At 33.3% G+C, this 144,179-nt stretch overlaps 7 protein-coding genes and 2 pseudogenes across 8 annotated transcripts; 1 reads left to right on the top strand and 8 right to left on the bottom strand.

Annotated features, from left to right (window-relative positions):
- Positions 1–2,797: 2,797 nt before the first annotated feature.
- On the bottom strand, positions 2,798–3,879 carry LOC125825448 (F-box protein At3g07870-like; annotated as a pseudogene).
- Positions 3,880–8,884: 5,005 nt separating this feature from the next.
- On the bottom strand, positions 8,885–17,118 carry LOC125825446 (transcription factor PIF1-like). The gene is made up of 6 exons (XM_049504787.1): positions 16,398–17,118; positions 15,417–16,299; positions 13,055–13,153; positions 12,892–12,957; positions 12,732–12,797; positions 8,885–9,319 (listed from the first exon to the last, which is right to left on the bottom strand). Exons 1-6 carry the CDS (start codon positions 16,484–16,486, stop codon positions 8,885–8,887), a joined length of 1,638 nt encoding a protein of 545 aa, XP_049360744.1. The 5' UTR covers positions 16,487–17,118.
- A 9,827-nt stretch (positions 17,119–26,945) lies between these two features.
- On the bottom strand, positions 26,946–32,659 carry LOC125825530 (uncharacterized). Its single transcript, XM_049504856.1, has 5 exons — positions 32,534–32,659; positions 30,699–30,865; positions 28,418–28,516; positions 28,183–28,334; positions 26,946–27,406 (listed from the first exon to the last, which is right to left on the bottom strand). Exons 2-5 carry the CDS (start codon positions 30,861–30,863, stop codon positions 27,019–27,021), a joined length of 804 nt encoding a protein of 267 aa, XP_049360813.1. The 5' UTR covers positions 30,864–30,865; positions 32,534–32,659; the 3' UTR covers positions 26,946–27,018.
- A 17,442-nt stretch (positions 32,660–50,101) lies between these two features.
- LOC125825445 (uncharacterized) lies at positions 50,102–51,455 on the bottom strand. The gene is made up of 3 exons (XM_049504786.1): positions 51,449–51,455; positions 50,598–51,407; positions 50,102–50,523 (listed from the first exon to the last, which is right to left on the bottom strand). Exons 1-3 carry the CDS (start codon positions 51,453–51,455, stop codon positions 50,102–50,104), a joined length of 1,239 nt encoding a protein of 412 aa, XP_049360743.1.
- Positions 51,456–53,751: 2,296 nt separating this feature from the next.
- On the bottom strand, positions 53,752–68,374 carry LOC125825529 (CLIP-associated protein-like). The gene is made up of 21 exons (XM_049504854.1): positions 67,952–68,374; positions 64,063–64,218; positions 63,885–63,947; positions 61,139–61,207; positions 60,806–60,971; positions 60,228–60,389; positions 60,011–60,108; positions 59,252–59,326; positions 59,064–59,132; positions 58,894–58,979; positions 58,695–58,812; positions 58,449–58,547; positions 58,005–58,347; positions 55,994–57,765; positions 55,730–55,828; positions 55,394–55,498; positions 55,195–55,269; positions 55,050–55,118; positions 54,854–54,922; positions 54,595–54,696; positions 53,752–54,146 (listed from the first exon to the last, which is right to left on the bottom strand). The coding sequence occupies exons 1-21, from the start codon at positions 68,282–68,284 to the stop codon at positions 53,985–53,987; spliced, it is 4,290 nt and encodes a 1,429-aa protein (XP_049360811.1). The 5' UTR covers positions 68,285–68,374; the 3' UTR covers positions 53,752–53,984.
- Positions 68,375–87,454: 19,080 nt separating this feature from the next.
- LOC125825414 (putative late blight resistance protein homolog R1A-3) lies at positions 87,455–92,408 on the bottom strand (annotated as a pseudogene).
- An 11,069-nt stretch (positions 92,409–103,477) lies between these two features.
- LOC125825420 (GDSL esterase/lipase At4g28780-like) lies at positions 103,478–106,056 on the bottom strand. Its single transcript, XM_049504762.1, has 5 exons — positions 105,819–106,056; positions 105,499–105,626; positions 104,166–104,408; positions 103,789–104,041; positions 103,478–103,707 (listed from the first exon to the last, which is right to left on the bottom strand). The coding sequence occupies exons 1-5, from the start codon at positions 106,054–106,056 to the stop codon at positions 103,478–103,480; spliced, it is 1,092 nt and encodes a 363-aa protein (XP_049360719.1).
- Positions 106,057–107,119: 1,063 nt separating this feature from the next.
- On the top strand, positions 107,120–115,564 carry LOC125825506 (tetraspanin-20-like). 2 transcript variants are annotated; one of them, XR_007442861.1, is made up of 6 exons: positions 107,120–107,500; positions 107,749–107,848; positions 110,954–111,034; positions 111,138–111,405; positions 111,820–112,023; positions 115,018–115,564. XR_007442861.1 is itself a non-coding variant. In XM_049504830.1 (6 exons), the coding sequence occupies exons 1-6, from the start codon at positions 107,265–107,267 to the stop codon at positions 115,069–115,071; spliced, it is 780 nt and encodes a 259-aa protein (XP_049360787.1). In that variant the 5' UTR covers positions 107,120–107,264; the 3' UTR covers positions 115,072–115,087. The 2 variants fall into 2 exon arrangements, 1 of the variants encoding a protein (XP_049360787.1); XM_049504830.1 differs by having other exon boundaries at positions 111,138–111,242; positions 115,018–115,087.
- A 2,138-nt stretch (positions 115,565–117,702) lies between these two features.
- Positions 117,703–122,964, bottom strand: LOC125825409 (uncharacterized). Its single transcript, XM_049504750.1, has 6 exons — positions 122,645–122,964; positions 121,320–121,466; positions 120,915–120,988; positions 118,984–120,822; positions 118,550–118,700; positions 117,703–118,453 (listed from the first exon to the last, which is right to left on the bottom strand). Exons 2-6 carry the CDS (start codon positions 121,456–121,458, stop codon positions 117,729–117,731), a joined length of 2,928 nt encoding a protein of 975 aa, XP_049360707.1. The 5' UTR covers positions 121,459–121,466; positions 122,645–122,964; the 3' UTR covers positions 117,703–117,728.
- Between the last annotated feature and the right edge of the window lie 21,215 nt (positions 122,965–144,179).

Raw genomic sequence — 144,179 nt, 5'->3', positions numbered from 1 at the left:
GACAAGTAGATGCGAAAATAGGTGCCAAAAAAATGGTGTGAGTATACGTGATGGTTTCCCAACTCAGTACGGAGGCCCTAATAATGTTTTTGAGAAAAAAAATTTAGGTGTTTCGGGCGCCAGATCAATGGGCTAATATATATGAAAAATTGAGAAATTTACGCGATTCCTAAAAAATAGCCTTTTATTGCGGAAATGGGAGCGAAAAAAATAATGAGTATACGTGATGGTTCCCCAACTCAATACGGAGGTCCTCATAAAGTTTAATGCGAAAAAAAAATGTGGGTACTTCGGACGCGAGTTTTATAGGCTAATACACACGAAAAGTTAAAAAAATTGTGCGATTCCTAAAAATGGGGTTGTAGATGCAAAAAAAGTGCCTAAAAATGGTGTGAGAATACGTTATTGTTCCCCAACTCAGTACAGAGGTCCTCATAAAGGTTTTGAGAAAAACAAATTGGTGCTCCGGGCTCCATATCCATGGGCTAATACTCAAAAAAAAATTGAGGAATTTGCACGATTCCTAAAAAAAGGCATGTAGATGCGAAATGGACTCGAAAAAAATGGTGTGAGTATACGTGATGGTTCCCCAACTCAATACGGAGATCCTCATTAAGATTTTTGATAAAAAAAAAGTTGGATGCTACGGACGCCAGATCCATGGGCTAATACACATGAAAATTTGAGAAATATGCGCAATTCCTAAAAAGGGCTTGTAGATGCGGAAATGGGCGCGAAAAAATAGTGTGAGTATACGTGATGGTTCCCCAACTCAATACAGAGGTCCTCATAAAGTTTTTTGAGAAAAAAAATTTGGGTGTTCCGGGAGCCAGATCAATAGGCTAATGCACACGAAAAATTTAGTAATTGGCGTGATTCCTAAATAAGGGCTTGTAAATGAAGAAATGAGTGCGAAAAAAATGGTGTGAGTATATGTGATGGTTCCCCAACTCAGTACGGAGGTCCTCATAAAGTATTTTGAGAAAAAAAAATTGGGTTCTTCGGACGCCAGATCCATGGGCTAATACACACGAAAAATTGAGGAATTTACGCGATTCCTAAAAAAGGACCTGTATATGCAGAAATGGTTGCAAAGAAAGTGGTGTGAGTTTACGTGATGTTTCTCCAACTCAATACGGAGGCCCTCATAAAGTATTTTTAAGAAAAAAAATTGGTTGCTCCGGGCGCCAGATCCATGTGATAAAGGTTTGGGTTATGTGAGAGGACCAGGGATGTGATTATGGTTCCATGAGAGGACTTGGTATTTGCATTTTAATCATGTGGGACGTGTAGTTATGCATTGTTGACCCAAGTGCTGTTGATTTATGATATGTGACTGAGAGTCTATGTGGTTGATAATTGTTATGCATGTTCTGTGCTATTGTATTGTGGTGACAATTTGCATTCATATTTTGGATTGGCCGCAAGATCCTATCAGTACACTGTGGTTTGTGAACTGATACTACAAATATTCTTTTCCTTGTTGAGTACATGCATCTTCCAGTGGTTGATCCAAGATCTCAGTTGAGAGATGCTTGATTCAGAATCCAAGGGTGAGCTTCGTCTTTCAGGCTATCGTGGATTCTTCTGCATTATCTTGGCCATTTGTACAGACATAGACTTCTAGATTTTCTTTATGTTTGGATTTGGGGTTGCATCCCCAGTTTGACTATGTCAGAGTTTTGGTTATGATAACTTTCATTTCTTAGGAATAATTTTCCGTGTTAAATGCTTTGGCTATTGGGTTGAGTTTATTGGAACTCAATTCTCTAGCTAACCAAATTGTTTGCTTTATTTTATACTCCCTCTGTCCCTAATTACTTGTCCCTATTAAGAAAATAATTAATGGCATAGTGAGTTTACCATTTTACCCCTATTAATTATGAATTCGATGAAAAGTTCTACATTTTCAAAATAATTAGTCAGAATTTGTCCTTTCTTGATTTGTCAAAATTGACAAGTAATTAGGGATAACTATAAAAGAAAAATTAGACAAGTAATTAGGGACAGAGGGAGTACTAAACTTGGTTCTATTTATAGAGTGTTGGGTGGTTCGGAATAGTCTTTGGTTCTCCCACTAGGTGGTTTAGTGTGGTGTCACTAACGGCAGTTGGGGTCGTGACAGTGCCACTCATGAAAGTAGGGGTCATGACAATGCCACTACCACAAACAATGACCTTCCTAAGCTTCTTCTCTTTTGGGTTGTAGAAAACTAGTTGCATGCCAAGTTCCATTTGCATTAAGATTTATCCATTTTTCTAGAGTATGATTGGTATTAAATTATTCTTATAGATATCAAGCGGGATAGAATCCATCAAAATGTGATCTTCCGTTAAAAGATTCAGCACAATCCCTTTGCCATCTACCGTAAGTTCTGTTTTGAGAGGTGAAATATTGACCATTCTAATACTAGATGAAACAAAATTTAGAAATAGGATGATTTTTTTAAGATAAATAAAAATGTGCAAATGGGGACGATATACGGGGGTCTTGGATCAAACACTGAAATGAAAATGACACCAATTTTCTAACCTTTCAAAAGTATATTTGAATTCGATAAAAAATGCTAAAAATAAACTTGACCGACACAGAAAGCAACAATGAAGTTCTAAATTGTTCTACGTTAAGATAGCTCATTTTGTTCACCTCACCATCCAAAGAATGAGGAAAATAAATAATGTATAACAGAACTCAAAAACATCCTAAAACAGTAAAAGTTGATTGGCCTAAGCTTGATTATAAAAGAAACATAAAAGGAAAACATAATAGCCAGAAGGAAATAAGACAAATTAAATATCTAAACTCTCTCAATCTTCTTAAATGCATATGAGACTTGTAAACCTTCCCCAATGACAGTCTTGAGTCGGTAGAAACTTGGGATGTAGCTAGTCGCTGCAAACCCAAGGTACGTTTTAACCTTCGTAAATTTCTTTTCTTTTGGATTGTAAGAAACTACTTGTATGCCACAATCCATTTGCATAAATATTTCTACATCTTTCCAGGTTGAGATTGGTATAAATCTATCAGAACGGATATTTAGTTGAATATTATCCTTCAAAATGTGATCTTTAGTCCAAGATTTAGCTATTCCATACTCTTTCATCCACCATATATCAACAAACTGACTATTGTTAGTATTACACAAACATAGACAATTCCCCAACTCTACTAGTGCCAAGCAGAAAGATGAAGTATTTAGACCACCTGGAACTAACAGGGCCTTCACATCTTCTGTCCAACTCTTATAGGAGTAAACGTTGGAATCTTTTTAATTCATCCATTGAACAACACCATTGACTTTAGCGTTACTAAATGATTCTCATAGAGATTCTGGAGACTCTCCCACGTTTCTCCATTTCTCATCAACCCCAAGAGTATAAACCTACAATTTTGATACCTGTGGATGTCCCTCAAACTTTCTAACTAATGATCTCAATACTTTAGACTGTCCAGAGGCTTCACTAAAGCAGAATGCATAAGCAATACGATAAATTCTTTTTTCCCATTCATGCAATTTAACCTTGAAATAGTTACCCAAAAGAGGATCACTGATATAAACCTAATGGTCTGCATCATCCCTTGAACCATTCAACAAAAAAATGAGCCCATTACATGAACCAATTAATATCATTTTATATCTAGGAAAACCGAGTGAAGGGAGGTGAAACCTAGGGCTCAACAAAATGGCTCTGTATAGTGGTGAGAATCATCTTCTTTGAATTCCACAAGTAACTGGATAAAGTCATTAATATGATACATGTTAACAAATAAAGAGTCAGCGAAGTTAAAAGTTAAAATATGATACCAAAGTTTACAGACAATCATACAACGGAAAATGAGTTTGATTGGCAATAGTGAAAGAGGGCCATAATTATTCATGGAAGATCCATAATCCTCGTGACATGAGAGATTCTGTTTCCTTTGCAATCTTCCTTGAAGATCTTAGATTTTTGGGTGTTCGTGGATGTCACTTCCTATGAACAAAAAGGGAGATAATTCTGAGGGTTTTGGTCTTATGGATTGATTGGACTTTAATATATAGTAGGCTTCGAGAGTTTGGAAAAATATTTCAGGCTAAAATGACTATAGAGTCCACTTTAAGTTCCAAAGTAATCGTACAGAGTCATTAAATGAAAGTAATTATTGAAGTCTAACAAGTCGTTAACTAATATTAGTTTGTTTTCCTAGTATTGTTTCTTACACCTACTTAGTATCTAGGAATCAATGAAAGTTTAACTAGCTAGTTGTTGGAGTGAAAGGAAAATTAGCAGTCGTCACTGATCGTTCAAGATGGGATGTGGGAGAAATGAATTTGAGGATTTTTTAGAGTTGTGAAACTGAAGAATGGATAAAGCAAACCATCGCGTTTCTGAGGGCGACTTTGTTCTAGCTTGATACAACGTATTTCTCGTGTTGCTTTGATGGCAGTACACCTGCTTTTTTTTGTATTAATTCTTATGGAAGATATCATTGCTCTTGTTATTTATCTATACTTATTCCTTAGGACTACTTCTATTATTAGAAAATTATTTTTACTTTTTTTCCGTCAAGGAAAATAGAGAGAAATTACCCAAATGAGGACCCAATTAACTTTATCCAAACAAGGCATGTTTGATTAATAGGCCAACGTTTTGTTGCACATATTCAAACAAGTGCATAATGAAATAAACAAAAGGAATGCAGCTTTGGAGACTTTACATTGCAAATAATGTTAAAATGGACAAGGTATGCTACCACAACTCAATAACATCCTAATACAGTAAAAGTTGACAAGTTTTAAGTTAGATTATACAAGAAATTAAACATTAAAGTGAAACAAAATATCCAAGAGAAATAAGACATTAAATATCAAAACTATCTTAATCTTCGCCTTACGGATAAACATATGAGACTTGAAAACTTTTCCTAGTGACATTCTTGAGGGAGTAAAAAATTGAGATGTAGCTTGCCGATGCAGATCCGCCGTACACTTTGACCTTCCTAAACTTCTTTTCTTATGGGTTATAAGAAAGTATTTGTGTTCCACGATCCTGTTGCATCAAGATTTCTTCATCTTTCCAAGTTGAGAGTGGTATAAGTCTGTATAACAAATATCTAGTTGAATACTATCCTTTAAAATGTGATCTTTAGTCCAAATTCAGTTATTCCATACTTTTCATCCGCCATATATCAACATAATGACTTTGATCATTACTACACAAGCATAGACAATTCCCCAATTCTACTAGCGTATGAAATCATCTCGATATTTCGAGTCTTTTGACATATAATCATTTGAAATGATTACGGTTTATGGTACGTTGAATTTTAAAGAAAAAGGGAAAACAGCCAAGAAGAAGACAAAGTAGCAGAATGCAGAAGAAGAAAAAAGACGCACATTGCCATATTTGTTTTGGAAAAAAATATGGCTGAATGGCCATTATAGGTAAATTTCATAAATTGTATTAAAAAGATAGTAAGTAAAACTATTTTTCCTTTACGTTTGTCTTTTTGTTTTTTGTTTTTGAGCTGGGTCAGTCACTATCGAGCTAGCTTATTGATGAACTTATGGAAATCCCACTAAATTTAGGAGTTAATTACTTAGATACGTTCTAATTTGCAATGTCACGAATTTTATGAGTTTGGACTTTGGATACATATATAGAGCACGTCTAGATATGTTTAGATACATGTATCTCGGATACATGAGTCAAAATTAGGTATAATTTATTCTAGATACATTGTATCCAACTGCATTTGCATGTATCTGAATATCTCACTCTCCTTTCTCCTATCTCGATAGCCACTCTCCTCTCTCACTCGCCTCACTCCTGCCTCACTCGTCACTGTCCTCCCTCACTCGCTTCTCTTCCTATATCTGATATCCCAGATACAATAGTGTGATTCACATGTATATGGGAATCCCTTTCGTCTTTTTCCTATTTCGCTTGTCTCTCTCCCTATTTTAGTGTATCCGATAGTAAAAATTCATGTATTAAGGTGTATCTGACTTGAAATTTGATATGAAATTATTAATTACTGAAACAATATGTGATTATTTAAAATTATATGGAGAGTTATATAAAACAAATTAATAAAAATACTACAAAAAGTTAAGACTGCAACAATCTAACTTGACCGGATAAATTCAAGATTGTTGGGATTCCAGAGTGTAGTTCGGATAGCACCATCATCTCTTGTGCAGATAAAATCTTCCATACTTTCTTCAATGTAATCTAAGTATGGAATCATAGTAGAATGATAATTAATGCTTGATCTCCAAGGGGTTCACTATCTACATTGACATCATTATCATCATCGGACATTTAATCATTGTTTGTTGTTTCATGTTCCAAAGGTTTATCATTATCCAATTTACGAAGGCGATCATCACAAGTATCATTATTGTTCACAATTTGTGTACATTGATTCCCTGCATCTTTAAAACGATCACACCTATAAAATATAAAAATATAAATATATTGTATATAAGACTATTTTTAATTTAATAAATAAAAAATTATCACTTTATTTACCGATTAATTAACTCTGATGAAAATAGATGTGTCACTCGTATTCAAAGTATCCAAGTGCATGAGAGCATTTCTAGGCTCTCCCATATTACCACCTTATGCACTTGGAGAGTATTCAAACTATCCAAGTGCATGAAGGTGGTTCTATACGATACAACCCTGATCATTTATACTCATTTTGTTCATGCACAATATTACCACCCCAATATAAATTTGCTCTCACTTTAATATCATCCATTTTGTTTTGAATAAACAAAGTTAAAATACAACAATCTTTAGAATGAATGAAGTTAAATAATGAATGGATTTTTTGTAAGGAGAATGACTGAATATTTTAGTAAAGCGAATAAATGAAACTGAGCATGAATACATAGGGCAAATCACTCAACTACATAAATGAATGAAATCGCGTACTATCAAGCGATATAATAACTAAGCAAATAACCCACTGTGGAGCGATTTTATTTTATTTTTTTGAAAAAAAAAGGTTTCGCTCATAGTTTAGCAATTTGCTCTTTATATTATTGTTTATATCATTTCGTCAAAATTATTGTATATAACATTTCATTTTCTTCCATCTCTTTGATGGATAAAGGGTCTGAGAATTCATGAGAGTCGTGTAAGTTTAGGGATTTTCTTTAATGAATAAATAGTGTACATCATTTTATTTACTCTTTAATTGTTGTTTACAGCAATGGTGTTTGACTCAATTGATGGACAATTCCAATAGAAAGAATGGGCTGGCATTATGCCTTATCTAATGAAAGCACACAAGGACACTTATAAATGACTTTTTTTTATTGATTGAAAAAGAGACTATTTTTATCTTCTTCTTTTTTTTTGGCTTAACCACAAAAATGAAATATCATCTTCTCCAAAATAGTCACCAACCTAATTGTAAGGTAAATTATGGGGTGTTCAGCTAATATGCTAATCTCAGCAAGTTGAAGTTTAAAAAATAAATAAATAAGAAAATGCTAACAGTACAGCGATATTGAGAAAAAAAACATATCAAATTGCTCACTGTGAAGTGAACTTTAGAAAAAGGAAAACGTTAAGCAGGTTGCTCATTTTTTCTTAAAAAAAAATAAAAAAAATATCCTCAGAGTGGAGCAAGAGGGAAAGAAAAAAAAAAGAAGAGATAGATAATTGCTGATGGTGCAACAATATAAAAACTTTTAAAAAAATAAGAGCAAAATCACCGATATATGGTGCAGCGAGAAACAATTTTTTTAAAAAAAGCGAAAGTCGATCTGTAATGAGCAAGATTAAAAGATAAATACTGTCAAACGGTAGTTAAATCACAACATTTATGGGATGTCTGTTTTGGTTAAATCCAAAATTGAGTGGCCCTTAATGCATTTTGAAGGGAAAAAGTGGCGTATTTTGATAGCATATATGGACTTGCACAAAATAGTATAGTAGAGAGATATCAGTAATACAGCCGATGCATACCTCATTTTGGTGCATCAGACTGAGAATTATCATGAATATGTTTATGATCATCAATGTCTGCAGCAGTTAAAAGAGGCAGCAGACAGATGAATTTGGGGGTAAGAAGAATCATATGCCGGGAAATGCTTAAAACCTCTTCAAGATCACATATGCCGTTGAAACACTGGCCTCAAATTATATCCACATATGCCAAATGGAAATGAGATTTCAGGGCCACAATATGTAAAAGCAAAATGGATACTCTAGTAATAATTACAAGTTAGTGATGCTATATTTGTATCAACCTGCACTTGATGTTCCTCATACGCTACAAAATTTAGTTTCTGGAATCTTCAAACGCTCTGGCGTCCAGCTGATCAACCTGAAAATAGATTACAACTCAATGAGGTCTCAATTTAATTTTCTCTTTCTCCAGTTTGTTGTTTAAGAACCGCCACATTATGGCATATATTATAAACAATAAGATCTGAATAGTAAGCTTGCCAGATTGATGATTCCCTGGATTTCCAACTTCTTTTTTGCTGCTGGATTTATTGCTACTTGGCTGTTCTACTGCCTGATTCTGCATTTAAAAGCCAAGTTTTATAAAATGACATATCACTAGAGAAAGCATATGGATCACATTGAAAGGAAAGGAGAAACAGGCTTGGACTGCATCCATCCTATAAACACTCATTCAAGTAAAACTCAATTTGGCAAGTTATAGAAGTAAAGCAAGAGTATCTGTTTCTTTTGGAGAATAAGTTTAATCTAGAAACACAATCTTCTGTGAAGTGCAATTGACCAATGAGGCAATGACCAAGGTGAAAATAAATCGTCATCGCAAGATGCATAGAGTAAACTTGTTGCCCGTGGTCTCTACATGGACATAGTTATCATGATAATTAAGCAACAAGTAGATTTGTTCATGGTGCTCACTACATTGACATAGTCGCTATGAAATGAGTTAAGGACCAAGTAGAATAGGAAGGGCTTGCCTGCGCTAATGCAACTTGCGCCTGCTGGAGACTAAAAAACTGCTGATATGGATCACTAAAATTCGGAAGTCTTGACTGGTTCGAATTATGTGCAACAAGTGAATTTAGCATTGGATCTGGTTGACTTGAGGCTTGCATTCTGGATGGATCTGCAACTGGAACTGGTGGCAAATGAAATGGAGGGATAGGAAATCTAGGACCCATTTGTGCTGCTGCAGCTGCATTCTGCATCACTGCACCTGGTAATAGAGGTGGATATGGCACCATTGGCCTGTTCATGCCAATCTCCATACCCATCCCCATTCCCATTGGCGGCATGTACGGCTGCATTCCAGGATACATCATCGGGACCATGCCACATCCCATGGACATCATCTGTAGACAAACAGATCATATGATCAAACTACACTCTGATGCGAGTACAAATCTTTTTTAAGATAATAACAAAAAGGAGTACATGGCTATATCAACAACTAAGTTCAGCATGCATATTACACAACCAGAGATTAGTTGAGAAACTCTAATAAAAGATACTCATGAAAACCTCCTTGACACTGAATATATGTACACCAGCTCAGACCAAGTCTGAGCTGGAAACGTAGGTCACTAAGGAGAATAATGAACTTTATTTTTTGACAAGCAAGGAATGTCACTTTTGGAAGAGGAGGTTAAAGGCAGTGAGAATATGATGAGTGAATCCTTAATATTCACGATGTAACACTGAAGATGTACATTGGTCTATTTTATCTATATTTTCAACTACACTAGGTGAAAGAGATAGGTTAATTGTTCCAGCAAAGGAGTTACATTTCCATTCACGTCCAACTGACATTCAATAATGACGTTTGAGCACCTTCATGGAATTTGAATCAAGAGTGTGCTACAAACAAATTAAGCACTTAACTCCACATATTACAAGGTGAACTGCTCTTTTATGAGCAATGATGGAACTGGGAAAGAATTAACACTATAAAGATTTTTGTTGCAGTGTCTAACTCAACCCCAAAAGTTAGCTCATGGAGGGAGGATTGCCCAAATCCATATAAGCATATCAGCAGTCCATTCCCAACCAATGCGGACTTTAACCTACTCTAACACCCCTTCTACACCCAGGTCCAACTGAGCGTGGACCGGAAGCTCAAATGGGAATGGACTTGACTCTTACACCATGTAATCAGATGGAAGAGGTTATTTTATTCCAAAAGGTAAGCAGTGAATAAATATGATAGACTGTTGGTTAGCTTATGAAAGAGATAGAAGATGATTCCTACAAAATTTGCTTTCTAAATATGGCTATGTACTTTACAGGAATGAAGTCTATATACATTCTATACCATATAAAGATATGATAATTGAGTCTAACACAACTCCAAAAGCTAGTTCAGGAGGAGAAGATTACCCAAGTCCATATAAGCAAACTATCAATCTATTACCCAACCATTGTGGGACTTTAACCCACTCTAACACCCCCTCACGCCCCAACCAAACTGGAGCGCGGACCAGGCACCCAAACGGAGATGAACTTGGTTCAGATACCATGTAATCAGATGGAAGAAGTTATCTTATTCCAAAAGGTAAGCAATGAATAAATACAATAGATTGTTTGCTAACTTAGGAAAGAGATAGAAGATGAATCCTACAAACCTACTATTTAAATATAGTTATGTACTTCACCGGAATGAAGTCTATATACATTCTATACCATATAAAGATATGAAACCTGAGTCTAACTCAACTCCGAAAGCTAGCTCATGAGAAGTAGACTGTTCAAGTCTATATGAGCAGACCGTCAGTCTATTTCCCAACCATTGCAAGACTTTAACCCACTCTAACACCCCTTCGCGCTCCGACCCAACTAGAGCATGGACCGGGATTCCAAAAAGGGAAGGACTTGACTCTGATACCATGTAATCGGATGGAAGAAGTTATCTTATTCCAAAAGGTAAGCAATGAGTATATACAATAGATTATTTGCTAACTTAGGAAAGATATAGAAGATGATACCTACAAATTAATCTCCTATCTTAATATGGCTATTTACTTTACTAGAAATGAAACCTATATACATTCTATACCATGTAAAGATATAACATTTGGACCTAATTCAACCCCAAAACCTAGCTTATGAGGAGAGGATTGTCCAAGTACATATAGGCAGACCGTCACTCCATCACCCAACTAATACGGGACTTTAACCCACTCTAACAAACACTAATGGAGCCCAAAAGAGTTCTTCCAAGCAGTTTTTAGGGAAGAAACGTTGAATGCCCTAAAGTGGCCCAGTTTAGTTGTCCTTGCCCTTAGTAAGGAAGCATTAACTATTGGTCATTCTCATAGATAGAATATGAAGAAGAAGACCATGATAATAACACCACGGGTCGTAGAATTAACTAAACTAGTGTAGAGACTTAAAAATTTTGCAAATAAAGAATGAGGATTTGTTGTTCTATTTATAAAAAGGTTTTCATTTCATCGATTAAATTATTTGTTTCCTCCTTCAACAAAAAGCAAATGTAATCTTTTAGCAGTAAATATTTGGAAACTAAATAGTAATGCCGTTATGTAGTGGACATAAATATACTGTATACATACATTATGGTATCAATAGAAAAAATGGAAGTATAGCACCAGAGTTATGATTATACAAGTCTCCAATCGAGCCCTAGCAGTGTTTACAACGTCATTTGAATAAGTTATACCACAAAGAAATACATAATTTCACACTTAAAATAATGTTAGGGAACACACACACATGCACACATGGTGTGTGCATGCGCATATATGTGTATATATATGTAAAATATATGAAAAGCGTAATGTAATAAATAGGAAAGGCATGTGTTATAGCTTTCACTTTCGCAAGAAATCTGGTAGTGAAGTAACGACGAGATTTGGTTTCACTAGGACAATAACACTAAAAAATAGTCCAACGCTGTAGTACTTAATTAACATGCAAGTTCTTAAAATTTAGACAATATCCAAATATTGCATTAGAATCATCCAGATATTGCTACATGAATTACAAATACTGGTAATTTAGATTCTATATTTCTTAGATATTATATGATTGCCTTATTAGGTTGTTCTTTATTTGAGTATCTGTAGTGCTATGAGATAAGGATATTCTGATCGACCCTAACTGGTGCTCTGAGTAATCTAGTTACCATTGCTACTTCCTACTAATATTGTAAATGAGAAAAAGTGTGTTATACCAGAAGAAAGGCAGTAGTTTGAATATACAATGTTGTTGACTTATAACTTACTAAGAGCATGTTTGGATTGAAGTCACAAGCCATAAGTTATAAATCCTATTTTATGGCTTTGCTTATTTTTATGATTTTGTCTTTAAACCAAGTGCTTTCAAGCACTTCTTTTTAATCCAAACACTCCTAAAAGTTATTTTAGCTTAAAAGCACTTAAAATAAGCACATCCAAGAGGGTTATAAAAAAGGATTTGACCATATACAAACATTAAAATAAAGCAACGAATTGACTTGCAGACAACGAAAGAATGTAATATTTACATAAAAAAAAGTAGTTCTAAATATTTCTAGTAATATCTTGACTTTCTATTATTTATATTTAAGATGCAGGCATTAAGAGAATGAGGTTCTTTAGGTGTAAATTTATCCAACTTTCTGGTGTTTAGGCCAAATATTGTATAGGACTACAATAAACTATTCCCTCTCAGAAAGGACTATCAAATTCCTTTACTATAAAGAAATTGAACAAGAAGGGTTGGAATGTATCAAGAGGCAATACATGAAAAAGATGTTAATAAATGTACCTGCACTTGCAATTGCAGTGATTTCAAATACTCAATTGCCTCATCAAGCATTGAAGCTTTGTCCGTCTGAAATTCAACAAAAGATTAAGTCAAATATATTAAGAGGAGAGTAAACTATATGTTCTATATATTGTAGAGAATTCAACGAAGAGGCCAAAACCTTGTTACAGCGTGGTATGAGTTCCTGCAGGGCCTTCATCTTCTCATTTATTCTGTCTCTACGTCTCTGTGGTGATTGGAGCATTGGCATGTTGATTAACAGTCAAATGACAAAAACAGTGAAATTCTCAAAACTCTCAAATCAACAACTGCACAACACATACCCTTTCTGAAAGATTATGGACCTCCGCAGCACGAGATCGCTTTGTGGATGTTGAACCGCGTGCTTGCTTTTTTGTATCAGGAGACTCAAATTCAGCTTCCTAGGGAAATTGAGACATAAGTTAATGAAGCATTAATAGTAACTCAACAAAAAGGAAACAATTTGTTCTCAACTTCCAGAGTTTCTTGTCTTTCTCCCACAAGACAAGACATCAGGAAAGTTGAGTTTAACAATCTTACAACAGAAAAGTTCACATGATCTCCCAAAAAGTAAGATGGCGTATACCTTTCTGGTGAGGAGGGAAGTTAAAAGTGGCCAGCAATTGCCAAAATCCCTTCACTCCCACCACTTTGAAATTTTCTTTCTGCCACCTTCTGGTAGTTCTTACATTTATACATCAAAAGACCATGAGATTTTCTAAGTGCTCCTGAGTTTTCGATTGCTCCTACTCATCGGTAACCTTAGAAAGTATTTAGACTTAAATGTACCACACTTCCTTTCTTTACTTCATTTAATTTTCTTCTTTTCTTATCGCAAAAAGAATTCTGCTTGAAACAAATTATTAATCCTCTCAGAGGAACAAATTGATTTAGAAGTAACTTGCAAGTCGACCCGGTGCAATTTGGAATGCTGTCTGCAAACTAGGGAGTCAAGAGAAATAGCAAAGAACAATGAGGTGGGTTTCATCTGATGTAAACATTATGGTACTGAGGTATACATACAGCTTGTTCAAACAGTTTTTCACTCATATTCAGGTCCTTAATGGGAATTCAATGTTCTAAGAGTGTTGAGAAAATGAGATGCTTCTCGATTGTTTTGAGAACACTCTCTTGGAAAAGAGATTCTACTCTTTGTCCACTCAAAGTTGTCTCCTAAAAACTAAACTACCACTGCTCTGATTTGTCATGTGAAACTTGCAAGTATCCAGTATACAGTAGCAAAGACAGTAGTCAAAGCCAAATAAGGTGTGTTTGGTATGGAGGAAAACACTTTCGTTAATCATGAGTTCAGTATGGAACAAACACAGTTATTCACAAGCCTCATACCCTAACTACCACTCCCTTTGTATTAAAACAAATTTCGATATTGAGTTGGCTTACACGCACCTATTGTCGAGGGAACATATATTTGGCTAACCCGGCATCGAGATACTTTTTACTATTATAGGAAATGATAGTTTCAATAAAGTAGAGATCAATGAATAGTTGAGTTATGAAAGTGTGTGCATTTACTTTTTCAGTTTTTACCATTAACTCATTTTATTTTATAGGTGAAAAGGTCAACAATGCCTAACTAGTAACTAGTATTCGAAAGTTTGGCACATCCATGACCCTACGTTATAAATCTAGGAAAAAGAACTGGAACTCCTTAAAACTATTTAGTTTAAATTTTTAATTTAATTATTAATAACATAACTTCATATATGCATAGACATCACATGACAAGTTTAAAGTTAGGAGTTCTAGGATACTTTTATTAACTTCTTATTCACGACATAAAATGAAATTAACAAATGAGGTAGACATTATTTTTTTTAAAAAAAATAATTTATCCTCATATGACACTATGATTTTAAGACTGTCAGAAAATTCAGCACAATATAAGATATGCTGATTTCAGAAAACATTCCCAAGGAGATCACATACGGCCCCCCTCTTCTTTAAGCTCCGTTGCATCACGAATGGTTAACACAGACAATGGGACAAAGTTAAATAAGTCCAAACACTCCAGTGACCTTTGCTATAAACAGGGGGCAATAAAAGAAAAAAAAATACTCTATTCGTTTAAAAAAGAATGACCTCATTTCTTTTTTAATCTGTTTCGAAAAGAATGACCTTTTTTTTTTTTGGTAACATTTTAATTTCAACTTTTCACGTGGCATATTTAAAGCCACAAGATTAAAGGACAATTTTGTTTATTTGACAGAACTTTTATTTAGGACTACAAGATTCAAAACTCTTCTTAATTTTTCTTAAACTCCGTGTCAAGTCAAACAAGATCATTCTTTCTAAAATGGAGGGAGTAAGTACTTTCTAAAGGTTCTAGAGTCGCTTATTATTTTATTTTAACCACTAATAGATGTTTCCTTTTCTTTTTCACCTCATAACTAAAAGCAGTAGAAAAACTTTATTTTATGGTTAGTGATCTGCCACGTGTCCTAAACAACAGCCACAAAATTGCCGGCTCGAAGCCACGTCACGTTACAGCACAAACATGTGACGTAACCAAGAAAAATCCCTCCTAACGCTAAAATGCACCGTAAGTTAGATATTCTTGCGAGCCACGAAAAACGACAGCGCCTGTGAAAGACAGGTGCGAGTAATTGGGAATTACAAGAGAAGAAAACAACAATTACTGCTCACCTCATTCTGACCTTCGTCGTCCGTTTCTCTTCCTTTCCGTTTCCGATCATCCGCTGCTGCTGCTGTTGCCGTTGCCGTTGGCGCCGCCTTATGCGACGGTGCTGGTGCTGGTGGTTCGGCACTGGCGCTTACACTATTTCCTGAGCAACCCGGAGATGACGTCATTGAAATGTCACATGTTGTTGTCGGTTCTCTAATTGCCGTTGACGTAGTCGCAGTTCCGGTGCTGCCGTTTATAGTACTACATCCTACATTTCCGCCGGGAACTGGTACCACATTATCGGGTACGTGTGAAACTCTAGATTCCTGCCCTGTAATTGGAGTTACGTTTGAATCCACGACCGTTGAATCTCTCGGTGACTTGCTTAAATTTGCCTGACCAGGTTCTAACCTGGCTGTAGGCAATCGCGAGAAGTGTCCGAAGTTCTGGAACCGATTTGAATTTTCTGTGACGGAGCGTCTAGAAGGAGGTATAGGTGGCCGAGGAGCCGTTCCAATCGGCGCTGCTGGCGATGGTTGTGGCGGAGGTGGACGGATCTCCAACGTAGACGTACGGCTATCTCGTGGCAGCGCGGCGGTGGTTAAGGTAGAAGTCGGCGTGGGATATAGGAGATCGGAGTAGAGATCACGTTCGAAGGAGGAGTCATCGAGTGGGTAGTGAAGCCATGAGGCCATCTCATCCTCCTGCATAAACAGATGATGTGGAGTAGTTTCCTCTACATGTCGGATCTCTCTACTGACACCTTGGTCAGAGGGAATAACCGCATCACGACCGCCTCCACTGCCGTTACCGATGTGAGATTTCTTAACAGATCTTTGATTCTGACTCTGCATAACCACTTGACCATTTTGCCACAGTAGTTCCATGATTTCCTCTTCCGCCCTATGAAAAGAACAAACAAAAATCTCTTCCACTTCAAAATCACAAATCAGAAAATTAAACCTTTCATTCAAATGATTAAAAAAGAACATAAAGCTTACATTGCGGACTTCTTAGTTCTGGTAAGACCAGATGAAGCAGGAAGAGAGTAGTCATCATCCATATCAAAATCAGGAACAGAATGATTCATCGTGACGTAGGCAGCTCAAATCTCCCAAATAAAATAATCAAAATTGGTCAGGCACCGCCGCAACAAGCAGTCCCAAACTCACCATAACACTGGAGCTGCTTATTAACACCGCCCATAAATCTAGGAAATCAAAAGCTCACACAAAAGGCTGCTGCTTAATGTTAAAAACGTCTTTAACAACCTCCAGAGTTAGCTGAAAGTACCTTTTTGAAACCCTTTTACTGTTGTGTGTAGTTTGAAAATGGAGAGACGAGTGACGATTGATTGAGTAGCAGAGAGCAAGAAGGTGGGCGATTTTGGGTATGAATACTTTCCTCTTTCTATTCTTTCCTTCTTTCCTTTCTTGGTTTTTGCCTTTATTGTTAATGTCCTTTTGCAAGAGAGATAAGGTCCGTTCTCTCCTCCTCTCTCTCTCTTTCCTCACCGTGCCTTTAATCTTCGAATAAAAATGAAAGAAAAAGACGAAATTGATTTTTGACACTATTGCATCGGACACAGTTATTTCACTGTCATTATAAACACATTTCCCCACCTGTTTCAATCAAGCAGCTTATCATCAATTACTACTAAACTACTACTACTATTTCCTACTCCTCTCTCCCAACTTGAGTCTTTTACATTTTTGCCCTAACAAAATTTAAAAATTTGTCAACAAATATTTTTTTCAGATTTAATTGGTGTTTCAATACGGATATGGTATGGGAGACCAATTTTTTTTCCCTATCCATAATTAGAGAGGGTACAAAAGGTTTAATAAAGCAGTAGTCTTTGAACTCGTCACTCCGAGTCTAAATAATAAATTCTTGGTCAATTATTCGTTTATACACATATGCATAATTGTTTGATTTGAGAAAATGTGTAACACATACATAATTATATTTGGGAAAATGTGACACACAGACATGATAATTTTGATAAATGTGAATAGAACATGGAAAGTTTGCATTTTATTAACTTTGTTGCGTGACTTCAAATTAGGTCGTGATGATAAGGTGTTGATACAAAATTTCATGTGCCGATTGGTATTAAAATCAAACAAAAAAAAAATGATTTGGAAAACAATTTTTGATGTGTTTGAGAGCCGACTTAAATTGTAAAATTTAATAATTCTTCTAAACTGATTATTTAAGCATATTAGAACTGCTTAATGACATTATTTGTTGCTTTGTCTGGTGGGGCCCTGCACAAATTACCTTATGTATATATCTACAAAAACTATTGGTTAATAAGAGAAAGATAGAGCTGATAGAGACATAGTAATATATGAATTCATATTTGGATAACTTTGGATTTCCAATTAACACGTAGTATTATTTATAATATATGTACAAATACTTTAATGATTCGAACAGAAGTCCATCTATCACCAAAAAGAATATGATTATCTATGTTGTACAGTAGCAGTTTTATGTAATGAATGTTAAATAAAATAATTTGCTAAGCACATGTTTAAGATACACTTATCATTGTTTATATTACTTAAATATTAACACTTTAATTAGTTGACAAAAGCTAAAAAGTAGTGATTGTTCTGTATAATATATCATTATCCATTGTGGATCCTCCGCATATTAAAAGCTGATTCGGGCGTGAGCGCTGAGCAGTCCACAATTATTTATTTAACAAAAAAAAACGTCTAAAAATCTTTTATTACATGAAATTAAAAAAAATGTCTAGCTAATAATTTGGTCTAAAAATATTTATATTGCTAATAATTTGGTTCAAAGGTGCCTTTCTGGTTCAAAAATGTCATTTTTTAAAGTAATTTGTTTGCATAGTTTAACTACCAAATACCAATCACTAATTTTATTCTATTATTTAACTTTTTCTTCAAAGCTTTCATCATTTTATTCTCTTGATAACTCAGACTTATAATCTTAAGATTAAAAGTAGCAAGTACTTAACTACTTATCATTCAAGGAACCTTATTTTGTCAAACTATGATCCTGATTAAGTTGAGTCCTTTCGTTATCTTAAAATATAAAGTACTACTTTTGTTTTTGTTAGTAATTTTTTTTATTGTCATAGATAAGAATAAAAATTGATATTTTTTTTTGAATTATTAACCTAGGTGGTCCTAAGAATGTAAGGTACCCCTTGGTGGTGCTAAAGCATAATTCTTACTACATGTCCAAGTATATCGAATATTAGATGCACTGGAGATATTGAGAACGATAGTGCTCTAAGAACAGAATATATATCTTTAATTTGAATCTGACATGTCAAAATGATTTATCTACTTGTGGCATAACGCAAGAAATGACCATTTTTTTCTTAGAGGAATGATATAGTATAATTAAATTACACATTATGGATAATAAGAAACACATTATAGTAAGGCCTCGTTTTAAAAGAATTTGAAGTTGAAGTTTTGTCTGAACATGTAATTGGAATATTTTGTCAGACTATGAGTTGCAACCTTCTATTCCAAATTGTCAAAGAATGTTATAATGAAGAAATTGTAAGTCAATATATAGCTAACTTTACAGTTTTTGCAACCAGATATTCTTTGCTCACTTGTTTTCTCACTTTCTAAGTGATAAAGGTGATGGCTCAGTTCCTGGGGTTGATGTACACTTACTTGAGCATATCCATAACCAAAAACATTGGATTAAATTATTCATAAGACACTATTATTGCTCTGTACTATTAGCATAGAATAAGAAATGTGGATATGTGGGACAAGGTGGGAGTGGCTTTTTGTGGAGGATATGATGTGAAAAGCGAGGGTGAGATGATTCGGACTTGTGAAGATGAGATACACATATGCCTCAGAGTAGAGGTGTGAGAGATTGTTTATGGATGGTTTCAGAATAAGTAGAGGTAGACTGAAGAAGTAGTGGATCATTGGACAGGGCATGAAATAGTTTCGGTTTAGCAAGGACATGACTTTAGATATATAGGAGGGTATGAAAGACACAAATTAGGACAGAAAGTTAGTATGTAGCCGTGTTTCGTCTTATTGTCCCTTCATATTAGTAGTCGTAGTATTGTTCTTATAGTTTCATTCCTTCAAAAAAATTTACTATATGTTGTTCTTTATATCTCGATTATCATTTTGTTGCAGTATCTATTGTGTTACTATCTATTATTTTTATTATTATTTGATGCTTCTTGTATTTTCATTACTTTTTTTTTGAGATTATTCTGGACTTTTTTTCTTAAGCCGGGGGTCTATCAGAAACAAGATATCTACCTCTGAGGTACGAATAAGACCTATATATACTCTATGGCCTTTCCAAACTCCATTTCGTGGAACTTACCCGTGATATGTTGTTGTACTATCAGCATAGAATAAACTCATTAGTGTGAATAACTCAATAGTAAAAGATTTATGGAATCGGAAAGAGCAACTTTTTTATAATACCAACTTACAAATCTTTGTTTACATTTGAAATAGACGGTTGGTAGATATTGTAGGTAGTTATAACTATATTAACTTATGAATTTTTTGTTTACAAAATATAAATTTATTGGCCAAGTTTTACTTTAGTTTACAAAATTTGTTGAAATCATGCTCTCAAATCCTATTACCAAATGCTTACTAAATCAAATAAGGAGTAAACTACGAAGTTGCTCTCATTTCAGAAATTATTCTATATAAATATGTATCTTAATAGGGTGATAATATGTAGATGATGTGAACATAACGTTAAAGATATATACAATCCCAATAAATAGTTTGCACTTTGCTTAGCTCTTAAAATATATGCACACCACAATTCAAACTCATAGTAAACATTAACAAATTTTTTCATGACATAGCGATTTACACAAATTGAGAATTCTTGAAGATGAAATCTTTCCTAAATAAATACGTCAACATGATTGAGCCAAACCCCTTTGCAATTTTTTTGTAAAACAAAATAGAGAAAAATATTCACAACAAAAAAAAAATCTAGGGTTCTTCATTTTAAAAATAGAAAAGAGCAAAACTAATTTCAAAATTTAAGGATTCAACTTTCAATTTTATTGTTTTAAAATAGTTGTTCTGGTAGTTGTAAACAAGAAGAAATTCAAAACTTAGAAATATTAGTACATTATATACGTCATATACATTATTATACATAGTGATACACATAATATACATAGTATATACATTATTATACACAATGTTATAGGTTGTATATATATATTTGTTATACATAACACAACTATAATAAAAGCATTGTCCAACCACCCTGAAAATGTAATGTCGGTTGGTTTGGACTCGGGTTGACTTTTTTTATTTAAAACCAAATTAATATAAGTATAGTTGGGATTTTTTTTTCCAATACCAAACTAAGGAAACCAAACCATAAGGCGGATTTTTTTTCTGATTTTCAATTCGATTTTGTACATCCCTATCATAATGCAGAAGTTAGGATTATAATGGTCAATATGACTGCATCTATTAATTAATTAATTAATACCTGGACTCACCCATTAATTACTTTAAAAGCTAAAACGTTTAGGGCTCGTTTGGTGTGAGGGATAATATCAAATAGTCCCGGGATTAAATTATAGTACCGCTTATTTTGTTGTTTGGTTGACAAGTTTGGATAACTTATCCCGGGATTAATAATTAGTACCGGGATAAGTTATCCCTCTCTTTGGGTGATATAGTAATCCCGGGATAACTTATCCCGGGATAAAATAGGTAAATGACAAAAATGTCTCTTTCAACCCTTTTGTTATATCACTTTTTACATTAATGAAGGGCATTTTTGTAAACAAATAAATTGTTCTTAAAATTTATTATTTTGAATACAACAAACCAAACACTCAATAAAAAATAATCCCAACACAACTTATCCCATCATAACTAATCCCAAAATAACTTATCCCAACATAACTTATCCCATCATAACTCATTTTCAAACCAAACGACCCCTTATTGCCTATATTGAGATAGGATCTTGGGTATCAGAACATGTAATTAGTCTTGCTAGACTACTGAGCCATGCTTCTCATTATGTTTAGTGGGCTCATTTTGTTTACCTCTAACATTTTATAATGAATTTATTCATGTAAAAAACCAAAAAAAATTGATGAAGCGGATTCAGCTGAACCCTCTTAAACCAATATAGATATAAAAAGTGAGTCAAGTAAAAATACATAAATTAAAATATTCGAATAACCCATATTTGATATACGAATCAAAGATGGGGTAGACCAACAGATATTATGAATCATATTATCAATTGTTTTCTTATTATGTAAAAGAAATAAGTACTCCTAGATTACAAGCATTTTTTTTCTTATTGTTTTTCTTTAAAGGTGTGTTTGGTATGAAGCAAAATATTTTTGTTCTTCCCTAGAGAATACATTTCAAATAAGTACTTCCTCCGTCTCATTTTATGTGGCAATATTTGATCGGGCACGGAGTTTAAGAAATAAATGAAGACTTTGAAATGTTTACCAAATTGCCCTTTAAAAAGTAGATTCACTTTTCTCTCTCCTCATAAATGTAATGGAGTATTATTTTAAGATTAAGTGGGACCAACAAGGGTAAAAGAGGAATTGTACCTTTAAATACTTACCATATAAGGAAATGTGACATTCTTTTTGGGACTGACCAAAAAGGAAATGGTGCCACATAAAATGGGACAGAGAAAGTAATATTTTTCTTATACCACACCCTTAATAAGAGTGTTTTTTAAAGGTTTTTATATGTTACATACTTTTAAGGGGAGTGCAATTGGTGGTTATATTCATGAATTATTCATGTTTTATGATGGATAATATGAATTGATCTATGTTTGACTATTTTTGAATGATTGGATACCTAATTCATTTAACATGAGCTAATTCAAGCAGATAATTATTTCACCCCTAGTTATGAGTCATTTAGGTATTATTTCATGCAGAAAAAAGTTAAAATAACTAATACGTAAACTAGTAATACATGAATAACTCTAACCAGTCACCAAACAACCCTTTTATGTGTTGTGAATGTATTAGAACACTAAATAATTGAAAGACGAAAAGATATAAGCAGAAGTATCTACAACTTGAAGTAAAACACGTAAAATTTTGAGAGAATCATCATTCTAATGCGATTAACTAAAAGAGAAAAATGAAGGGAAGTGCATCATATTCTTTGTGCTATGCCCACATATTTCATATTATTTAATTCACTAGGAGTAAAATCTATATCTATATGTATATATATATATATAAAGGAGAAACATAGAGAAGGTGATGTGGCACTTCTCTATGATCTCCATTTCAATTTTTCCTTTTTCTCTTTTCTTTTGGCCCTTTTTTATATTTAAAATATTTAATTTATTGTGAAAGTATTATATTAATGAAGGAACATTTATGTATATCAAAGACTCTTCACATGTCAAATATTTTATTTTTTTTTATATTATATAAAAAAGAAAAATGACAATTACTACTCCTCCATTTATTTTATTTTTAATGTACAAAATTGAATGTCTAAAAATTTAATTACTACTCCACTCAATTCCTATAATTTGAAAAATTAAAAGTCTCATCAGTTTTTTTTTTTTTTTTTGCCTTGTGGGTATTTTCTTATTATATAAAAAAGAAAATGACAATATATATATATATATATATATATATATATATATATATATATAGCTAAATGTAGACAAGGTGATGTAGCACTTATCTATGGCCTTCATTCCTATTTATCTTTTTTCTCCTTTTTTTTTGGGGCATTTGTTAGTTTTTCTCCTCATTTTTAATGTAGTTAATATTTATATAATTGTTGAATAACTAATGCTTTATTGTAAATATGTTATATTAATGTAGACGTCCATAATTTCAAGATGTAATTGCACCATTATGTGAATAAACTCACACCTCCACCACCTCCTCTTTTATCTTCCACACCCCTTAATCTTCCCCACATTCTCAAAAATTAATGTCATGTTTATTATTATCTCTTTATATGTCTTTATGTAACAATATAAATAGAGGTCTTGAGGATTATGTTATGCACTTGAAGATTTGAGAAACACTTGAATATACTCAGAAGAATAAGAAAACTCTTCTATCTTATCTCTTTACATTTTTTGTCTACTTTCTTACTTATATTATTACTTCTTTAGATTAATTTGAAATATGTTTTGATTCTTGAATAGCCACATCTAATTGCATTTACCTTCTAGACTAGAAAAAAAATGTATTAATACTTTGTAATTGTTTAATGTAATTATATACGATGAAAATTCATTGTCTCCCAATAGATATGCGATTTGTTACAAACGAATTCAAAGAGACAAAAATCTACGTGAAGACTTCTGCTATTAAATATTATTTTGGTTATGAAGTTGCATTTTCAAGGTAATAATTTGCCCACTTCTTTCTTTTTTGGTTGTTTTAAAGTAGTATAAATATGCAATAGTGTGAAAAATATTTCGGAGTTTCGAAAATATAATACATTTCAAGTACTTTATTTTTTATTTCCTATTTCAGTTTGTCTTTGATTCATTTAGTTGAAGAAAAAATTGACAATGGTTTAAATTATCTTTATGTCCAATGCGATGGACAGGAAAAGTAAACCTACAGTAAGTCACTAAGGTATAAAAAACATTTTATTCTTTGCCTTTTTTTCTTTTATTCAATATAAATGCATAATTATTTTATACTTTTAATTTAAAATTTTGATATGTATTTATACTTTCGAATGCAATAACTTTGAGTAGGTGATTATTTCCTATGTTGAATTGAGACTTTGACGTGTGAGTTTTCATCATGCAATAACTTTTGTATGCTCTTCCTTTGCCTTTATTTTTTTCTTAAATAATTTCTTTGTAATTTTTCATGATCTATAATTATTTTTCATCAATTCTTTTGACTTTATAAATTTTCATCAAATGATATGAGTAATATAAATTTATATTATATTAATCTCATAATGTCTTTTTCTAAAAAAAAAAAAATCTTGATTTCTTTCCATGTGCTTTTTCATAATACTTAAAAATATAATTTTTTTCAACAAAAAAACTTAATTTTTTCATTCGATTTTCAAAAAGAGGAAGAAAAAAACCTAACAATACAAAAAAAAAAATAATCAAAAAACAAATAATTTCAAGAAAAAAATAATGACAGCTCTATCACCATCCAAATCATCATGGTCTTAAAACTTGACTTGTATTAGAAAGGTTATGCCAACACATTTTTAATTAATTAATAAGGCATTAGAAAGGCTATGCCAACACATTCTTAATTAATTAATAAGGCATTAGAAAGGCTATGCCAACACATTCTTAATTAATTTATAAGGCCAAACATACGCATTGACAATTTTTAGATATTTTTAAGTTAACACATAATTTTATATAGATAGGAATAGACAAGATGATATAATACCTTTTTATGAAATTAAATATTATTTACACCCTTTTTTCATTTAACACTTTAATTGTGAAATAAATTGGACACATGATAAAAAAAATTGAAGATTAACAACATGATTTAATATTCATTCAAAAATATTGGTACTTAATATTTATAATAGAATGTTCAATGTAAATTTACGAGGAATACGAGAAAATGGGTGAGGTGAAAAGATTGTAACTCATATAAACTTGCAATGTTAATTGAAATTCAATAAATATGTTAACATAAATTTATGTTAAGAAAATGTAATAAATGGTCTTTTGAAGTGGCTTTTGAATTTTTATAGTGTCTCTTTTTTCTCATGTTTGTTTTGATTTTTTTCAATATGATAATTCAATTCAATTTATTTTATTAATACGTCATACAATTCCTATACTAATTTGGATTATTAGCTTATATACCAAGTTGATGAAGTATAATATTTTTTTCATTGTCTTTTCTAAAAATTCTCAAATAGATTAAACATATTATTTCCGTTATAGTATTACTTTGTGTATTATGAATTTTAAAAATTTTAAAAACTTTATAACTTAATCAAAGAATTTGAACATCGCTATGTTTACACCTACACTCAAATGAATAGCAACATTTCATGAAACATCTTCAATTCATAAATTCAAAATATTAGAGTGGTGAGTATGAGTAGAAAACTGATGAATTTTTTTTTAGTTTATATTCTTTTTTGAGTGGTATAATAAAGTATGTTTTTTTAGAAATTTTTTTATATCATGTTTTCATTTAATTATTTCTTGAGTAGCAAAGACTAAATATATATAAATAACCTAGGTGGACAAATATATAATCAAAGGTCTATCAAAAAGTTATTTTTATACATAATTTTTTTTATATTTGCTTAAAACAAAATATAAATAAAGTTCAATTCGAATTTTCATGGTCAAATTAATATTCAAATAAAGTAAAAAATTTCAAATTCTTTTAATTTATAATTTCTTATGACCAAACAGATGGTGTAATTTTTTTTATTTTGCGCAAAGCACGAATAAGTTCCCTAGTAGAGAAATAAAATGAAAGTGATCAAGTAGTAATATTTTATACTCAGATAATGCAAACATCCAGGAGAGAGAAATTATTGTAATGTGTGCGGAAGTTAAGAATCATGCGTGCAATGTTGGCTCCTTTAACCAACAGATGAGATTCCATGAGAGCTTGGACCCACCCTGTCAAGCTTTTCCCTCTACTCTCACTCAAATCAATATTCATTCTTTACTCATCTAGTTTTTTCAAACTTCATCCTTCAAAATTCTTAGCACTAAACTCGTATTTCTAAGAATTATTATATTATTATAGAAAGATATAGTAATATTTACAAATCCGAAATGAATGGCTAGGATCTGAAATTCACCAATGTCCATATTGTAGCCCTATGATTGAAAAATAGCCATTATTATAACAACTACTTTTCAGAGCAGGGCTGGAAGTGGCCAGTGGAGTTATTTCTGAGTGAAAAGGCATCTTACCATAAGCCAATTCTAATTTCTGTCATTTCTTTAGACCTCCCTCTGAAATTTTTATTCCTACCAAAGATAAGGTAATCAAAGCCCAAGTTGGAATTAGTTATTATAATCTTACATATTGTGGCAGGGAAAGTTCATTACTGCTAACATGTGACACACACATCTTTACTGTGCAGACCAACTCTGCCTAATCAAAAAGATAAGGATAGTGCTATCCCAATTGAAATCTGCAGACCTGCAGAGACAAGTTGGATTTTGCTGAATCACAGATAACGCATCTGTGAAGGAACAAAATACCAAACCCCAACTGTAAGCCTGGCTCAGGTGTATTTTCACTTCTTTCAACCATCACATATGTACTTGTACAACAGTCAACAGAAAATTAGAGAATATTAAAATGCCTCACTTTCATGTAACGGAATGAATATATCTGAATTAGATCGAATAATGAGAGCATAAATCTAGTTACATACGACCAAAATACTACCAAAAGAATCATCGTTCAATCCTTCTCCCTGTACTTTCTGTTACCAGTGGGAATATCGTACACATTTAGGTGGAGTAAGTGGATAATCAGTTCATTTACATGTCTCTAGAATTCAAGAATAGAACATGAAAGTGACGAGGAATGCAAAAAAATTGATTGTTTTACTTCTCCAAAAGCATAAACCGCCAGACCACCTTAACAACTGGAGATGTAATTCATAAGAACCAATTAAGGCTAATCTTCCCAAGCCAAAAGAGAAGAGGAAATTGAGCTAGGGCAATAAACAATAGGAGATAATGATGGCTACTTGAATCGTACGTCCTCACCTCTGCAAAGAGAACTCTCTTCATCGTCTTCACCAAGAATATTCCCATGCACAAACATGTCCACGGCATCAAAAAGTAGTAAGAATAGTTCGATATAATTGTTCCCAAAAGAGCTATGGACAATCCTGCAAAAGCATATCCTGCGTATGAAACAATGTCAAGGAGAGGAGCCTCTCCACTACCCAATGACAACAACGTCATCTTCAGCAACGAAACTTGTAAAAACCAGCCAACCAATCCCTTGATAAACAGCCAACTGAGAGCTTCTGGGCTAAACCTGACAAGATATGACAAGATTAAGAATTAACACAAGCAAAAGGAAGAGGATATAGTGCAGGGAGGTATTCCACACTACAGAAGATATTGCAAGAAAGTAAAATGTCACAATTTGCAGTACAGTGGGAACATCAAAAAAGAGGCATACACATGGGTAGAATATGACTAAACAGACCATAGCCAGAAATCAAGGAAACATCACCAATTATATCTGACATGACATGCCGAAAACTACTCCTTTTTCCATAGCTAACTATCGTATTTTCTGTTGAGTTGTGCAAGATTTGTTTACTTTCCTAAAGAACATTCTTTTATATACTCTTTGGCAGGAGTATCTTCTTATAATTCAGTATTTAGAAGATATCACATGCCCTTTCTGTAATGTTAATTTTAATCCTACCTTTTGGACCCACTTCAATCTAATATAACAAAATTTCAATTGTTACCCAAGTCATACTGTCCAACCAAAGAAGGAACCTAGATTGGGATTGACGAGATGGCCTAAAGGAGATTAGCACAAAATGAAATCATCTGGTGTAGCAGATAGCTTCACACAAATAACTGAATTAAGTACTGTTGCTGAAAACATTTTAAAATTTCATACACTTCATGTTCAAGTATAAATGTCGTGGCATTTGGCACTTCAACAAATATGAGGTGAGCAACCATTACCAAATTCAACACAGATATTTGATGGGTAAAAGATCATGTACTTATTACTATTACTAACCACCACATTCAAAGCCTAAATGAAGCTCAACGAAACAATAAGCTTACCTCCCCTGTAGACCCAATGATAAGCCAGCAAGAACAACATAAGTACCAAAGGCCATAAACGGAATGTATAAATCTGGAGCATTTATGTCATAGATAGGGGGCTTATAGGATAGCCTGCCACCAACAGGCTCTGTGATTCTTGTCCAATGACCCTGCATACAGTTGAGAAGATTACTACTAGGGGAACATAATGCTAAGAGATACTCCAATGAGATCAAGGCTAACAAAATCTTACTCTGTGTAGGAAAGGGAAAAGGATAACTTTCAGTTTGTTTCTCACGTACTGGTCATTCACTTGGAAGTAGTACTGGGGATCAGAAAAATATCTACTTACCTGTTTACATAAAAAAGTTGCAAGTTAGAATTCATTTCTACGAGCAAAGCTACACAATCAGTGTCATCCAAAAATAAAATATTATGGATGGAATGGTAGGTGTTTTTATCTGAAAGAAGGTAAGTATTATGGAATGGTAGATGTTTTGGGCATTAAAAATGTTGAATAAGGCAGTTAATGGTACTATCATCGAAAATATCTTTATTGTGTTGCACAACCTTATTGTTCCAAAACATCACTACAGTCAATGTGATTCCATGAAATACATAAATATTTTTTTCTTTATTTGCAACAACGATGAAGCAAAATGGGAGGGATAGCAGCGATTTAAGTGCAAGGAACGGAAGCAGGTGAACGCTCCACTAAGAATGTAATTATCATTTAGAATTATTTAGGCGAGAGAAGTATTTGCTGAACCCCTGACTATTTCAGAAATTAGCTTTTAAGCACTTCAAAGGCGAAAAGACATTTTTGTGGCTCATGATAATATAGAAAAATTACACTTGTCTTTCGGAAAAAGCCTTTCTACCTCCACAAGGTAGTGGTAAGGTCTACATACTTTCTACCCTCCCCAGACCTCACTTATGGGATTGCACTGGGTATCAGTTGTTGTTGTTGTTGTTGCTGCTGTTGATAATACAGAAAAAATCCTGATGCACATGAGACTTCTGTTTGCTAAAACACTTTGAAGTACAAGAGAGGAAAAACTATATTTTAGAAAAGAAAGTTCTAAAATACTGTTGCATTATCAAACCCTAAAAAGTATGGCAATTTACTTAATTCCCACTGATGGTTTCCTCATTCTTTCTTTTATTTATTTTGCTAGTTTCTGCATGATGCTTCAGTCACAAAAGCAACTCTAATTCAAATACATATATCATTTATGAAGAAAGCATCTATATCACTTGCTGTGTGAGGGCAAATCTTTTTCCCTCCCTTAGCAGTGTACTTTATAATCCAACTGTTGGCAAGACAAAATACCCTGTCCGACCTCTTCCCCTTTTCCGGTCCCAATTCCACTTCCCTCAGCATTTTACCACCCTGTGCCCCTTCTCTAATCACCTTCTCCTTCATTGATCAACCATCAGGGTAATTTCCTGGGTCAATATGCCTGTCATTTGCTAAATAAACTATAATCCCACAGACTTATGTAGTAATGTTACTTTCTTTTATAATGGTGGTACCCAAGTCATTTGTGTGCCTCCTTGACTAATCCACAGGTACCTAATTCAAATCGGGTAACTCCACCCAGCAAGGCTTAGGCAGATTGGGAAAAAAATGAATAAGTAAACAGATTGCAGATTGGAAAATCTTCACCGAGTGTCGCCTCTATTAGGACTTGAATCTTCATTCCTCATTTTACCCCAACTCTTAGAGCGCTACATCACCCCCTTAGGGATCACAAATAATTATGTCACATACAAGCGCCCACAATTTCAATAATCGCCCTTGTTAACAATCATTCCATCCAATCTGGTACGCACACTTTACATCAAGACATTACGAGTATTCAAACATCAACGGGGAGGCAAATACCTATTTGTAAGAGTAGAATCAGAAGATGGTGCAATAATTTTCCAGTTTTATTATTATTGGTTCCATCTCCTTTAACCACTTATTCCTCTTCTTCTAAGCAGAGGTCATATAGTTTTTTTGCTCTCAGGTAGATGCCAATTTGAGTGATACTGACTCATCAATTGCAGTTATTAAGGAGTGGAATTTTCTTCACCTTGTTTCCAAATTTCAATCACTATATGATGATGGACGGAAGAACCCCCTTACATCTGAAATTCAGCTCAAAGTTCAAATCACACTTACATTACTGTATTAGTAACAATGCCTATTGAATGATGTCATCAAAGTAAAGACAAAGTGTGCTACTTGCCCTTGGGGATTTCTCGGTTATAAAAGAAAAATCAAAGTACAACAAAACAAATTGAAATCTTACAAGAAAACTATTACTATGGTGGAATGACTATAGATAAAAGAAAGTAAATAAAGAAAGAAAAAGAAAGCATTATTCCTTCGCCTATTGAGAAACAACATTCCTTTGCCTACTGTTACGTCATTATATATTCCTAGCATATGTTCCACCACCTAATGATTAATGAACAACTATTAACATAAGAATCATTATTTTTAAGAAACCTATACAAATAAAATAAACTATGGGAAAACTTACATTGCTTTGAACATAATGAGAACTTGATCCAAGAATTTTTTCTCCATAAGCCCCTAATCCACCTCTAATGAACCCAGAGCTAGCACCAGAGAATGCATTTCCAAAAGGGTTCGCTTGTGTATTAGCAGGCGGTCCTCCGGGCTGTGCTCCAAGGTTATCATACATTTCTGCAATATGTGTGGTTTTTTCAACACAAGTGTGAGTAACTCAACATATGCAAAATCCTTTGATTGGAAGCCATGAGCAGTAGCGGCTCTCTGTTTCCGATTTCAGACATTGATAGGATAGTGTTTAGAGAAAATTTTGCAGCTACAAGAAGTAAAGAAGTTGAAATTTCAAGCAGCAAGTGTAAAGAAGGTGAAGGTACAGCTGAAGTAGTTACTAATCACTGCTTCAAGTCTTCACCATACCTTCTAAACACCCCCAACTAAGGGTAAAGCTCAAGAGTAATAGCTGGATAGAAAAGGAAGTGATGAAAGAAGGAAGCTTTGACCCCATCTTTTGCATGCAGGTAATAGCATCAATTACACACAAACTTACACCTAGTTGAAATGTGATATTGACGCTTTACACATCAAATAGTGGAGTACAAGAAGGATTGATGGAAACCTAGAACCAAAGGAATTACCTAAAGTCATGCTTGGCGGGCAAGTTTGACCAGTTTATAGGAGTTGGTGAAAGATTAAGCCACGTCAAGAGTAAGGATGTCTATTGGGAGAAGCCTTGTTTGAACTGCTGTCAGATGATGAAGCACATGGGATTGGAATGGGGGAGGGAGTGTTCCATCTCGACTGATGATCTATTTGAGATTGGTGAAGGGAGTAAGAAGCAAATTCCACAACAGAGTCCGAAATTCAAAGCAACTACGAGAAGATTGCAGGGATGGCTAGAGAGGAACTGTCAATCTGCCACCATGAAAAGAGACTCTGGGAATGTGCAATCATACATGTCTAATATTTGCTTCCTGAGCATATTTCTGATCGAGGGGATGATGAAGACAAAACCCAGTCCAGCTACTGGGAAGTATCAAAGGTACATGGTTTCCATGATGGAGTCAGAATAGGAAGGGGAAAGACTGTTTGCTGGGTCTGAGAAAGCAGAGCTTTTGGAAGATTCTCTAAATAAAATTGACAGTTTCGAGAAAGAGAAATGACAACTGGCACAGATTGAAAGGAACAGAGAGGCAACCAAAAGAAAAATGCTAAAATCACAGGTATCAACTTTCATGAGAGTAGTATAGGTTGGAACTTAAAATATTTAGAGTGCTCAGTCATCTATGATGAGAGGAAGTGGAGAAAAGCCATGGAGGTGTGAACAAGACGAGGGTAAGGAGATGATGCTTCCATAACCCCGTGAAAATTAAAATGCTATCATGAAATGTAACAAGTTTTAAATAATTACAACAAGAGATGTGAAAAGGCATGTTGTAAAGTTGATGTCCTGATGTGTTCTACATTCAAGAGACAAAAGGGAACTGATTACGGAGCCTATAATCCGAACTACGGAATCAATTAGGGGTGGGGGTATAGGGGTTGCATATGTCTTCGGAGAGCAGCCTAGCATACTTTGGTGATTCGGAATAGCTGGATATTTTTTTTTATTAGAGGCTATTATGATGCCACAGTAAATATCATAAGCTTGCCGTGCACTAATGAGGATTTTTAATGAGTCTATTAAAGAATGAATAGAGATTTCAGGTGTAACACTACATGTAAAATAAAGTGTAATGCTAAAGAGTTTAATGAACTTTTATGTATAGTGATGGCAGGTATCATCACGAAGACACAAATTAAGGTCATCTATCATATAGTTGTTAAGACAATTGAGATGTTAACCTTACTGAAATAGTACTGTACAAATTTAAATGGGTGTGCCCAATTGGCAAAAGGCAAAGCTTCACGTAATTGTGCACTTGGGCTTTTCAAATATCTGCAAGCAATAAGCATTTTTTAAAAATAAAGATCTTCAAACACTAACCAATTAATAAAGGTTGCATTTTTTCTATAGATCAGGTAAAGTAAAATAAAGTTTTATTTTCACACGAGAGAAGCTAAAACAATTGCCATGCAATTTCCACTTCAACCAAATGAACCAAATTTTAAAATTCCCACAACATACTGCACTACATATAACAGCTGAAAGTCAGACTCTGTACAAATTACAACACATAAATAACGAAGGATGGTTTTGTGCTGTATTAAGAAATCTATTTTAGTTTATTGACCTTTAGAATTCTCAGTTTTCTTTACTTCTTTCAATAGGAGTTTCACAGTTTCTTCCAATTTCAGAAGAATCTGTTTCATGAAGAAAGTAGGCGTGTCCAAACACACCTATTTCTAAATTCTCAGCAGGCCATATTACCTAAGTAAATGAACAGTGTCTAATAATACAGACGAAGGAACAAATTTTATCTTCCCAAGTGTAAATTGCCAAGAAGGAGGAGACTTTAAATTTTTGCATTGCCATCACCACAAAATGTAAACAACAAGTGTCATTTTCCAAGCTTCCTCTATCTCTTTCTAGCAGTACTGAGATGAAGAACTGCTAAAGTTAGTTACTTGATCAAATCCTAAAAACTTCAAATCCCCCCCCCCCCCCTTACTTGATCAAATATCAAATCCTAAAAACATCAAAATCCCCCCTACTGAAAAGAACGAAAAAGTGGTTAGGAGACTTGGTGCTCAAATAAGTAGCCACTACATGGATAACTGCAATTCAAACATATAATGAGAAAAGATAGGTGATTAATTTAGGTCCAAGAACTCTGTAGAACTAGACAACTGTGTGAGATCACTTCCCACAAAGGTTAATCAATTTACTATAGCTGGGGAGAAAACATCCATTGTTCCACGCCACCGATTCAAATTAAATTACACCAGCAAAATATCTCATATCTTGTTACACAAAAGGGTGCAGGTTTTACAAGTTTCAAGAGCAGAAAGGGAACCCATAAAATCAATATTTTCAAATTGCATTTCATTTCTGTCTTGTTTATGTCTGGAAAATGCCATGGATCCATAACACCAGTACTCAAATCTCTACAATAAATCATTCCCCAACTCGACCTTACTAGTATAGAGAGAAAATAGAAATCAATTAAAAAAGAAAAATCACAATGCTAAACTTTTACGAGACAGGATCATATATATAATTCATGCGTTAGTTACAATAATTAATCCAAAAATTTCTCAGTTAGGAAGAGAAAATTTTACCTTTTCTGGAGAAAAAACCAGAGATAATTGAAATGTAGCAGTAATGAATATCTCAAACAGCAAGTTTAAAACTTAACAAATAAGGCGTTGAAGGGCAGATCCAAACTTAGAAGCCAAGATTGCAGACCGAGAAAAGAAATCAAATGGGTGGGCAACCATTTTTTTATGACCCGTATTCTATAGCTTTTCACTAAAATTATTTCGGGGTGACCAATAAGTTAAATAACAGAGGAATTTTAAAAAAAATACTTATTAACTTTTCATAAAGGTATTAATTATTCAATGCAATAAGGGGTCGTTTGGTAGGGAGTTTTATTATGAGAAATAGTTCATGTATTATGTATGGTATTATATAGTACTGTGTTTGATCAGAATTTGAATCTATGTATAACTAATTTATGGATTAGTTATACACCTTACATGGTATTAGAAGATGCATTACTAATAGGATTTAGGGCTAACCCATCGGTAGCCCCCTAAATTTGGCACCAACTTTCACTTGGACACTTTAACTAGGCTTTGATCATTTTAAACACCTCATGTCAAACCTTATTGTGTCATTTGGACACTTTTTATATTTTCAAAACCGCATTTTAAGTGCGTACTTCCAGATGCCTCTTATGTGGAAAAATAAACAAATTGGTATGTGACACGTGGAATTTTTTAATTTTTTTTTTAAATCTCAATTTTACTTTCTTTTTTTCTTTCTTCCAGATCCCAAACCCCATGCCCCCACCTCTTTTCTTCTCCTTCTTGCGCCTCCTTCCCCTTCATATGTTCTTCTCCATCAAAAAGGCAAGAACATAAGTTAGTTTACAAAGTAAAATACGTTTTGGAGAATAAGGGAAATCATACCAAATCGAAAAGTTTTTATATGACATTTAAAAGAAGATGATTTCTTGTGCTACTACGATTGGGATTTACAATGAAGGATATGTAAAATAAATTTCTTTTTTTTTTCATTGGAGGATGTTCTTTATTTATTTTTTATTCCTTGAAATCAATTTAATTTTCAATGAAGAAGGTAAGAATGTAAATCAGTTTTTTTCATTTGAAAAAAGTTGATTTCTTTTTTTGTTCCCTTGAAATCGATTTTGTTTTTGAATATGAATCAAGATGCAAATTCGATTTTCAAAGAAGATGGAAGAATCAAAGAGTGTAACCTAGTAAAATATTATAGAATTTTTTTTAAAAGTTGTGTGGTGATGGAGGATGGTAGAAGGTGGGGAAGATGGAAGGGAGAAAGAAAGGAAGAAGAAGGAGAAGAAAATATTTACAGAAAAATTCAGAATATTTACAAAAAAAGTCTCTGACGCGCTCAAAATTCGTGTAGCACACGTACTGTGCTTAGTCAGCAAAAAGTGTCAAAATGACACAGCGAGACCCTACATGAGGTGTCTAAAATGAACATTGCAATTGAGGTGCCTAAGTGAAACTTCGTGCCAAGTTTAGGGGGTCACCGATGGGCTAGGCCTAGGATTTAATATCATGGATAAGTCTATGTAAAGACAAAAATATCCCTCAAATCATTTTAATCATTTGTTTTTTTCTTGATTATATGTTTTATATTTGTACTAGTAAATTTATTTAAATAAATTAGCTAACAAATTATTTAGAGAGAGTTGTTTATTAACATAAAGTGGCACCTCAAGTTGTCTTGAATTTTCAAAAAAACACATTAACTATGCAGGCGTCCTATTACCCCTCTTAACAATTTTAAAGTGAAATTATTACATCATTTTTCGGTCAATCTCATTTTTTTAAAAACAAGTGTTATCACACACCAATCATTATTTGACACGTGTTAATTTAATTTAAAATATTATTTTTTTTTCATTTTAAATTTTTCTTTACCTTTTTTTTCTCTCTCTTACTTTTGCTTATTTTATTTTTATTACTTTTATTTTAATTTCATCTTACATTTCACTTCACCTTCCATCACACCCCATCCACCCCCACTTTCAAGCTGACATCTTTCGTCCATTTTCTTTCTTTCTTTCTTCTTCTTTACCTTTCACTTTCATCCTTCTCCACCCTAGTCAAGTTGTGTCTCCCCCTTCCATCCTCTTTTTTTTTCTTTTTTTCTTCTTCTTCCATCAAATTCCATCCTTCCAATGATTTTTTTCTTTAAAAAATTACATTATTTTCTAAACTTTGTTGAGTTAGTGATAACAAAACTAATTAATTTTCTAAGAAAATTTAAAATTTTGAAAGTATCATCAATTAATTTATCTTCTTTTCATATAAATTCAAAATTAAAAATAATAATTTTGAAAGAATAAATGAATTCCCCAAAAATTGAAAGAGCTTGATGAAATCCGGATAATAAAGTTAAATAATACCTCCTAATCATTTTGTAATCTAATGGGTTCATCAAATTGTTTGAAATTTTTAAAAAAAATAGATAAAGGTTTAAAATCGAAGAGACTTAAACTAAAAATAGTAAAAAAAAAAAAGGCGATGAATTAAAAATTGCGACATTGAAAGTGGAGAGTTTTAATGGAGATGACAATGAATTTTTGAAGAAGAAAGAGGAAAAATAACAAAGAAAAAAAGTTAAAATAATAAGAAAAACAAGAAATTATATTTTATAACAAAATAACTATAAAAATAAAGTTAAATTCATTATTTTGTGTTGTTCTCGCTCTTTAAAGAGAGTGCATACACTCTCTATGCCAAGTGGACAAAAAATGATGTAATAATATCAGTTCAAGATTGTTTAGGGGGGTAATAGGACGTCCGCATAGTTAAGGTGTTTTTTTGAAAATTCCGGACAACTTCAGGTGTCACTTTATTCTTTTTCTCCTAAATAATTCCAATAGAAATCAATACAATATTTGAAGTGTGTGTGGTCGATTTCGGTTTAAAAGTAGATGGTTTATCTTTTTTAATATGAAAATTGACATTTTGTGAGTGATATATTTATTAAGATGACAATTATTTATCCTCAAATAATTCAAGTGAAAAAAAAAAACATGACAACAAAATTGTTCTTCTCCTAGCTAGTTAAAAAGTCATAAAAATAATATTGTCCGACAATTATCTACCTTGACTCAATTACATAATAATAATTCAAGGATATAATTGAAAAAAAGATTTTTATAGAGTTTTAACTCTAACACAAGATGAGGTGGGAAACAATGAATTAAACACTTGATAAAAATAAACCATGAATTACTAATACATGCACTACTATTTTCTGCGTTACTAATCCCTCCATTATTAATCTTTGTACCAAATGACCCCTATAAATACATTGTATTTGCCTCTATACACATTCTCGGACAAATGTATCTCGTCTCTCTCCTCTCCCATCTCGCTACTTCTTTGTATATGTGTTTTCATTATGTATTTAAATATTGAGTATTTAATATGCATTTGTGGATTTAGTGTATCTATGAATATTAATATCATCCCGTGTAGAAGTGTGCAAAAATCAAACCTATCAGTAAATCGAATCGAATAAAATGTTATCGAACAATTGTTATTGGGTTATTCTATTATTGGGTTAATAGGTTTTCAATGGTCTTATAAAAATAAAAAATCAGATTATTTGTTCGATATTGATTTTGTAATATTGGGTAAATTGATCACCCATTAAGACAGTTTAGGGTTGTTCACGGTCAGTTTGGATCGGTTATTGGTCATAATCAAAATCAAACCAATTTAATCAGATTTTAAATTAGCAAAACTAACCAAACCAAATACAATATCTATCTACCGTTTTGGTTGTTAATGATTTTGGTTTGATTTGGTTCAGTTATTAACTATACACAAAAAAAATTAAAATGATACATTCAAAAGAGAGAGAAAAGACAACAATTCTTTCAAAACGAAAAATAGTTAGAACGACTAACAGTACAGAACTTTCGATCACTAACATTATTGTATATAAATCTTCAAAATTCACCATTTTGACCTAGATGAAAGAGACAGTGACATTTCTAGTCCCACCAAGAATTGTAAATAGACACTCATGTACATACCAATAAGATAAATGTTCTCGTCTTGGACATTTTTACTTTCATAAATTAATTATAAATAAAATTTGTTGAAAATATATATAAGATACTTATAATTATTTTTAAATATAATATATTATGCATGTATAATAATAAAATATAAGTATATGATTTATCGGTTCTGTTATTTCTTTGTTTTTAAAACAAAATCATAACCAAACCATATACTATCGGTTTCTAAAAATCTAAAATCAAACCGATTAATTTACTACATTTACACCTACATAAATATTACATATTAATATCAATTGGTTACTACATTTGTCCTTTTAGCCTTCAATTCACATTATTGCACTAGTTCTTTTATTTGTGTTGCACTTGTAAAATTCTTTTCATGTTAGTTACTACTGTTTAATTCTATTTTATGAGCAATCCGTAAAGTTACATTATTGTCTTATCGCGCCAAATTATTAGACAATTCATATAACTATTGTATGGTATTTCTTACTGGTTACACAAAAGATCGAACCGCTAAGGACCAAAAATTGATAAATCGAAAATCGATAAAAATATCTTATTAATTTGATTATTAATTTAGCATATTTAAAAATTGAATCAATGAACTGAACTGACAATGCATAAAACTGAATCAAACTGAGTGATGCTAACCCTTTATCCAATGTGTCCAATATCAAATATCTAGTGTATTCAATATCACTTTCATGTATCCAGTTTCAAAAATACATAATTGTATCTAGTGTATCTTTGCATAGTTGTAGATTGGCTCTAAGAGGACATTGTAGTATCTAGTCTATTTGTGATATATAAAGCATATATGTACATAAGTACATCTATCTAGTATCAAAGTTACATGTGTCTGATATTAATTTTGTGATGTATCCAATGTATATGTGCACTATATACTTAGAAGAAAACGACAACAAAGAAAAAGATATAATTATCTTGATACACAAATAGTGAGCCTCTACGACTATCTAGTATCAACTATGTAGTCATAAGTTCATCCAATAAAAAAAGGATTTAAAATCATTGTAAGGAGATCGATGGAGGTGAAGTAGGTTTGGGTTAGGTTAAGTTAGTTGGGTTGGGTTATATTTTGATGGTGGATTTTAATGGGAAAGTTGTATAAAATAGTAAACTATTAATTAAAATTAAATATTATAACCACAGTTTCATTTAATTCTAATCTGTAGCAAACACTTTGTCATTCGCCTCTCTCCCCAGATTTTCGCTCGCCACTCTCCATTTCTCGCTCGTCAGTCTCTCTCTCGCCTCTCTCACTTTATACAAACACAAATGCATAAATTATGTTTGTGTCTGTATAAAGTGAGAAAAAACTGTATATGTACATATCTTTTCGTTCGCCTCTCTCCCCAGCGAATCTCGCTCGCCACTCTCCCAGATTTCGCTCGCCACTCTCCCTCGCCTCTCTCACTTTATACAAACACAAATGTATAAATTGCGTTTGTGTTTGTATAATGCAAGAGAAAATTGTATATACAAATACAAATACATATATTTTCGTCCTATACACTTATAATTATACAAATACAGATTTTCCCCTGCTCAGTTCACTTTTGTCTTTCTCTCTTTCTCGCTTTACACAAACACAGATTATACAAATTACAATGTATAATTTGTGTTGTATAAAGCGAGAGAGGGATTTGATATACAAATGTTTTATTTCGATTCAATTGTATACAAATTCAAATTTTATGCAGATATGCAAACACAATAATTGATACATATACATAGTAGTTACATATATACAATTATCTAACCGATATACATATATAATTGCTGCACTTTTATACAAACGAGAGGCCTGCCAACGATTTTATACAAATCGGATGCTCCTGCCAGCGATTTATACAATCTGATGCTCCATAGCAAACATAAAGTTTGTTGCGGAGCACAATTATGCAAATTATAGCTATAGCATACAAATATGATTTTTATGTTTGGTAAACCTAAAATTTGTTGAAATTTGGTAGAATCTTTTTACTTTTTCTTTTTAGTCTAAAAATATTTTATAGTATTTAATTTCCTTTCAAGTCTAGGGTTTACATTAATTGCAAAATATTTAGTTTTATTTTAGTTTAGTATCTAGAAGGACTCTCCTTTAATAAGGATTCTCCTTAAATATTTATAAATAAGGATGTACTCTTCTATTCGAATCAATGCAAGAATCAATACAAAGAGTTATCATTCATTCTCTCTTTAATTTCTCTTTCTAGTTTCTTCCATTCCATAACAGTGGTATCAGAGCCTTACATTGATCTTAATGGATCTGTGAGTTCGTTGAAGAAGAACTTTCAACCACTTTAATTCATATCTATTTTCAACCCACTTTTAACCTGTGCTTTTATTTTTAACGTAGGTCCAATTTTAACCCGTGCTTTTATTTTTAACGCAGGGCTACTTTTAACCAATTTTAAATCTATATTATTTTAAACCTTATTTTTCAAACCATGACAAGCAATACTCTTTCTTTCAATACCCCACAAACCTTCAATGGTGAGAATTATCAAATTTGGGCGGTTAAGTTGAAGTCTTATCTTGAGGCTTATGATTTGTGGGAAGTTGTAATGGAAGACAAACTCATACAACAACTCACTGAAAAATCTTTTGATGCTGAAATCAAACTTCACTCAGAAGAGAAAATCAAAAAACACAAAGCCAAAATTGTAATTCAAAATTCAGTTGCAGATTCAATCTTTTCTAAAATCATTGCATGTGAGACAGCAAAAGAAGCTTGGAAAAAACTTGAGAAGGAGTACCGAGTAAGTGAACGAGGCAAACAAAATCAAATTCTGAATTTGAAAAGAGATTTTGAATCTCTTAGGATGCAAGAGGGTGAGACTATCACTAATTATTCTGACAGGATTTCCTTGATTGTCAACAGAATCAGGTTGCTTGGTGAGGATTTTAAAGATAATAGAATAGTTGAAAAGATTCTTGTAACTATTCCCGAGAGATTTGAGTCTAAAATCTCTGCTTTGGAAGAGTCTAAAGATCTCTCTACCATCTCTCTTGTTGAATTGATAAGTGCTCTTCAAGCACAAGAACAAAGAAGAGCTTTCAAACAAGATAAAATTGTTGAAGGTATCTTTTATGCAAACTATCAAAAAAGAAAAGTTGATTATCCTCCTTGCAAATATTGCAAAAAGAAAACACATTTGGAAAAATTCTGTTGGTGGAGATCTGATGCAGTATGCGGAAGTTGCAAACAAACAGGTCATGTTACAAAAGTGTGCAAGTTCAAAGACACTCAAGATAAATCACAAGCATTACTAGTAGAAGAAGAATGTGAGGATGAATTTTATTAGAAGATATTTTTGAAGAATAATTAAGTGTTCAAACTCAAGTTAGATATACCAACTTGAGTTTGAGGGGGAATGTTGAAATTTGGTAGAATCTTTTTACTTTTTCTTTTTAGTCTAAAAATATTTTATAGTATTTAATTTCCTTTAAGTCTAGGGTTTACATTAATTGCAAAATATTTAGTTTTATTTTAATTTAGTATCTAGAAGGACTCTCCTTTAATAAGGATTCTCCTTAATTATTTATAAATAGGGATGTACTCTTCTATTCGAATCAATGCAAGAATCAATACAAAGAGTTATCATTCATTCTCTCTTTAATTTCTCTTTCTAGTTTCTTCCATTCCATAACCAAATTTACTCTTATTTTTTAAGAAATCGGGTCAATTTTGATTGATTGGGGATTTCCGTCCAAGGAGGGGTACAAGTGATAAAGTTTATTTGATAGAGATAAGAATAACTTCATTTTAATGGTAAGAGTAAAGCCAACCAATAAATTTTTGACCCTTTTCCTACTTTTAATCTTTGATATTTTTGACTTACATCACCAAGTTTTGAATATTTTAATTGTATTTTTGTGCATTTAACATATTTAAATTCGAGACTATATTGTTATTACTTCTACATGCTTTCATTATACCTGGTAATAAGAAGAAGAAAAAAAGGCTACAATTGAAATTGATTAGCCTACTGACCTACAGAATTGCATAATATCATCACAACTTGGGGGATATTGGGTCATGAAAAACAACGATCCAATTAAAAATTATTTGCTTTTATTTCAATTGATAATTGAATATTATATGACAAATTAAAAAGTGATCAACCCATGTCATTTCTTCTCTAAAATATATTACTTCATCTGTCCAACAATATTTGTTTATTATTAACTTTGCACAATTTTTAAGAAATTACAAATGAAAGTATAACTTTACTATATCACCCTTTGAATATACTTCCTATGTTTCTAATTACTTGTCCACTTTTCATTTTAGGGTTGTCCCTAATTACTTGTCCATTTTGACAAATCAAGAAGGAACAAAATAATTTTACCTATTATACCCTCAATTAATTACTTTGAAAAAGGTAGAATTTCTTGAAAATCTTAATTTTTTAATCCATCCACTTCATAATTAATAGGGGTAAAATGCTAAATTCACTATGTCAATAATTGCTTTCTTAGGCCTCATTTGTTTGCACTTAATGGATGTCTGAATCTTAATCATTCAGATTCAGCTCATTAAGTGCGTTTGGTTTTTAAGTCTGAATCTGAATCATTCAAATTCAACCCATTAAGTCCATTTGTTTCTTTTTTCAAAAACCCTCTTAATGGACCTGAAAAGGTCTGAATGGATCAGATCTACATGCTTATTTAATAAGTTATAAAATAATATTGTATCGCCTCTCTCGGTCTTTATGTGACTTCTGCTCTCACAACTACAAACTTTCTTCCTCTCTTTTCTCAATCAAACACCAATTTTTTGCTCTTGAACTGGTAAGTTTTCATAATCTTTACAAATATTTTTTTATGTTAATAATTTCTTAGGGTGTATTGATTTTTGTCAAGAACACATGTTGCAATAATATTTTTAGTGTATTGATGTTCATCAAAGTTTTTGAGTGAAAAGAATATTGTTCATAATTAAAAATAATAATTATGTATACATATTTGAGGTCTCTTATTAGAATTTTGTCTTAGGCCAATAATTTTATTGAGACTCTTTGATCATCAAATCCGTTTGTGAGATAACCCTAATATATTATTGTTGTTGAACTAGTTGGTCAAAAAAATAATGGAGCTCCTAGCAATTCTCCATCCCAATCTTTAGTTTTAGCTGGAAAAAAAAGTTTTGGGGAAGAAAAAAAACTTATTTGTCTGAATTGGAGATTGATGAGAATATGATTAATGCTTTGGAGTTATTGATTAAAAAAATAGTGCACCTACATTTGAAGAATATATGAAAAAATTAGATGGACTTGGATGAGAAGAGTAGAATTTTGTCTTAGGCCAATAATTTTATTGAGACTCTTTGATTATCAAATTCGTTTGTGAGATAACACTAATATATTATTGTTGTTGAACTAGTTGGTGAAAAAAATAATGGAGCTCCTAACAATTCTCCATCCCAATCTTTAGTTTTAGCTGGAAAAAAAAGTTTTGGGGAAGAAAAAAAACTTATTCGTCTGAATTGGAAATTGATGAGAAGATGATTGCTGCTCTGGAGTTATTGATTAAAAAAATAGTACACTTACATTTGAAGAATATCTGGAAATATTAGATGGACTTGGATGGGAAGAGCCATTATACAGTATATGTGTTAGTATATTTTGTGAAAGTGTCTGCTATAAAAAAGCATGATTGTTAGGCGCTAATAATGTGATACCTTATTAATTATTTTTCGACTAGTATCATCATACTTATTGAACTTTTTGGTATTATATTGTGCATATAAAATATTTTATTCGTGTTTTTTTTATGTTATGCTTGATGATTATGATATTTTTTTTAATCAAAAAGTAATATTTTTTGTTGAAATAAATTTTTTATAACATTTTATTAATATAATGTTTGATTTCATATGCAGATTCAGATATTGAAAACAAACAATAATCGTTCAGTGTTTAGATTTGGAGATCACATCTTAATATTCAGATGTGTATTCAGATCTAGACATCTAGCTCTTAATGCAAATCTTAATATTCAGACGTGCATTCAGCTTCAGAGGTCTTAATCTTAATGAAAACAAATGAGGCCTTAATAGGTGTGTCAATTCAAAAGTGGACAAGTAATTAGGGACAGAGTGAGTAATAAATACAATATCTTGAAAAATGATTATAATTAATTATAAGAGTAAATTAGAAACTAAGTGTAAATTATTCATTGATTTCATTAAGTGGACAAGTATTGTTGGACATCCTAAAATAATATAGTGGACAGCTATTGTTAGACGGGGAGTAACAAATATTAATGTGGCTGACAAGATAATGTACACAAAGTTTAGTGTGATCCTAAAAGTACAAGATTTCATATTTACTCAGTTTCGTCTATGATGTTTGATTATCACAAAGTGAACTTGAAAATTTGCCAATCCTGTGAGCTAGCTTTTCATTTGATAACAAAGATCAATCGGCGCTATGAAAGTCACATTTTTGACATTACACTAACTTTTGAGAGAGTTGTTTAATCAAGTCAAGAGAAATCGATTTAGCAGTCCACATCAGATATATGAGTGAATGCACGATAGCAATAGCAAGGTGCGAAGCAGACTCGACTTAACTTTACTTGAGTTAAATCTTCCTTGAAAATGATGGAATAATTTTTTTTCCTTTTAACGACTATGAGCTCATACAGAGCTAGAATGAACTTGGTTAACTAGGACTAAGAAGAGATAAGATGATTTGATTAGCATGCTTTCTACATGTCCTTACCATACTCTATCGATGGTATGGCTGCGATGATAGTCTTTCTCCTTGGCTTATACTCAAGATCCGATGTTCGAATGACAGTCCATCCTTGTACAATAACCATTCTGAGTGGGAGTTCAAATCTATGTTCAAAGGAGGAGGTCTAGCAACGATAATCAAGTTATTGCCTTGCATTGATTTTCTTTTTGCACTATTTGGTCACTAGTTGGAATTAATGTATAGTGACCTTAAAATTCTTATTTACTTGTTGGACAGGTGTAAGTAATCTTATTGGCAGTATTATTAACTAGGAAACTTGTCCGCAGTTCGCGCGGTATAACAATAATTTAGAATGATTTTTTTATAAATTAAATAGAATTAAAGAGATAAATTTTATTTTATTTTTAATCAAATAATGAGCTTAGAGCTCTTTTATTGAGTGACAATAAAACAATACAAAACTTAGCCAAAATGGCCCAAACTACTGACCCATATGGCCCAATCCAAAATGCCCCCAAATATCTAAATTCCTATCCACTAGCTTTCCAAAATTGTCTTCCTTCATTTTTGTGTTCTTGTCTCAGATGTGAATTATGTTGAGCTTTCATCAGCTCCTTGTTCCATTTGCTTTGGGTCAACGATGCCTTCAACTCTTCCATTAGTAACAACTCAGCTTATCAAGGTAACTCTCTTCCTCTACTCTTTGAAACATTCTATTTTGCTTGTTGTCTGCTGAGCACTTATTTATTGATGCTTGATTTCAGAATCACTTTTACAACATTGCTTCGTTATGATCAGGTAAACCTCTCTACTTTCTTCCTGTCTCTTCTCTTTCTTCAATTTCATTGATCTTTTATTCTTTTAGCAGCTGAAACGTTAGGTCCTTCGTCAATGGTCGTCTTCACCGCTCCAGGTTCTCAACTCCCAATCTGACTTTGTTGGTCTTATCTCATGCTCGTAACACTTTCTATAAACTGTAATAGTTTAGCACAGATATCCTAGTACATTTAAATCTCACTCTTTTGTAATCCCTTCTGTGGCAAGAGATTCTTTGAATGCTTTAACTTTGTACACTGTCATGATTATTCTGCTGCACTCTTATTCTTCTTGTTTTTATTCTCAAAGTAGGGATACCTGATTTATCTGCATTTAAAATACTCTTGCATTCACCTGATAACTGTTGAAACTTCTCCCATTGTTTTAGACCAGTGTGCGTATATGCTTCATTGACCAACTTGTCTGCTAGCTGATTAACTTCTCTAAAAACATGTGTAATATCTGTTTGTATGTTCTCTATAATTTCCTGAATCTCCTCCATCTCCTCTGCCTGATTCCATGGAATTTTCCACTAATTTCTTATCATTTTTATGACCCCAGTGAATCTGTCTCAATCAACACTTTGTTGATTTTCTTAATTTTACAGTATCTGAAGGCTTTTAGGATTGCCATTGTTTCTGCCTCCATATTAGTCCTTATGCCAATCTTACATGCTTCTGCATACATCAGATTTCCTGCCTGATTTCTAACACAAAAACTATATGCACTTTCCCCCGAATTTCCTCTACTTGCTCCATCCGTGTTGCACTTCACTCCCCTCTCTTGAGGCAGTCCCCAACACACAGTATGATAGTGTAACTTAGGTCTGTAGTCCTTCATAACCCCTAACATTCCTTCCCAATTTCTTGGGATCTGAATCCAAGGGTAAAGATGTTTAATCAGCTTGTACACAGTGTCTTGACATTGTTGATGCAACTTATAATAAGACACCTCATTCCCATGTCTTCTGTCATTTCTCCTCTTCCAAAGCTCCCACATAATAATGGCAAGAATTGCTTGTAATATTGATCTCATCTTTGACTTATTCGATGCTCCCCACCAATTAGTAATTATCTGTTGTAGGCTTCCCTCCATGCTAATTCCTGCACAAGTAGCAAATTGCTTCCATAGTTTTTGAGCTATGGAAGCTGTTAGAAAAAGATGGTTCATAGTTTCCTGGTCATAGTCCTCACAACAATAACATCTGGATGCCACATTAATCTTTATCTTCAGGTTGTCATCTGTAGCTATTCTCCCCTTCCAACACCTCCATACAAAGAAACTAATCTTGAAAGGAATTCCATTACACCATATCTTACCCTCACAACCAATTAACTTCATTCTTATGTCTAGTCCCTTCAAACGCTGACTTTACAGTGAAATTCCCACTCGAACTTCCCATCCACCATGTTTTATCCTTTTTACCTTCTATAATCCTAGGGACAAAACTTTCCACAATAAATTGGACTATCTCTTCTGATAACATACTTCTCAACCTTTGTATGTTCCAACTCCCCTGCTCTATCAGCTCCTGAACTTCTATTTCATCATCAATCTTACCTTTCTCCTCTATATAATAAAGTGCTTCCAATTTTTTCCAATTATCAAACCAAAAACTCACCTCTCCAGCCTTTATTTGCCACCATATGTCATGCTCTATCTCATCTCTTACATGAATCATCTTCTTCCAAGCATGTGAAGCTCCTATGCTTTTAACCATTAGAGGATGAAACTTCTTGCAGTATTTACTCCACATGAAAGAGCTCCATAATGAAGTGGAAGTTCAAAAGTTCCACCATAGTTTACAGAATAATGCTTTGGTAACATCATGTATAGATCGAAAACCCACACCTCCTTCAGCCCTAGGAAAACACATGTCTTCCCATGCTACCCAATACTTTCCTTGCTCCCCACCTGTTTTGCTCCAGAAAAAACCAGCGAACAGTTTATGCAACTTCTCAATGACTCTCTTTGGAGGGTTCATCGTTAATAACAAATAAATTGGCATAGACTGAAGCACATTTGCTATCAAGATGTACTTTCCTCCATATGACAGACACTTGTTCTGCCACATCATTAGTCTACTCTGCACCTTCTTCACCAATTCTTCAAAGTGTTAAACCCTTTTTCTTCCATAAAAAACTGGGCAGCCTAGATAAATAAATGGGAACGAGCCCTGCTTTATACCTGCAATTCTCCTTAATCTCATCCCAACAATTAATGGAGTATCATCATGCAGATAAAATAAACTTTTATTTAAGTTGACCATTGTCGGAAATATTTTCATATCTCCTCAACACTCCCATCATCTTACGAATAGACTTTCTCTCCCCTGAGCAAAAGAGTATTGTATCATCTGTATATGACAAATGATTAATGGGAGGACTCCATTTTGGCATTCCATAACCCCTGAAATCTACATCTTTATTCAGATTGTTTAACCCCCTGGCTAAAACTTCTGCAGCTATTATGAACAATGTTGGAGATAAAAGATCTCCTTGTTTGAGCCCTCTTGTCAACTTAAAAAAACCATATGACTTTCCATTAACTAATATTGAATACCAGTTATTCGAAATTAGCCTCCACACCATATCAATAATGATTTCAGAAAATCCAAAGCTCCTTAGCACTTTAATTAAAAAGAACCAAGAGACCCTATCATAAGCTTTTGCCATGTCCAACTTTACTACCATATTGTGATATTTCTTCCTCCTATTTATATCCCTTATTATCTCCTGAGCTAATAGAACATTTTCTGTAATGCTTCTCCCTTTAATAAAACTTGACTGGTTCCTTGAAATAATATTGGGTAACATTTTCAAAATCCTTTCATGCAACACTCAAGAGATGATTTTATTTGCAAACGTACTTAAACTCACTGGTCTAAGATCTGTGAAGTTTACAACTCTCTCCTTTTTTGGGAGTAACACCAAATTCATGTGAGAAATAAAACGAGGAATCTGCTTACCACAAAAAAAGGCCTTCACCATTTTGGTAATATCCTCACTTATAAGCTCCCAGCAACATGGGAAGAATAATCCCGAGAAACCATCTGGGCTGCTTGTACTATCTCCGTTCAAAGCAAAGACTACCATCTTGACTTCTTCCTTAGTTGGCATATGAACCATTTCCTTATTCTGACTAAGGGTAATCAATTTGGGAATAAGCCTCAACAAATTTTCATTTTCACTTGTTCCTCCTTCTCTGAACTGCCCTTCAAAATAAGAGATTGTCGTTGCGTCAATCTCATCGCTGCTATTCACTACATCACATTGTTCCGTTTGAATTTCCGCCAGGTGCAGTTTTTTCTTCTTCCTTTGACATAATTATGGAAAAATCTAGTATTCTCCTGAAACCATCTCATCCCAGCTTTTTGTTTCCAAAATTCCTCTTCCAAGTAGAGAATTTTTTTAACTTAGCTTCTGACCTTTTCAAATCTGCCCTATTTTCTTCATTCGTATTAATCTCCAATTGTATCTCCTTGACCTTGACTTCATCCTCCAAGGTTGCAACCTTCTGAAATATGTTTCCAAAAGTAACCTTGCTCCATTTCGCCAGCACCCCTTTCACTTTTTTCATTTTCGCCTGAAATTCAATAAATGGGCAGCCCACAAAATCAATTCTCCAGTTTTCCTCAATAATCTGCTGAAATTGGGGATGCCTTGTCCAGAAATTGAGAAACTTAAAAGGTCTGCTTGTCACTTCCTCCTCCGAATTACATATTACATGTAAAGGTGTGTGATCCGAACCTTGTCTCACTAAATTATGAACTTCACTAGTAGGTAACATATTGTTAAACTCCTGATTTTCGAAGACTCTGTCAAGTCTCTTAAAAATATTGTCTCTTTCAATTCTACCATTCCACCAAGTAAACATGCTACCCACAAACTTAAGTTTTGTTAGAGCACAGTTATTAATGCATTGACTGGAATCCAAAGCCTCAAACTGAGTAAAATCTAGTCCCCCAAGTTTTTCCTCCTCATTCAAAATAACATTGAAATTTCCTCCCACCATCCAAGGTATATTACTATTAGCAGATAAAGCCTCCAGTTCTTCCCACAACTCCAATCTTTCTAATGCATCACACTTAGCATACACTGCAGTACAAATCATCTCCACATTGTTTTTGCTCAACTTCAAGCTTATTTGTTGTATACTATCACTCACCACTTCACCCCTCCAACCATCATCCCAAAAAACCCAAATTTTCGCAGATACATTGCAATACGCATTTTTAAATCCTAACTTTCTTTTGTAATGATCTAACTCTTTTGGATCTTGAAAAGATTCCATAAGAGCTATAAAATTATATTTATGACGCCTATTTACACCCATTAATCTCTCAAAAGCCTTTTGAGATTTAATCGATCTAATGTTCCAAAATATAGCTTTTCCAATCATTGGAAACTATCTTCCGACGATCTCTCTTTACTACTCCTTGTTTTGACTTGAAGTGGAACTGTATTTTGACTTGACTTCGATCGTTTAGCTCCACTCTTCAATAATTTTATTTGTATTGGAGATAAATCCCCATCCCTTACCACCTTATCAATATTTTTATCAAAATCATCGTCTTCCTCCTTATCCCTTCTTTTTTGAATTTCCTCCGATGTCAGCTCTTGCAAATCAGGAAAATCATCCCCCTGAATTCGATTCTCCCTCCTCTAATTCTCAGGTAAAACTTCATCGTTATCCTGCACCTCATGAAATTCCACCATCTCCAAACATGCATTCCCCATATTACTACTTCTGGCATCCTGTTCACTGCATTTTTGTTTCCCGATTACCTCAATGTTTTCACTATTCTTAAAGCTTTCACTCCCTGCCGTCTCCTCTTCATCTACACTGTTTATATTCTCCACTGTATTTTTCAAACTATTCCCCTTATCTATTCTGCTTGTGTTTTGGAACACTTCCTCAACCCATTTTTTCGTCTCTACCTCCTCCCCCCTTTCCTTTTGTCCACCTTGTGTCTCCCCACATTCATCCTGATCTTTCAGCGCTCTAAACTTATTGCCAGTCGTAATTCCCTCTTTCTCGTGTTGAATATTTTTCTTATGCCATATCTGTTCTGGTTTTCCACCCCCTGTCGACCCCCTCCTGCTCCCCTTCTATTAGTATGAATCTTAAATTCCTCACTTTCTTTTCCTAAAATATTACCCTCCCTCTGGACTCTCCCCTTCCCCTGAATCTCCCTTTTTTCTTCCCCCGTTTCCATCTCTTCTTCCTTCCCTACTTTTTCCTTGGGATATAAATCCGGATGTAACACATAACATTGCTCCTCGTCATGACCCTGAATCTTACAGTTCTTGCAATATTTTGGAACATGATCATATCTTATTGTAATCCATTTCTCTGTAATCTCCCCTGATTGCTTTCGCATCCCTACGTTTATTCTTTTTGGAAATTCACGTAATAAATTCACCTCCACCCTCACCCGTGCACAACTAGGTCGAGTCTGATTCCTTGTTGTTAGATCAACCTGTAAAGGTTTTCCAACTGCAGCTACTAATGAAAAAACTACCTCCTTCACAAAGAAATTTGGAGGCAGGGATGGAAAAGAAATCCATGCCATGGCCGTTGATGTTTCCTCCTCCGGATCAAACATTGGCTCCCACTTCAACGTTTGCATTGGATATGTCCAACCACGATGCAATATGTAAAAGGCCGGCTTTGATAATAGATTCACGTAGTCCTCCAAGCACGATGCCCTTATCAGAATATGCCTATTGCTTAACAATCCTATGTTGCATTCACCTTTCAACTCGCATTGCTTCGGAATTAATTTTCTCAAATCTTGAATCTCAGGCCAACCATAGGAAAATTTTCCTATCACTGCATACTCTGAGTTCTCCTTCACGATTATATGTTCAACCTCTTCTTCCTCCCATACTATTCTTGGTTCACCATGCAAATACACAATAGGTTTCAACGCTGTCGCATTAGCTTCCCTTGATGGTCTTACAACAGCTAAAAAATCAAGCCTAGAAGCTTACCTATTGTTAATATACTGGACATTATTTTTTCCCTTATCTTCTTCAATAGTTTTTTAATACAATAAATAAATGGAAGAAAAGATTAAAAAAAAGTAAGAAATAAATAAATAAAAATACTGACCGTAAAAAGGTATCACATCAATTTTTTTATTCTTTAGCTGATTTTTTCTTATTAATAATGGATATTAGATTTTTAAAATAATTAAATGAAAATAATAGTGAAAGATGTCAATAGAAAATACGAAAAAAAGTTATGAATAGTTGTTATAGAAAAGTATCATATCGTCTTGTATATGCTTAATTTTATGTGTACATACGATATAGATAATCAAAAAAATATAAGAAAATAAAAATAATTGATGGGACATCTATTAATAATATTGAGTTATCTATTATGTAGAATAAATATAAAATTGAATACTTTCACTTTCATGGATAATGCATTTTTTTCTTTCTTTTTTCCAAACAAAAGGTATTATATACATTTATAAGCTCGTGATAATATATATATATATATATATATAAGGGATGAATTAATCAACTTCTAACTACCATTAATATACAAAGAAGTTACTAATTTACTTGAATGATATCTTTATTAAGAAAAATTAAAAAATTACACTTAGTGAATAGTTTGACTCTTGCACTACTCATAACAATTATAATGTATAATGCATGCTATTAATTTTATGAACAAATGTAAATGACTTATTTTTAATTGTAGACTTCTTATTTTCCTTTTAACTTCTTGTTAAGAAATTAATTTTTGCCTATATTTTTTAGTCATAAACTTCAAAATAGTTTTCAAACTTGCACCAATATCAATCATTATGATTAATTGAACAAAGTTAATCTAAGAAAATTATATATCATAAAAGAAATTGAAATAAAACAAGAGCAGAATTTATTTTTATGAATTTAAAATTGAGTGCGTAAAATCACATAGAAGAAATCTGTTGTATGTACCAAGTTTCTCAATATAGATGACATAGCATGAATCATTAAAATTTAACAAATGTTGAGCAAAGAATAGTAATGAAGCAAAAATATAAAATTTGCAACCAATAAGATGAGAAATCTTAGCCTATGAAGAAATTTTACAGAGAATAGAACACATATAGCAAGTGTAATTAAGATAAATATTCATCAATACATGATCTCATTAGATAAATTGCTACTACTCCAAAAAATAAATTAAAATACATTGAAAATTATGTTGAAGCATTTCCTAAGAACAACTAAAACTAAAATAAATTCATGTATGCATAGTTTGGTAGTGAAAGGTATATATATAGGCTAATTTTTGTATTTTAATCTCCCATCTTTTAATACATTATTACTCCACATTAATGAAATTAATTAAAAAATATATAATTAAAGGTGGATGAATCATATAAAATCTCTAATTAAGAAGGTAATTATAGTGGTAGGTGAAAAGTTGATTGAATTGAATAAATATTTTTTAATTATAAAAATAAAATAAATAGATTTATCTCCCTATCTTTTAACATGTTATTACTCTACATCAATAAAATTAAATTAAGAATTATAAAAAATTAAATTGGAAGAATACATGAATATATATACAATTATAGTGGGAGGTACATATACCTCAAAAAAAAAATCTATTAAAATGATTTTAAGATGTTACAAATTTGTACATTAAAGAATTGAAAGTTATGAATATGAAAAGTTTGAAAGTTATGATTTTATTTATTAAGGAATTATGAGTTAAGGGGATGCTTTTACAAAATAAAATAATTAAAGATATTAAAAAAAAGTCAAAAAAATGAGATAAAAGATAAATAAGAATGGTTATCAAAGAGAAGTGGCACATCACCTTGTCTATGTTTCTCTTTATATATATATATATATATATATATATATATATATATATATATATGAAAAAAATCGTGATATTGCAGAAATGAGATAAGACAATGCGTTGAACAGTTTGTGTAAGACATTCCTTTCCCCGTAGGAATTGGAAAGTGAAAGTCGGAACCCCAAAATAGTTTTAATTTGTTATCTGGAACTAGTTTAGCCTGAGAAGCTAAAAGCAAATTACGTCTATGAAAATTATTTACATAGCCTCAGAATATGGTAAAATGAGTTATATTTTGTTGCTAAAGGAAACCGAATTAGCTTTAAGCTGGCAAAAGATCTAATGAAGTCCTCCTAATATGGATTATGTAGGAAAAACTACATAAATGGACCATAAAACATAAAATAATTACAAAGTTTTAGCCAAGAAAACACTACTGCATCAACGACTCTAATGATCACCAAATGTAAAAAAAAATTCAGTTCCTAAAGAAGTTACTCAAAATACTGTAGATTTCATTAAAAGCACAACATTTACTGTTTACAATTTCACCTTTGTCCCCACACGCACTCTCCAACTCCCATGCGGAGGAAAAAATATGAACACACAGTTGAATAAAAGAATACAACTTTACCCACCTTCAAAATGCACATTCACACGATATACACGACACATCAAAACATTAAACTTCTCATAAACAAACCTACAAGGAAATCCTCAAAGAAGCTAACTGCGGTTAGCATCTATGGGAGTGCCTGTTCTAGCCTGTGATATTCTATTTGCATAAATAGTCACCAATCTCAACTGTGTGCTGTTTAGCCCTTCCAAGTATGGCAAAAATGCTTTGCCCAGCATGATGTATATGTCAACTAAACAGAACACAACAGTCTGCCAGCCAAGAAAAATATACATTTCAGAAAACAGCTTAATTGATAAAACCACAAATAAGTACAGAATGTGAACTGTATTTATCTCTTCATGCTTCAACAGTATACAAGACACTAATCTGAATATAAGCAATCCAATTTAGTTATATCACAGCCTCAAAGCTTGTATTACTAAGGTTTACTGCATGATTTATTTCTTTTTTTCTTTTTCATTTCTTTTGGGGATAGGTACAAGGTTTTATCTGATGACCATATATTTTACAAACACAGTGAAATGATGACGTCTGGGGCTCAATGCATCTAATAAAGGAATAGGTATTAACACTGAATGATTATATTGCATACCTAATGCTACCAATCCACTATTACTGATTTCATCCTTAATACTAGAAGCTTTTCTGGGCTCTAAAGAGAGAAGAAAGAAAACAGAGGGAAAAGGTAATTGGCACCTTGCGAACATCTGCGCTCTGGTTTCCAAAAGCATCAAACAGGGCAGGTAAGAATGTAGATAGCTGAGACATCAATTCTTCCTGGGTAAACCTCCCCACAAGCTGAAGAAAGAGGCACAAGTTCAAATCACTAACCAATCACACCATAGCTTTTCCAAGTTTGACATACTGTAGAGCAATTACTACTATTTTTCACCAAAAAATAAACTAGACACAACACTCTAACGAGTTCAGAAGTCAGATCCAATCAGCAAATTACCTTTGTCAAACAGTTAATACAGGTTACAAGAGTCTTCTCGTCTTCTGTGACAAGCAAAGGAACAACAACCTGTGACAGCAGCAACTTATCAGAAATAGGATTATCAAAATGAGTAGGCCATGAGATCCGAGTGAAAAAGAAAAGAAAAAACCCAGATATCTTGCTATGCAAATTCAAACGGAACACCAAAACTCACACTTAAGCATCTAAATGAATCATACTGAGACAACACCGTAGTTAAACAATGCTCAGCTTCATTTGAAACCTGGACAAATATAACAACACATTAGAAAGGAGGGACGTAAATTTTCAGCATAATAACTTCATCTAAGTGAGTTTACTTTTGGAGAAACATCCTTGGTTACGTTGAGCAATTTCTCAATTACAATCTCGACTGAATCCTCCATGGCATCTCTCTGGAACAACAGAAAATAGATAACGTAAAATGACATTACACAAAAAGATTAAAAAGAAGCAGACAATTCTTATCTATAGCTTAAAGGGATGGAACAAAAATAAATTTGAAAAGCGACAAAAGACCTGATTCTTCAGCATTTCAACAATCAGAGATAGGGCAAGTTCTCTTATTGATGACGCAGAATCATCTAGCACCTCGAGTGCAGCAGTCAATATCTGATTGAAGTACTGCAGTGAATGAAAGATGATAATTCATGATAAAATCCATATTTTTTAAATTAGCAAAATCAAAATTTGATATTCACAAGACCTTTCAAATAAAAGGTAACAACTGAACTCTAACTAGTTGGAATATTAAAAAAGGAACTAAACTACATGTTATTCACAATGTTACATGAGGACTTAAAATCTACATAAAGAGACAGCAATAACATACAGATAAATCTGTGACTAATATACCTTGCTCCATATGGATTGATCTTTGGTAACAGCTTCAACTAGTTGTTGAAGTGCACCATGCTTGTTGGCAGCAGGACTATCATCATTGCCATTACAAATCTGGAAAAGGTGCCAGAGAAAGCAGGGTAAGGATTGTGATAGTTTACATCCTAAGTTTTTGCATAAAAGATTTGAGAGATTTATTAACCAAGGAAGAGGAGAATCACAGAGAATTTAACAATAAAGTGTAACTCAACAGGCATAGGTTGACCACGGAGAACTCACTGAATGAAGAATCTGAGGAATGCTTGGTTCAGTTGCTGGAGTTAAGTTTATCTTCAGAGCAGAAAGTTTCAGGTGATTAAGTCCCAAATCAGATTCATTATCAGCTGCAGCTAGATGCTCCGAGTCAATTAACCCATTAACCTCCAGACGGGTTGTGGAAGTGTGCTCCACGTTTAAGCTGTCGTCATTGCTTTTCTGTGGATTAGCCCATAATCCATCACTCCCACTTGCGGTAAGGGCCAAAAGTTTTGAATCCTTGGCTTTTGAAACAGGAAAATCAGAGTTGGCACCAGTTTCAATACCATGATAGAAGTCTTGAGTATCATCTGACAATGAGTGACCTACAGAGCTAGTCATATAGGTCGAGTCTGGAACAGAATTCCACTTTCTGGCACCATCACTATCAACTGAACCAGCAGAATACCTTCCAAATAAATTATTTTTCTTTGAAGCTCCTACATATCCCTCTTCAGAAGATGTGCCAGTAACGTCATATGGATCGTACTTGGAACGTTGTCTTTCTTTTTTATTTTGCAGAAAATTCATCAAATCCACTTCTATACGAGGGGTATACTGTTTCAGAGCTCGTCTCAAGGAATTTTGTTCTTCAACTGATAAGCTAAGAATAAAATTCAAAACCCCTGTTCCATCAAAGTGTGTGTACACTGATATAATGCATGAAATAGCCGCTTCTTTCAGTTTGGTATTTTTATCATAGACCAATGGTGTCAACTTAGCGAGCCATAACTTGAGGATGCCACTATTTCCAGCACCTTCAGAATTCGAAGGATGCTTGTTAAAAGAGCCAATTGCAAACTCAATTACAGCAAGTTTGGCCTTAGGAGAACGTTGTTCATCCAATGAACGGAGCAAAGCTGGCAAAAGGGAGTCGATACCATATGTTTTGCTTACAATCTCTAATGTAGTTGAGCAAGGCTGCCTCACTGATTCCTTGGGATCAATTAGCCGTGAAAAAACATGGGGCAAAATCCTCTCCATGTAACTTTCAAAAGGTTTTCTGCAAGCTGGAATAAGATCTGCAAGGGTTGACAGAGCAGCCTGTGCAACTTTATGATGGGGATCATCAAGGTGCTGGAAAAATAATTTCATAACCTTCTCAAAGCTCTGAATGATTTCTGGAAAACCTCTAGGCCCCTGCTGTAGCAAAGACCTGACATAACTAAATGCAGCAACCCTAGCATTCCAATCTGAACTAGAACTGAGACCCTCACTTAATGCGTCACTTAGTGAGGCAGGTCCCTCCACACAACTTGACATTTCTCCTAGCGGGAGCTGACTGTCATCAAAGCTCCTTCTCTTGCTAGAAGACATTCTTCCTGCTGTGTTCTTTCTTGATAAAGGACGTTGAAAATTTGGAACGTGATTAGTCTGAGAATCCCTAAAGTTAGCATCTTTGTATGGTGACTCTATGTATTGTCTGTGAATGTGTGAGTTCATTAATCGTCTGCCTTCCCTTAGTTCAGCATTATCTTCAACAAAACCTCTATCTGGTAGTTTTTCAGAAGCCCTTCTTGCCGAATAAGAATTAAGCCCTGAAAAAGATTCATGAACCGCACTGCCTCGATAGGATGATTTAGTTGAATCCTTTGAGGCCTGGATCTGAGTAATGATATCAGACAAACCCAACCCACCATTGCGATTCTTACCTTTAGAGAAACCAGATGGTGCATCTACCAAAGCATTAGCAAGACTATTTGACGCAGGAACTGCAAGAGGAAATGGTGGATCACGGGACGAGGGAGGGTCAACTCCTGCACTAGGGACAGGAAAAGAAAAATTAAGTTCTTCAAAAAATTTCATACATTAAGGCAAGTCTTCTATTTTGAGAGAGAATATTATAGCTACAGTCTTTTTAGTTTTCTTTCAGCATCCCTTTTGCCAAATATTAGAAGCTGCATGTGGATGAACTTTTAAGGCTTTCACCTTGGCACTTAAATACTACACACAAGATTTTGAGATGGGGAAGAATAAAGGAAGAGGAAAGAATTACCTAGATCCAAACTAGAGGATCGACTTCTCTCAGACATATCCAGACCTTTGAGCAGACTTTCTATAGCAGAAACTTTCTGTTTGCTGGCATGAAGTACACTTTCTAAGCTACGTTCTGTGCCAGTACCCACAGGTTTAGTCTGTGACAGGAGTAGCCCAGTTGAGAGGGATGTGCCTGAAGGTAAACTGGAACTTCTATCCATAGCAACTATTGCAGATGTTCCATAACCAGAAATTTGTGAAGAAGCAGATGTTTGAGAACCAAGTGAAAAGTGTGAACTCCTCTCTCGAACAGAAGGTGAAGCATGTCGTCTGTTAGTTCCACCATCTTCCTCATTTATGATCTGCAGAAGTGTTTCACCTTTAGTACATCATGCCAAATCTAAAAGCAATTTAAAGTAATGCTAATCATCAGCGCTGGAAGAGCAAAGAGAAAACAGCACACCCTTTGGATAACAGGATCAAAGGACATAAACAAACGCCTGGATCGTTCTGGCCAAGTTCTTGCAAACATTCTGTACAAAGTTCTTGCAGTTGATCGTACCTGTTAAGTTTTCAACTGAGTAACAATTGCAAAAAAAAGGGAAAAAAGATGTATTGCGAGTACAGAATGAAACAGAGAAACTATGTGTCTGTGAATAAGAGGGGAGATTGAATGATGCGTCTGATACATAGAATTCAAGGTACATACCTCACTCATTGCATCTCCTACACAACACTTTATAAGGTCCTCATAAAGTTCTGCTGAACGGTGTATCTCAGATGCATCAGGCCAATGTTCCAGGATTAAAAGTGCATACTCACAGCATCTGTAAGTGTTGTAAATGAGGAACAGCATTGTCCAGAAATAAATCAGAATAAACATGATAATTGACAACAAAGAAACAAACCTTGCACGAAGAACTGCATTTCGATCGTTCTTTGCACAATCAGCAATTCGAGGAAGTGCACGAGCAACTTTGCAGTTGCGCAACATCTGAAAATAAAAGTAGCACCACATGACTAACCAATATACCAAGGGATGAAAGAGAGATGATTATAATGGCAGATAAGGTGTTACCGTCTTTATGCATGTATCAGCAGATTCTGCAATTACGAGAACAGTTATCACAACAAGCTTGAAAAGAACCTGAAATTCAAATCAGAAGTCAGAAACAACCTATGCCATTTAGCTTCAGATCATTATTTTCCCTAAATGAGATGAGAGAAGTAAATATCTGCAGACAGTAGCTAGAAGAAGTTACTCACAGGAATGAACATCTCAGCACATGCCTCAAAATCTCCCAAAAGCTCTTTGGATAAGAAGTTTAACAGATGACAAGCCTGTCAACAAATAAGAAGAAGAAACCATAAAGCCAGTCCATTGGAACACTTAAGTCTACTTAAATTTCTCCGTGTTTATGGAGTATATGCATATCATACACTAGCGAACTTATTCTCATCAATTTTTCAGGAAAAAAAAATGAGCATGTGAAGTGCAAGCAGCCTGATAAATGTACTCGGACACTCCAGGTTCCTGTATGAGCAGACATTTTAACTGGTAAAATCTAACAGAAAGGACAAGAGGCTATATGTGCATACATTCAGATTAGGTGAAACTCTTTAACCTGAGAATTAATAAGCAATGATGCAAAAAATGTCCTCAAAACAATGGAGAAATATGTGCAAATGTCGAGATGCAGTCCTAGCTTGCATAAATGCATTGTAAAAAGAGAGGGACACAATTCTATCTGACTATTTAAAGGCCTCTATGAAGATGGCAACTGCAGTGAGGGGGGCAGACAGCATTAGCAGGCTTTTTTGGATCAACTGGGCTATAAAATGTTTGATATAAATATTCAAACTTCTAGTAGGTTTTCTGTATAGATCGATCCATAAGTAGACACATAACCCATTTGACACAGCCCAGGTAACAAAGCAAGAGGCAGAAGCGAATAATTAGAGGACAAGTAAGTTTCCAAAAGACACACTAGCTGAGTTGCTACTATTATATACTAAATAACAGACCTGTTTGACAATGGTGGATCTCCGATCAGATAACTGTGTACTCAAAGGGACAACAAGTTGCTTTAGAAGTCCACGGAAACAAGGAAAATCAGTTGCACCTGATTAGATGAAATAGAAGATGAGGCACAATATAAACTGGTCAAGACATGATAGGAAAAAAATCACTTCAATAAAAGGGGACATTATTATACAGCAAATGTCACTATAGAAAACACACCTCCAATAACAAGAGCTTCAATCCTCTGCATAGCAGAAATACGGATAGACCAGTCCTTCTCTGGCACAAGGGTAGAGGCAATCTTCTCAAACTCCCTTACCAACTCCTTTTCTGAGTACACTTTAATTGGCTCGACAGGTTTCTCCGCAATATCAGCATCCCCTATACAAGAGTAGAGACCAAGGGACATTTGATCAAGCATACAATCATAGACTGTTCTTATACATTACGTGATCACAAAAGTTCTCTCTTTTTGTTCCCTTTTTTTGCTCAAACTACCCTTTAGACATAGATTCATAGTAGTTGTTTTACACAGAAAAATACCCCTACACCACCAGATGATTTCTCTATGTTCTTAGACCCATTGCACAATTCTGCTTTTCTCCCTCTCCCGCTTCATCCTCATTCATTAATAACCCTTGAACCAGGAAAAAACATGCAGAGAGGATATGTAATAACCTACAATTCTAGATAGGTTAAAACCTTGAAAACTTTATACCATGTAACATGACAATAGGATGCCCACAAAAGCTTAATAAAATAGAAGTTTCCAAGGTTTATCGGATGCATGTACTAACCTCCAAAAAGAGACACCTCTCTAGTTGAGTTTTTAGCCTTTGGGCTGCTTTTCTTGGGATTAAGACCAGTGGATCTCAACTCAGCAGCTGCATAGTTTCTTGGAATTCCATCTGCTAAGGGATTTTTGGGCTCAATCTTCTCTAGTCTGGCATTAATATCTTTTAGCTGCAGCCAATTATCAAGTCAAGACAGAGATCGAAAAGAAATTTTGCTTGCCCCAACACAATTTATGTCAACCAAGTTACATAAAATCTAGAACTGGAAAACTCAGGTTACTTCATGTGCTAGGAAAATATTTGCTAGAATGAAAACATCTCAAGTTATATACATACCATCATGGTAGGAAGATGATGGCGCTGAAGTTCATCACGGAACTGAGGTCCAGCCTGTGAATACATCTCCTGCAAAGAAGATAAAACATGGAGAGAGGGACTGTTAAAAGGCATAATGCTTAATCATTGAACTAGATATTTGTTGGTGAAAGGCAGTAAATCAACATTACATCATAGAATAATATACAGCACGTATTCAGTAATGATGCACAAATATTAACAAGCAGCAATTTGGATCAAACAGAAACCAAATATTTTCAAACATTCATCAACATCCTCTCCTGCTGCAACTTTAACCAGCTACAGAGAAATGATTACCAAGTAAAACTAGTAACAACTAATCATTTCCACACAGCGTATAATGGTTTTAAAATTGTAGCATGTTGATGAAAGACAATGAAAAAGCTAGCAGATAACTAGTGACACTGACAATCACTTCCACTACCAGCATGATAACTGCACTGGTTGGAATGAGAAGTACACCACTAGCTTGCTGGAGCAAAAGGTCTTTGTTGAAGTGTGTAGCTATCTCATCTAAAAGCTTAAGCAATTAGAGAGAGCACACTTTTATTATTAAATTGTATTCTCAAACACACTTTTATTATTTAATTGTATTCTCAACACACACCCTCACATGCGGGCCTGATTCTTTTCCATGGCCAAGCATGTGGAAATTCTTTTTGATATGGGTGGTGGTGACTGCCTGCCCTGATACCATGTTGAAGTCTGTAACCATCTCATCTAAAAGTTTAAGTTGTTAGAGAGAGAGCACACTTATATTATTTAATTATATTCTCAACGGTCTTGAAAGAAACATCATATATTAGTATCATCTCAAGACCAGATGTCTGGAACTCTACCATCCACGTTTCAGCAGAAACCCAAATGACAATTGTGGATGAGAAAACCCGCAGAAGAATCATTTCTATTACGCTCCATTAAATCCAAAATCTATATAGCCACTGGGCACATGAATCAAGCTGATCATCTTGGTTACACAGCTCAAAAAAGGGTAAATTGAATTCCGGGAATATACTCTTATTTTTCAATTGAAGATTATAGTTTCATATCCAGATTGAATAGGTATTTATAATCAAACACCGTCCTGCAATCTGGCTTTCAGATTGAATTGATAGGACTCATTCAAACAATCTTGAGCCTTTGCACTGTTAATCATAGATAGGTAAGTTTATTTTTATTTTTTATTGTTAGTATAGATGGGTATGTTTGATCAATTAATCAATCACAGGAGACTTTCTTGATAAACAGGCATAGCCATAACCAGACTGTGAGCTTGTAAGAGCATCAAAACAAAGACAGTGAAATTGGAGCATCTTTATATTACCAATTTATCATTGAAGGGAAAGAAAAGACACTGAACCTCAAAGTTAGAAACATTCAATGACTTCGATTAGGGAGCCAAGTGTAGAAATATCAATAAAGAATATGAGCAAAGTAGAGGTGTATTTTGTGTTCTTTCATTCCCCCACCTAGCCCCATCCCTCAAACCTCTACTACTAGCCAGGAGGTCCCTTGGTGACTCGAATCCCAAACCTTATAGGTTGGAGGTGGAGGGTCCTTACCACTAGATTGTCCTCCCCTCGTGTTGCATTTATAAGTACCATTATAAACTTCTCCACAATGTTGATGTGGGACTATCTTGTAACCATCCTCTCATAATGCGGAGGAAGTAAAAAGGCGTAATAAATTTCTTTTCACAAGTATGTGGAAGCTTTATCATAGCTCTTCAATTAAATGTCAACCATATGACGCAACTTTATGTAAGACTATTTTTTTTATGACTGGTGTCCAAGCCGGCTTTCGCGCACCTCGACTAATTCCAGGGGATACCTACCATCTCCCACCAGCAACAGGTACCAAGTAACTCAAGTAACTCTGTCCACCAAGGCTAGGACAGATGGGAAGAATCATCTAGTGTTTTTCGCCTCCGCTAAGTTTTGAACCTAAGACCTCATGGTTTTCAACCACTTCATTGACCGCTAGGCCACACTCTTGTGCGCTTTGTACAACTATTTAAATGCCTATTTTATCCTTTTTACTAAATTTTACAAAATAATTGTATTTCTACATCATAAAAGAGCTAAGCTTGAATTAAGCCTCCTTCACTATGTAACACTGAAACTGAAATTAAACATTCAATTTTCATAAAGAAAATGTGTAAGTTTGAGCTAGTAGTCAATTAAATGGGTTGAGAACTATGAAGTCTTAAGTTCTGATCTCAATAGAAGCAAAAACAACTAGGTGATTTTTTCCTGTTTCCGTTGGTCTATCGAAAACAACTTCTCTACCCATGAGGCAGACATAAGATCAGCATACAGTCTACCCTCCCCAAACTCCACTTTGTGGGATTATATTGGGCATGTTGTTGTTGTTGTTGTTGTTGTTGTTGTTATTGTTGGTATCCAAGTCTTGGTAGACATGGTTACCTTGTACAATGGGAGGTAGCAAATACCCCATGGAATAGTCGAGGTCTGAGCAAGCTGGCACGAACACTACGATTATCGATGTTACCAATTTACCATATAGCTACAATTAACACACTGTCAAAATTAAAGGCAGCAAGTCATCGGCAAAATCACTAATGCAGACACTAATTACATACAACTTTAACAATTCAAATGGAAGTAAAACTTATCTACTTCCCTTTCTAGAGAAAACAAAAATTACTCAGTCTACACAGTACCACAAATACATGAAATTGAGATACGAAAACAGTTTCACTAACCTCAATACATGATATAGCTGCATCTCTAACACCAGGATTAGGATCACTCAACATTTGCAAAATCTGACAATAGCAGCAAAAAAGAAGGATGTTTACAAAATCGAATTTAAAAAGGTTACTTATTTTGTATGACAACATACAAAAGAGCTTCATCAAGCATTCATGTTGATTCACATACCGGAGGAAGAATAGTTCGTTGAAGGGGAAGCTCTGTTGATGCAAAAAGACCAATTGCTGATGTAACAGTACGAGCAAATTCTTCTCGAACTCTGAAACTTCTGTGCATCCAAGCATAAGACCCTGCCCTCTCAACGATGATAGTTGGTGAAGAAACCTGCAGAATATATATATTAATCAATCAAATAGATTTCTAGTTTCTTCTCCTTGAGCACAAGTTGAAATTATCTCATGCTGGTTCTAGTTGAGCAACTTGTTTTGCTCGTGAGTTGACCACCATGTCTGTATATTTGATTGCAGGTCTATGGGTAGTGGATCACAGTGACTGAAAATGTAACCAGTCTTCTGAACATACACAAAATTCTTCTTGTGCCAATACTTTACAAGTGTAGGTTTACTAAAGTAAAATACAATGGTATCATTTCAGATTTTATTAATAGGTGCATTTGGATTGATTGTATTACTGAGAACTGAGCAGTATTCGGCAACTTAAAAAGGGAGGATAAGCCAATAGTAGCTGTCTCTTTTATGTGGACATGGTAGTCTTAGCTCTGTTGTAATATCTTACTTGTGTAACAAATGAATGCTTAATGAGAGTTGGGATTGGTGATGGATTACATCACTGCACTCGGACTCCTAATATATTTTGCATATTAAGCATGAAGTAGCTAAAGGAAAGAAAACATGTAGTCATTTGAAAAAGAATGATTAGTATAAATTAAGTTGCAGCATTTTTGTTTGCAGGTTGGGCTTTTGCTGACTCTGTACTGCATAGATTGGCACCTCTTTGGGAGGGTGTTCACAAGTGGTGTTTGGGGAGGGTAGGATGCATGCAAACATTACCCCTACTTTTGGGGGGTAGAGAGATTGTTTCTGATACGGTTGTAGCTGTGACAACTAACCAACATTCACATCTGAAAGTTAATAAAATTACCGTTCGAAAAATACACTTGCAAAATAAGTACTCAATTTGATAGGTGTCTTATCTACATCTTTGTGACAGTTGAATCTGGTACATGTTGGTGGGAAGTGGCAGGTATCCCATGGAATTAGTCGAGGCGCGCGCAAGCTGGCCCAAACACTGTGGTTATCAAAAAAAATAGTGTTCTGCCTTGTGGAAAAAGAAAGAATATCCCAATTATATTATCTTCACACACTTGGTGGGATATGTGAGGTGGTTTGGCACTTTGCAGACAATGTCATGTACTGTGAAAAAGTTGATGTTAGGTTGGAAGGAGAAGAAGATGTAGGGCATGGAATGTGGTTACACTGCGTTAACGCGAGTGGTATGGACAGAGAGAAATAGGAGAGCTTTTGAAGGGTTGAGTCGAGTTTTCCTAGTTGAGGAGTTCTCCGTCTCTCTGATCCCTTTTATATTCTTTTGGTGCACCCACGGAGCTCCCCATAGAAGATTTGGAGTTTGTAAAATCATTTTTCTGTACATTCTTGATCTTTTGGTATACCCCTTGTGTATGGTCAGTTTTTTTGCCATGAAAATTATTTTTTACCTGATAAAAAAAGCCATCTTCACATGCTAAATTAGTTTTATATTTATTTATTTATCATCAAGTAAACATATTTCATATCATAAACAAGGCCATAAACGATTATATACAAGTGGTACACCAAAAAAGGTAAAGAATCTACACAATCAACTGGTTCTGTACAAACTCCACCCACAATAGGGGACTATCTGAGTGCACCAAAATAAAATAAGGGAACGGAGGCTACTTCATAACCAAGGGAAACTCCACTCTACACCTTCAAAAACTCTTCTATTCCTCGAGAGAGAGACAACCCACCAAAAAATCCTTGAGGGCTGATGGTAAATGCTTTGGAAGGGCCCACCCCTATCCTTCTCCATTTAAATACTAGGCTAAATTAGTTTTACATTATAGGCAACAACCATGATAACTTCATTGTTTTGTATTGTTTTTCTCTTTAGATGATCATATATTTGATCAAAATTAACATGTCAAAGAACTTGATCATTAGTAACGTTCTACATTCCAAATAATGAATTTTCAGTAACAGAATGGTGAACTTAATCTTGCACTACTATCACTCTTTTCATCCCTGAAAGTGTGTCGGGGATGGCTAGAAGGTAAAGCCACTAAAGCATTGGGTTTAGGCCTCAAATTTTTGAATGCCCTAAATGAGTGGGCAGTTTCCTTATGATTAGTGCCCATCACTCGCTTCATTGTGTCCTGTATGAGGAGTTATCCACTACACTAATTACTACAAGTTCTTATCTTTTATTAATTAGTGCATTTAGCTTCCCATTTGGGAATGGTTTTTCCTTGTCCACATACATCCATCCTTTCCTGTTTATAACAAGTACACTTTTCAATTTCAGTTCAGCTTTTCTTAATCAAACTAATTATCTTTGTCACATTTGATTGATTCATAAATCAAAGAGCACGTCTTTTAAGATTAAATCAAGATACTTGTATTTTTAATATCAAGAATTGGAAGAGTTGTAATATATGAAACTCCATAGCGCTTTCCTCCTCTTTTGAATTTAATGTTTTTTTAGCATAGGGTGATTCAAATAATTCTAAAGCTAATTATTGTTACATAATATCAATCACGTCCCAACAAATATATATTAAATGGATCGGATATGTTTGTTATTAATTAAATAGAAATAATTTCTTTTTGAGCAGCTAACAATTAAAAAGAAATAATTAAAATAAATCGATTAAAATAATTAATCAATTATAGCTCAAAAGGCTAGAAATATAGCTTCAAAAAAAACTATACCTGAATTTTGTAAAATGAACTAGCGTTTGACCATAGATTTTGATCAAATTTCGAAAATTTATCTTCAAATATTTGTTTGACCGTGAAATTTGATCATTTTAAAAATTATTTCCTCAAATATTGTCAAGTTCCCACAGAAAATATTAAAAAATTTCCAAGTACTCCCTCCATTTACTTTTACTTGGCACACCCATTAAAAAAACACATTGCTATTTTACCACGTTACCCCTATTAATTAGTGTTTAGTATTAGGTCTTGAAAATGATTTGCAGAATAAGTAATTAATATTAAGGATAAAATATGGGAAAAAATAATTATTTTTTCTTAATATGTTAAAAGTGAATCCATTTTAGAAAAAGTGGACAAGTAGTGAATCTATTTTTGAAAAAGTGGACAAGTAAAAGTGAATAGAGGGAGTAAAATGCATATCTAGAGACAACTGCAAGTTTCAAAAATCACAACTTCAAGAACTCAAATTGTCATCAACTTCAAAATATATGGCCAAACGGGTTCTAATTTTAAAGCCTCACATTAAAACTTAGATTTATGTCACAAATTTTATTGAGCCGCATCTCACTAATGTTGGATCCTTCTGAAAATACTAGGCATACCCCAATCAACTGGACTTCATATATATTAAGTATTTGTAACCAGAGTACAATTGGGTCATATTATTTCTTTAATCTCCACCTGTTCCAATCAAACTTCAATCATTTCCACCACCTCCAACCACCCTTAACCCCTACACAATAAAAAAATTAAAAAGACAAAAGAAAGAAATCTTCAACCATTATTTAGCATTTGAACCAATCCTACAACTATGCAACAATCCAGGGTTGGCTATATGAATCCTCTATACCGATACCACTTCATCATGAAACAAAATAAAGGGTTCTTCAGAAATCTCACACTTATCTCTGCACTGTCATACAAATCTCAACCAATCCAATTAATTCAAAATTTGAAGAAATTTTTTTTTATGTTCGGGTGAAGTAGACAACCAAATTAAATTATAAAAATCACCTCAATTAATGTACATGAATAAAAGCAAAAAAAAGAAAGAAACGTAATCCAATTAGGGTAGAGTTACAGTAAAACGAAGAGTAAGCGCGTTCATGCATGAGTACCTGCATCAAAGTAAGCAACAATCGCCTAGCAGCATCTCTAACCGGCTGTTTAGCATCGCCCAATCTTTCTACAACGGCAGGCACAAGAGCATTGAAGTGAAGCTTAAAATGTTCACCGGATAGAACAGCAGCGGAATCAAGTGATTGTAAAGCACCCTGACAAACCCTGAAGTTGTTGTCTTTGAGAAGATCTATGCAGACATCAACAAGCGAAGTGACCTCAGAAGAAGAGAGACTCTTTCTAGAAGCTTCGAGAAGTTCGTGAAGTCTCTCAACACCCGCCATTCTCTCCTTCGTATCCTTGGCTCGCGCCAATTCCAGTGCCTCCTCCATCGCCGGGGTAAGTAGGGTTCCGATCTGGTGCTATGAGGGTCAGATCTGCGGTGGATTTGGGAGGAAAATGGTGGAAAAAGTGACAGAGGAGAGTGAACTGTGAGGAAAGAGAAAGGAGGGATTTTAGAATTAGTACAAAATATTGAGGGGCTATTTGCTATATTAACGGAAGAGAGGATTTAGCATATGAAAAAAAAAAAAAAAAAGGGGTATTTGCTACACCTGTGTGGTTGGAACAGTTGATAAGTGGCTTAACACTGTTCCGTTCGATAATTAAAGACGATTTGAATAAACTTCTAAAATTAGTTTCAAATTCAGAGTAATTTATTTTGAATATATGATCTTGGTGAGAACAGTTGATTTGAAAAAAGACTTTTGTATGATAATTTATATTTGGTTGAACTTATACATTACAAATAAGGACATAATAAATTTACTTAATGTCTAATGTTATTAATAAGTTCAAATATTGATTAAGAATAACTTGTTACAAATTCTTTGAATGTGAATGTCCATTCATAATTTTTTTGACTATACATGTACCAATTATTAATAATTCATATATTAGTAAAATGAGGTGTTCAATTCTTATATTTAAGAAGTTGTTATAAATTTGTTGAACTAAGTGGATTGTCCATTGAGTTTATCCATAAACTTATGTACTTATCATCTATATGTATTTCCTAGGTTCTATGAACCTTTTTGGATAAGAATGTATCTATTGTACTTAATATGGTGACTTTTGGAGTGATTTCTCAACATATATATAGGGTTGTTCATTCACCGTTGTGAGACACATATGAGACATGAAGACGTTTGAATAAGATGATCTCTACATTCTACTCCCCATATATTTTTTGTTTATATTTCTTGTAGTATATTATTTATATTTTATAATATGTTATCAGCACGAGACTCTAGCCAATTGAGGTTGAGTTTTAGTTTTTCTTTAGCTCATGTTTTGGTTGATCTCGTTATGAGAATCAAGAAGAAAAAAATGATAATTGATGCAATCAAGGTATTATATGCATAAAATCAGGCATATATACTGGCTGAATATTCTCTACTCCGTAAAGGTCCTTAAATGGAAAAAGGTATAAAGTTTTGGTAGCATGAGTTTGAATATTATTTTGATTATATTTAATGAATTTTATTTCAATATTTTGAAAGAGTCAAAGGGTGATTCATGTTGTACTTCGGTCTATTATATCGTTGGTTGAGGGTAAGACGATGGATTCAAGTCTCATCGCACCATAAGGGTAAGACATCAGGTTAAAGTCCGGATGCACCATAATGGAAAAGGCTTGAGGGTAAGACGATAGATTCATGTTCTATCGCACCAACAGGGTAAGACATCAATTTGAGTTTTGATGCACCTTAATGATAATAATTGGGTTTGAGTCTCATGGAACTATGGCCTAATACGTCTTGTATGGGTAAGACATTGAGTTTGAGTCTCAATGCACCATAGTGATGATATAATGATGACTAAGACTTTGATGAAAAGTCATGAAATCAGTCCCATTGAATTTGCTCCATTCCCTAAAGCGAATGTGGTAGCAGTACTGATAAGTTTGGAATCCGCCCAATTACTTCATTCTATCATATGAATGTGGTAGCAGTGAATCATAAGTCTGAAAGATGACTAGTAATTGAATATATGAATAAGGGCATTGATGGACAAAATGATAATAGTCATCATTGTGGACTTGTGGTAATTATAATAGGAAGAACACTATGGATTCTCCAAATAGTCCTTCAAAATATGAAGGTAATTTTTATCATCATAATGATATGAAAAGTCATTGGACCCGTGGTCGTTGTGTGACATAATAATTTGATAAATTTATAAAAATCCTCCATCAAAAGAAAGGAAGACAAAATAGTGGTACCCTTGACCTTTCAAAGTGATGTTGAGGTGGGTCATGCAAAGGCATGACAATGTACTTATAATGCAAATTTATGAAGAACATATAAATGATTATTTTATTCCTTGAAGAGAATGTGACTTGTGATAAGCATCGTGAATGCTCGATCATTTTGAAACAGAATGGATCAAGATGTGATAAATCATTATGGGTTGGATATATGCCACCACTCACTTCTATGATAGGTTTGAGAAAAATGATATATGTCATAACTCACCTTTACAGGAGGTTTGAGAAAAATAAAGATCAGTTGGCATGATCGGTTGGCCATCCCGGTCCAATGTGATGCAAAAGTAATTGAGAATTTACGTGTTAATATGATGAAGAAATAAAATATTCTTCAAGAATTCTCTTGTGTTGTTTGTTCTCGTGATAAAATGATAATTGTATCATTATACCAGCTAAGGTTAGGATTGTATTCCCTTGAGGTTCTTAGAGCATATAAAAAGGTGATTAAGGGCTCGTTCACCTGTCATGTGGACCGTTTGCAACTATATGATAGTTGCATTTATGGGATGGTCACATGTGCTTTGTTGTCAACTTACAAATTGGTTTTTGTAAGGTTGTTTGCTCAAATTGTTAAATTCAGAGCACAATTCCAAACAATGAAATTATATTTATAATTTTGTTTGGTTTAGCAGAAATTGTATGCCTTCGATTATAGCTAAATCATGGATATGAGAACAAAACTCTCAAATGAGATCTGGTATGAGATAAGTTTATTTAACATGTAGCAACACATGTATTCATCAATCCAACAAGTTTCTCCATCATAATTGGTTCAGAGTCAGGAACTAAATAATTTGCATCTAAAGTTTGAATGCGCAATATCTGATTTAATTGCTCCACCACGCACAAGATGGATCTCCAAATGAGGCTAGGGTGACTGTTAGTTTTTCTAACATTAGGGGGAGAGATGATTGACAGCTTAAAATTATGAGATGAATTATCTAGATCCTTGCGTTTTAAAAAATAATATGAACTTGAAGTTCAAGAGATAATTCATTTGCATAATGTTGTAAATTAATTGCTAGATGAATTTGTTGGCCTTGTGTTATAATTCAACTGCAAATACTCCAATGAGAAGTCCTTAAATGACAAAGTTTGTGGTATGTCTGAAGCGTGATAGACCAATCGATTCCAAATGAAAAACTTCTTAAGAAAGGAGAGGAGCAAATGATTAAGATGGTCATGATAATGAGGCAAGTACTTGCACGATGACATAACATTTCATAAAACATTGGCAAAAGTTTAGGTACCTGAAATGATGAAATATGAAGAGATCTCGATAAGTTATGTCATATTAGAATCGAGTCAAAAGAACATCGACGGTATCTTTCATATAAAGTAGCGCTCAATGCTATAGATGATGAAGAGGAACTTGAATTCAATTTGTCATATGGTGTTGATAGATAAATGATTGGCTAAATAAATGCAGAATTCAAGTATATTATGTTTCACTTTGAAAAGTGATGTTTTGGACTTATAGTCCATGGATCAAGATATAATGTCAGTGGGGTACAATGAATCATTGTGCGAAAGTATAACCATAAGATATAAAGTACAGTATGTGCCTTATGGCATAAAAGGATTTTCGCAAAAGTCCTGACATTATTAAATAGAGATATATTCCCCTGTGGTGGATGTAATGATGTCACGACCCGAGCCTACACCCTGGACGTGGTCGGCACTCAAGAACCATTGTTGGTCCCCAAGCGAACCCTCACCATGGCTTACTACAACGGAAGACTAACTTGAGCATACATAAGCATCAAATTGAAAGAAACGTTTAAAAACAGTTTACTGAATCTCAAAACTCTCTGAATATACTGAGTATGAAACATAAGTTTTAAATAAAATATCTGAAACTAAAAGACTCTCCAAAACTTTCTATCTATGAAGCCTCTATTATACAAAGATGAGTGTTGGGACAAGACCCATGACTCCTCAAAAGAGCTACTACTAACAACTCATAAACCTGGAGTCCTCCGGAAGGAAGGAAACCTCACTCGAAAGCTGACGAGCGGATGAAGTGATCTCAACAGACTCTTGTTCAGGATCCTAAGAACTTGTATCTGCATCATTAAAAAATGCAGGTCATCAGTATATTGAATGTACGAGTATATAATATAGTTGAATAATAAATAACGAAATGAAAAGACTGCAAAAGATATATATATATATATATATATATATATATATATATATATATATATATATATACACACTCAACTGAATGTAAAGAAATAAATGAATGAAATCATTAAAACTTTACAAAAATACTTACTCATCTCTGAACTCAACATATTAAATAATATAATAAAAATACACTTTTAACTCTATTTGGGAGATTTCTAATCGACAACCATCACTATGAGTTACATGATGATACAACGTCTTGCCCACACTTTTAGAACTGTCATATACCTTGTCGCGATATAAGACACCTCAACTAAGTGGATCCACTAAGTTATGCTTAAAAAGCAATAAAGAATCATCTAAAAAGTATGACCATTTACCCATGTTGGCAGACATAGGTTATGAGGATTTTGAGTTGTCTGAACTCATCCTCATATCGTTGTTCAATACTACTCCAATAATATATACACTCATGCTCATATGTTTAAAAACATAACTCTTCTTCTGGTTTGAGATAATTGCTCAAACTACCCTCTTAAAAGAGATAACTACTCTTGAAATATCTTTTAAACTCATAAATCATTTAGAATCTCAATTTCTCTTTTATCAATGTAAAAATTAATACATATGGGAATACATAGTCCCCTTATACTCTTATTCAACTCATACTTGAAAACTCTTTCTCAAAACATATCAAAATCATATTATAGTATGATCATTATGACTCGGGAAGTCATACTGCATAAATTTTTATGGTATATCTAGATACCATACTACTCATACATTGATGACATACTCAATTGTCATACTAATCATACTTTAGAAAACTCTTTTCTCAAAATTCATCTTTATTTTCACAAAACTCAGTTAAGAACTCAAGTGTTGGCTTTAAAAAACTTCTCAAAATTTATGATTCAATATAGGGTTCATGCTGAATTATAGACATGAACAAATCAACTCAAGGATCTCAACAAAAATATAGAAACTCAATACTCATAACTCAAGGACTCAAGAACTCAAAACTCAGAACTCAACGATACTTCTCATCTCACGAATACTCAAATCTAGGGATAAAATCCTAAATTACTCTTTTACTGATTTGAAAGTAGATGTAGGATGTGAGGACAAACTAGTCCAACACTATGATAGCTTTACATACCTAGAAGAACAAGGTTCTTGTAGAATCTTGAAGAGGATCTTGATTAGAAAGCATTGAAACTCTAGCTTGAAGGAGAAAAAACAAGAAAACCTTTCTTGAGATTTCTTGAAACTCTATGGCCAAGAATTATGATTTTCATTAGTGATTCATAATTGTATGGAGGAATTTGAGTTGGAAAGAATGGAATTCTTGGAGAAAGACTTACCTTGAAGAAGAATCTGGAAAAAGATGGAAAAAATCTTGAATGGAGTTCTCTACTTTGATTTTTCCTTAGGTTTTTGCCTTAGCGGTTAAGAGAGAAAAGAATGATGGATTAAGAGATGAAAATCTGATTATTTTTTTGTCTTTAATTAGTCAAAAATTCCGTTTAGGGTTTTCTTCGAGGTAAAAAAAGATAAAATGGGCCTTTTTTAATGTTTTCCCGTCGGCTAATTTGTTACTGCACTATATGAGGTTACTGAAATGGGCATAACTTTTTACTAAAACTTGGATTAACGCAAAATTGGTGGCGTTGGAAAGAGGATTCAACGACATTTCATTTGATATCTTATGGGCCACCTAACTCATCATGTACTGAATGTAATGTCATTTGAAGTTGACCAAAAACTTAGAAGAACTTACAAATGCCTTGAATGAATTCTCTTTAGTTCTTTTTGGAACTCAAGGTGCTACATCTAGTGACCTTAACACTTAAGAAAATTTAAATTCCTCGATAAAAATCTTACTCACAACGAAGTATGACTCGAGTTTTAGCTAAAAAAAATTCCAGGATGTTACATTATATCCCCTTGGGATCATTCGTCCTCGAATGATGGTTAAACTGGGTATGGAATGAGGTTACTCTTACCATCTCCTCTGACTCATGAACTTGCCTAATAACACATGTTGAACTGATTTATACCAAGAGTTAGGACCTATAACACCTAAATCAAGAACGATGATGTTGTGAACATAGTCACGCTCTCTCTAAGTTACCTTATCTGAAACAAAGCAAGTCTAGGCATGAAGTAGGAATATGAATACCAGGGGTAATATGACTGCTACCTGTTAAGCTTAGTATGGATCCAATGAGACACATGTTGAGAATGTAACAAGCAGTACTTACAGCTTCTGCCCAAAAATAGTTAGGGAGATTTCGATCTAATAACATGGTTCTTGTTGTATATTGTAATGAATGAATTTTCCTTTCTACCACTCCGTTTTGCTGAGGTGATCTGGGTGAAGAGAAATTTTGGGTGAACCCATTTTGAGCACATAAATCTTCAAAGGTTTTGTTCTCAAATTCTCCACCATGATCGATGTGGATAGTTGTGAAGAAATAACCTGCCTCTCTTTGAACTTTTCTACAAAATACTTCAAAGTTAGCAAATGCTTCATTTTTGTGAGTGAGAAAGATTACCCATATAAACCTTGAGAAGTCATCAACAATTATAAAAACATATCTTTTACCTCTAATGTTGGCAATTCGAGTAGGACCAAAAAGATCCATATGAAGAAGCTAAAGGGGTTTAGATGTACTTACAATATCATTTCCTTTAAAGGATGAGCGAGTTTGCTTACCTAATTGACATGCATCACAGATATGATTTTTCTCAAAATTTAATTTTGGTAGACTAAATGACTAGTTCAAGTTTAGATAATTTCTCAAAAGCATGTATACTTGCGTGTCCAAGCTTTCGATGCCATAGTCAAGGATCACTTGAGACTGCAGTAAAACAAGTAAGAGAGGGAAAATCAACATTATTTAAAATATATATATTGTTAACTCGATCTCTGATGAGGGTGAGCCTTTTCTCAGGATGTTTGATAATGCAGCTTGTTGTATTGAAAGTGACTTGAAATTCGACATCCCATAGTTGACTAATGTTGAGGAGGTTGTGTTTGAGTCCTTCAATCAAATACACTTCAACTAGATCGCATGATGAGCTGAGAGTGATATTTCTAACTCCGGTTACTTCTCCTTTAGCATAGTCTCCAAATCTTACAAATCATCCATCGATATTTTTGATGGTTTTGAAATTTTCTTTTTTACCGCACATATGTCTGGAGCATTCACTATCAAGTACCCACATCCCCTTTTTGTAGGTTTTCTTAGACACTCCTGCAGAATAATAAAATTAGATTATTTTAGGTACCCAAGTATTTTTGGATCCTTGATGATAGTAACTTTTGGTCTCCAAATTCACTTTTCAAAAGAATATTTTCTATAGTTAAACGATTTGTGACAAGATCACCACAAATATAACAAGTAATTTTAACAGAAGTTTCAGGAGAGTTAGATATAGATTTGATTAGGAGATCTTCTCCTGTTAAATATAGATTTGCTAGGAGATTTTCAGATATTGTACAGCTACATTGTTACTTCCTCCAGTTCTTCTGCAAGTAAATCGACTTCAATCTGGCTTGCTTCGAGAAGAATCTGTCAATCTTTCTTCTCTTGAGCAATTTTATTGTATTCATTAATGAATTTCTGTAATTCATCAGTTACCATGTCCAAAGAATTTTGTAAGTCATTACAGTTAGGGTAATTAAAAGGCCTTACTTCACTTGTTTCACCTAGTGCCATGAAGCATATGTTAGTGGTTTCATCATGATCATCTTCAGATGTTTCTCCTTGATCCCAAGCTCTGAGACTTTTTGAATCTTCATTTCTTCGATTGTTTCTCCTTTTTCGTTCTGGGCAATTTTGTTTGATATGTCCTGGTTTTCCACAATAGTAGCAGTGATCATCATTTCTTTTGAATTCATAGTTCTTGAATTCTTGTTGAGGTCTTTGTCTTCTTTGTTTAAGCATTTGTCAGACTCCTCGATTTATGAGAGTCATTCCTTCATTTTGATATTCATTAACTTCTTCCTCGACCTCGAATGTTTCGGCTGTAAAGGCCACAATTTTCTTTTTATCATCTTTGTTGTACCTGTTAATATGATTTTGTTCATAGGCCATCAGGTTTCCACGAAGTTTATAGTAGGTCATTTTCTGCAGATCTCCATCTTCAAAAATAACAACTTTAGTCTCCAAGCCTTGGGAAGACTTATGATGAGTTTTCTAACTTGTAATCCATTTGAGTACACCATTACAAGAGATTTGAGTTCGCAAACAATTTTGCTAAATCTCGAAAACATGTCTTCTACATTTTCATTTTCGGTCATCTTGAATAATTCATATTCGTTAATCAGTGAACTGATCCGAGCTTCTTTTACCTTGTTGGTTCCTTCATAAGTTACTTCTAGCTTGTTCCACATTTTTTTTGTAGTTTCACATGTTGAGATCTTGTCGTATTCAGCTCTACTCACTGCACCGTATAACAAACTTATAGCTCTAGCATTAGTTTGAACTACCTCTTGTTGCTCATTTGTAATATCGAAGGACTCGGGATCAAATGGCATATTAGTGCCATCTTTTCCCGTAAATCCGGGAATAGGCTTTGGAGCTTTTTTATCACAATCCATGTTTGTATGTCATTTGAAGAAACAAAGATTCTGAATCTATCTTTCCAATGGGAATAATGTTGGCCATTGAAATATAGTGGTCGAGTTAAGGAATGTCCATCTTGAAGTAGAGCACCAGGAATTTGATAGTGTTCCATTGGATCTTTGCTTACGTGTGGTTAAACACTTTACTAGTGAGACCTGCTCTGATACCAATTGAAAGTAAGAGGGGGGCTGAATTAAAATTTTTGTAGTCGACTTCCTGTATTTGTCAGCCGACTCACCTACAAGATAGTAACACAATTATAAAATAATAGTAAGAGCAGTAAGTAAACAACACAAAGAGTTTTGTACTGGTTCGAAACACCGATGTGGTGCCTACTTCCAGTCCCCTTAGGTTTCAAGGGTTTCCTTAAGAGCTTGAAGAGAACTCGGGTGGTACAAGATATTTCAACTGTAAATCTTGTCTGATATGTAAATCGGAACTTCTACTTTGACACAACCTCAACTCGTATCACCTACACTCAGTTTTTTCTTTCTCTTTTCTTTTTCATTTGTATACTTATGAGAATACAGTGCTTTTATGAAAAACAACATAAGACAATAGTACAAGCTCAACTAAAGTGCGTACTTCACACTAATGTAAAGGCATGTTTATATATGTAGGTGTATGCTCTTTGAAAGGAAAATACAAGGGGTATTTCAATCAAGGATATTGATGGATTCCTTAATTGAGGCAATTTGCTGATATGTGTCCATATTGAATATGTGCATGGTAAAATTGCTTTTCTTCATTGGAGTGATTTGTTGATCCATGTCCATATTGGATATGTGCATGGTAAAATCACTTATGCTTTCTTCTTGTGATGATCTTCTCTATTCTTGACTTAATTGTCTCTTGTGATTGTTGATCTTCAGATTTCATTCAAGATAGCCTTGGACCTATTCTTCTTTCTTCAGGCAGTTTTGCTTGAGTCCTGGATTAGATTGATGATCTTCAGATTTGATTATAAATCAAGATGGACTTGATTTAACCGTTGCAAGGTTGTGCAGATTTGTCGCCCTTTGATTTAGGGATCATGTTTCTTTTCCATCTTAGTGTTGTGTGCTTGGTTCCTTTCTTTTTGGATTTCTTTACCTGCGAAGAGCATAAATAATTATCAAGTGTCGTTTATGAAAATCAACTTATTCTATGGAGTTAACACTTGAGTCTTGTCTACAAATTTAATTATACTGATTTAAGAATAAACACTTGTAAAAAAAAGATATAGGACTAAAAACAAGTTTTTAAATAAGTACAAAATCAACTGATCTCTACTTTATCCATGTGAATCTGATGGTTCAATACTACCCTAATCTTCTTTTAAATCATGAATGTTACTGGTTAACCAAGTCATGTTCCTCATATTTTCTCTTTTCGTTTGGAGATAGATGTGGATTCGGACCACAAACGAATTTTCAGTCCAATTGAACTATTAGAGCAGATTATGTGTGTTCTTTGAATCTTTCCTACTTTAGCTACGAAGCATGTCACTATGCTTAACAAACAAATTAGAATTAGCAACCTTCGTTTGGTAATGGAACAAATTATCTCAGAACTAATAATCTCGGTATTGTTGTTCCATTTTCAACGTGAGATAAAAATAACATTACAATTACATTGTCTCAATCAAACATAGAATAAACTCATCCTAAAATTAATTACCACTTATCCATTATACCAAATGAGCTACTAGTTTAATTCTCATTCTCATGCATGCTCATCTTTCTAGCATACTCCCTCCGTTCCATATTAGTTGATTATTTTTCTTTTACACGCATAGTAAGACATCATAAATAAGAAGATAATTTACTAATTCACCCCTTGAAATTTTTCTTGGAAATTTTACAAACTAAACACTTTCAAAAAGAATTAATTACAGAGATAATATAAGAAAAGTTTAATTAAAATTTTCTCACCTTAGTTAGGTGGACAACTAATATGAAAGAACTATTTTTAGTAAGATGGTCAACTAAGGATCCGACTCCTCTCCATTTTCCCCAAGTTCTAACTTGAATTGGAGACACATGTCATAGTTTAGAATTAATGGTTTAGATTTAATTAATTAAAGCAAAATCTTAACCATAGTTATTTACTTTCATATATTTGCTTCTTATTGCAATCCAACAATTCTAGATTTATATTATATTTTTCCTAAGTATATTTAAAAGAATTTCTTTTCTTAATTGTAATTTTTTGCTGATTTTTTTACTTTTTTCCCTAACGTTTGCCATTTCTCAAATAATATATGCCAAATTAAAAATTGTGACCTGACATTTTTTTTTTAATTTTAGGAGTAAAATAAATTTTATCATTCAACTTTAAATTCTTTTTTACTCCCTAAATGGAGTCCATATTGCTCTATAGACACTGTAGCTCTTAATACTCGATTAGAATAATAAAAATGTTTAACTGTATTATAATTTATTTCAAAAAAGTAAAAATATTTAGTAAAAGTTTTAAATATGTATGCAGGGCAAGTAAAGAAGAGTTTTTAATATATTTAGGGAAAATATAATGGATTGCAAAAAAATTTAAGAAGTAAATATGTGAAAGTAAATAAATAACTATAGTTATGACTTTGTTTTAATCAATTAGATCTCAATCATTAATTTTAAACTATGACATATGTCTTCAATCTAAGCTAGAACTTGGGAAAAATGGAGAGGAGCCGAATTCGTCAGAGACGAAGTGAATATCAAATATTCTCCTAAACTATCTATGTATAATAATAAAGACTAAAATCCTCAAGGATTTTAGGTACGTAACATCATATCCATATAATTCAGATAGTAGTTGTATGTGGATAAGACGAATGTCACAATAATATATGACACCAACAGTCTAACCGCAACATTGATTAGTAGCTTTACCAATAACTAATTATCAATATTTTCTGCAGATTAATTAGTGGCTGTTACATTAGGACAATCACAAGCAAGGGCAAAAATATAATGGCAGACCCACTTTCTTGACATTGCCAAATCACCAACTTCTTTAAGACAAAAAAATATAGATATTTAAAAAAATATATTTATAGATTGTTTTCTTTTGGGGAAGGTTAATTAATTAAAGAAAGCAATAAAGTAGTCCACTTTAATTATAATCATGAAGGGTTCCTCCACTTTCCAATGTAGGACTTCAATAAATTGCATAATTAACGAGGTTGACCTTTACAGGTTGGCAAATTGAGTTAGGCTTAAGCATCAATCAGCACAATGACAATGCTTCAAGCTTCTCTTATCACAGTAAGGGTCGTTTCGTAGAGTGTATTAGGAAAAATACTATATACATTAGCTTTATGTTTACTAGTACTTTGTTTGGTATTCATTTCTAATTTATGTATAATTAATGCACTCTATTGTGCATTAAAATATGTATTACTAATACCATAAATTTCTAGGTATTAACAATGCAATGGTTCTAATGCATGCATTTGCTCAATTAAAGACTCATTTGCCCCTCAAATCCCTTCTTACATCTTTTCCATCATAATAGTAGAGGGTATCTTTGTAAATTATTTTTTTATGCAATGCATGTATTCTTAATGCATCAAACTAAGCATAACTAATATTTCCTCGTCCCTAATTACTTGTCCATTTTTTCTTTTTTTAGTTGTCTCTAATTACTTGTCCATTTTGACAAATCAAGAAGGGATAATTTTTTTTTTTACCTATTATTATATCTCAACTAATACACTCTATTTAGCATTATTCTTATACACTCTACCAAACGACTCCTAATAGTGTAATTGTAACCGCTTATAATTATAAAATAAAATATAATAAAAATTGAACCTGGTGTTTGGTATGATCAATGATAAAAATTATTTACTAAAAATTGATCGTAGCTCTAGCAAATCTTATTATAGTTTTAGTGCTCTAATGATTTTTTTTTAGATTTAATAAGGATTTTGATAGTGATATTAATGTTTTAGTGTTGGTCGGGGACGTTTTCAAAGTTAAAGAGTCGAGATAGTTTGAAAGAAAAATAACTTCTTCGAGAGTAAAGTAAATCATATTCATCCGTTCAACAATAGTTGTCCACTATATTATTTTGGAATGTTCAATAATAATTGTCTAATTTATGAAATTAATTGATAATTTTACACTTAGTTCCTAATTTGTCCTTATCATAATTATAGTCATTTCTCGATTATATTTTTCTAGACATTGTTTTATTATATTCAAAATGGTGATATAGTAAAGTTACCCTTCTATTTATAATCTCTTAAGAAATGTATGAAGTCAATAGTGGACAAGTATTGTTGGACAGATAAAATATTTCTTTATTTGGTGAGAAATACTTTTTGAAAATCAAACACTAAAAAAATTAAAAAATTTCTTAAGAAATTTTCTGGAAGATGTTTATGGTAATACAAACACAAGTTAATACTAACTTATAATTGTGTGAAATTTTTGTAACATTAAAGATGTAACGATTCTAATACCATCATGGTGAAGTACTTCACCTGGTCAACCAATCAAAAAGGTTGAAGGAATCACCTTTTTACTTAGCAAGGTGTATTAGGGGATTCTTCTGGCAACTTAAAAATGACCTTTTATAGGAGGAGATCTAAAATCTTGTTTAATTTCAACTTCTTTAATAAAAAGCAGAGTTTAACAACTAATAAAATATAGGAAGAACCTTATCGCTAGAGAGAAACAAGATTGATTTAATTGAGTAGGGCCATTCACACAAATCAGTTTCATTCATGTACCAGCTCTTTTTTAAAAATAAATAAATAAATGAATGTCTTTTTTTTTTTTCCTTTTTAATGAATTTGTCACGATCCGAGCCTACATCCTGGACGTGGTCGACACTCGAGAACCATTGTTGGTCCCTAAGCGAACCCTCATCTTGGCTGACTACAAGCGGAAGACTAACTCAAGCATACAAAGCTTAAAAACTAAATAAAGTTCATTTACCTCAATTACAAATCTTTAACTCAAATGAATAACTTTGAATAAAAATAATATATTCAACTCACCATAAAATAGACAACTTAAGTCTTTAAAACATTTAACAAGATAAATGAAACAGACTTCTCAAACTCTATTGTTTATCTATGTAGCCTCTAAATAACAAAGATGAAAGTCGGGACAAGACCCACGACATCCTGACGAAACTGAAAAGTAAATGAAATCCTCCGGAAGTAAGGAGGCTCACCATAGCTAACTCCAACTCCATGCGGTATCAACAAAGCTCCTGTTGATGACTCTGAATACCCGTATCTGCATCATGAAACGATGCAGGCCAAATGACTCAGTACGTGGAATGTACGAGCATGTAAGGGGAATTCTAAAGCATAAACATAAGCTTGAACTTGTTAAAAAGGAAACATACTTACCTCTTCTCAACTCACTCAATTCAACTCAACTCAACTCAAGAATAAGATACTCAATTCAAAGATATGATACTCAACTCAAGATAAAGCAACAATAAAAATGCAATAAATGGAAAACTTTTAAAACAATAAGCAACTCAATGTATTGAAAAATACAATAACAACTCAATTTGTATTTAAAAATACAATATAACTCTGTGTATATAAGAATACAAAATATCTCTGTGGGAATTTCTCTAACCGACAACCATCACTATGAGTTATGTGATGAAACATCGTCTCGCCCACGCTGCCAGAATTGTCTTATACCTTGCCAGGGTATAGATACTCCTCAACTAAGTAGCTCAACTAGTCTATGCTAAAAAACATTAAGGAATCATCTAAACAGTATGACCCTTTTTACCCACGTTGGCAACATGGTTTATAGAGATTTGAGTTATCTGAACTCGTCCTCATATCGGTGCTCAATACTACTCCCAAAAATATACTCAGCTCATATTTTAAAAACATAACTCTTCCTCTGGTTTGGGATAATTTCTCAAACTACCCTCTTAAAAGAGGTAACTACTCTTGAAATAACTTTTGAACTCATAACTTATTTAGAAATCTCAGTTTCTCTTTTATTAATGTAAAAATTGATGCATCTGGGAATACATAGTCCCCTTATACTCATACTTGAAAATTCTTTCTCAAAAACATTTCAAAATCATATTATTATATGATCATTGATGACTCGGGAAGTCATACTGCATAAACATTGATGGTATATCTAATACCATACTGCTCATACATTAATGACATACTCAATTGTCATACTAATCATGCTTTAGAAACTCTTTTCTCAAAACTCATCTTTACTTTCTCAAAACTCAGTTTAAGAACGGAACTGTTGGCTTTAAAAAGGTTTTAAAAATTTATAACTCAAATCATAGGGTTCATGCGGAATTATGGACATGAACGACTTAACTCGAGAATGTTAATGATACCCCTCATCTCAAGACTACTCGATTCATAGGGTTCATGCGGAATTATGGGCATGAACTACTCAACTCAAGGACCTTCATGGGTAACATGTAGTAGCCCCATGATTAGGAATATAATCCCAAAATTATTAGGAACTCAATACTCAAAACTTAGAACTTGAAGATACTACTCCTCTCAAAGATACTCAACTGATGGAGTTCATGCAGAATTTATGGGCAAGAACAACTCGACTCAAGGGTCTAAATAGCAATATGGAACTCATGTATACGACTCTTCTCATTCTCAAACCTACTTCCTCAAAACTCAGTTTAAAACTCAAGTGTTGGCTTTGAAAAACTTCTCAAGATTTATAACTCTAACTAAGGTTGATTTATAGACATGAACAAATCAACTCAAAGATCTCAATAAAAATATAGAAACTCAATAATTAGGAATAGAGTTTTTAAAAGAAACATGAACCCAAGAACTCAAATCAACTTATCTCAAGAATACTCAAATCTAGAGGTAGAATCCTAGATTTCTCTTTTACTGATTTGAAAGTAGATTTAGGGCGTGAGGACGAACTAGTCCAACACTATGATAGCCTTACATACCTAAAAGAACAAGGTTCTTGAAGAATCTTGAAGAGGAACTTGATTAGAAGCCTTGAAACCTAGCTTGAAGGTAAACGATCAAGAAAACCTTTCTTGAGATTCTTGAATTAGTTTGTTGAAATCTCTATGGCCAAGATTTATGATTTTCATTAGTGATTCATAATTGTATGGAGGAACTTGAGTTGGAAAGAATGGAATTCTTGGAGAAAAACTTACCTTGAAGAAGAATCTTGAAAAAGATTGAAAGAATCTTGAATGGAGTCTTCTACTTTGATATTTCCTTAGGGTTTTTCCCTAGAGTTTGAGAGAGAAGAGAATGATGGACTAAAAGATGAAAATCTGATTATTTTGAGCCTTTTATTTGTCAAGAAATTCTTTTAGGGTTTTCTTGGAGGTAAAAAAACAAAAACGACATTTTTTAATGTTTTTCCGTCGGCTAATTCGTAACAACACTGTATCATGTTACTAAAATAGTCATAACTTTTTACTCAGAAATTGGATTGACGCAAAATTGGTGGCGTTGGAAAGTACATTCAAATACCTTTAATTGAATAGGTTATGGCTCACGTAACTCTTTATATTCTAAGAGATATGGTCGTTTGAAGTTGACCTAAGTAGAATCTTATATCAAAACATAATCGATAAGGAAACTTCAAGAACACTTATCAAGAACTCATCAAAAAATTAAATTGCTCAATATTTATGGATAGATTCGCAAAAGAAACTCATGATTGACGTGTGAGTGAACAAACCCAATACTATAGAAGCTTACATACCTCTTATGGATTAAACCCATGGCGAAAATCCGCAACAAAACTCAAGAACGTCGACAAACGCTTTGATCCTTTCCTCTTTTCTCCTCTTTTCTCTTCTTTTCTCTTCTTGAACTCTCAGCTAAAACCCTAGGCATTTATTAGGATTATAAACTGAACCTAATAGGATTAGACCCTTAAAAACTTACCAAAAATGAATTAAATCTAATTGGGTAACGAAAAGACCAAAATATCCCTTACCATTTTCGGGTAACTTTTCTTAATTGGACAACTTGACTTCAAAAGGGCATATCTCACTCCTTCGACCTCGAAACTTAGCAAACTCAGTGGCGTTGGGAAGATAATTCAAAGAACTTTCATTAACTATCTTGTAGACCACCTAACTCATCTTGTACTCAGAGTTATACTCGTTTTAAGTTAACCCAAAATTCATAACTTAAGCATAACTTGCAAAATTTCAGATTTTGCTATTTCCAATTTAGCTCTTTTTGGAACTCAAGGTGCTACATCTAGTGACCTTAACACTGAAGAAATTTTAAATTTCTCGAAAAAACTTACTCACTACGAAGGATGGTTCAAGTCTTAGCTCAAAAGTTTTTTCTGGGGTGTTACCGAATTTTTGGCCAAAGTTATTATATTTGAGAATTGAGGGTAGGTCTAGCTTTGTCCTATGTTATCTAAGTGTTAGTGTAACATTTTAATATTAATAAAAATATATCAGATGTCACATTATGTATCATGTTATGTTTATTGATGTACATTCTCATTTAGTTGGTGATAAAATGTGGTAATAAGCTTCTATGAAACTCCTATAACCACTAACTCATTATTCTTGTAACTAATGTAACATCTAGGTCATTCACCTACCCCATTATCTTCCTAGTCACTGTAAGGAAAATTTCTTCTCTTATACATAGTGGTTTTCCTTTGGGTTTGAGAAGTTCAAGAGTTGTACAAGAAAATATAGAGTGAAAAAGATGAGTAGTATTTTTATTTTGTTTTTATATTGAGATTAGTGTAGTGAAAGAGAGAGTTGAAACATAGAAAAATATTCTAAGTCTTCAACTATATTCACTATACAAAAGAGAGTAATTATATGTTGAAGAAGTGTTCTTTTATGGAGCTTTGGACTCTTAAACTAATCCGGAGTTGTTTGAGTTGTATGATGTTGTTGGGTTGTTATATCCTGGAGGGGATAAGTCAAGAGTAATAATATTGAATCGGTGTAGATTATGCCATTGTGGACATGAATCTCCTTAAAAAGAGAAAGATATCGGCGTCTCAGCCTAAAAATTTGTTTATTCATTTTTGTTATTTTATTTTCAACTATATACTATTGTATTTGTGGTATATTATCCCAACACTATGTATGTAAAACTTGAGCATTTTTAGTCTTTATAACAGAACATATACACATTTGTTTGAAAACTAACAGATATTTGACACATGAGACTTGAATAAAAGACAACTCAACTATGTTTCTCCCCAAATCAATTGATTTCCCTGTACCTTCAAGAATCCTCCTTCAAACGAATCTCTCACGTACTGATTCCTTTTCCCCCCTTATTTAATTTAGAGAGAAATATTATAAACACCTTTTAACCAGTGTAAATTATTAGTTTTATTTCTAAATTATTGAAACAGTTAAAGACATTCATTTACTTGGCTAATTAAACATAAATATTCTTTCGATCTTGTAATTTGAGTAAAATACACCCCGAAATTTTCGTCAAGTTTAGGAGTGTGCTACACTTCTCTCGGCTTTCATGTTTCTACAAAAGTTTGAGACTATTTGCTATATCATGTGACAGATCAGGGGTTTGTCAATAGTTTAAGGACGAAACTAAGTTTTGACCCGCTAAATTTTTATGCATTTTGGCATTATTTTTTTAAAAGAAAATTTTGTCCTATTTGGTCCCGCTCTGCCCCATATTCTTCTATACAAAATGTTGATATGGATCAAAAAAGGATAATCCAAATGAGGGTATAATTGGAAGGTTTCTTTTATCGAATAGATCACTAGCACAAGTAAAAAAAAGATTGAGTAATTTATTAGTTTAATCAAGGAGCAGAAGATGCCTAAAAGAATGTGGCCAAAAATAGTTGCTTTGAGCAGTTCAAAATGCATGTGTACTTATATTATTTATATACAAGTCGTGGAACTTTGTGTTAAGAGAGCTTAACATCTCTTCCACTATTCCTTTGAAGAACAATCCCACAACAACTCACGTCACTTCAAGTCTTAAATCTTGTTGGATGCATCCTCAAAGGAAAACAATTTGAGAACAACTCATATATATACCAAGGAAATTATGGATTGCCACTCTCAAAACATTGATAATCGTGAACACCCAACGCTAACTAACATAACCACATATATTATGAAATATGTCTATATGATCATTTTGTAAGTTGTGGTAACTGAAGATTACAACTTTAACACGTACGAGAGTCGCACACTTTAGAAGAATAAAAAAATACATAAGAAGATCTCATGGTAATCAAAAGCACGCATGCATACAATATCTCATATGTTATAATATAATAAAGAACACGAGTACTGATAGCTAGCTAGCACTGTTTAGACTTGTGTTATGAATAAACGAAATGGATATAGAAAAACCGCGTTGGAAGAAGGCATACATGTCTTTAGGATCGGTTCATCATTTGAAGCCTTTACAGGTTGATATGATCTCTCTGCAAAGAACATATATTGGAATAAAACATAACATTTCTAAAAGGAAATTTAATGTACGACAAAATTCATAGAAGCATACCTCAACCATAGAAGTATACCTCAAGCTTGTTTTCTCCGGTCATTTCTTCAACATATTCCTTAATATTGAAGATCGACTCTTTAAGCTGAGGGCTGTACGATACATTGATAAACTTTAATGACACAATATCTCCAAAACTGTCTGGGATGTCCATAAGCTCATAACATCTACTTATATCTAGTTTCTCGAGCACGGGAAAGCATTTCTCTGCATCAACCTGCCATTCAGAAAATTGCATACTAGCCAATTTTAGAGATTTGAGATTCTGGAAGGTGACATCTTCCATGTTCCATTCTTTCCCCTCCTCGATGATTGTATCTTCTAGAATTAGTTCTTCAAGGTTGGGTAGTCTAGCAATTCTTGAAAGTGTATCGGATGTCAGAGCAAGCCCTTGCAACCTCATTTTCTTCAAGCTCAAAGGGAAGCCGTGTGTATATTCATCGAATGAATCCCAAGAAGAAGATAAACGGAGTTCTTCAAGTTCGTTAAGGACATCCAACCTTGGAAAAAAAAATCTTCTCTCCTGAACATTCTCGTATGATAGAGACACTAAGGATTTGAAGATTAGGAAACCTTTTGAAAATATCCTCTGTGTCTTCTGAACCGAGAAGGTAGAGCTCATATAATGCTGTCAGATTTTCTAACCTTGAGTCCTCGTCTAACACTGTTGGTTCGTTGATGTACAGATCAAAGAGAGCACAAAACTTTATCCGCACATCTCGTAGCTTTACAAGGCTCCAAAAACAAGGCGATAGTACCATGCATGATCTCTCCAGGTTATTCACCACCAGAATTTCTAGACTGTAGAGGTTTGAAAATGACGGAGGGAGAGATTTTGCCTTCGTCTGAATGATTAAGTACTTCAAATGAACGAGCATACCGATTTCATTCAGCAAAGAATCTGGCAATGTTATGCCCTGCAAATCCAAACTTTTAAGAAGCCTCAAGTGTTTTAGGTGACTGTTGGAGGAAACACAATGCTCATCAACCTTCAGAGAGAGGAGGTGTTTAACATAAGGATTCTTCATTTCTGGATCAAACATGACAAAATTTTCATCGAAATGACATAGATATTCATTAAAACTGAAGATAATTCCACGTGGCATAAGATCTGAAGAAGAAGAAGAACAGGAAGACAGAGCTTTTGAACCTCCTATGAAGTGAAGCAACTTTTCATTTCTAGATTTTATATAACAAAAGTCATGCACAAGATCATGAATTTTGCAAATAGAATTATCGAAAGGTATTACCAAGCTACTGGAAATTAACCCATCCACTACTTCTTCTGCACTTTTCATCTCAATCTACTCCACAAGTCCTAGACCAATCCATAAATCTTTTAACACAGAGATCCTTATATCTTCGTCCTTTGGATAACTTGCAAGGTAAACCAAACACGACTTTACGTGATTTGACAAATGGTCATAACTTAATTGTATAACCTTCACAACTTCCTCTTAATCCTTAAAAATAAAGGAACTCAAATTATTCAGAACTTCAAGCCACAAAGCCTCTTTCTTTTCCTTCCTTGAAATGACTCCACCAATTAGATCAAGTACTAAAGGAAGCCCATTACACTTTCGAGCTATCTTTTCCCCAATATCCTTTAGTTCATCAGGGCAACGTTCTTCTCCGAATACCCTTTTCTCTAATAACTCCCAACTTTCTTCTGATCTTAGCAATCGAAGATACAAAGGATCACTTTGGCATTTTCCATGCAAAGTAACTTCCTTTTTCCGACTTGTTAAAATCACTCTGCTTCCTTTCTGAAATTCAGGAAAAGGTCTTGTTAGCTCATCCAATGTTGCAGTATCCTACATGTCATCCAAGACAATAAGGTACCGCTGTCCACATAGTTTTTTCCGCAGCTTATCAGCAACGTCATCATCTATGTTATTCTCACTGAATCTTTCTTTCAAACCAACAACTTGATTGAAAATTTTCTGCAACAACTTTTTCTCATTACGTTCCTGGTCGACTGTGCACCAAGCACAAACATCGAAATGATCAACAATGGACTTATCATTATACACTCTGAATGCCAAAGTAGTTTTTCCAAGCCCTGGCATGCCAATAATGGAAATGACATCTATCTCAGCTGGTCCGCTGGTGAGATTCCTAATTATCCACTATGTCTCCTCCTCAAAACCTACAATTATTTTACCAACTGTATTCGATGAGTTTATTTCAATCAGATTGTTGGGAGCGTTTGCAATAATAATATCGCTGCTCTTGGGGATCTTCTCTTGTACCTCTTTTTTGGCAAGCTTGATCTTTTCTACGGTATCATGAAGTATGAAGAGAAGCTGCAATAGACCATGATCTCGGGCAAGAATTGACATAATGACATGTTCCGCCTCATATGCCACATCTAGAACATGCGTCCAAAGATCTCTATGAAACTCTTGCTCAACATACCCGAAGAACAATCTTATAATTTTCAGGTCTTCTTTCACCTGCTTAATTTCTTCTTTTATCAAAGTAACTGAAGAAGTATTGGAATTGACCAAGTCGTTTAAGTTTGAGAGTAGAAGAGTCATGAAGAGCGGTGCATTACTCATGGGGAAGCGGAGCTGAGATGAGTCTGCACGGGCTTTCAAGAAAATATTCTTCAGATCTTCTTTGAGGAGTTCAATATTTTCCAGCAAGTTTAGACCTGTACTGCTTGTTGCGTTCGTATTCTCTTCTAAGTTGCGATCAAGAACGAATACCTCATTGGTAAGTTCTCTAACACGTTCCAAGAGAACAAACAATTTGTCATGACGAATAAGGTCCTTGGGCACATCAGTAAGAATAATCAATATGAACTCTATCATGACATGAATGTTACACGTAGAAGCGCTAGGAGTAACAGTGTTAACCATGTGCTCTTGTAGATGAATCAGAGATTCTCTAAGAATGTCTGGAGAGGCTTCTACGAGCTGCTTGATGAACGTCCAACTTCTTTCAACTTTGAACCTTTCAAATTTGTACAACATATGTGCATAACCTCCAGTTCAACAGGAATAACCTGCACAAGTAGATTAGCTAGCTTGGAGTTAACTCGAGAGACATCTGATTCATCGAATTCGTCAAGTTGATAGTAGAAAAGAGTAAAACAGAAGTTTACAACTCTCTGAGCCTTAAGTTGAAGATGAGGTATGACATATTCGATTGTCTCATACTCAACGCAACCATTTACTTTCAACCTATGGAAATCTCGTAAATTGCCAAATACATTCTGCAGAAGTTCATATTGAGTCATTGATGTAAAAATAAGCTCAGAACACAACTTGGGTAGATATTGGAGATACATGAGGATGGCATCCAAAAGTTCAACCAAACGATCCTCAGTCGTGGTTACATGACTTGGTTCAGCATAGGTAATATAACTTTTGATATTTTCAAAGAGGTCATGATAATTCATATTAACGAGCATGTCTTCGCCATGTCGATGCAAAAGTGACTGAACCAGATCATGAATCTCATTTGATATGCAAGACATTTTGTCATTACAACCTTCTGAAAAGAAAGAGTAATAAAGATGAAAAAATCCGGACACAAACATCAGCTCCAATGTCAAATCTTCAATTTGATCTATGTCAAGGGAAGTTAGAACACACCCATTCCTTAGCCTCTCTATGAAATCTAGAAGATTGACAATGTCCTCGTGAAGTACAGTGGATGACACCTGCCCAAATACCAACGTTGTTTCAAATTATGTTAATACATAGATGGTGATAGTTTAGATAGAAAAAGGGAACACCTGATAGTTACGTGTGAAACTCACAAAAACGTGATAGTTCATATCCAAAAAGGGAACAACTGATAGTTGAGATGTGAAACTCATGAAAACGTGATAGTTCAAATAGAAAAAGGGAACAACGGATAGTTGAGTTGTGATCAAACTCGCGAAAACGTGATAGTTTATGTATGTTTTGATTATTAACTCTAATTTTCAGTCTTAAATTACAACAGGCAACTACCACAAGTGCAGAAGACTTTCTCCAGACTAGCCTAATAGAGAAGCCAAATGTTTGTCCTGTTACACCTCAATTCTTAAAACAAAAAATGACAGTCTGGTGCACTAAGCTCTCTCATTGTTTACGCGCTATCTCTCTAAACAAAAGCTCTTACTTTCCTAATTCTTAAGCCATTCCGAATATGTTGTACTTAGGCCACCAAGGCCTGATTCTCAGGATCTAATACAAGGTTTGATTGTATTCTTGCCCTTATATTCATCTTTTTTATGGTCGTGGTGTCAAGGCCAAATTTCATGCACCTCGACTAATTCCACGGGATATTTGCCACCTCCCACCAACAACAAGTACCAGGCAACTCTGCCCACTAAGGCTAGAACCTTATATTCACTTTACCTTGCTATTTTTGTGATTTATGTCATTTCATTTACGAGATCAATCTAACTCGCCTGTCCTTAAATCAATTTGATAGATTCAACAATAGCAGATGATTTAGTGTATAGTTTAACTTATATCAGGAAGATTGAATCATTGATTCTTATAAGTTATAAAGATTATATTCACCATCTAAGTTACATAAAGCAACAAACATACTTACAAGAATATATTAATTATGTGAATGAAAAAAATAAGTAAATAATCATTGATTCTTATAAGTTATAAAGATTATATTCACCATCTAAGTTACACAAAGCAACAAACATACTTACAAGAATATATTAATTATGTGAATGAAAAAAATAAGTAAATAATCATTGATTCTTATAAGTTATAAAGATTATATTCACCATCTAAGTTACATAAAGCAACAAACATACTTACAAGAATATATTAATTATGTGAATGAAAAAAATAAGTAAATATTATATGCAACATACCAATGATTTGTTTTCCCCTTTTGTTTGTCCTTCATTTTCTTTTCCTCTTTCCATTCTCACTAATCGAGCCAAAATAGTTAATTTTTTTCTTCCTTCCGTTCAACTTCTCTTTTTCAGTAGAAACAATTTACATCAAACTACGAATGAAGGAAAATTGAATATAAAGCCTACTGATAATGTCTCACTGTGGGTTCCTATTTGGTCCTTGCACTTTTAGAATATATTTTTCGGAAAAGGGTCAAAAATGTCTTAAACTATGTGAAATGAACAAAAATATTTTTCGTTTATAGTTTGACTCAAAAATATTTTAGTTGTCAAGACTTTGGTTAAAAAATGTCATTGTAGTCAATATTTTGGTCCAGAAATATCCCTATAGTAGCTAAATTGGTCAAAAATATCCTTTCCAAATAAATATATTATTTCTTTTCTTTTTAAACACATCTTCTTCCGAATTAAAATATATTTAAAGAACCCTATTCTTGTTTTATTTCTTTTAAAATCACTTTAACAAATAAAAATATAGGAAACAAATTTCTTCTTAATCTTATTTTATCAATTAAAATAGAATAACTTCACGTACCCTTTCGATGGATAATATATGTCATATATATAAGATCATAGTATATTCATCATTAACTTTTATTTATATAACGATAAAAAATAATTATAATAAAATAAGAAATATTTGTATTTTAAATATTTTTTAGAATATAAGTAGGATAAACATTTACTAATTTTAAAGAATATTATTAGAAAAAGAATGTCAAAAAGAAAATAAATAATATATTTATTGAAAATGGGCATTTTTTACCTTGACACCAAATTTTGTTCTTCATTTCTTCTAATTTATTTCGTTGAGCTTCTAAATTGCTAATAAGTCGAATACTTTATAATTCACTATTATTTTCCATTTATCACTATTGCTATCATAATTATCTATATTACTGTAACTTTTATTATTTTTATGATTATCATCTTTTTATTAACATTTAAAACTATATTTTTATTATCAATATTACTATTATTACTTTAATATCGTCTTGTTTAAAATAGTATGTCGTTGCTTTATTTCAAGTTTCTTACTTACTAAAACTTTATATAATATATTATTGTATTGATTAAAGTACAAATTATAGGAACCACATATTATAAGTACTAAATAACATCCCATCCCTTCTAGTTTTCTATTTACCAAAAATTCCTTAAAAATGATGTTTGCGGGATACATAGCGTTGTGCATGGGATATATTAGGTTTGATACATTCTACATAGCGGGATACATAGCGTTGTGCACGGGATATATTAGGTTTGATACATTCTACATAGCGGGATACATAGCGTTGTGCACGGGATACATTAGGTTTGATACATTCCACATAGCGGGATACATAGCGTTGTGCACGAGATACATAGTGTTGTGTATGGGATACATAACGTTTGATATATTCCACATAGCGGGATACATAGCGTTGTGCACGGGATACATAGGTAAATAAGGGATTTTTGAAAAATTTGAAATAAGTAGGGATAAATGAATATTAAGGTAAGTAAAAGAGTGTAGTTAAGTAATTTGTCCTTGATTAAAAACTAGAATCTCAAAGATTTAATTTAAGAAAGAAAAAGGTAAGACCATAAAATTGGGCCTAATTGAATTTCAATTGGACCAAATATTCAGCCCATTTTTTATGTCTAAAATAGGCCCAAATCCGTCAGCCCTTTTCATAACAAAAATAAATAGGGGAACTTTCACAAATAACCACTATAATAAACTTAATTATGATTCATAGCTATAGTTTGCATATTTACGGGTTGTAACTACAGTTTAAGTTGTCTCGTTTGTATAATTTGCAGGTACATTTGTATAATTTAGTTATTTTTGTATAAACTCGAAATAACGAGTTTAGACAATAACAAACATCAGAAGTGTAAGCAATTATACAAATTATATTATACAAGTTTTGAATTAATGGAGATTTCTACATACTGCGTGCTAAAGTCTCCCGGCCTCTCCGTCTGCTTGGCAATAGCACCGCATAGTCCCACTATGCCCAACTACATTGAGCTCGCGTCCTGCCATTACTCTTGTGCGTCTTTCTCCTTCCGCTCGCGTAGGATGGCACTAAGGTTCTTCATCTCAGGGCACTTGGCATAGCCATGCGGTCCACCGCATATGTAACAACTATCTCCCTTGGTGGTTTGCGCTTTTTTCTCCGCGTAGTTCTGGCGCCCAAAATGCTTGCCGTCCAACTTGAAGCAGTCGTGATGCTTAGGATGTGCCTGCTGCTCCTTGCCTCGGCCACGATTTCCCCCATATTTGGCATGACTACTCCTTGCATCCGTTCCTTTCGCCTTGTCATGCCAGTCATGCTTAAAGTCGGTCAAGGATTCGGCTTGTGTGATGGTCTCATCTATGGTTTTGACTTATCGCCGCTCCAACTCCGTCTTGGCCCAATTTTGCAGTCCGTCCATGAAGTGGAACAACATGTCTTCGTCAGTGAGGTTGGGAATCTGAAGCATTAGAGTTGTGAACTCCTTCACGTACGCTCGAATGCTCCGCGTTTGCTTCAATTTCCTAAACTTTCGCTTAACTTCATATATAGCGTTGTTAGGGAAGAAGGCTTTCTTGAACTCCTCACAGAATTGCTCCCAAGTGTTGATGGTGCACGTCTCATTTCCTATCTCGGCCTCATTGTACCTCCACTATAGCATGGCCATCTCCAAAAGATACAACACAGTAGTGTTGATCTTGTTCTCATCGCTCCTCACCCGACTACACTTGAAGTAATTCTCCAAGTGCCATAAGAAGTTCTCCACCTCTTGAGCGTCACGTACGCCTTTGAATATAGGTGGCTTGGGAGCCTCGACCCTGGCCTCCATATCACGGTCGAATGACGTAGATCCTCCAGCTTCCACGCCTTCCTTGAGTGCCTTCATCTCTGCCTTCATGGTCTCAATCGTGCTCAACGCCTCCATGAGTCGACACTCCAAGGAAGTGATAGCCTCTTTCATCTCAAACTCGGCCCACTAGCGTCCCTCCAACTCCTTGCGGATGTTTTCGGTCTCCTCAAGGGTGAAGTCTTCAAGAGTTTTGAACTTGTCGTCGACCACATTCATGCGCCAGCCTAATATCTCCACGACCTGCCTCGCCACTTCAACCCTTGCGACCCATTTCTCTCCGGTGGTGACGTCAATGGCTTCCTTGCCAATCGTCACTTGTTTCGGTGGTCGAAGGTGGATGAGATGTTAGCGCTTCGCTTGGTGTGGGGTTGAGCAACATTTCCTCATTACTCTTTTGGTGCTTATTTCCCTTGCGATTCTTCTTTCCACCATCCGGACGGAAATTGGTGGTGCTAGAGGCGTTTACGTCTCCTTCGTTGGCCAGGTGAGACATTCGGTTCACGTTCTTCTTTTGTCATCGGGGATGGGAACCTTGGTAGGAATGTTGGAGGGTTCTCGGCAGGTAGGTTTGATGCTAGCCTTGCTGCTTTGGCATTGGTTGATTCAAGCAAACCTCGCTCTAATACCACGTTGTCACGGACTTAGAGTTTTCGCTAAAGCTTCGTGCGGCGCTTGACAACTTACTTACTACTCTCGCAAGATCTCGTAATCTCAAGCAAGCCTTTAAGACTAAGATCGCTAAGAAAATGCAAAGAAAGACAGAAAGAATAAGAGAGCTTTTGGAAGAAGACTTTTGTATTGCTTGTGGAATGCTTTACAACTTGAGTGATGCCTTGCAAATGAATGACACCTCTATTTATACTACAACCTAGGGGCTAAATTGTAATTTAAAATTACTTTACAAGTCTCTAAGGTATTTATACTTTGGTCCCGCTCTAGAATTCTCTACATATTCTAGAGTGTTCCAAAGCCTTCTTGAAATATCTTCTAGAGTTCTCCATAAACCTCTTCACAACTCAAGATTCTTCCGCCCCTATTCGGATGCAAAATTCGACTGGCAAAGTGGCGGGACTGGACATGACACATAGCCTCTCTTCTTTTCCTTTCTTAGGCAAAATTTCAACTTGTTTTCAGATGGGTTTCACCATTTTCAACTAAGTCTTTCCTCTCTCCCTTGCACATTAAAGCTCCTTCTTGAAAACTGGAATTTTTTTTGTTGACCAAAATCACTGCAACCATGGAGAAAAAAGATGATTTTGTTGATCTCTCCCTTGTCACACATTTTGGACTGATCTCAACGTGCCTTTTCTTTCAAAATTGAAATAACTTTTTCGTTTTTCAATTCCCGCTTAAAGTCTCGGCTATAAAGATTCACATACATCTTCAGTTCGAGGACGAGTTTTTGGCTTGCATAATAAATCACGAACACCACCACTCTTTTACATTTTAATAACTTCTATTTTGTTGATTTTGTTGAAGGAACGAGCATAGATTCTTGATCGAAGACGACTGGTGATTACCATTCTCTTTTGATTTTTATCTATTCGAAGTGACATTCATATTTCTTTTTGCTTTCCTTTTAATCTCATGTTTAAATGCTATGAAATAGCTAGTGCTTTTGATTTTTTCACATGAACATTGGATCATATGGAGTTTCGAGGGAGACTCCCGTCTCGGCCGATAACCCGATGCATACTTCCCCATTTCAATGTTCTTTTTATAGAAATGCCTTGATATTGGAGGCATTTGATTTTCTTTGAGCTCACTTGTTTGGAATGTTTGAATTGTTTATTCTGCTCTAGTCATCCCATACATTTTATATGCTACTTGATTTAATTTGTTATTGGTAGTATTTCAATATAATATATGTTTCACTAAGGCATGAAAATATAATTGGCTTTTATTTATTTAGTAGTCACCATTTTCTTTAAGTCTTTAAACATCTTTGTATGTTTAAGATAAATGTTCCTTTTTTGGTTATACCCATTTCAAGATTAGTTTACTAAGTTTTTCAAGATATAGTTCAATTTGCTAAAACAATTCAGTAAGTGAGATCTTTGCCTATTTCTAAAATTTATCTTTTTATTTATTTTGTGAACACTAATCACCTAGTTTTTTTACTAGCCTTAGCCTAATTAATTATTTATGTTCGGTCGTTTAACCATTTTTAATGGATCTTAAAGGATGTCTCACCCTTTAATTTCCTTTAGATTAATTGAATCCTTACCTAAAATCTTATGTTTAGTAGACCTTAAAATGAAGTTAACTTTAGACAATAACTTTAATCATTTTAGGTGTCCTAATTCATTGCAATAATTAGGTGGCGACTTTCTTAACTTAGTTAATTACTTTAGGAATCACCAGAAGTTGTACACTATTTTGACCCGATTAAAATGGGGTATAACACCCATTAAATAACAATTAGGGCTTTTTTGACTAACATTTTAAAGAAAATGGTCTAAAGCCCTCCCCACCTATACCTGAAATCCCACCTACACACACTCCAACTTCACGGGTGTCCTATCACCCCCTAAACTATTTAAAACTAATATAATTTACTCTCTTAACGCTTATGTGGCACATTGAGTGTATTTCACTCTCTTAAAGAGAGTGAGGACCAAATCAGATAATAAAACTTTATTTTTAAAACTTCTTTTCATAAATATGTGTATTTTTTAATTATTCTTTTTTCTTATTTATTTCCTTTCTTCTTCACATCAACATAAAACAAATCTCTCCACCACTCACCTTCTTTAAACCGCCGCTATCATCACATTCATTGGATTCGGCATGAAATTTTATTATTCCTCTTGAGTCTAGAATTTTAATTTTTCAATTTGTGCATGAAATTAGGAAATTTTGAAAACCAACTCTTTATTAATATTATTAAAATTGTTAATCATCATTTTACATGCCTAACCACATGGCCAAATGGGTTAGAAAATTCTTATCTTTATTTTTGGTGCCCTAATCTATTATCTTTAGAAAATGGCCAAATACCCCCCCCCCCCCAATCTATTATCGGATTTTCAACTACACACTTAAACTTTACGGGAGTCCTATCACCCCCCTGAACTGTTTAAAATCAAAATTATTGTACCCCTAAAAAGTCACAACCACATTTATGTTGATGGGTGAAACTCACGCGTTTGCCACGTGTAAATTCCATTAAAAAAAGTTTTTCTTCAATTTTTTCATTATTCTTTACTCTTTTCTTCTATTTTTTCACTATCTCTCCAAACCCAAAAATATTTTCACCATTTTCTCCATTACTATAAACACCAAAGGTCTACCAGTCAGTACAATCTTCAAAAGGAGAAGGTTGGGAATGATTTTGATTCCCATTTGTTATTTCGTCCACTACTTGATTGGTATTAAGATCATTTCCATGAATGCATATGTCAATTTTCTCAAATTGGAGTTAATGAATACATAACAATGGAGGAAGGTTGAATGTGGGTTTCATCGAAAATTCAAAATTCTTCATTGGTTTGGATTAAAATTACAAATTTGGAGCTCCGAAGAACCAAAATAAGAATTTACCAACCGAATTAACTTGGTGGATTGACCATGTACAAGGATGATTAACAACTCCAATAATATCGATAAAGAGTTGATTTTCAAAAATTCCTAATTCCATACACAAATTAGAATCAAGAGGAATACAAAAATTCTATGGTACATCCAGTGAAGATAGCAGTGGCAGCAAAGACGTAAAAATGACGGGAGATAGACAGATCTGGTCACAAAAAAGGAAGAGATTACTATGAAGAAGAAAGAAAAGAATAAGGAAAAAAATAAAAGATATATATATATACACTAAAAAAAAGTTTTAATATTTTTTTTGGGTGCTCACTCTCTCAGGGAGAGTGAAATACACTCACTTCGCCACATAAGCATTTAGGGAGATGATAATTTCAGTTTTAAACAATTTAGGGGGGTGATAAGACCCCCATGAAGTTTAAGTGTGTAGTTGGGAATCCGGTAATAAATTGGGCAGGGGGGGAGGGGGCATTTGGCCATTTTCTCATTTAAATTCAAGTTCAGAAAGAATTTTGGGTTGTCAATGAAACCCATATGCGATTTTGAAAATAGAAATGAAAAGATCCATTGTTATGTATCTATTACCTCAATTTGAAGAATTCGGCAAATTCATTAATGAAAATAACTTGAGTATCAATCAAATGGTGGATGAAACGGTTAGAAATAACATTCTCGCCATATTTTACCATTCAAAATTGTTGTTGCGGTCATCGATGATGAAAACATGAAACATATCAACTCCTCCAAAACTTGAGTTTGTTTTGATACATCAAAGGTTTAAGAGGGTGTTTGGATTGACTTAAAAGTTGGTCAAACCTACTTTTAAGTCAGTTTTTGACTTCTGAAAGTGTTTGACAAATATAAAAAATAACTTAAAATAAGTCGTGAAGTGTTTGGCAAGGTAAAATATATAACTTAAAATAAGTCAGAAACCAAAAGTAGGTCTCTCCCTACTTTTTATTTTTTGACTTAAAAGTCATTTCAGTTTGACTTTTTAGCTATTTTTTTAAGTCAATCCAAACGGGACTTGATAATATTAATGGTAGGAAGGAAGAAGTGAGTTGGGTTGATTGATAAACTTTTGATGTTTGCAAGGAAGATGAAAATGGTGGAAAGAAGAGTAATCAATGACAAAAAACGAAAGATTATCAAAGATTTGTAACTTCACCTTTCAATAATAAAACTTGAAATTTCATAACTGCACATTTCATTACGGTAAAGCTTAAAACTATCACAAATAAAACTTGAAATTTTCTCTTCTATGACAGAAAAAGTTTCATCAAACAAATGTCAAGAAAAAAGAAAAAGAAAAGAAAAAGAGGCTGGAAAGAGAAGAAAAAAAAATATAAGGAAAATAGAATAAAGAAAAAGATGATACTCATTTTTTTAATTAAAAAAATAATATATATTACGTGATAAGGGCTAGTGCATTCTCTTTCTAACACAAATTTGGGTGTGACCTTTTAGGGGGCTATATATTTCATTTTAAAAATGTATAGGGAGGTAATATGACCCCCATGAAATATAAGTGTGTAGTTGAAAATTCGATAATAGATTAAGAGAGCATTTGACTATTTTCTCTTTTCAACACTTCTATCTTTAATTTATTCACTTTAATACATTTTCATAAATATCTCAAAAAATAACAAAATAAAGGAGATCAACTCCCAACACCTAGTTCCAATTTTTTTTTTAATATAGAGAAAGTAGAATTTTTAATAAGCTTACGGAGAAAAAAGAGGGAAATTCCATTTGTAGACATACCATCCCTTCTCATGGTACATAAAAAGTATAGGTTCTATTAGGGATGACAATGGGGCGGGGTTGGGCAAGGCGAGTTGAGCTTGATCCGCAAAATTTTTAATATGCTTTGCCCCGCCCCGCATAATAATTAACTTTTTTCATTTCTAATCCGCCCACCCCACCCCACCCCACCCCGTCCCTCATAGGCCCGCCTCACATAACTTTTTTAATATATTTTTTCTAGTAAATTAAGTTGGATACTAAAAATAAATTCATATAAATATATTCATTTTTTTATTAAGTTGTATTAATTTAATAGATAATGACTTAAAATTTTATTTTTAGAGGTCAATTGGGCAAGAAATTGTATTATTTTTTTATTGAACCATTTTCATTTACTATCTTGAATATTTTAGTAGCCTTAATAAAATTATCTTAATAAATAATGTTCTACTACTCTTATAACATATAAAAAGTTAAAATTAAGTTTTAACCCACATAAAATCGCATATACCCGCAACCCGCCCCGCACTAGTTTTAAAAAAACCCACTTGAACCCGCCCCACATCCCTCTCTCCTCGCACAACCTTAAACCTGTTGTGCATCCCTGTAACGACCGGGTTTTATCGTTATAGAAAAGTCATCGGGGAAAATTTTTGGGTCGGAAAACTTTTTCGTAGTAACTTGAGATTTCTCAACCTAGTCCATATTTGGACGAAATCAGAGTCTGTGAGGTCTAGGTAAATCTGGTAGCAATTGGGTGGTTTAAATATGATTTTGACTACATGAGTAGATAGCTAATGCGTTAAGGAACTCGTACGACTTTACGGAATTGAATTCGGGCGAGTAGAATTCCCAAAATTGATCTTAGCGTGAACGGGTAGTTTCTGAGTGTCGTTGGTTGAAGGTGTGTTGTGAAATAAAGGTCTTGGAATTCTTTAAATAACTCATTGTTTCGTATAAGCCGCTTTGGCGGTGATTTTGGTCGCCAGGGCGGGGCCGTTGTAGCGGGCTAGTGCCGTTGTGGCGGGCTAGACGCAACTTAAAGTCGTAAATAAACCCCAAAAATGTTTTATTCTGAAATTTTTGAATTTGAGAGCTAAGGAACGAACCCATGTCTTTTCTTGACGGTTTTCCACCATTCTTGAGGCTAAAGGTAAGATTTAACTCCACAAATCCGTTTTTCGATCCGTAGAACGTAATCTAATGAGTAATTATCGATAGGGGAGGGTTTTGATCTAGAATCTATGGTGGAAACAACCCTAATTTGGATATTTGGGATCATGGGGTTGATTTAGGGTTCATAGAATTGTTAGTAATCCGGGTAATTAGTGATTGTTTATTGATTCTCGTATTATATTGATTGTTTGTAGACCAAGAACAAGCGGAACGAATCTAGAAAGGGAAGAATCAAATTTCTTAGGGTTCTAGCTTGTTTCGAGGTAGGTGATGGTTGTGATTCTATGATTGTGTGATGTATGTTTGTTCTTGCTTCATTATGATACATGTTTGTATGCGAATGTTGCATTATTGATCACACTAATTGTAAATGAGGATATATGAATGATGAATGCCATGAATTATGACTTGATTGTATGATTATGAGAATGTACTTTGTGATTGTGATTGTGGCTTGTTGAATGGATCGGATTTTGCATTCCGACACACTAACTTGGATCGATTGCCACGTTCCGGCATAAAGATTGGATCGGGTACCATGTTCTGATATGCTAACAGTTTGGGTTTAGGTTCCATGAGAGGACCAATGATTTGATATAATTGTGTATCTTGAGAAATATGAAGTTGTTTGTTGTTCGTAAATGATGATGATATTGTATATGTTCGATATATGCATGTGATTATATTGTTGTAATGGCTTATGTATGTTACACTTAGTGGGATAGCCGTGTGATCCTACCAGTACATTGTGGTTGTGTACTGATACTGCACTTGCTCTTTCTTTGTTGAGTACAGGGCATCTTCAGGCGGCTATTGACAAATCTCGTTTAGAAGATCAGTGATCGTCGTTCGAATTCAAGGGTGAGCCAGTTCTTCCAGGATGTCATGAGTTCTCTTTCGTCTATGTCCATCATTTCAGACTTAGACTATTGTATTGGGATTTCTTATGTTTAGTATGGGGTTGTACCCCTTCTCGTTTAGACTTATGTTTGAACTTTAGATGTTTTGGTACATTGACTTTCAGGTTCTAGGTGTATTTTTCGCATTGTTAGTTGTTAAATCTTTTGAAAGTTTATGAGAACTTTAGTCTTTAGCTATTTAACTTGCTTCTGTAACTTAAATGCGTTAGTTTTTGGTTTAGTTGCTTGGTTTGGGTTGTAGTAGTGGTTCTCCCACCGGAGGGTTAGTGTGGGTACCAATCACGACGGTTTGGGTCATGACAATCCCTCCCGTCCCGGACAACCTTAAACTCGCCCCGCCCCTCATAGCCTTAAACTCACCCCACTTAGTTTTTGGTTTAGTTGCTTGGTTTGGGTTGTTGTAGTGGTTCTCCCACCGGAGGGTTAGTGTGGGTACCAATCACGACGGTCTGGGTCGTGACAATCCCTCCCGTCCCGGACAACCTTAAACCCGCCCCGCCCCGTATAGCCTTAAACTCACCCCACTCAGCACTCGTCCCGCCCCAATCCCTAGGTTTTAGCATATTCCGACTCATCAAAAAGTATTTTTTTCACATTTTTAATCCTAAAGCAAGGAAATTTCATTCTATCATATTGAGTTTTCCTCTGACATTTTAAGGATAATGTTGATTTGAAACATCCAAGTAACTTCATTGAATCTCAAGCTTCAATTAGCCAAATCATCAAAATGTCTCTTTTTGATAATTTCCTAAGTTGTTTTGCTGATACAGAAAAACACATGAACCGTAAAACATGACAACCCGAAAGAAGTACAAGGCACATATTTGATTGATACCAACTATAATTTTGAGCCCGTAAGAGTACATGTTTTATTGATATCAAATTCTGAGCCCGTAAGTTTGATCTACAGAGAATCGATGGCCATAATGGTGCTTAAATTCATAGGTGACATGTACTTGTTCGAACCAGTAAAAATAGTTTTAACAATGATCTTGTTCGCCTTTTCTGTTGGATGGAAAGCATCCCAAAACGCGTACTCATCTCTGTTGGTGCATAGATTAGATGCAGTCGTGCATAGTCCAAGTCCGTTGTAAGGTCCTTGTCCACAACATGCTATCTTTGATGTAACAAAACCTGTTCAATAATTTGTTGATTAGTCAATTTACTTAAGGATAATTATTAAGGTAAACAATATAAGAGCAATGTGTAGTGTACCGAATTCTTTTGGTTTGTCAATGAAATCATTCTGCAGTTCCATGGCATTGACGGCAACAAAGATATCAGAGGAAAGTTGTTGATTGAGACGCGTAGTCATTTGGACAAGTAGTGGGTTGAAAATTTTTGAAGCTTGTTGAAGTTCGTTAGCACATTCCCCATTTGAGCTCCACAAGGCTAGCTCTGCTGGGACACAACCAAGTGGTCCAGTTCCAGTAACTAGCACTCTTCTAGCTCCAAGATCATGTAGTCTCTGTATATGCATATTTCAAATACTAACTAAAATCATTTTCATCAACTAACTTACTGGGGTGTGAAATCAAGTCAAATACTGAACAAGTAAAGATGTATAGAGGAGAGAGTACTAAAGTCATTACAGTCAAAATCTTGCTGTACTCAGTAATAACGACATGAGAGTAATCCTGGATGTTGTACTGAAGTTGTCTAACGGAAATTGGTGTTAGGAAGTAGTTGTTGACATAGTCATTGCCACCAAGAGTAATAAGGACAAGCGCACCATTCACTAGCCGCGTAGTTTGTTCAGCTCCTATTAGAGCACTCACACGTTGCTGGTATTGTTGAAACAAGTCTAGTTGATCATAGATTCTTAATATATTCACCTACATATACCCAGTTTATCAAAATCGAATTACACTTACTTTTAACCAAAAAACAAATATAAAGTAAATAGACTTTTTGAATCTTTTAGTCTTATACTAAGCTAGCGTTTGATCCCAAGTTCTCAAATATTCTTGACAAATCATATTTGGGTGAAGATTCACCATGTGTTCTGGTCCCAAATTTTTCCAAAAGCATTTGACTATTTCAAAAAAATATAATTTATACCAAAAAGTTCTAAAAATTATTTGAAATACCTATATATTTATATTATCATTTTATAATGAATATGTTTCATTAAAATTAACCTTATAATATAATTGATAACAATCAACAATATAATAACAAAATAACAATATAGGCAAGACAATACATTAATCATATACTTAAAGTTGTCACTGATTCAGTTATATTTATAACCTATTAAACACAAATTGTTCCTTTTTCTCAATTTTATCACTCAAATTAGAACTCAAACTTTTTCGGAAGAGGTAGTAACAAATATTAGTTGGAATTAATAAATAATGGGTATTTTTTTATAAAATATAAAACTTTGGGGTAATTTTTTAATTTTTAAAAATTTCCAAATATTAGAACTTTGCCCAAATACTAGTTTTTTCTAGTATTTTTGGGGTACTTGACAAATATATTTACCAAGTTATATAACCAAACACCACTTCTCAAGTTTTTCCTAAATTTTTTCCAAGTATTCTTGGGGCCAAACGGGTCTTATATGTAGGTTGGAATGTACCAAGATATCATTTTATTGGTCGATTAGTTTTAAACATGTCTTTGAAATAGAATATAAAGATAGTGAGAGTCTAGACAAGCTTTTTTTTTTCTTTTCTTGTGGCTGTCAATTAAAAAAAAGTGTCGTTTGATGCATAGTTAATTCAATGGGTTGGGAAGATTAAACCTCATAAAAAATGTGCCAACCATACTAATTAAAGAAGTTACTACTTACATTAACGGTGCATACCATTTATTGATCCCTTTGACTTATGCTAGAGGATCAATTTTGTTTTTACCTCAAAGTAAGCCAAAAAAAAAGAAGTTGAAAAATAATATGCATAATATTTAATTTTGACTTACAAACTGTATCCCAGTATCGTTAAGTATTCCAATTCCAGCGGAAGCAAAATTTGCTCCCACTAGCAACTTGTCTCCATCAAGCGCAGGGTCCAAATACGGCAATGTTGGATCAGCGCCAAGTTGTTTGCCTGTTCATGCACATTTTCATTATACATAAATCGAAAGGATTTTCAACGTATTGAAAATGACTTAAATTTTTCATTCTCCCACCTATTGGATCGCGTCCTTAACTGAATCTACAATGTCCTCTTTTAACGAAATTATGAGATGAAACATGCAGGACTTAATAATGTCACACGAAAGACAATTTTCACACTTACTTATAAGATCAGCAATGTTTAAACCATTGGAGAAACGACCAGTAGGACGATGAGTTGGATAATCAACGCCATAAGGCGGAGAATCAGCTCGGGCAGTGGTTGCCAAGAAGTTGTTATTGCCATTGTCAACAAGTGAGTCCCCAAACACAAAAAAAGCACGAGGTGCACCATCAGAGTATGTTATAAAAGTTGTTATAACAACAATGGCTAAGGTGATAGCAAAACCTGGATTAGCCATTGGCAAAAAAAAATAAACTACAATGTGTTTGTGAGATGTTTAGTGTAAATGAGTAAAGTAATGAGTCATTTATTTATACAAACAAGAGGAGTGTTTTTGTTGTTGGTTGAAGTATAATAAATAGGTTGCTTTCCAAAAGCATGAGAGTGAGTAAAATATGGGGCCAATTGAGCAAAAGAACAAAAATTTTGACAATTGAGTTTCAATTTTACACCTTTGGAATAATTTCATGTCTATACTAGAAAGCTCTAAGGATTTAAAGTTCATCTGCAGGTGGCTGATCAATCTCCACCGACTCTTCAAATTTGTTTTGCCATTTGTGCATTAAACTGCGACTATAAGTTTTACGCATGAATAATATTGTTAAAAAAATGGATCCGGCTCTTCATTCTCATTGTCTCTATTTTTGAACTTCTTATTTGCATTAAACTGCGACTATAAGTTTTACGCATGAATAATATTGTTAAAAAAAATGGATCCGGCTCTTCATTCTCATTGTCTCTATTTTTGAACTTCTTATTTGAATCTATAGGTGTGAAATTGACGAGTTGGGATGAAATTGGATAAGTTAAAATAAATTGAGTTAATAAATAAGTTGGGCTAAAATCGGCTTAAAAGTTACTTGGAGTGAAATGAATTGGACTGAAATGACTAAAAAGAGGCTAGGTCACTTAAATATTTCATAGTTTCCATCAAATTTAACAAATAGTGTATACATTTAAATGTGAGTTCTCACTAAACGGAAATTCATAATTTATGTCAAATTTAACAAATAGATTTCAATAAATATTTTATTGAAGACTAAAAATATTACTAACTTTTAGCAAATATAATGGATCAAAAACTGTCAAATACATATTTAAAAGATCATATTTACTAACCTATGGTAAACTTAAAGGATTAGAAGTGTTAAATGCATAGTTATGGAACCATTTTGAACCTATGGTTAAAAAAAGGGATAACTTTGTTATTTTCTCTTAAATGACACCCAAAAAAAATAATATTTGTGCACTTGCCCCAAAATACCTGGCCCAATAATTGTGCTTACCTGAGAAGGAAACAAAAAGTAAAAAACAAAACCTTTTGCCAGCTCAATCATCATCATCCACAGTTTTTTGCTTGACCAAAAATGTACAGAACGAGGAACAGAGCATAGAGGGAACAATTCTACGATTATTAGGGTTTGTGGGTAGAAGAGGAATCTCAGAATGCCAACACCATGTTGCCAAGGTTTCACCGCATTTCTTCTGAAATTCCTCAATTTCTTACAAACTTTCATTGGTGTCTCCATCATCATTTACTCTGCCTATATGCTTAACCACTGGCACCACCACCACAACGATGTTCATGACGCCCAATTCCTCAATTTTGGCTCAATTGACGTTTCAAATTCTGTCGTCTCGGCTTTACCAGAGTTGAACAAAAATTCGCTTCCAGCTCCATGGTAATATTTGTTTTCCTGTTTTTATTTCTTTAGATTCAGGAGTTTGATGTTTGAGATCATATTTGTAAAAAAATTGGAGTGGCGAAGGGCGGAAGGGTTTACTACATAGGGTTACGGGAGGGAGAAATGGGGGAGGGGCAGTTAACCAACTCAGCTACTAAGATTTTCGAATTAGACTACTCAAATGCAACTGAACAATTCTTTTGGCGATATGATTAGTTATTGAAATGCTATTTTTGTTTCTTCAGGTTTATATATGCATTCATGGGAATTGGCGTCATCTTATGTTGTATCACTTGTATTGGGCATGTTGGTGCTGAAGCTGTTAATGGGTGTTGCCTTTGCTTTGTATCCTTTTTACTCTTTTGTGTTCCACTCCTTCCATTTTTTATGTTTCTTCCAGATGTATGTATAATCACTGTTAAGTTGTTATCCACAATGCATAACTTTTGGGTTGATTATGTAGCTGAAAGAAACTGATATGTTAGTTAGAACTGAACGCACATTCAGCTCTGTCATAGGTGGATGCCTATTAATATGTTGTCTCTGAATAGGAGTTGCGTGATATGAGTTACTCAGAACTGGAGTGTTTCATCCTTCACACAAATCTGTTTGGAGAGTATATGATGAAAGGGATATTTTCGCGAGGAGTAGAAAGCTAAAACACATGAATTGTCTTGAATGGATAGTCTGATCTTAGTATGGAGCTTCCAGGTTTCCAGTTTTAACTATAGCGGGAATTGCTAACTTCAACAACAACATACTCAGTATAGTACCACAAGTGGTGTATGGTGAGGATAGAGTGTACACAAACCTTATCTTTACTTGTTAGGTAGGGACGTTGTTTCCAAAAGACCCTCGACTCAAAGAAAGCAAAGACACAACATATGAAGATGTAAGCAATAGCAGGAAAGTAAGGAAGTAGAGGCGTACGAGACAACAAGTAGTAATAGAAAATAATAAGAATATGGACGTAGTAAAATAATATAAATACTGAAAGTAATACAAATACTACTAGCCGGAGAAACCAGGTGTAAAACTATCTACTAGTAGCCTTCTACCTGAATCCTCGACCTCCACACCCTCCTATTAAGGGGTATATCCTTGGTAAGTCGAAGGCTTGCCATGTTTTCAGCTTACCAGGTTTTGCCTAATTACCTCTTCCCAATACTTCTTTGGTCTACCCCTATCTCTCCTCAGTCCCTCCATCGTCAACCTCTCACACCTCCTCATTGGGCCGTCCATGCATCTCCTCTTGATATGTCTGAACCATCTCAGTCTAGGCTCTTGCATCTTGTCTGCCACATAGGCCACTTCCACTTTGGCTCGAATATCTTTATTTTTGATCATATCTCTCCTTGTAAGCCCACACATTCATCTTAACTTTCTATTTCCACAACTTTTATCTTCTGTATATTGAAGTTCTTGACTAGCCAACACTCGACCTCATTCAACAAAGCCGATCTAAATACTATTGAGTAGAACTTACCTTTTAAGTCTTAGTGACACATTTTTATCAGATAAGACACCAGAAGCTAGCCTCCATTTCAACCATCCCTCACCAATACAATGTGTGACATCCTCGTCTATCTCTCTGTTGCCTTGAATAATAGCCCTTAGGTACTTGAAAATCCCTTTCTTGGAGATGACTTGAGAATCCAACCTCACTTCCACGTTCGCTACACGAGGCACATCAATGAACTTGCACTCCATGTACTTTATCTTAGTCCTGCTCAGTCTGCAGGGTTTGTCTCCATACACAAGCTTGTTGTTAACTCCGCTATGCGTCTCATCAATCAGTACAATGTCATCAACAAATAACATGCACCAGGCACCTCCCATCCCATTGAATGCGTTATGTCAGAACATCCATTGCCAAAGCAAATAAAAACGGGCTAAGAGCCGACCCCTAATGCAATCCCATTACGACTAGAAAGTGACATGAGTTTCCTCCCCCTATCCACACATGGGTCTTAGCTCCATTATACATGTCCTTAATAGCCCTAATGTATAAGATTGGAACACCTTTAGCCTCCAAATCTTCATAGAACCTCTCTCAGAACTTTGTCATATGCTTTTTCAAGATCAATGAACATCATATGAAAGTCCCTCTTCCTTTTCGTATATTTCTCCACCAATCTCCGTACAAAGTGATGACTTTCATAGTCGATCACCTTGGCATGAAGAATTGGTTCTCGAAAATAAAAACACTCCTTCTTACTGTTATCTCAACCCTTCTCTCCAAACTTTCATAGTGTGACTCAACAACTTGATACCCCTATAGTTATTGCAATTTTAAATATCACCCTTGTTCTTGTACAACAGAATAATAGTACTCCACCTCCACTCCTAGGGCATCTTTGTAGTTCTAAAGATGACATCAAACAATCCAGATAACCATTCCAGACCCGCTCTTCCCGCGCTTTTTTAGAATTCCATCGGAATCTCATTCGGTCTGGTCGCTCTACCCCGCTCATCTTACACATAACCCCTCTACTTCGTCAAGCTTAATGCGCCTACAATACCAAAAATCTTGATAGCTCTCAGAGTGATCTAGATCCCCCAACACCATACTCTTGTTCTCGTCTTCATTCAAGAGTTTGTGAAGTATGTCGGCCAACTTTGTTTGATAAGTTCATTTGCCACCAATACATTGCCCTCCTCATCCTTGGTGCACTTCACTTGGTCTAGATCGCGGGGATGATTAACTTCTCACTTAAAATTTCATTGGCTTGGATTTTATTGATGTTCTTGGCTATTAATCTGCGCTCATTGATGAGACGGCGACATAGAGAAGATGGTATACCCTTTGTCATGCTTCAAAAAACAAATCAAGAGGGAAGGGTGTCGAGGAGACTGACACAAAAAGCTCTTCCTGTTCTCATTTTGTAAAGAAAAGGAATTTGGATCAGTCCTAAGGGGAAAGTAAGTCTGTAGACCCTCTTGAGGTCACCACTGCATTCCTATGTTTTACGGCCTTTATCGACTACAGCCGATCGACGGAAGGCATCTCTGATCCACCGATTCACCACTGAACGGCTTTGGCTTTCTAGGTTGGTTTAGATTGATCCTAACCGAATGATGGTGAATTACTTCTCGCTAGAGGTAGGGCTCAGGCTTGTCCGCAGCAGGACTTATTGGGCTTTTTAAGGTAGACCAAGCCCTAGATAAGGTGAATCTTACTTTAGAGAATTATCCTTTTCGTGCTTTCAATCTGCTTACTTTGAATAAAGAGAAAAAAACAAAAGAATAGATAGGCGGAAAGGCGTTTCCCCCCCTAATTTTACTATGTCTTTTCGTTTCTTTCCGGCATTTACTATGACCAAATGAAAAATAAAAGTTAAGTTGTCCCATTGGTCATCATTATACTTCTTCAATTAAGTGCTACTTCATGAATTGATATAAACAGCTAGTACTGATTGACTGTTAGCCTTGACCACTTAAAAATACTAGTACTCTCTGCTAATGATGACTTTTGTACTCTTGGAAGTAAGTCTGGTTGCATTTATTGCAATTGATCATCATTGGGAGAAGGTGAGCTGTTTGTTTCAGATCTAGTCTTCTCCTGGTGTAGAGTTTCTATCCTGGTTTACCTGTTAATAATTCAAATTCAGACACCTGTTTTGTCTCCTCCTAGGATCTTCCAACGGACCCAACTGGAGAACTTCACAGCCTCCGCACCTTTATTCAACAAAATATGGATGTTTGTAAGTGGATTGGCATTGTTGTTGTCGTAATTCAGGCAGGTTTTCTTTGAACTTGAAGGTCTTCTAAGATTTTATTTTGTGTTCCTTGTTTGTTTTTGAATACCTTCATCCAGACTAGGTGATGCTTCTCGTTAAGGTGGAAATTGAGAAAGTTGGGATTACTAATGTATATGTTATCTGGAACATGCTTCAGAATAGGTAGAATCTGCCATTATTATTATTGAAAAGGTGTTGCATCAACTTTGCCTGATGTTATATTAATCAACTTAGCCTTTGGGCAAGGAGCATCTTACAGAGCAACTAGGAAAGAAGATCAAAAGATCTTGTGCGGGTTCTTACAGATAGTATGTTTTCTTTTACTGGGGAAGGGATGTGAAATTCCCCGGTATATACTCTTTACATATGATACATGCTAAAATTTGTGTTTTATCAACTTATGAGCACGAGTGGTGGACAAGAATGAAAGACATGGTCAAAACAGTAGTAAATCAACCCGCTTGTGGTTTTTGGCTTGTGCTCTTGTGATTGATTTAGTATTTTAAAGATTCTTCTAACTGTTTGTTTGGTGTATGGTCCATGTTGTGCTAAAATCTTATTCTTCGTCATTTCCAGGCATTCTCCTTATTTCTCGCAGTTGTTCTCAGAACTTTGGTTAGTAGCCCTAAACTAAATTATGATATGGAGGGAGATTATGATGTTGTTGGAAGAACGAGGGAGCCACTGCTTGATCCACGTTTAAGCCAAACATCTGGGTTGGCTAAAGGTGATGCAAGAGGTGGCCATTCTGACATCTGGAGTTCACGGATGAGGGAAAAGGTAAGTTTTAAAGATGTATAATATGAATACATTAAAGGGCATCAATTAGGCTGGTATTTTGATTTGCTTAGCAGCCTACTGGCTAGTTAGACAAGCTCTAGACTTCGAGGTTTAAATGGTAAAATTAGTTTTTTGCGGATTAATATGTCAAGAAATGGTTGCATTCTGTGGTTGGATCCCTAATAGGCAAAGATCAGGTTGCTTATGCTCCCTTGCACCTGTTCCTTGACAATGTCTAAGAGAGAGGGTTAGCACATATTATTGAAGTTACTGAAGAACCTTATCATGTCTTGTCGGTAGTTTGCAGTCACTACTAAAAACAAGGAAAAAATGACAGACAAAAAATGATGGACGGCGTAATTCCAAAATGCGACGCCATTTGCGACGCTGTCCATCATTTTTATTTTTAATTTTTTTTTACAAAAAGCGACATATAGTGATTCTATGTCCGTCGCTTTTTTTGTTGGATTTTTATGCCATATATATATAATTAATAATTATTTATGTAATATGCATAGGAACGTCGTCGGTCGTTTTTAATTAAAAATAATTATTTATAAATTAAATAACGATGTCGTCTATCGTTTTTAGTTAATTTTAATTTATCATTTATTTTTTAAAAAAAGCGACGGACGACGTCACCTAGTCCGTCGCTTTTTGGTCAAACATTTTTAAAAAGCGACCAATGGCGCTCAAGTCCGTCACTTTTTTGGTCAAACATTTTTTAAAAAGCGGTGGACAAAGCGACATCGTAAGTCGCTTTTCTTAAAATATCTAGGAGATAGACGCAAATTTCCTCATTCTCTCTTTTCCTCTTCCTTCTCTCTAGAAATAGACACAAACCACCCATACTGCCACCACTGTCGCCGCCGCCCTCATCCCTACTACGCTGACTGTCGCAAACCTCAGCCCCTTGTTGCCCCATCCTCTCTCCCTTCTTATTAAATTAAGGTTAGAGTTCGTGTTTATTTTAGTTTTTTTCAATATGAGTAATTTTTTATTTGTTAGTTTGTTTATTCTATTTAGTTTGTTGAATTTATGTTATTAACATAGTTAGTTTATATATTTGATTGTTAGTTAGTGAATGAATTTAAAATTTTGATTGTAGGGTTTTAGTTTGAATTGGGGTTTTTTCCTTAATTAGATTGAGAATTGAGTATTTTTGAGTTGGAATTGAAGTGTTTTTGAAGTTAGAAGTTAGAACTAAGAAGTGATTAGAAGTTAGAACTAGTTGAATTTTTGAACCTAGATACTTGAATATAATATGTTTGAAAGTTGAACTTAGAAAAATATTGGATTGTATGATTTTTGAAGTTTAGAACTAATTACTCCCTCCGTCCCATTTTATGTGGCACTTTTCGGATTTCGAGATTCAAACAAGTCTATTTTTGACCGTAAGTTTTTCATAAATCTTTTAAACATTTTGAATTATCAATTATTGTGACTTATAATACTTTTTACGTAGTTTACAAATATATAAATTTCATTCCAAAAATTTGAAGATTCCATGTGCAAATTGTCGGTCAAATTTAAACTGTTTGACTCTCGAAAAACGAAAAGTGTCTCATAAATTGGGACAGAGGGAGTAGAAGTTAGATAATCAATGTAATAAACTTGAATTTTAGGATTTTTGAAGTTGAACTTAAAAGTTTTTTTGGTTTGTATAAATTTTGAACTTTTAGACTTTTGAACTTTAGATACTTGAATTTTAGGATTTTTGTCATTACATACTTGAACTTGTTAATATGTTTAAACTAATTAATATAATTAAAGTTCAAAAATCCTAAAATTCAAGTATCTAAAGTTCAAGTTCATGAAGTTCTAAGTTCTAATTAATTAGTTCTAAAGTCTAAAATTCAATATTTATACAAACTAAAAAAACTTCTAAGTTCAACTTTAAAAATCCTAAAATTCAAGTTCATGACATTGAATATCTAATTAGTTCCAAGTTCTAATCAGTTCTAAACTTCAAAAATCATACAATCCAATTTTTTTTGAAGTTCAACTTTCAAACATTCTATTTTCAAGTATGTAAGTTCAAAAATTCAACTAGTTCATACTTCTTAGTTCTAACTTCAATTTCAACTCAAAAATACCAATTGACAATCTAATTCAAAAAACCTCAATTCAAATTAAAGCTCTAAAATCAAAATTATAACTTCATTCACTAACTAACAATCAAATATACAAACTAACTATGTTAATAACATAAATTCAACAAACTAAATAGAATAAACTAACTAATAGTTAAAAAGTTACTCAAATGAAAAAACTAAAATAAATACAAACTCTAACCTTAATTTAATAAGGAGAGAGAGGGGATGGGGCAGCAGGGGCCGAGGGCGGTAGTGTGGGTGGTTTGCGTCTGTTTCTAGAGAGGAAAAGAGAGAACGAGGAAATTCGTGTTGTCTCTCATATATTTTAAGAAAAGTGACGGACGACGTTGCTTTTTTAAAAATGTTTGACCAAGCAAGCGACATCGTCTGCCGCTTTTTAAAAATGTTTGACCAAAAAGCAGCGGACTAAGCGACGCCATCCATCGCTTTTTAAAAGTAATAATTGATAAATTAACGGACGCTATCGTTATAAATAATTATTTTTTAATTAAGAGCGACGGACGACGTCCCTACGTATATTAAATAAATAATTATTAAGTATATATATATTTGGCGCAAAAAAAGCACTGTCAGTCGCTTTTTGTAAAAATAATTAAAACGATGGATAGCGTCGCAAATGACATTGCATTTTGAAACGGCGTCGTCCATAATTTTTTCCCTCTTCTTTAGTAATGTACATGAGATTCTTAATTTTGGAACATGTTAACTTGGGTGCTTTATTGCAATGCTGAATACTTATGAACTTCATCTGCTTTTTCTTCAACAAGATTATCATGTGGGGACAAGGCTGTTTATGTAGATTTGCTGATCCACACTTTAACCAGATGAATTTATATTTCTGAATTATTTATTTTCGTTGTTGACCTTTGGAATCCAGTATCATTTGGATGGAGAATCAAGACATCATATACCAAACCCAAATCCATCATGAGGATAGTAAGAAACACAGAGGACATGACGTTGAATCTCATGGAGTAGATAAACTGGCAACATGGCTGAGTATGAAGCCTTGTTCAATGATTGTGTACCATAAATTATAAACCTTTTGTTTGTTGTCAGTTTATGTAGGCAGTGTACATATGTCTGCAGAAAGACATTGCAAAGCTGGGATGTAGAGAAATACATAACTCGCTTGTTAATAGGATCCTTTGTTGAGAAGCACTTTACCAGAGTGCATTTCTAGTTTGGTGTCATAGTGAAATTTGTTCTCTTTTTAATTCTTCCAAATGTAGCAACAATTGTGTCGATGTATGGTTTTCCAAGCCTGATTGATCTCTGCTTATTTTTCGTAAGTAAATACATAGAAAAGTAGTATAGCTTAGTTTTATCTGTACACATTCTCACAGAACATGATAGGTGTAAGGATCCTCCTCAAAAGGAGTATGAATACCTCCTATTTTAGCTAGGAGAATTATTTCTTTTCTGTAGTTATACCGTTTTAACCAACACAGAGTACATTAAAAAATAATGATAAGGATCTGACTTTGTTGGCAAATGCTATTTGAGTGCATTTGGCTCATTATATTCCCAGGTGTTCTTAGAAAATAATGTCCGGTTTAAGTATTTGGCGTGAAAGAGGGATGACTGCAATGGTGCTCTAGTTCGCAAGGAGAAACTAGCTGAATGCCTTGGGAGTGCAAAGCCTTCATATTTCGAATTTTTGTTCTCTATTTTTAAGGACAAGGACTGTGTACATATCTTGGCAATTGCATTGTGGAAGGTGTTGTATAAAGTGATTTCTGTAATTTGTTGGTTAAGAAAGAAATCTTTACACCTCCATGGAACTGAGTTTGGAATCATAGAGCTGAGTATGCTCTGCTGATGGTGATAACTGATATAGTTGTAGATAATAAAACGACAGCTAGGTTAAAATTCATTAAAACTGCCTGGAAAGAAATTAACTCATGAAAGAACAGTCACTTAAGCGCATTCACTAGTAAATGAAGGGTAGATAACATTTTGAAGTTTTATTAAGGTTCATGAAGCACCTGTAGACATGATTCTATCAGACGTGCTCCATATATAAAAGGGATTATATTTCCTTGAAACATCATCTCACAAAGATACATAAAATATTGTCTTTGTGATCTCAAATATACCATAAACTCTGAGGATATTCATATCAAGACGTGGTTGAACTCTTATAATTTTAATAATTTAATATCTATATATTTAAAATTTATTGCAAACAACACCTTTCACCAACCCATCCCCAATTATTTTAATAGTAATAATAAGGAAATGTATAGTATAATATTGTAGTTGGTATGCATGTGATGGTTCTAGATTTGCTTGTGCACAGTGCACTGTCACTTTCATAGAATTGCACATACCATGACAAAACATCTTTTACTTGCTCATATCTTGTCGGTGTTCTGCTTTATTTTTCTAGTTATTCAAAAGAAAAATAATTCAGTTTTAACGAGTAGTCAAAAGAGTTGTTCAGCTGCCAGTCACAAGATTTTTCCTCCTCTTTCACTCTTGTTTTTTGGCTTCTGGTTAAAATCCCATCTAGCTGGTAAATTTGTACTTAAAATACAAACAAGGTACATTTCCTTTCCAGCTAAGAATATTCCGGTGGTTAATAAACAAAATGCACATTTGTGTCTGTATTCTATTTTTTATATTACAGTCAAAGCATATATGTATATACAAAATAATTTCAGATATAGATCAGTACAGATTTCATACACTTCACAACCAGGGGCGGCTCAACGTTATCGGAGGCCTAAAGCGAAATCTTAATTAGAGGCCTAAAATCTAAATAAACTTCACACGCATTTATTTAAAATTTATTTTTCTTACATTTTTAAATACAAAGTATTACTTAATATTTTTTATATATATAAATGATTTATTCGATTTCTTTTTCAATTATTAGTTTTAAATAAGAATTTATCAATTCAACGTTGAAAAATATTATTTTACTCGGACAATCATTATATGAATTGTTAACATAGTTCTACAAGTAATAAGTTGACAAATTTCAAATAAATATAAGAGTTAGAACTATAGCTTTGATGAAGTTGATAATTTGGTTACCCCACATTTTACAATGGTTGTTGTAATGCTTGAAAATCTAAGAAGAAATGGAAAAATAATTTACAATTCACTTTGTTCAACACTTTTCAACTATTAATTGATATTTTTGATAGAATATTACTCTAACTTATCAACAATTTAAAGAAGAGAGTGTAAAAGGAGTTAAAAATAATAAAATAATGTGAGTATTAGTGGAGAGAGTGTAAGAAAATAAAACAATATTTTCTTGATTTCTTCTATTTGAATGGGGTTGAAGAGAATAATTTTAAATATATACTTTTTATCATAAATAATTAATATTTTTTCTATACAAAATTAACACATAATTTATTTTTGGTAAAAAATTGAGGCCCCCTAAAATTGGGGGCCTAAGGCCAATGCCTTATTTAAGTAGGCATAGAGCCGGCCCTGTTCACAACATTAAACAAATTACTTGTAGGCAGTGTTGTTGGCAAATACAATAATACATACACAAACAACAATAATCTTATATAAATGTGCAAGAAAAAATGCAAAAAACAGAAGAAGAATTGGAGAGAAGGCTCATCACATTTTACCTGCCAATTCAACGACGGATTCATTCACAAGCTCTTCGAGCAACTTCTCTTCAATTTCGACTCCTACGTTGTCTAATTCTAATCTCAAGTTTTCAAGCCACATTTTGCCCATCACCTCCTTCCCTACCATTTCCTCAACAACCAGGCTGTTTAAGTCCCCACCATCAGTAGACAGATATTTCACTTCACTAGAAAACCATTCCTTCATCCGGTCCCACACTTGTTCCAATAATACTAGTCTAGTTCCCTGTGGCAGATTATTGTGGACCCCCATATAAGGTATGGCTTTTTGGAAGTTGTCTGCCCCATATCCTGCAATTTCTAGTAAAGCTGCATTTACACAATCAAACACAAGCTTTTGGGTTGATCTCCTTTGCCTTCGCTTAGACTCATGTAGTGTCTCCTTCTCATTCAGATCAATGTATTTTTCTCTGAGTGATGGGTCCAAAGGGCTTTCAGGAGAATGCCACATGGTTGAGAAAGCATCAGGCTGCACTTCATCAAGGCCGGCCACGGTTAGTAATGTTTGAACAAAAGAGAACCATTCACGTTCTACTTCCTCAGTCCTCTGAGTGGATGACGATGGTCTTACACAAACTGAACTGGCTGTATCTGCACAAGAATCGTCCCAGGACAATGTACGTGCAATTGATCCTATTGGAGGAGATTTGTCAATCAAATTGGACCTTAAAGGGTGAACAGATAACTCGGCACCTGTTAATTTGATTGGGGTGGGAGGAATACATTTAGTTTTAAACCAAGAAAGTAAAAAGAAGCAAAGAATTATGGGAGTTCGTTGACGACATTTACCATGACGGTCTGGCTTGATACCTCCAGATGATATACGTGTTGGATGGTCATCCTCTTCAAATGGTGTCTCCAAAACTGATATAGGACTTGGTTGGTCCTGGTTCTCACATAGGTGTCTGGCGCGCAAAGATCTTGCTCCGAAGAGCGCAACCTACAAAAGTGTTATAACATAAATCCGCTTTGAACTTCTTAAGTAGTCATGTTGACGCTATTTGAGTTCTCCATTTTCAGACAATTCCCACACATTAAAATGAAAAAGAGATTTTTTTAAAGACATCACAGAGTGATCTCATAAAATATGCAAGACATTGTAAATGCATGACATAAAAGATGTGTAGACCGAATCCACAAACAAAATAATGATGTAAAATGCAAATAACCCTTTTCCAACTTGCTACAGAGTAATAGGAAGAAACATCAGGTAACTGCTTTACCTCAAGAGAGGTTGCGGTTTGCTTCCCAACCAAATCTTCGCAAGTTAGTGCACATGATGATTCACGAATATTGGTTGTTGAGCACTCAACCCCTGGATCATCAACACCGCTATATTTGTCAAGTTCTGATAGAGAATGTAAAGGCTTTGCGCTGGACTGCAAGTCATCATTGGATTGCAAACACTTGGCTCCGTCTTTGTTTGGCTTTTTCGTTCTAGAGAAAAAGAGATTTGAGAACTTCCCTTTCAATGATGATTTTGTACTTCTAGATTTTGTTGTATGCTTGGGAAGGTCATTTTCTCCTGTCACGGGATCTGGGGCATCCACATTCAACTGTGAACTGAATGCAGTAGAGGATACAGGAACAAACATAGATCTCAAAAGATTCTTTGGTGACTTGTTGATACCTTCATCATCTTTGGATTTACTCACAGAGTTGGAATTTGAAATCTGGGAATCTTCTTTAATATTATCCTGCTCCATTCTACTGGTCGTCTTAATATCAGAAAGAGCAAGCATTTCACCTAAAGTGTTGCTGTTGCTTCTCCTCATTTGTCTTTGTTCTTGACAACTGCCATTAGATGCCACCATCGCCCACCTCTCCGAAAGTCGCTTCTTGGCTTCTCTGGAAACTGAAGATTCATGGGAATAAGAAGCACGGCTCAAGGAGGAACAAGAATAAGGGCTGCCAAACCTATTGATATATTCCCATGAGTGCCTAGAAGCTGGTGACATGACTTCAGAATCACTGAGATTTCCAGCTGCATACTCTTTTTCAGATTTATTAAATGAGCTTTCATCACCAATGTAGCCATTTGCAAATACAGAAGAAAGTAATGTTTCATCCCTTTGATGTCCACCTATGTTTACTCGCATGTGCTGTGTAATAGCCTTTGCCACTTCTCTTGATTCTTGAGCTTCATTAGCCTCCATGTTGACAAAACTTGTTTCAGTTTGTGATACTCTTGGTGATGCAGATGGTGAAGAACTTGCATCCCTAAAGTTGTGAGTCTTACCAAGACTTGGTTTTAATACGACTATTCGTGTAGCTTGAGCATGACTTTCATCAATGTTCCAACTTGCTACAGGAGGGGAAAATTCCATATGAGCTTTGGCCTTGTTGCCCTGGCCTATATGGATGGCTCTGCTTATATTTTTCTCATTTTTCTTCACTGATCCACTGAATTTACAATCATCAATCATCTTTGATGGTCTTAGAACAGTTATTCGCTTTGTTTCAGGAGGAGGAGGTATAGACTGCAAATTATATAAATGCTGAGTAAACATTGGATTTGGTTCTTGCAGAAACTTGAGGAACAGATCCGTGTTGGAACTTAAGACATCCAATGCATCTTGGAATTCCTTAGACTGGCGAAGTTGTTCATCTATGGATAAACATTTTGCTTCAATAAACTTCTGACGAACAAAAGCTGACTTCTTTTCAAAACTAATTTCATCGCGTTTTGCCTTTTGTGGGGATTTACTTCTCACAGAGTTCATTTTTGGGGGGTGCTGCCAAACTTCATAAACATCTTTATATTCATTCTGCTCGGGGTATTGATGTAATTCTTGCTGCAGTTCTTCCGTCAAGGATTCATTTTCGTCTTGGCAATAGCTGAAAGAGGAATCTGTATGACACCGTGAATGACCTCCAAAATGACTTCTTATAGCTGGAACAGATTTCTGCGGAAGAGCATCAAGCCCCATCAGTTTAGCAACAACACTAGGTGGATTGTGTCTAGAATCTATTTCCTTGGACATTTCTTGGGCTATGAGCATCTTCATTGGCGTTCCTTTTGATTTCCTGTTTGAATTAGTCCGCTTCAAATCCGAGACAACCTGCATGCACCATATCATTAGTATTAAGCCAAACTCTGCAGAAAATCAGCACCTTCCTCTCTATATAAATGTCACCTGGATAGAGGACGCACCATTTTTTCTTCTACTTGATCCTCAGAAGATGGCGGCAACCTCACCAGATCTGATTGGCTCCTTGAGAGTGAACCTGCAATAAGTTGGACCAGCTCAACATGCAGATTCGACCTCATAGTAATAGATAGAATAAACTACAGGGGCAAAAACTGAAGGTAGCATAAAATCAAATGAGAACAAGCCATGCTCGCGGGTTGTTTGAAGAATCAAAGGTCATATGTTCTATAATTGAAATCAACGTGTTTTTCTGCACAAACTAAATTACACAACCGTGCTTTAATTACGTTGTTTTCAATGCTCAATACGTTCATGGGATAAAAAGTTGAGTCAATATTCCACAGAAACAACATTCGTGACAATGAAAACGGGAGACAGAAAAACATATAAGTAGCAAAGAGTTTTACCATCACGATGTGGTTTATCTGTAAGCAACCTGTTTCCTGCCACCCCTGAATTCAAATCAAAAAGGTTCACCATTTGTCCCAAGCATCCTGGAGAAGGTTTATCATAAGTACGACTCCTGCCATTCTGAAGTCCATTCATCTTAATTCCTGAGATTGCATAATGAAGATCATAAATCCCAAAGTGCACATCAAGTAGTCCCTTCTGAAACTATACAAATTTTAAATCACCAACAATTTCTCACCTCTATTCATATCTACACAGAGATAGGCAGGCATTCAACATATGTTTAATATGGAAAAAGGTATGCTTTTACAGGTATAGACCTATCTATGAAAATAGAAAAAAGGGAGAGATTTGGGCAGAAAACAATTCAATATACAAAAAGCATCATTCTTCATTGACTGCGACTACATGAAACTATGAAAGGTAAAATCAAAGAGAAAATTACAGTGATCAATGACCGGACAAAGTAACCAAGAAACAAAAAATCATAGATGCTGAACAGAAGAAGATGAAAACTCAAACTGCACGCCTTGAAGCTTTCATGCAGAAAACTCTGAAGAGATTTAGTTGATTGAATTAATGGCATTCAGAATTTTGAAGAGTTTTTCAAAACAAAAATTTCACAATTTTGCAAAAAAAATGTTCTTCAACCAAATGCCACAAAACGCCATTGATCACTGTAATTTTATTGTTGTTGTAACCAAACGCCACAAAAGAAAATGTTTTCAGTTTTTGTAAGACTGAAAAACTGCTCCATAGTCGTTTTACTAAACAATTCCTTCAAGAGAAAGACCAACTGAAATACACTCCAAAAAAAGAGAACACACCTTTGCACTAGTATCATTCATGGCAAACATACAATCTATATCATTACATTATTTATACTTGTAAAATCATGTTAGAAATTTTCTACGAGTTTTTTTAATCATGTTTATAATAATTTTAAACTATTAATGTATTTTTGAAATTTTGTATTATTATGTTATTTTATTATATTATGAATTAAAAATTTAAAAATCCACCTTGCCCCATCTCATGCCCCACCTTTTAAAACACTAATACAGATCAGTCGCAGCTAACACACATAAACATCTATTACAGATATAAGTAATTTCAGAATGAATTGTTGGGCTCTCACCAATTTTGCATCAGTAAGTTCCTTTACAAGACGTAAATCATGGAAATAAACACAGATAATGATGGACTAAATAAAAATCAAACTAAAATTCGGAAATGTATTCACTGGAAAAGCACAATTACGCCAAAAACGAAAGAAAAACAAAGCAAAAGATGTATGTAGAGAGAGAACGATTCAATTTACCTTAGAAAAATGAGATCGAAAGGGATTGCAGAAAGCGAAAACAGAAAAAGCACCAGCAGCTCCACTAGAAGCTTCACAGCTCAAAGCAACAGAGTGAAGTCAGATAAATGCGATGTGCGTTTGCTTAAAGGTGTTTACCCCGTAGAGTGGTCGGTGGAATCGAAAAACTAACGTTCCGAAGAAAATGTGGCCGTGTATTCGGATTCGCGGACTGTTAACTGAAATTATTTTCACGGCAGAGTAGTCGCCGGTAAGATAGAACTGACATTCCGGCGAAATGTGACCGGAGATTGAGTTTCGCCTAAATTCTCAGATAAAAATGCTTCAGTCGAGTCTCAGATTAAAGTGGTGCTTCAGTCGAGCACTCGCCGATGTCGGAAATATGGCCGGAGATTCGTTCACCGACTAACGGACTAGACTAGTTTTTGTTTTATTTGTGATTATTAATGAGTCTTTTCCAGAGAGAAAGTAAAGGAGAAGTGAAATGAAAATTTTCTTCATCAATAAGGGAAGAATAAATAAACATTTCTAAATAAAGTAAATTTATTTGACAATGTGAAGTCCGATCCTTATTCTTTTACATAATTGTATTATGACCCACATTGTATTTTTTTCATTGACATTCGCCCTCCACACCAAAACACTATATAAGCATTCTACTTGAATTTTGTACCAATATATTATACTATGCTCATATATATATATATATATATATATATATATATTTAATATCCTTTAATTATTTGTATTGATACAAAATTATTCTTCATCTAGGCGCTGAATATAAAATATTGAAAATTGAATTGAATTTTTAAAAAATTTGACATTTGATAATTCGATATTTGGTATGGTATTCAAAAGTAAATTTTTAGAATTACGACATTTGGGTTTTGATTTGATATGAGCACTAGTATTATTTGGTATTCGATATTTTTTTTGAATACCAGAGTATTTACGTAATGAAGGTCATATTTCAACAAGTTCATGACTCATTAGTACAGGTTCAAAGAGAAAGTTAAATACCAAACATAAATAATCTAAATACATATGTCTTTTAGTTGTGTCAATTTAATTTATTGATTTGTCTTCTTATTTGTTGACCTTCTATTATATCGTGCAACTACATAGAAAAATAGAAATAATTGGAGTAATAATATTAACTTTGTAATACAATCGGCTATAAATTCAATACGATATTACCAAATACCATACCAAATCGAAGTTTAATTTACTGATTATCGAACCGAAATTTAAAATTTTGATATTTGGTATCTACTTTTAACTACCAATACTGAATTACCAAATACTGAATGTCCACCCTTATCCTCCATCCACCTTTTCGGTCCCAAATACCCTGACGTCAATTTTTTGGCTCAAAAATACGTTTATATCTAACGGTTCACACTCATAAGGTGTATGGAGTTAGACTCTTCTCCATTAAAATAATTTGAAATTACCTAATACACGAACTTGTATGATTGGTTTGATTTTGAATTCTATGGTAAATTTAAAATAAAAAAGATTAATCCTCTATTATCTACACTCACCTCCCCCCTCCTCAGTTCCTCTCTCTTCCACTTTTTTTCTTCTTGGATCTTGTCCACCATTTTAAATTTTAATTTTTTCAACTAATGACAAATTAAACAGGGAGAAGTAACGACAACATTCATTTATAAATAATTAGTTTAATAGAAGATGATTTAATTAAGCAACTGTTACATATGTTGTATTTTTTCTTTTGTGTGTACTCAAAATTCAAAATAAAAGAATGAAAATGACTTTTTTTTCCTATCCACACCCACCATGAAAATAATACAAATTAAAAAGATATGAATATGTAAGTTTATTTCTAGTTTGAATTCATGATATTCTAATTAAGAATAAGATATTACAAAGAAGAATTAAAAGAGGAATGAACAAAACAATTGGATAATTGATTGATTATTTTATATTAATAAAAAATAATAATCTTTTTTTAGATTGTCAATCAGATTAGGTGAGTAGGAATTTTAGTTAGATCCTCAGTTATGAATTGAGATATATTAAATTGGAGGTTGATTTAAAATAGGTCAATACGAATATCATGAAATAAATATTATTTTGAATATTATTTTCAAGTGTATCAGGTCAAAATATAAATCATATGTAGATTTTATTATTTATTTGAGAAGAATTTAAATTTGGACCAATTAGATTAGGCAACACAATAAATAAATATTTAATAATTATACTTTTGGGAGTTGTTAAAAATAAGGGTAAATATGAACCAAAGATTTATATCAAGGATATTTTTGAGTCAAAGATTAATATCAAAGGTATTTGAGGGCCAACAGGTGAATGAAAGATAATTTTATATCAATTCAAATAGTTGAGGAACACTCTAAATCCTTCTCTCTTTATAAATTGATTAGATTAAATTAAAAGACCAATCAAATGATACCTAAGTATACTATCCCATAGATGGTAAATGAAGTTATTGAGTGAGGTAGGATGGGTGGATATTTTTTTTCATTTTTAGTTAAAGTATTTGGATTCAAATTTAAAAAATAGAATTATCATTACTTTTAGTTAAAAATATATTCATTCTTAAATAGAATCTATCTCGTCTGAATGTAAATTAGTCTGATTGGTGAATTTATGAATTCCAAATGGTTATATCCAAAAAAAAAGAGAGAACAATGAAGTTATTGAGTGAGGTAGGATGGGTGGATTTTTTTTTTTCATTTTTAGTTAAAGTATTTGGATTCGAATTTTAAAAATAGAATTATCATTACTTTTAGTTAAAAATATATTCATTCTTAAATAGAATCTACCTCTGAATGTAAATTAGTCTGATTAGTGAATTTATGAATTCCAAATAATTATATCCAAAAAAAGAGAGAACAATGGTTGATGAAGTTGTAATAGAAATAGTTATTTTGTGATTATATACGATATCAAGACTGCAAATTTGAATCATAATATTACGAGTTTAAATTTAATTAAAAAAATTATCACTAATATTAGTTGGTCCCCCCCCCCCCCCCCCACCTCCTTTATAATGGGTAATGTGAATTTAATGTTGTGACCAAAATATTAAAATCAGATTAATGCCTTACCATCTTGAATATAAAGTTAGGTGTATCCATAATTGTGGAATGACTTCCACAATTTATCTTTAGCAATGCATGAATTAAGTTCAATTTTGTTTTGAGATTGTACAAAAAGTGAATTGACTTCCAAATACATTTAAACATTGATTGATTTTTTTCTTTTGAGTTATTTTATGTTCTAAAATGATTATATAAATGAAATCATAATTAATGATCTCATGATTTTGTGAAATGCTAGTTGAATACACTTTCAACTAATTTCCTTAGATTTGCTATTTAGAATCTTTTTTCTAATTTATTTTTTGTGGGCATGGCCGTTAATCAACTCATCAACTACTACAATTAAGAGTAGTCCTGCCAAATCCATATCATATCTTGACTTTTCTAGAAAAATGTTTGTGAAAATGTCATAACATGATATCTGTCAGTAATATTATACCATTAAAAGTATATTATTAGTACATAACATATAAAAAATATTATTTGAATTCTTTAACCTTAAATAAAGATATCAAATAGGTGGATTGGTTAAATTTAAATGAGTCAAAATGAATTGAGTTAATAAATAATTAATTATTAATTGCTTAAAAATTACTTGAACTGAAATAAATTGAATTGAAATGAACTGATTTTGTCACTTCTAATTTTAAAAATGTTATGTCATTTTTATTTTTTTAAAAAGTGAAATGAGAATAAACTTAGAAATAAGTATGTAACTTGAAATGATATTTTTTAAAAAAGAATTGAAATTTCACAAAACTTAATTTGTACTAATTGATTATCTTCTTTTTTTTTTCAAATAAAAAGGTTTACTCAGTGTGTTTACCTACTTTATTAGGCCCCTTTGTCCATGAAAATTATGAAAATTTTAAAAAAGAATTAGTTGTGAGATTGATTGTTCGATGATAGAAAGAAAGAGGATACATGATCATGTTTCCATTTCAAAGTGAAAATAATATTTTATAATTAAACATAATTTTGAAATTCAATCCTCAAAATAAAAAATATTTTTGGTCAAAACATCTGTTGTTAAACACTCCTGGTCTTCTGAAAAAGCAGAATTTGAAAATTTTCAATGATTAGAGTATTTTATTTACCTTTGGTAAAATAATGATGGTTACCACTTACCAGCTATCTCATCATTTTCAGTTTTCATTCTTATCTTAACCAAAAAGAAGGCAAGCCAGCACATCTCCATGGAAGTCACATTTATCTAACATCAAAATGAAGTAAATAATTATCAGAAAAACTACATAACTAAACATATTTCACTATCATATATTTATATTATACTTTTAAAATATTAAGTATCTTAAGAAAAATACACTTAAATACATATATTTTCGCTACAAAATACACTAAAATAGGGAGGGAAGCGGACGGAATTGGTTAGGTACATCAGATACATGTGAATCACACTAGATACATGTATCTGTATGTATATGGTGTGATTCGCGTGTACCTAAAATATCAAATATATAGGAGTAGCAAGCGAGATGGGAGAGAGGTTAGGGAGGCGAGCGAGATTTGTTATGTATCCTAGATACATGCAAATCTACTAGATAGAGTGTATCTAGAACAAATTACACTTACTTTTGACCCATGTATCCCAAGATACATTTATCTGGACGCACCAACAATCTGGTAAAATACATAATATTACAAACTAGATTGTATCTAAGTAATTAGTCCCTAGATTAATGAGATTTATGTTTGTTGGTGCAAATGTTGTTAGGTTATGAAAGTTGATTTGAGCGCATGCAGAAACTTATAATTGCAAATCATAGACATGATAAATCAGATAACAAAAACTTATACTAAAAACATAATATTATTATATGAAAAACTAATATAAAAGAAAAATATCATAAATTGTTGAGAGAATAAATCTCCCATAAACAAAACTCTCTAGATGTCTACATTGTGGATGTTATTGTTGTATGCTATGAGAATGGGGATCTTCAATTTATAGATCTCCAAACTTTTTCTCTAAGAAAAGAATAAATCAAATATGGAAAAAAATTATATTTTTCTTTGAAAAAAAGTTCAAGCATTTATGATAATACTTTAACTTTTCTTTAAAGAAAAAAATAAATTTCAAATAAAGAAAGAAAATTCTAACAAATGTATATGTATCTAACGATTGTACCATTGTAATAAAATAGTATTGATTCATTGTCTAATGAAATGAAAAACACATACTACTATATACATATAAAACCTTTCCTATGACTTGGCTTTATATATAAATGAGTTTTTTTTATTCGCTTACTTGACTTAAAGTCTTGTCTTTGTCCGTGTGCTCTCAAAATATGCGGTATCAACGGTTTGAAATCCAACCTTTAATCTTTATGGCACTCTTTTCAAGCATTATTGTGACCAAAGAGAAAGCCACTTATCATTTGTCCCAAAAATCAATTTCCCCAAAGAAAACAACACATATTTGAGTTCATCCACAAAATCCATTAATTATACATTATTTTAGTTATGTAACGATTGAAGGATATCATAGACCTTTTATGGCGATTGATTTTTCAAATCTTTTTTGACCAATCACAAATCAGTATTCGATTTCATATTTACGGAGCTAAGAGGACCTTATCGATATAACCCAATAATCTGGGCTCTAAATCTTCTGAGAACATGACCATCCTTATCGATCACATTTTGAAGACAATTCCGGTGCTATTTCTACTGAATCATGTCTGATCAATTCTTCTTGTTATGTGTCATTTGTTGATTTCACCCATGTATGAAGCCCATTTTTTATCGCATATAATATTAAGGGAAAATGGTCTGAAAAATACTCTAACTTTGGCCAAAATTGTTGTTACGATATCAAATTTTATGGAGGACATTTTACCCCTGCACTATTTAATAGTGTATTTTAAAGGTATATATGTGCCCACGTGGACACATTACTATTTATAATGATGCAATATTTATGATGTCCACGTGGGTACATAAATACCTATAAAATACACTATTAAATAGTTCAGGGGATAAAAGGTCATTTCCAAAGTTCGATATTGTTACAACAATTTCGATCAAAGTTCAGATATAATTGAGACATTTTTCCCTAATATTAATGCACGTAGTACTATAGCAATAAAGTAATAAAAATGGGATTGAAAATGTATATTATATTAGTTAATTATGTTAAGTAAAAAGTATGTTTAAAACATATAATTTATTTTGTAATTTGATTGAGTACTTTTTTTTCAATGACTTGTTCCTTTCCATTTGTTTTGGTTGAAGAAACGGGGGAAAAACAGCTAACTACTCAATCGGACTTTTCCTTGCATGTTTTTCTCAATTGGAAACCATACAATTTTGCAAGTATGATTTTTATTTTTAATTTATTTGGGTAGTTGGAGATTCTTCTCCATAGGATAAATCCAATTATGTCCTCCATTGATTATTAAGTTGGATATTTTTGTTTAAAGTTTTATAACTCTTAACACTAGATTTTACTCTTGATTTAAAATTTTTAAGGTGTATTTCAAGGAAAGGAAAATATTTTTCACCAATCTTGAAAAATACCTTTTTTAAAAAAAAATATTTAATATATAAATAAAAAATATTATTTCAAAATAATTTATATTTAATTTAAATAAACACCAGACGACAGGGTTAGTGAATTTGTATCTAATCTAGGTAAGCATATGGGAATTGTGGGTAGGGGATAGGGGTGTGGGGATGGAGGCCATAAGTGTGTGGGTCTGGGTGGAGTGCGGAGAGAAAATTAATATGAAATGTCACTTATAAAATTTATTTTTTTTCTAATTTTTATCAAATAAGTCAGTTTCTCATTTTTAAAGAATTTATTTTCATAATTTTTTTTAAACACTTTGACCAAACATGAAAAAAATTAAAAAATATTTTCCATCATACCAAGCACACCACTTAGCATTGGGTATGATATGAAGGAAAATACTTTTCAATTTTCTCATGTTTGGTTGGTCAAAATATTTTCTTTACGAAAACAAGTTCCTTAAAAATGAGAAAAATAACTTCCTTAATCAAAGTAGAAAAATAAGTTATATAAATGACATTGCGAGTTTCTTATCTTTTTTTGTTAGAATGTATGCGTTCACCAGTGATCACTGGACCAGGTCTCCCAACAGAATAATAGTGTGGAAAATAAATAATTCAAAGTAAATAAAGCACAAGGATTTTATGTGGAAACCTCATTGCTCAAGGGAGATGAAAACCACGACATGTACTCATAGGATTTCAACTCAAACTCCATTTCACTCAAAACAGAGCAAAACTTCAGATTACAAACTCTTGTAACCTAGGAATTAAACTCTTTATCTCTTTCCACTTACTGTAGCAACTCTACTACAAAGGAAACTAAGCAATAACTCTATTGTCAACTAAACCAACTAACTCTAGTTGATCTAGACTTCAAAAACCCAACAAGACTAACTCTAGCCATCAATTACAGATCTCAAAGATAAGAGAAGAACCAAGCAGCAACTTTGTTGCACCCATACATCAACTAACTGTAGTTGATACTCCTAGGCAACTCTACCCAAGAGAACATCAAAACAATGATGTAAAGAGACTTGACTAAAACATAGATATATGATTCGACTAACTAACTCTAGTTAATCCGACTCAACCTAAAGACTTAGACAAGCAACCGATCTACTATCCTTTATAACTTAGGAATAGGTTTACAATATAAGAACACTAGACACAAAGCTCAAAATACAACAACGACGCTTCAACACTCCATCAGGTCCCTCGTTGAGTATGAGAATGTTTTTCCTTGAAGATGACTTTTTCTTTATAAGCTAATGAATTTTCAGAATTCAAAACTTCGTTTGCCAAAACTTGAGTTGTCTTTGGAGAAGAGACTAATATAAAATGGACACAAACCCTTGGAGCACCGGCATTGATTGGAAGCCTGTTGCTCTAAAAAGACGTGCACCAACCACATCAGATTTGACAACTTTTAGACAGCTATCTTTTGTCTTTTTCGTGTACATAGTCTTTACTCGACTAGGTCCCGTGTTAAAACTCGAAATTTGTTAAATCATCAAAATTTCATATCAACTCCAAAATAACATATTTCCCACCTATCCAATACCCCCACCCCTCCCTTGACCATCCCAATTTGTACCACCGCCGCATTCTCACATCTCATCCTCATAGTGTTTTCCTTCATGACATATAAATATTTCTAATATAATATTTTTTTTTCAAGTATTAAAGATAAAATAAAAAATACACTCACTTTTTAAAAAAATTCATGAAAAAGCATTTTCCACCTTACAAAACACATAAATCTCTTAGTTTTATCCCACCTGCTCTTTTGGCAAAGAGAAATTCGTCTTCTTGGCAATAATTGTGTGGATAGGTTTATGGTTTCGGCAAAATTATAAAAATAAGTTGAAATTTACACCGACTCGAGAAGATTGATTAGAAAAAATGATGCATGTATTAATTTTTTACTTGGCACATTTTAAAAATGTATGCATAATTAATACAAATATTAGTTATATATTTTATTTTTGATATTATTTTATGTATAATTAATAAGTACATAGTAAATCACGATGTTAACAATATTATGCTATTAATGCATGTTCTTATCAATACTTAAAGACACAATTATCTAAGTATACAAATTTAAATAATGTGAAGGGTATATTATAAATTAATATTTTTAAAAATATTATACACTGCATGTTATTTTTAATATAAACAAAACAAATGATAAGTAAGAAAATAATATCAGCATAATTAATACTTATATTACTAAATAATAATTCATGCTAAAGAATTCTTAGGCTAATTAATTTAAAATTAAGAATTTGTCTCTGCTATATATAAAAAAAAAACCACTAACATCCATGCCAAAGTGATAGTGATAGTTGTCTTCAATAATTCGGAGCAATCTTTAGTAAGGGTATTGTCAGACACTGTTTTACAACAAAATTTTCATTTTACATGTTAATAATACTTAAAATTAATGTTGGGCCAGATTAAATAACTCTATATCAATTTTACAAAGGTTGGGGGATGCGGGCTTCCGTGTTCGTTCTCGCATTCATTCTACCCAGTCAAAACGATGGGAACGATTGAAAAGTCAATTGTGACAACGGACTGATATCACTTGCATAAAATTAGGATACATTATTAGAAAAATTAACTAAATACATAATTATTTTACTATATTTTCTAAAATTTTCTATCATTTAAAAAAAAGGAAAAATTACTTAACTACACACCATTTATTATTATATTTTCTTATTTTCCCTACCATTTCAAAAAATATCAAAAATCCCTTCTTTTGCTCCCATCATCTCCTTTTTCGGATACATTAATTTGAAATCTCATACCCATGATTTTCCTTCCTTTTTTCACGCCACAAATCTCTCCATAATTACATTAATTAATCTATTTTTGAATTTCAAATCTTTTCTCTTTTCAATTAATGATTTCAAATTATTCAAGAGGTAGATTTCTTTCCATCATTTCAATTTTCGGTTTCTTTTATTATTATTTTTAAATTTTTTCATCTTAAAAAAAACCTTCCGCCCCTACCGCCATTGAAATCTTATTGAATCTTTGCAATTTTAGTTAATCATATCGTCGTTGAAAATTTTTCTTAAAAATATTTATTTTCTTTTAATGTATCTACTTTTGAAAAACGTCCAAAAAAACGAAGAAAAAAGTTGGATCTATCATTCCACGGTCATCACTATCAAATATCTCGTTTATTTTGATTCTTAAATTAGTCTTTGTTAATGTTATCATTGTTCTGATACATCACTGCTACATTAATAGCCTTTGTTTTATGCAATGTATCATGTTCATATTTAACGTATTGATACATAATGTTGTTGAATCTTCGATTAGTGTTTATCATGTTTAATATAAATGTACTAGATAAATAAACTTTGTGTTATGTATCACACACACAAAAAAGAGGCTACTTTGAAACAATTACATGTATAATGTATTTTTAAAATTTTAAAATATAGTATTTCTCAAACAAAATAAGATACATAAATGATAATGTATCATGCACTAATTTTTTAGGTATGATACGTAAATTCGAATTTATACTAAGTGTATCTGATACATAGCAATTACCAAACAATAATTCATCGACCACAAATCTAACATGTTATGGCCAATAATCACTTATTTAATGTATCTAGTAGAAATACAACACTTATCAATTTAAACAAGATACATAAATAGTAATATATTGATAAAATTATCCATCTTGAAAACACAATTCAATAAACAATCACACAACATTATAAAAGGGATAGATGAAGCTATGTATCTCTTCAACCTTTTTGTCTGTTGTATTAATACATAGCAGATACATTGAAAATCCAGGCTCTTGTTTCTTCACCCCAACGATGTATTAGATCTCCAATGTATCTCGAAATTCCGTCAACAATTTTGATTCAATAATTGAGAGTTTTTTGGAAGAATGGGAAGAAGAATATTGTCGAAATTGAGAGTATTTTTTTTGGAAGAATAGGAAGAAGTGTATTAGTTTGTAATGTATCTCAAATTTTATCGACAATTTTGATTCAAAAAGTGAGAGTTTTTGGAAGAATGGGAAGAAGAATTTTGAATTTTGGATTGTGCTATCCTGCTACAATTTGCCAGGGATTGAATCCCATTGTCAACAACACTTCCTCGTGATTTTCTTCTACTATATATCGAATTTTCAAAAAGATATTGTTTGTCAAATAACTATTCATTATGCATCTTATCAAATTTTTGGCAAATTTGAATCTAATTCGATGAACATAGAGGAGATTTTTTTATTTATTTAATTGTTGGTTCTTTAAGATTTGTGTATGACTGATTGACAATAAGAAGAAACGTGTAAGCGTAATTTATGGGATTTTAATTAGATTTTCTGATTTTCCCCCTTTTTCAGCGTAACAGCTTGTTATATAATGTATCAACATTAATGTATCTGGATTGTGAGTTATGTATTCGGATTGTGTAAAAATTAAGAGATTATTGTAATTAGAAAAAAATAGGGATAAAATGTAATTTACTCTTTACACTATGGGATTTATGTAAGTTATACTTTAAAAAATTACAAAATTTCTAAACGTGATGTATCAGTCGGATATATCACATTACATGATGTATCTGTCGGATACATCATTTTACGCTATGTATCAGGATGTATGTGATGTATCAGGACGTTACTTTACGTGATTTATTAGTCGGATATATCACTTTCGCGATGATCAAAATACATCACTTACGCGATGTATCGATCGATCGGATACATCACTTTATGCTATGTATCGGGACGTTGAGTGATGTATCCAAAATTGAGAAGCGATGTTCAGGACGTTGAGGATGTACTAGAAATCAAAATTTGAAGTATCGGGACGTTTTGAGATGTTTATCCGGATTCCACTAAATTTAAAGGATTTTTATAATTTGGAAAAGAGTAGGGATATGATGTAATTAACTTTTCACACTATAAAATTTGTGTAAAATCTACTATATTATTTGAGTGAGTACTATTTAACAAATAATTACTAATTTTAGTGATACTTTTTATTTATTATCATTTAGAGTAATACATAACAATACTATGATAAATCTGCTCTTGTATTAAAAGTGAAGTAAGTATTAATATAAATATATTTATAAGTGTTTTAAAATACATTATGCTTGTTTCGTAATAAATTGACATAATGTTTTATAAGTGTATTAAAGTGTGTGATAAATATATTATCCATCAATAAAACTTGTATTATATGTCTTTTATAAATTATTCTCTGCAATATGCAGAGGTGGTCCCACGTGTGGCCTTGAAGGCATGCACCCGTTAACTTCAAAAAATTATGTATATATATATATATATATATATATACACACACACACACACACACACCCCTTGAGTTTGACATATATTATATTTATACGTTAATAAAGCAGTTTTGTTCTAAAACTAAAGCAAAATAAGAAAATAAATATAGAAGATGAAAGCAATAGAAATAGGGAGACAAGAGATGAGAGCTTTTTTTATTATTTCAAGTCTTCAAGTGTCTACAATATGAACCCTTATGCCTCTATTTATAGTGTAACATAGAGACATACAAAAGGTTAGTCATAAACATGACATTAACATGAATATAATGGAGGAAGTTATGAAAGTGAAAGGTTACAAGAATAATAGTTACAAAGTTGGAGGTTATGGTTATCTTCATAATGAAGGAAAGTAATGGAGATAATGGGTGAGAGTAACTTCTTGGTGTAGTGGACATCCACACTATAATATTTTATAATACTCCCCTTGGATGTCCATAGATAATATGTCTCGTTAAAACCTTACTAGAAAAAAACCCTATGGGAAAAAATCCTAATGAAGGAAAAAGAGTACACATATCTTTTAATACGCTTTGAATGTTGCCTCGTTAAAAACCTTACCAGGAAAACCCAATTGAGATAAAACCATGGTTAAAGAAAAGAGTACAACATGTATTTTTCTCCCCCTGATAAAAACTTTACTTGATATCTCGGAGACGATGCATTCCAATCTTATATCACAACTTCTCAAATATTGATGTTGGCAATCCTTAGTGAATAAGTTTACAAGATTATCACTTGAATGAGTCTTTGAACGTCTATCTCACCATTTTGTTGAAGATCATGTGTGAAAAAGACTTTTGGTGAAATATGTTTTGTCCGATCTCCCGTGATTGTATCCTCCCTTCAATTGAGCTATATAATATTTTCGTTTATGGTGGCCGGAATATCATTTTCAAAAGAAAATCACATATGCTTAAGTCATATGCAGCCCCTTAAAGTTGTCCGCATATTTTATTTGAACAACTCAATCTATCTTTGTGCCTATTGAACACTTTATTTGTTCAAAAGTAATTTCTATTAGACACAAAATGCTGACATGTCAAAAAATGTGTGCTACACTCTCTTTAGACGCGTAAAACTATTGAAATTAATATATATATTTTTCGTAACTTATATACCAAATTAATGAAAAGGTAAAACATATATATTTTTAAAAGTAGTCTTCTTCCCCAGCCCAATTCCCTGTGCCATTCTCATTCATAATTTATTTTACACAGCACACACCACCCCACCCCACCCCCTCCACCTCTCTCTTTCTCTCATCCTCTCCAATTCTTTTTTTTTTTTTTTTTTTTTTTATGTAGATCTACATCTTCAATATTTCCGTGAAGCTCCATTCATTCCGATGGAAAAAATATGAATTGATTTTTTCGGGAAAAAGTTTATTATTATCTGTTGTAATTGTGATTAATGATTATTAATTGGAAAGATATAAAGACAATGAATAGAAGGTTTTGATGCTATTAAAATGAAAGAGAATGGGTATTTAGCTTAGGTGGACAACAATGGTATACTACCGACGCTAATGAAAGGAGAAAGATTCGATGGAGGAAAGAAAGATATGGGTTGATTCACGGGGGGGGGGGGGGGGGGAAGAAAGAGGTTGGGTGATGGTTTTCTAGGCTGGCGGTGCTGGCGTCGGCGTCAATGGAAGGGCCATAGAAATAGGTTCTGAAGAAGAAGACGGGTGGGGAGGGTAATTCAAAATAATAAAACTTTATTTTCTTAATATTCATTTTGGATTATTAAAATAGAGTTTTTTAAAAAGTTGGATCCAATGCCACGTGTCATCATTTTATTGGTATGTTTGTTATGTACAGGCGTTTGAAACACACACATATTTATTTTTCAACTTATTGTGATTTTGTGTCAAATAGGTATAAATTTATTAAGATTTAAGTGTTTGATAGGTACAAGGCTAAATTGAGGTGTCTAAATGAAAAATGAGGACAACTTTAAGGGGCCGTGTATGATTTAAGCCTTCTGAATATGATAGATCATGATTTCAACCAAACACACTCCCGACATAATTCATAGATCAATATTATTTCTGCATGATTTGAAGAAGTGGTTACTAGTGTGATTCTTTGAATTTTCAAGATATTGTTGTGTCTCTCTATGTAAATAATAGTCCATTTGCGATTGAGCTTTATGCAGATCAAATAAATATTCTGCATCTACATAATCAAATCATTTCTGACTTGGGAATTGATCATTTCAATTTTATTGAAGCTTATCTTTTCTTCTGAAAGAAAATCACACATCTTCTATGTGTTGAGTCACTTGCTTTGTTAGTTTCTTGTCATAACTTGAATGATAATATGACAATCATTTCACACAACTTTCGTTATGTATATCAAATAATCTTTTAGTAGTTGTGTAACCAACAATCTGTAAGTGCACCAATTGCACTAATACATGACATTTTAAATCATTTTCATGCGATCAAAAAGATTTTTTCTCTATGTTAAGCAGTCTCAAAACCATTGGGTACTCAATGGAATTGCTTTAAGACCTTTTAAATCCTTCAAGGATTTTCATATAACCTTCATTGTCTAGTTAGACATAATAATCATTCATTATGCATATTCAAATATTTCATCTATTGACAGACTGAAACAAGTCTCATTGCATCCATCACTGGAGAATATATCTCCATTTAATAATGTCATTGCGAAAATCCTTTATTCCCCGAGGCACAAACCGCACTTTATATCTTACAGTTATACTTTCGCACAATAATTCATTTGTACCACACTGACATTATATTTTGACCCATGAACTATAAGATCAAAAACATCACTTTTCTAAGTAATACAAAATATACTTGAATAGTGCCAATAATTTATCTGATCACACTATATGACATATTAGAATTTAAGATCCTCGTAACCATTCATAGCATTGAGTGCTACTTCATATCAAAGATACCGTCGACTGTCATTTTGATTCGATTCCAATTCGACATAACTTATCGAGATCTCTTCATTTTTCATTATTTTCAAGTACCTGAACTTTTGCCAAGGTTTTGTGAAGTGTTATGTCATAGTGCTCTTTCAAAGAACTTACCTCATTATCAGGACCATTTTGATAATTTGCTCATCCCCTTCCTCAAGGAATTTTACATTTGGAATCGATTGGTCTATCACGCTTCTGGCGTACCATAGACTCTGTCATTCAAGGATTATTTATTGGAGCATTTGCAGCTTAATCAAAATATTGGGTCAACAAATACATCTGGAAAATTATTTGCAACATTTTGCAAATGAATTATCTCTTGAACTTCAAGTTCACATTTTTTTAACGAGGATCTAGATAATTCATCCCACACATAATTTTCAGCTGCTAAACATATCTCCCCCTAATGTTAGGAAATCTAAAATTTACACCCAATCTCATTTTGGGGATCCATCATTGTGCGTGGTGGAGCAATAAAATCATATGTGCACACATCAAATTTTTAGATGAAAATTATTTGGTTCCTGACCCTGAACCAATTGTGATGAGAGAGTCTTGTTGGCTTGATGCATACATGTTAAATAAACTCATCTTATACCAAATTTTATTTGAGAGATTTGTTCTCATAATCAGTGGTCTAGCTATAATTGGAGGCAAACAATTTCTGCTAAACCAACCAATATTATCAACATAATTTTATAGTTTGGAATTGTGCTCTTAATTTAACAATTTGAGTAAACAATCTTCCAAAAACCAATTTGTAAGTTGATACAAATGCACATGTGACCATACCACAGATGCATCTATTAAATCATAATAGTAAGTGGTCCACATGGCATGTGAACAAGCCCATATTCACCTTTTTATATGTTCCAGATAATTTCAGGGGATACAATCTCAACCTTAGCTGGTACAATGATCATTTTATCATGAGAACAAGCAACACATGAGAATTCTTGAATAATATTTTATTTCTTCAACATATAACCACATGAATTCTCAATTCTTTTGCATCACATTTGAACCAAAATGGTCAACCAGTTATGCCAATTGATATTTATTCTAGTAAACTTCTAGTTTACTTTTGCATGTGATTCCATCATCATGCCTATATTTGTATACAACAAACAAAACAAAAGAAAGACGGGTAACCTTTATGTAAATATTCATAACCCGCTTTGATGGTAGTAATCTGAAGATACTTAATCTTTCAATAATTTACAGTCTCAATATAATAATTTTTTTCTATTTATCTGAAACTTAAAAAGTTTATTTTGAAACTTACTACAACCTGAATATTATGCACTATTTTGATTTCTGGATAGTAACAAATTAGTTCTTCCGAAATTCTTAATTAAGTTTGTGTACTGCCACAAATTTCACAACACCATTCTTATGGTGACCATCTCCTCCAAGGAAAAAGTTATTATTATTGTCATGGTTAAAATTATTAAATGCAAGACTTGTTTCTTGACAACCAATGACAAATTTGTGTTGCCACACAACAACATTTATTTTGGTCATGACCACAATCTTTATAGGAAATAATTATTTATTTCTTTTGTCCTTCAATAGTTCATAATTTAACATACCACATTATTTGTGTAGTACTTAAAGTATATGATTAAATGATCATTTATGTCAAAATATTTCTTTTCAATCTCTCAAACCTCACATAGAGGTGAGATGTGACATTTATCCAACAATACATGAACATGTTCTTATTCATAAGAACACAAGTCACATTTTCTTTAAGAAATGGACCACAACCATTTGAACATGCTCCATAAGTTTTTATTAGAAACTCATTGTCATGCTTTCACATTTATCAAATTTATATGACTCACCTCAACATCACTTTAAGAGGTCAAATGTACCAAATGTACTATTACTTTGTATTTCTTTATTTTGATGGAGGATTTACAAAAGTTTTCAAATTTGGGTTGCACCAATAACAATGTGCCCAATAACTTCTCATACCACTTTGATGGATAAAAGTTACCTTCACATTTGAAGGTGCATCTTAAGAAATAATGTGTCCAATAACCTTTCATACTACTTTAATGGACAAAATTACCTTCACATTTGAAGGATCATCTTAAGAATCCATAAAGTTCTTCCTTTTAATTATAACAATTAATGATGACCATTAACATTTTACCACACTCATATTCATACATTCAACCACTTGTCATTATTCAGACATATTATACATTGCTACCACATTCATATAAGAGAATGGAGCAAATTAATTGGGTAAATTTCATGACTTTCCGTCAAAAGTATAAAACTTTATGTTAGTTATCATCATATCATCACTATAGTGCATTAAGACTTAAACCCAATGTCTTACCTATATAAACATGCCTTTGGTCATAAATCAATGGGACTTGAACCCAACTTCTTATTATCATGGTGCACCGAGACTTTAACTCGATGTCTTACCCACTTGGTGCGGTGAAACTTGAATTCACCGTCTTACCCTCAACCAATGTCTTAATAAACCAAATGCATTACCAAAAAAATATATTGAATACATAAATATAATATGAATTTGACTTAAAATTGAATAAGAATGAACAAAACTAATTAATTAGAACAACATGTTGGAACCAAATAAACGTCCCATGTAAAATTAAATGAAAACATTTTAATAGTCCCTCACAATATTGTTATGAAGATTATCATAATTTACTAATCATTTTAAAATAACCACAAAACAAGCTTTGTTAGTACAAACAATATATTAATAACTCAACAAAGTAAATGTTTAGATAAAGAAAAATAAAGAGGTACAAAAGTAACCAATAATGATAATCCAATCAATATGTATATGCCACATAACTCAAAAACTTATCTTTTTAATAAAACAAGATCATAAAGAACAATTTCTTTACAAATTATTAACTTACAAAACTAATTTTACTTTTTAAATATATAAGTGATCAAATTAAAAGTTTGCTCAAAGTAAAAACAACTTGCTGGACTCATATGATTTTGAGATGGTAAGAAAACTAATGATGCATAATCAAAAGTAAAATATAAAATAGATTATATAGTAATTTACCTTGTTTCCGAGAGAAAAATAAACACAAATATTTTTACCTTCTTTATATTTACTTTGCTTCAAATCCTTCAATAGTAGAACAATCGTGCTGATAACGTGTTATAAAACTAAAGCAAAATAAGAAAAGAAATATAGAAGATGAAAGCAATAGAAATAGGGAGACACGAGATGAGTCCTTTTCTTATTATTCCAAGTCTTCAAGTGTCTACAATATGAACCTTATGCCTCTATTTGTAGTGTAACATAGAGGCATACAAAAGGTTAGTCATAAACACGACATTAACATGAATATAACGGAGGAGGTTATGAAAGTGAAAGGTCACAAGAATAATGGTTGCAAAGTTGAAGGTTATGGAGGTTATGGTTATCTTCATAATGGAGGAAAGTAATGGAGATAATGGGTGAGAGTAACTTCTTGGTGTAGTGGACATTCACACTATAATATTTTATAACAGTTTTATATTTTTATGTTTGATAAAATTATCATACGAATTGGTATTTGGTATATGCTTTAACTAACGTGCATTAGCCGTTGGTGGTGCACCCATCGTCTTTAAATTCTGGTTCGCCTCTGACAATATATATTAAAATTGTATCATAAATATATTAGAAGTGTTTAGTAAAAAAAAACCAAGATATTATTGCTATATATAAATAATAAATATTTTCTTAATAAAGCATGTCTACGTAAGTTTTCCATAAAATTATGTGTATGCTGTGTTAATAGTTTCCTCTCGTGGAAATGATCTTTTAATTTACAACTATTTACACATTGAATAGAAAAATACACATTTTTTAAACTCTTATGCACATAAAAATAAAGTTCTATCATGTATAAAAACAAAAATTTCTTATAAAAAAATATATAATTAAAAACAAATTGGTAAAAAAGAAACAAAACAAAATCTCTCGCTTTACTAATGGTCTTCCCACGATCTAACATAATCTTTGATATATGAAATATTAATCGTTTTTTTTGTCTATTAAAGAGAGGTATAATGACAATCCAAGTCAGGCTAATATTTACAGAACTGTCTCTTTCCCATGGATTTTTTAAAAATAATTTAAATGTCAATTATCAATTCATATAATAATTATACAATTTTTCTGTATCGTTCAAAATGTTTGCATGCAATATGACGAAACTTCAACCTACTCCACTTTTTTGGACATAAATTATTCCTAAAATGCATGCGTTATATTGCGTTAAATCTCACATTAATATATAATTTAGCCCCTTTTTGTCCTCTATTGCACTCTAGTGGAATATCAATTTAACAATTTAAAAAGTAATACTCAAATGTTGAATCTATGTATATAAAGTCTATATTATAGACGACCAACAAAGAATTGGATTTGTGCAATATGATATCGGTTGTTTGTTTCTTTATAAAATAATTAATGTAATAAATAATGATATGGACTATTTCATTTTGCCTTTAATTGATTCTAAAAAAATATATTCACCAACACTTGAAAAGTCTTTTCTGATATGCCTGTAATAATCTATATTTTCTAAAAATAAACGTATTATTCTCAACCTCCTTTTTAATAGATCGGGTTAGTCGAATTTCAAAAACCTTATAGTCCAAACGATCCCCAACCTCTTCCCCATTCTAGTCCACCATGAAGCAGAGCCCATGATAAAACATTGTTCAAATTGAATGTTCCACAATCCAATAATATTATAATATATTTTTTAGAAAATGAATTTTATGTCAATAGTAATTCTAGATATAGAAAGATTATAAAAATGAAAAAAAAAATGATCACTACAATATTCAAGTATTACAACGTCTCCCAATGCCACAACGGTCGTAAATTGTCGCCTCGCCGACATAGAATCAGGGACCACTATACACTCCACTCCAAATATATCCTCTCTACAACTCTATAAATAAAAAATAGTAGTAATAATTTAGTAATCACTTTTCTTTTTCAATTTAGAGAAATCTAAATAAATTGGTTTGTACAATTATGCTAAACTTCAAAAGTTGAAAATGTACTTAGGGAATAAGTTGGTTCATATTTTAGTTTATACGAGGGTTATATAAAATTATATATATGTAACAAAATAATATAAAGATTTTTGCGAAATTAGTATAGAAAGTCAAGGGTCAAAGGTATGTTGCGAAAATGGGGATTTGGGGAAGGTTTACGAGTCTCCGATTTTGTGCAAGCCACTATAGCGGGTGTCACGTTGCTATAGCGGGATGAATTATGCAGACGTTATAACGAGTGAGCCGCAATGGCGATGCTGTTATAGTGGGTCGGACCGCTATTGTGGCAATGGTGGATCCAGAATTTTAAGGTTATGGGTGCTCAATTTTTTAAAAATGTCATAGTAGGAATTGAACCAGGACACAACAAATAGAATATACAACTTTGAGCACCCACAAATGACCACTGCACCAGTCTACTACTTGTTGCATGGGTGTTTACTATTTAATTTTATACAATTAGTTCAAATTTCTATATAAATTTATATTGTTCGATACAAGATTAATGAGTGCTTGTGCACCTGGAAGCTTCAATGTGAGTCCCCCCTTGCATAGCGGTGTAAGTCCGATTTTAATGCAAAAAATATTCCAAAACCTCTTATTTTCAACACTTCATTCTTGAGAAAAGGAAAAGCGATGTAGGGCAGTTTCCATCCGTTTTTCTACCAATCTCTTTGATAAAGGTAAGTGAATTACTCCCTTAACTTGTAATTTGATTTTTAAGCCTTAGAATCTAGAGTGCTACTCTTGGGGAGGATTTTGACTTGAACTAATGGTGGGAAAAACCTTTATTTAGATAGAATGATCATGATTTGGAATGAGGTTAGGATTTGAGTATAATTCAAATTTAATTAGGCCATTGTTAATTGATTTCTTACATTTTATTATTGTTTTAGATCAAGAACGAGCTAAGGTACAAGTAGGAACAACTCAAGTTCTTAAGAGTAGCCAGACTTATTTTGAGGTAGGTGATGGTTCGTTTGTTTTCCAAAGTATGTAATGTGTGCATATTAACTATTTTGTAGTATTATTTATGTAATGCATGTGGGGGAAACTAGAAGGCTAATGTGAAATCACTTTATGTGATAATCTCATACAATGAACATATTTATTTACTTGTGGTTTCAAGTTGGTTGTTAATTGTGATTGTGATTATGTATGTTGTTTGTGATTGATGGTTGGCTTGAGTAGCACGCCGATAAAGGATACTAACGGTTGGCTCGAATACCACGTCTTGTATGAATCATTAATGGTTGTCTCAGATATCGCATCGGTACACTAACAATTTATGTGTAGACTACACGAGAGGACTATAGGTATGTACATTATGTGATCACGTGGGACATATTTCATGCATTGGTTAAGTCAAGGTTGTGATTGGAATCTGTAGTATGTTGTGTCTGTTGGTATATGTGTTGGCTTGTATCACTGTTTTGTAGTTATTTGTTTACATTCATGTTTCAGAACTGCCAGTATGATCCTACCAGTACACGATGTTTGTGTTCTGATACTACACTTGCTTTTTCTTTGTGGAGTAC

Source organism: Solanum verrucosum, unplaced genomic scaffold (assembly GCF_900185275.1).
Source record: "Solanum verrucosum unplaced genomic scaffold, falcon-dt-bn FXZP01000101.1, whole genome shotgun sequence".
In the NCBI taxonomy this organism is placed as follows: domain Eukaryota; kingdom Viridiplantae; phylum Streptophyta; class Magnoliopsida; order Solanales; family Solanaceae; genus Solanum; species Solanum verrucosum.
The sequence above is the reverse complement of the archived record's forward strand: the minus strand, read 5'-3'. Positions and strand labels throughout refer to the sequence as shown.

What these genes read in the sequence shown, in the direction of transcription:
- LOC125825446 (XM_049504787.1), bottom strand. Translation starts at nt 16,486, where the DNA reads ATGAATCATTCTGTTCCTGATTTTGATATGGATGATGACTACTCTCTT. An exon ending in ACGACGAAGGTCAGAATGAG is followed by an intron (nt 13,154 to 15,416) that starts GTGAGCAGTAAT and finishes CAATTTCCCTAG; the next exon opens with GAAGCTGAATTTGAGTCTCC. An exon ending in TCATACCACGCTGTAACAAG is followed by an intron (nt 12,798 to 12,891) that starts GTTTTGGCCTCT and finishes GTTGAATTTCAG; the next exon opens with ACGGACAAAGCTTCAATGCT.
- LOC125825530 (XM_049504856.1), bottom strand. Translation starts at nt 30,863, where the DNA reads ATGTATGATAACCTTGGAGCACAGCCCGGAGGACCGCCTGCTAATACA. An exon ending in CTCATTATGTTCAAAGCAAT is followed by an intron (nt 28,517 to 30,698) that starts GTAAGTTTTCCC and finishes TTATGTAAACAG; the next exon opens with GTAAGTAGATATTTTTCTGA. An exon ending in TCATTGGGTCTACAGGGGAG is followed by an intron (nt 27,407 to 28,182) that starts GTAAGCTTATTG and finishes ATATCTTGTCAG; the next exon opens with GTTTAGCCCAGAAGCTCTCA.
- LOC125825445 (XM_049504786.1), bottom strand. An exon ending in GGGGAGAGTCCAGAGGGAGG is followed by an intron (nt 50,524 to 50,597) that starts GTAATATTTTAG and finishes GGGGGTCGACAG; the next exon opens with GGGGTGGAAAACCAGAACAG.
- LOC125825529 (XM_049504854.1), bottom strand. Translation starts at nt 68,284, where the DNA reads ATGGAGGAGGCACTGGAATTGGCGCGAGCCAAGGATACGAAGGAGAGA. An exon ending in AGAGGTGTCTCTTTTTGGAG is followed by an intron (nt 60,390 to 60,805) that starts GTTAGTACATGC and finishes ACTCTTGTATAG; the next exon opens with GGGATGCTGATATTGCGGAG. An exon ending in TTGAAATGCTGAAGAATCAG is followed by an intron (nt 55,270 to 55,393) that starts GTCTTTTGTCGC and finishes CTGTTGTTCCAG; the next exon opens with AGAGATGCCATGGAGGATTC.
- LOC125825420 (XM_049504762.1), bottom strand. Translation starts at nt 106,056, where the DNA reads ATGGCTAATCCAGGTTTTGCTATCACCTTAGCCATTGTTGTTATAACA. An exon ending in AAACATTGCTGATCTTATAA is followed by an intron (nt 105,627 to 105,818) that starts GTAAGTGTGAAA and finishes GTGCATGAACAG; the next exon opens with GCAAACAACTTGGCGCTGAT. An exon ending in TGACAAACCAAAAGAATTCG is followed by an intron (nt 103,708 to 103,788) that starts GTACACTACACA and finishes ATTATTGAACAG; the next exon opens with GTTTTGTTACATCAAAGATA.
- LOC125825506 (XM_049504830.1), top strand. Translation starts at nt 107,265, where the DNA reads ATGCCAACACCATGTTGCCAAGGTTTCACCGCATTTCTTCTGAAATTC. An exon ending in TTGATCATCATTGGGAGAAG is followed by an intron (nt 111,035 to 111,137) that starts GTGAGCTGTTTG and finishes GTCTCCTCCTAG; the next exon opens with GATCTTCCAACGGACCCAAC. An exon ending in TTGTTGTTGTCGTAATTCAG is followed by an intron (nt 111,243 to 111,819) that starts GCAGGTTTTCTT and finishes CGTCATTTCCAG; the next exon opens with GCATTCTCCTTATTTCTCGC.
- LOC125825409 (XM_049504750.1), bottom strand. Translation starts at nt 121,458, where the DNA reads ATGAATGGACTTCAGAATGGCAGGAGTCGTACTTATGATAAACCTTCT. An exon ending in AGATAAACCACATCGTGATG is followed by an intron (nt 120,989 to 121,319) that starts GTAAAACTCTTT and finishes AACTTATTGCAG; the next exon opens with GTTCACTCTCAAGGAGCCAA. An exon ending in ATCAAGTAGAAGAAAAAATG is followed by an intron (nt 120,823 to 120,914) that starts GTGCGTCCTCTA and finishes TGGTGCATGCAG; the next exon opens with GTTGTCTCGGATTTGAAGCG.